At 34.3% G+C, this 144,179-nt stretch overlaps 1 protein-coding gene across 2 annotated transcripts; it reads left to right on the forward strand.

Annotated features, from left to right (window-relative positions):
* The first annotated feature begins 14,945 nt into the window (after positions 1-14,945).
* RSPO3 (R-spondin 3) lies at positions 14,946-116,371 on the forward strand. 2 transcript variants are annotated; one of them, XM_051997704.1, is made up of 6 exons: positions 14,946-15,610; positions 54,879-55,070; positions 58,664-58,810; positions 66,801-66,998; positions 114,180-114,349; positions 116,031-116,371. In XM_051997704.1, exons 1-6 carry the CDS (start codon positions 15,514-15,516, stop codon positions 116,064-116,066), a joined length of 840 nt encoding a protein of 279 aa, XP_051853664.1. In that variant the 5' UTR covers positions 14,946-15,513; the 3' UTR covers positions 116,067-116,371. The 2 variants fall into 2 exon arrangements, with proteins under 2 accessions (XP_051853664.1, XP_051853665.1); XM_051997705.1 differs by lacking the exon at positions 116,031-116,371 and having other exon boundaries at positions 14,951-15,610; positions 114,180-115,545.
* Positions 116,372-144,179: the final 27,808 nt, after the last annotated feature.

Raw genomic sequence — 144,179 nt, forward strand, 5'->3', positions numbered from 1 at the left:
GCATTAAAAATATCAAAAAATCAGTTTCCAGATACCTTTAAGAGAACAAGGTATTGAGTAACCATCAACAATTGTTTCATGAAGAGCAAGTCTTGTGAAACTAATCTAATCCCCTTCTAAGTCAGCAAAGCAGACTGATAAATTAAGAGGAAACAATAGATTTAATCTTTCTTAATTTTGGAAAAGGGTCTCGATTCTGCCAAGCACAATACCCTTCCTAATGAGGTGAATAAATATGGCTAAAATTAGCATTTCACAATCTGAGGGTTACAGAAAGGTAGAGAGGATCACATGGAAAACTCATTGACTCTAAATGCTGCCACATCATTCTTCCTCTCTTGCACCAGAAGAATTGTATTCAGCTTAATGATTCTAGTTTGGCTTTTTCTTTCCCAGAAAGGCTGTGGCTGACCCTACTAGGTTGTCTCTCTAAATTGGCCACTATTCTAACCATCGTGGTATGTGTGGTACCCAAGCTTCACTGTATTAGTACTAGCATAAATGGATACCATAGGCTTCCTCAGCCAAGGTAATGGGGTTGCAATTTGGATCAGAATTTTCTGCATCTATGTACTTCAGGAAGGACATCCTTTCCCCCTCTTATGTTGCTACCATGGGCCTTGTAACCATGTTGTTTCTTTTTTTTTCTCTAAAACTAAATTTTGGGAGATTAAGAACAGCATTTATTCTCTCAGGATTCACCATATTAAAAGGAAAGTTAGATCAACAGTACATATTTCTATAGCACTTTTTAGCTTGTTTACAAAGAAAAACCTTTTTTCAGATACAACTTTGGGAGCCAAGATGGTAGAGTAAGCAGTGAATAACTAATTTTTTTCTATATTCACCTCCAGGCAGCCATAAAATAGTGCCCCAAGACTGAAAACATCAGAACCAGCAATGAAATAGGGTTAAAAAAAATCTTTTAGCCCAGGAAACTTTAAAGATCAGCAGAAGGGGTCCATCACACTTGGGTAAAGGGGTGGGGGAGCAGTCCAGAAAAAGGAGTTTTTCAGAGAATTGGTATCAAATCCCACCTCAGCAAAGCAGCAGAAGATACTAAGCCTTAATGTGTGTGAAGTAGGAAAATCACACATCTTAGCATAGCTAGGGGAGCCCAGGACTCCAGCTTCTAGACAAATGGAGCATCCTCCAGAAACCACAGCTCCAATGCTTATACCATGGGCATAGTTTGAATCTTACTCTAATCAGTATTGGCTCAAAAAAATAATAATATACATAATCAGTTGAATATAGAAAACTATCTTATCCACAGGGAATTAGGAGGAGAGTAGGATGGGTGGAGACTGACAGAAGAGAGGATAGGTCAAAAAAGGTATAGATAGAAGCAAAACACTGGTGAGTATGGAAAGGGTAAAAGGAAAGAGAGGACAAACAAGAGGAAGAATAGGATGGAGGGAAATACACAGATAGTAATCATAGCTGTGAATGTGAATAGGATAGATTCTTCCATAAAATGGAAGCAGATGGAATAATGGATCAAAACTCAGAATACTGTAGTATGCTGTTTATAAAAAACACACTTGAAGCAGAAATACACACAGAGTAAAGGTAAGGAGTTGGAGTAGAACTTATGCTATTCCTTAAATTAAAAAAAAATTAAGGGTAGCAACCCTGATTTCAAAGTAAAAGCAAAAATAAACCTAATTAAAAGAGATAAGGAAGGATGCTACATCTTGTGAAAAGGTACCATAGAAAATGAAGTCATATAAACCTAATTAAAAGAGATAAGGAAGGATGCTACATCTTGTGAAAAGGTACCATAGAAAATGAAGTCATATCAATACTAACCATATATGGACCAAGTAGTATAGATCCAAATTCTTATAGGATGAGTTAAGTGAGTTACAGGAAGAAGTAAATGGCAAAACTATACCAGTAGTATACTTCAGTTTCCTTTCTCAGAATTAGATACATTTAACCACAAAATGAACAAGAAAGAAACTAACGAGGTAACTCAAATATTAGAAAAGTTAGAATGACAGACTTTTGGAGAAAATTGTAAGGGAATCAAAAGAAGTATACATTTTCCTCTGTAGCACAAGGCACCTACACAAAAATAAACCATGAGCATAAATCCCTCAAAACCAAATATAAAAAAGCAGAACTATTAAATGTATTCTTTTCAGATCTTAATGCCATAAAAACTACATTCAACAAAGTCAATAGAAAGATTAAAAATTAATTAAAAACTAAATAACCTTAAGAAAGTGGATAAAAGAATAAATCACAGAAACAGTTAATGATTCCATTAAAGAGAATGATAACAATGAGACCACATACCAAAATTTATAGGATGCAGCCAAAGCAGTACTTAGGGAAAATTTTACTTCTCTAAATTCTTATGTCAACAAAATAAGGGGGAAAATAGAAAAAATGAATGGGCCTGAAACTAAAAAATAACTTGAAAAAGAACAAATTTAAAATCCCCAGTTGAGCATCAAATCACAAATCCTAACAGTCAAAGATGAAATGAAATTAATAAGTCTAATTTTTAAAAAAAATTTTAAAAACTACTGAGGTAATAAATAAATCTAGGAGCTGGTTTTTTGGGGAGAGAGGAACCATAAGAGAGACAAGCTATTGGTTAATTTGATTTAAAAAAAAATAAAGAAGAAAACCAAATACTAATATCAAAAATGAAAAGGGTAAAATCAGCACAAATGAAAAGGAAATTAAAGCTATCATTAGGAAATAGTTTGTCTATTTAAATACCAATAAATCTGACAACCTAAGGAAAATTGATGAACATTTATGAAAATACAAATTACCTAAATGGATAGAGTAGGAGTTAGAAAGCCTAAATAATTCCATCTTAGAAAAGGACATTGAATGTGTCATTAATGAATTTCCTAGAGAAAAATCCCTAGGACCAAATGGGTTCACAAGTGAATTTTATGAAACATTAAAAGAACAATTCATCCCAATACTATATAAACTATTTGGGAAAATAGAAGAAAATATCCTACTAAACTTCGTTTATGACACAAATATGGTGCTGATATTTAATCCAGGAAGATCTGAAACAAAGAAAGAAAATTATAGACCAATTCCCCTAATGAATATTAGTGCAAAAATTTTGAACAAAATACTAGCAGGGTAATTACAGCAATATAATCACAAGGATCATACACTATAATCAGGTGGGATTTAATAGAATCCACCTATCTACCAGAAATGTAGGGTTGGTTGAATATTAGGAAAACTATCAACATAATTGACCTTATCAATAACAAAACTAACAGAAATCTTAGGATTATCCCAATAGATACTGAAAAAGCTTTTGATGGCATCTATTCCTATTAAAAACCTGAGAGAACATAGTAATAAAGGGAACATTCCTTAAAATGACAATCAGTAACTATCTAAAATCATTAGCAAGTATCATCTGTAATGGCAATAAACTAGAAGTCTTCCCCGTAAGATGAGAAGTGAAGCAAGGATGCCCATTATCACCACTGTTATTCAGTGTAGTACTAGAAATGTTATAGCAATAAGAGAAGAAAAGAAATTCAAGGAATGGAATAGGCAATAAGGAAATAAAACTATTCCTTTTTGCAGATGATATGATTATATACTTAGAGAACTCTAGAGCATCAACTTATAAAAATCACTTGAAATAATGAACAACTTTGGCAAACTTGCAGAATATAAGAAAAACCCACATAAAACTATCAGCATTTTTTAAAAACAACTGACCAAGCCCAGCAGCAAGAGATTGAAAGAGTAATTTCATTTAATATAACTGTAAACAATATAAAATATTTGTGAGTCTGTCAAGACAAACTCAGGACCTATATGAACATAATTACAAAACACTTTTTATACAAAATCAATCTAAAAATTTTGAAAAATATCAATTGTTCATGTGTAGATTGAACCATTACAGTAAAAATGATAATTTTGCCTATACTAATTTTTCAGTCCCATCTCAATCAAATTATCAATTTGATAGGGCTAGAAAAAATAATAACAGAATTCATCTGGAAGAACAAAAGGTCAAGAATATCAAGGAGATTAATGAAGAAAAAAAGGAAGGTGTCCTAGCAAAACCAAAATCTCAAACTATATTATAAAGCAATAATTATCAACACTACCTGGATACTGATTAAAAATTAGAGTAATGGACTAAGGGAAAAATTTGGTATCTAAGTCAAAAACCATAGTAACTTAGAATCAAAATGGGTATATTTTTAAAATATAAAGCATAATTAAAATATAAGCAAATTTAAAAAGCAAGGAATAGTTTACCTGTTAGATCTATGGAGAAGGAAAGAATTGACAGCCAAGCAACAGATAAAGAGTATTACAAAAGATATAATAATTTTGATTATATTAAAATAAAAAGCTTTCATACAAACAAATCCAATGAAACCAAGATCATAAGGAAAGCAGAAAGCTAGGGAACCATTTTGCAGCAAATATTCCTAATAAAGATCTCCTTTCTAAAATATATGAAGAATTGGGCAGCTGGATGATGCAGTGGATAGAGCACCAGCTCTGAAATCAGGAGGACCTGAGTTCAAATTTGGTCTCAGACACTTAACACTTCCTAGTTGTGTGACCCTGGGCAAGTCACTTAACCTCCCAATTGCTTCAGCAAATATATAAGTGTGTGTGTGTGTGTGTGTGTGTGTGTGTGTGTGTAGAACTAAGTCAAATTTATAAGAATACAATTCATTCCAACTTATAAATGGTTAGAGGATATGTCCAGATCTTTTTTAGATGAAGAAATCAAAGCTATCTATAAGTAAATGAAGTGGATCTCTAAATCAGTTTTGATTTGCAGAAATGCAAATTAAAACAATTCTGAAATACTACTTCACACCTATTAGACTGACTAATATAATTTTAAAAGGGAGGATTGATAAGTGTTGGAGAAGATTTGAGAAAATTGGGCCACTAAAGCATTGTTTGTGCAGTTGTGAACTGATCCAACCATTCTGGAAAGCAGTTTGGAGCTATGCCCAAAGGGCAACCAAACTGGGCAAGCACTTTGATCCAGCAAAACCACTACTAGGTTTGTTTCCCAAAAAGATCATAAAAAGGGGAAAGTATCTACATGTGCAATAAGGACTATAACAGCTCTTTTCATGATGGCAAAATATTGGAAACTGAGGGAATGTCCATCAGCTGGAGAATGACTGAACAAGCCATGGTATATGAATATAATTCTCATTGCACACTACTATGCAATAAGAAATGATGAACAGGAAGGTTTCAGAAAAACCTAGAAAGACTTGTACAAATTGATGCGAAGTGAAATGGGCAGAATCAGGAAAACAATATACACTGTATAAAGAATATTGTGTGATGATCAGCTATGAAAGACTTGGGGTTTTCTCAGCAACACAGTGATCCAAGACAAGTACAAAGAACTCATAAAGGAAAATGCTATTCATATTGTTAAGAATTGATGAACTATGAATGAGGACTGAAGTAATGTTTTTTTCACTTACTTTATTCTTTCTCATGTTTTTTTTTTTTATCTGTTTCTTCTTTCATAACCATGACTAATAAGGAAATGTTTTATATGATAGCACATATATAAACTACATCATACTGCCTAACATTTTCAGAAAAGGGAGGGGAGAAAGAGAAGGGAAAAAATTAGAACCCACAATCTGGTAAAAAATGAATGCTAAAACTTTTCTTGACATGTAATTGGAGGAAAATAAAATGCTTTTTTTAAAAGAAAAGACCTTTCAGGGGCAGCTAGATGGCGAAGTGGATAGTGTTCCAGTCCTGAAGACCTGAGTTCAAATCCAGCCTTAGACACTTAATACTTCCTAGCTATGTGACCCCGGCAAGTCACTTAACCCCAGTTGCCTCACAAAAGAAAAGAAAAGATCTTTTTTTTCCCAATACAGTGAGGGAGGCACTTCAGATATTATCATTCCCATTTTATAGTTGAGGAAATTGAAATTCTAAGATGAAATGTACACCTAGTATCAGAACCTCAAGTCAAAACCAGGTCTATTCATTCTAAATCCAGTTATCTTTTCTATTATACAACACAAAATTTGCACAACCACAGAGTGTTTAATAATTCATCCTGAAGCATATGAGAAAATTCCTGTCTCCAGGTGCTTTTTCTCTATCAGAAAAACCTTTTATTTCTCTCCTAGATTTTTGCCCATTATCTCTATCAACCTTTAGGTCCCTGGCTGCCTGAAAAGGTCTTTCTCAAAACTATTCCTAAAAGGTTTCTTTAAATTTCAAGCACTTATTTTTAAAGCAATTTACACTCATCTGAGTAAACACCTTTGGATTAAACTCAGAAGAAGTGGATTCTAGTTTAGATTCTAACCTTTGCTATTTGTGATTTTGAAAAAAAAAAAAGGCATTTAAATTCTCTGGGTCCCAGTTTCCTGGGTGAGGATATTCATACTTGTATGATCAACTCACAAACTTTTCTGAGCAATGTTTAGAATGACAAGCACAATATAAATGTGGGTTATTATTTTATTTATGTTATCTCTTAAGATAAATAATACTCCTTCTTTGCTCATTTATTCAGTTTGTGTTCAATCTGTTGAAATTTTGCTCTGCTCATGTGTTCATTCATTCAATAAAAAGCTATTGCATATTTAACAAGGACAAAGCAATGTGCTAGACTATGGGAATAAATATAAAAATGAATAAGAGAGTGTCCATGCCCTTCAAGAGCACAGGAAATGACAAGTACACAAATGTCTATAATATGAAACAGAATGGGGTCTCCCAAATATATTAATAACCAAAATCACTTCACATTTTAAAGGAGAAAGATCACTTTAGATTGACATAATTAAAGAAGAGTGCATAAAGGTTGAATAGAATATTATTGGAAAAAAAGGCATTTCAGGTATAGCAAGGGACTTGAGCAAAGACTCAAATGTAAGGACAGGACAAGTAGTCAGATGATAGTTTAAAAACTTAGAGCGATAGTCAAAAAAAGAACCATGGAAGGAATGAATAGAAATATCTCATGTAGAATTAACTAGAAATCCTATTATGTACAAAGTATTTCAACAATTTTAATATAGTTTGAAATTATTTAAATTTAAAATTCCAAAGACTCTTAGAAAACCCTGCATAGTACTCATCACTGGTCCAACTCTTTCTAGGACTGTATTTGTTATGGTTTCCAGACTCTAGAGACTCATACTACCCCCATTCAAATACTCTACTTCCTTAGCATACTGAACTATTTACTTTCCCCCCAGTTCCTCCCTCAGTACCTCTGAACTCATCCCTTTCTGTCTCAGCAGGTCATCACCATAATTATCCCCATCTCTCTAAACTTCAGTCTCTTCCTATCTACTGGTCCCTCTGCTACCTAAAAACAGACCAGGTATCCCATATCCCAAAAAAATATCCTTACAAACTTTAGGTAACCCTACTACCTTTCCAAATAAATTTTTCATATTTCCCCTTCCAAAGTAAAATACCTAGGATAAACCTTCATTTCCTCTTCTCTCACTTCTCCTCTTGCAATAGGACTTTTTACTTAATTACTCAACTAAAACTGCTATAAATTACCAATGAGAATTCAATTCTCAGCTCTAATGGGGCTTTTTTCAATATTTATCCTTAATCCATTTAAATCATTTGACACTGTTGACTTCTCTCAAGTTTTCATTAAGACTGAACTCTTATGGTCCTCCTTCTACCTGTCTCACCATTCTTCCTCAGTATTCTTAGTTGGATCATCTCTATCATGTGCTCTAACTGGGTGTGTTCAAAAGCTTTGTCCTGGCCCTTTTCTCTCTCTATGTAGCTTCTCTGTATACAATCCTCTTGTTCATACCAACCAACTTCCATGTGCTCAACTCATTTTTTTTTATGCAGAACTTCTCAGTTCAGTGCTTCCTTGTTCTCTCTTTTGAGATCTAGTCCTACATTACTAATTCTCTATTGTATATTTCAAAATGAATGTCCCAGAGTCATCTCAAACTCAACAGGACCAAAAGAAAATTTATTAGTTCCTCCCCCCAAAAAAAAAAACTATCCATCTCCTGATTTTCCCTATTTCATTAAGAACATTGTTCTAATCACTCAGATTTATAGCCTCAGAATCACCCTTCATTCATTCCCATACAATCAGTTGTCAAATCATATTCATCCTACATCCACAACATGAGTCACATTTGTCTCACTTATAAATATGACACCCTAGGTGAAGCATATCAATTTTTTTGGCTCTCATTTCCTCATATACAAAATAAAGATAATGGTACTTGCATTACCTACAAGTTGTTGCAGGAAAAGTGTTTTGTGCACTTTAAAGTGTCAAACCTGAGCAATTAGTTTTATCCTAGGCCAATTCTCTGATTTGACTGAGGTCAGCCTTATTCAATTATCTAAATAGGGATATATAAAAAGTACTGCACACTCCTCTGACCTCTAAATCTCTTTACATTTATGTGAATATGCAAAGTTCAAAAAATTTATTTCATACATAAAACACATAACACACTTCTTTTGGCACCTTTACATTCCTCTCTTATTGTCTAATCAAGTTTTGATGACTTCATTGTAATATGCCATGAAATGTAGGCAGATATGCTATTAATTAGCTTTCTGATACCAAAAATATGTTTATAGAAGCTCATGCTTTTAAGCATCCTTTCCCTCCTCTTCACTGTGCTCAAAGAGGCTATCTACCTTGCATGTCTCCAATCCTAGCTCTGCTCAACAAAAAATATAATGTTGCTTTCCTCCTAAAAAGACCCCAAAATTCCTTTCTCTTGATGGGACTCCCCTTTGTGTGAGACTATATATACCACTATGAAAATAAACATGTTAACTAAAGAGAATGATTTGGGGGTAGTAAATTGGACTTTTCACATTAGTTCATTAGCAAAATTTACTTTCAGATTATCTAGTTAATATCCCTTAAAGTTGAGAGCCAGGTCAAGTGAAAGAACAGAGGACAACCAATACTCCTATGAGGTTGAGAATATGGTGAACAGTCTAGGAAAAGATATCTAGTAGGGTGCTATGACAAGATTCAGATCATAAGATCATGGATTAAAAGTTGAAATAGTCTTTAGAGATCATCTCTAAACTCTTATTTTTATACATAAAGAAATGTCAGAGAAGATAAGGATCTTATCTAAAAATCACAGAATCAGTAAAATTTGAACCCAGGTAACTGGACTCCAAATCCACTACTTTCTTCATAGTATTACAGATTTGATAGGAGGCTGGGTGGGAGAAGTGGATAGAATGGGAAATGGCAGCATAAAAGCTCAAGGAATAAAATGGAGGTAAGATCCAAATACAAATTTCATCTATTCAGCTTTTTCAATTTCATCTATGCCCTTCTTAAACCACTCAACATTTACTTTTCACCACTCTAAATATCTTTGGTTCTAACTTTTCCCTGACACCCATAGAAAGAAGGATAAAACAACAGAGTTTCTACCTAAAAGAAAATTCCCTTCAGTGTTAAAATAGTAAACTAGTTGAATCATTAACCTTCACAAAACCACACAATTATTGCCCATTAATGAAACCTTCATATAGTCAACACTGCATCTCTGAAAAATTGAGAAAGGAGGAGGATTGGGAGGATGGGCATTGTTAACCAACTACACCTTCATTCCTTAAGAACAAGCAGCCATCCGTGACCACTGGTCTCTAAAGGGTCAAGTAAATGAAGATAATAACCGCATCTCCTTACCTCTGCATTAGTGTGTAGAAAGTAAAGAAAGAAATCCCTCTTTCCTATTATGAAGAATAATAGTTTTAAAAAACTATATATTTCTACAGATCATTAAATATTTTCTTTTCTCTTAAAAATGGAGCATATAAATCTAAAACACGCAATGGGGGGACCTACCAGAGGTAAAATTCACTTGTGTTGATAAAGCAATCCTTTGTGTGCATGTGATAAAGTTATCATCATAAGCATTTAGTTGATCAATCTATGGTCATGGGTGGTTTCTGATCTCTTAGGGAATAAAGCTTCTACTAGAATCAGGGGTCCTCAAACTATGGCCCACAGGCCAGATGCGGCAGTTGAGAACGTTTATCCCCTCACCCAGGGCCATAAAGTTTCTTTATTTAAAGGCCCACAAAACAAAGTTTTTGTTTTTACTATAGTCCGGCCCTCCAACAATCTGAGGGACAGTGAACTGACCCCCTATTTAAAAAGTTAGAGGACCCCTGTAAGATGATCCAAAACTGATTCTCATATATGTATATATATATATATATATATATATATATACATATATATATATATATATACATATATATATATATATATATATATATATATATGAGAGGGATCAGATTTGTGATAAATCAGAGGCCAGTAAACTATAGCATGAGAATCAAATATAGCTCACTAGCTGCAATTTGACTATACTGATATAGATTGCTACTAAATAAAGAAATTCCCTCTATCAAGGTAGGTCAGCACCTTCTCTGCTAAGTAGAAGCTTTAAAATTAACTCACACAACTACTGTGTCACAGACAGGACTCTGGAGAAAAGACCAGTGAAGAGAAACTTGGGGTATAGAGACCAATTTTTTGTTGTTCAGTCATTTCCATATTGTTTGACTCCTCTTGACCCTACTTAGGGTCTTCTTGGCAAAGATACTATAGTAGTTTTCTATTTCCTTCTCCAGCTCATTTTACTGAGGAGAAAACTGAGGCATTCAGGGCTAAGTGGCTTGCTCAGAATCATGTAACTAGAAAGTATCTAAAACTGGATTTTAACCCATAGTCTTCCTGACTCTAAGCCCAATACTCAATCCACTATCTCACCCATATGCCCTGCATAGAGAGTAATTAAGGAAATTGTTATGTTAATTTATTTAAGAGATAATGAGAGCCTGAGTGCAGTGATTTCAATGTCACTTTTCAGTAACAAAGTATTGTTGCTCTTTTTTTGAGGGGCATAAACTTCTAGCTGCATCTGTTTCGTGGGACCCCTATACTAGAACTCTATTTTTAGTTGATTCAACCAGATGCCTCTGAATCTACTCACTCTTACTCCTGCAGGCATTAGGAGCAAAAAAAAAATTGAGCTTTTTCAGGCAACGCATGTTAGCTTTGTGGTATAATAACTGATGTCAGCCTGAACCTTGCCAACAATTTCACATCACAACTAGCTACATCCCATTCCAAACTATTGGGCTCAAACTCTTTTGAGAACAAACCCACCCAAACCCTCCCCCACTCCCACATATTTGCAGTATGGATTCAACAATATGACAGTCATTTTCTTTCTTTTCTTTTCTTTTTTTATGTCACTGTTACAAAGGACAAAAATAGCTTGTGACTGCCTGGGATTGAGAAGGGTGGAGAAAGAAGGGAAAAGGAAGGAAAAAGAATGAGATAACAGGCTACATGGATGATGGACCCTACTTTTCTATATATCTACCATCTGCCACTTTTCTCCTAGTGATTTATAACAAAAAAAGAATATAAATTGCATTTTTGAAGACAGGATCTTGCATTAAACACACTTGGACTTGAATTATGGAACTAGTTGCAGCTTCTAATACTTATATAAGTATTGCATTCTACAGAAATAATTCACATTATGCTGCACAATGTTCACCAAGTAATGTTTCCACATCCTGCATAGACAGATGAGGAAGTGTAAGGCTCAGCCAAGGAAATAAACACAGTTAGTAAGTAGTTTGGAACCATTGATCATGAGGGGGAAAAAAACCTATTCTAAAGCACATCATCAAGAAAGAATATACCCACAGTTTTATTTAATACTTTCCTGATGTTTTCTCTAAATAGCATTTATTTTTTAGCCTAGACCTAAAATTCCTTTCCCTAAACTGCTTCAGTAGACACAGTCATTCCCTGCCCTATCCCCATTCACTTTTATTTATTTACTTTGTCATTCTGGCTTATACTGAAACCTATATGTGACTGCACAACAAATATGGAGAAGTAAATGTCTTTGTACTTGTTTTGGATCCCTGAAGTTGTTCACTGAATTGCTTTTTTTATGTCTCTCTAGCAATCTCATCCCATCCGGATCAAGTATCCTGGATTAGAAAGGCTTTCCCTAGAGTTCTTTTCAAAGGGAGCCTCCCACAGTCCTTTAAATCCCTGGAGTTTTATAGTATATATATTCAAGATCAGAGCTCTTAAATAAAAAGAGAAGATTGAGAAAATCAGCCCCAGAAAGGTAGATTTGTTCCTTGATTGGAAAACCCATCTGAAATCATCTGTTGTTTGTTACTATTCCTGTTCCAAAACTCATATACTCATGGCTGTACAAATGGCCAATTTTCAAAGATTTTTTCAGTGATGCTTTGCTATAATTTCTTTGTGGAGAGAAGGAAAAATATTCCCATTGTGAGAAGATAAATTTTGCCAAACAACAAAAATGAGAATTCTTAGCAATCCCTCCCCCCCCAAAAAAAAATCCACATATTGCAACATTTTTGGTAAAAGTTCCTCAAATAGCTAACTAAAAGCAAATATGATGTCTACTTTAGCTGATAAGACTATCCAGGTATATGCAATCATAAGTAATAATCTATTAAGTAAACAACAGAAAACTACTTTTCTCTCATGTTCTATCTTTTGTCAGTTTGACAAGAATTCATATTCTATGTGTGCTCCCTGTTACACCCTAGCCATTTTGGAGTGTCTTCACTTCAGTCTTTGGGGATATTACTAAAACATAGCTAGTCCATTAAATGGACTCCTGAGACTCATGGTAATTTCTAGTACTGCAAAGTTGGAAAATGGAGTGGATGGGGAGGTGTCCTTTCTTCTCTACTTTATCTCTAGCCTTTTTGAAGTAAACCTAATAAAACCTAAGAATAGGAAAGATTATACATAAAGGGAGGAGAGAAGAAGTATGAACCTTACATTGTTTTCCTGGGAAACTCTGGCTCTGGCATTTCTCTTAAACCTAAATAATTTGGACAATCTCCAAAAAGCCTGGTACCATTGAAATCAATTGGAATTTGCTAGAATGGGAAAGAAAAGATCAAACAGATACTTTAATTACAAAGCACAGATAAAATTATATGATTCTGCAAATTATTTTAAAGAGGCTTTAGAGTTCTTGACCTGCACCTCCAGACCTCATCAATTAACATGGAACACTAACAGATCTGTGCTTCTGAGAAAAGATATGGAAAGATCACCCAGGACTAACTACATAAGCACATCTTAGAATATCAGATGTGCAAGTCTTCCATTCCCCTCACCCCAGTCAAGAGTGAGGAAACCTTATTCTCAGTCACTGCGGGACTCCTCAATCCCCTTTCCTTCCCCACCCCCATCTCCTCCCGAAGACTTTCCTGAATGACAGAGGAAAGTATTTGAGGTCTCCACATACTGGGAGCAGCTTTCCAAACTTTCATCCCCACTTCCTCACAGACAAAAATCCATTCCCAAAAATTTTTTCAATAATAATTGAGGATAGGGGAGACAGGCACACAAACCAACTAGCAGACTAGTAGACAGAGAAAAAAGAAAGAATGAAGAGACAAAGAGAAGGCAATAGAAATAGAGACTAAGAAAGGGAAAGGGACAACCACTGAGATTCCGAAGGTGGTACAGGGAATTGCTTGGGGTAGGAGTGAGAGAGTAGGAGAAAGCTGTCAGAATAAAAAAAGGGCTAGATTTGGATGTATTTTTTTGGGGGGGGAGAAATATGTGGCATGATACTGATTCCAAAAAGAATGTCCTAAGGACGACACACACACACGCACATACACACACACACACACACACACACACACACACACACACACACCCTTCGTCCTTTGCTTTCCCCTCCCTTTTCTAATACTTCTCGAAATATCAGACAAATCACTTTGAAGGACCGTCCTTTTTGCAGGCATCTTCAGTGGGAGAGTAAAGGAGAGGAGAATAAACAAGAGAAGAGAAGAAAGGAGAGGAGAAGAGAGGAGAGAAGAAAAAAGGACAGGACAGGAAAGAAGAAGAGAGGAGAAAAGAGACGAGAGCAGAGGGGAGAGGGAAGGAGAGCAGAGGACAGAGAGGAGAAGGGAGGGGAGGTAGAGGAGAGGACAAGATAGGAGAGAAGAGGAAAGCACAGAAGAAGGGAGGGGAGGAAAGGACAGAACAGAAAAAGACGGGGAGAAAGAAAAAGGGAGAAAGAGAGAGAGGGAGAGAGAGAAAGACAAAGAGAAAGAGAGGGGTGGGGGAGAGAGAGAGAGAGAGAGAGAGAGAGAGAAGAGAGAGAGAGAGAGAGAGAGAAGAGAGAGAGAGAGAGAGAGAGAGAGAGAGAGAGAGAGAGCAGGAAGAGAAGGAGACCACAAACAGAAGGAACCCTGGCTTCAGCGTTGACTTCCCGGAGAGAAGTTGTTAAGGGCTGAGCTCCCCCTCACAGCTCAGCCGCTGCCCTGGACTTTAGGCGGGGGCGGAGTGAGATGGGCGTGGGGTTAAGTGTGGAAGGGAGCCCAACTCCAGGCTGATGAGATGAGAGGATGAGATGGGATGCGTTATCTCGCTGTAGAGTAGAAGCCTCAGTCGGTTGCGGCCAGTAACTCAGGCGGTCGTGGTCCCCCAATTGGCCCACCTCTCACCCCACTGGCTGACGCTGCCCTTCAGCTGGGGTGGAACTTTGTTTCGAATTCACTCCCCATGCTCTCCTATGGATTTTGTTATTTAATTTGCAGCGCGCCTCAGTCAATCCAGGGATGCTCCACCGGAGCCCGGAGCCCCAGAGCCCCAAAGGCGCCTCTTCCCTTCCTTCTGCCAAGTAACATCGCCTGTACTTTTCCAGATTCCTCTTTCTCTCTTGAAATTGAAAGTTCTTGAGGTCGCACAGGGTTGTTGCTCCAGCAGTTTCCTTCTCCGCCCCCCTAGCTCCCCCCTCCCCCCTCCACTCCCCCCTCCCCCCTCCACTCCCCCTCCTCTATGGGGTACTCCCGGGAGCCCTGCAGAAGACTGGTGCGGCTCCTGCATGCGAGCAGCAGTAGGAGCTCCAGATTCGCACGCCAAGAGCGCCCTATGGCAACTAGGGCTGTGACCGAGGTGCTGAAGGCAAGCGCTCCCAACAGCAGCAGCAGCAACAGCAGCAGCAGCAGCCACCTCAGCCTTAGCAGCCGAGACTAGAGCCTGAAGTGCCGCCGCAGGCGCCGCAGCCTCCGCCTTGTCCTGCTTCCAGCCCTCAGCCCCCAGCTCTCAGCCTTCGGGATAGCAACCTCTTCGCAACATGCTACCTGCAACTGCCTCAGCGTGGCCGCTAGCCTCTTCTGGACCCCTCTCTCACCTTGATGACAGCTCTTCTCTAAGATCTGCAGGACTTAATTGCTCGGACAATTTGAAAGTGCAATAATTGATTTCTGTCCTTCCCACCCACTTCACTTGATTTTCATCTCCCTTCTCCTCCTCCTCATCGCTACTGTCGGATCTGAGCCGGGAAGTTGCTCAGCTGTTTTAGTTATATACGTTTTTATTTGTATATCCATATTTAATAACCAACAACAAAATCAACAACCAAAAAGACAAGGGGGGAAAGGAAGAGATACCATTACGGGGTTACTATGCACTTGCGACTGATTTCTTGGTTTTTTATCATTTTGAACTTTATGGAATACATCGGCAGCCAAAACGCCTCCAGGGGAAGGCGACAGCGAAGAAGTAAGTGTAGCTTATTGTATTTATGTATTTGTGCTGAGCCTGGCTGTTCACCTGTCGGGCTGCTCTGTACTGTCTCTTTCCATCCCCCTTCCATAACAGCCCCCCGCTCCCACTCACTCCACCCCTACTTGTAGAGGTAACAGCATTTTACTGAGTATATAACTATGACCTGCTTTCCTCCTCCTTTCTTCCCCTTCGAGTCTCTAATCTTCGGTGGGATTCGCTCAAACCTCAAAGATAACGGAGCTGAGGAAGAGACAGGTTCCTACTGTAATCTCCCCCACCCCCATCTTAACATTCACTTCCCCAGCAAGTTTCACCTTTTCATAAAACTAGCCATTCTTTAAAGCTGGGGATCCTACACATTATGCTCTCTCCGTCTTGCAGAGAGGGTCTTTGGCCTTTCTCTGAGAGAATCATTTTTATTGGATCCTTCAACAACAGGCAACTTGGTTCTTCTTGCAGCTCTCCTAGACGGGTGAGTATCTTAGAGCCCCCCGCAATGTGTCTCTTTCTTATACCCCTAATGCCCTTGAACTTCATGTCTTCGTGAGCATTTGCAACTATTGCCGTCTAATGCTGCCATGGAGTGTGCTAGAACACAGCAAGGCCAGGATTAAAAAGCTGTGGGCAATGAAATGCTTTGCCTTCGATTAATCTTCAGAATGGAAGCCCTTCCCGCTGTCCTCCGACTGATAGCTAGGAGTGAGGAAAATCCAGAGGGAAAAGTCATTGAAATTATTGATAACGCAGTTTCCACCAAATCCAAGGGTTCTTCTGGGTGAAAAGGCAGACCTTAAGAATAGGCTTGGGACAATCCAATGGGGTTTGGAGTAAACACATAGGTATCTTTTTATTCAGAAATATTCATTCAAACCATTCTCTTTTATTATCTCTGATCCAGAAGCGAATCAATTCTTAGTTGTCTCCAGCCCAGTCAGGAACAGGACAACCGTCAGATGATTTTTAACCCAGAAGCAATTCCAACACCTTATATCCACCTCTCATTCTGATCCAACTCTTGTTTCTTTAAAGATTCCCTAGGCTGGCCACTTAGTTGGTCAGTCCTGGCCCTGGATTGTTTAAACTCCCATCTCCTCGGAAGCTCGGATACTGAGAGCCTAGCTCACTATGAGCAGGACCATTCCATGAGTCAGTCTGTCCCGAGTCTGAAAGGTGACGCCTTTTCAGAGTCAGAAGGAATATGAGAGTAATCATATCTTCCCTCGATTCCTCCTTGTCCACTCCGCCTTCCAATCAGGTTAATAGCATTTCTGTCAGTGGTCCGTAGTTTCAGACCCTGAGTACTTTTCCCCCTGGACTAGAAGTTGAAAGGAAGAGTGGAGAAAGAAGAGAAAAGAAAGAAATCTACTGTGTTCAACCGTAGTTTAAAGTCACGGGAACTTTTGTTCCAGAACCTAAAAACTAACCTTTCCCCTCAACTTTCCCATGCTTGTTGAATTCATTTTTCCGGAAGGGTAGAGCCAATAAGAAACAGTTACCAACTTCTCCTCCTTCTTCTCATTGCCCCCCCACCTCCACCCCCTTCCTGAGTTCCTATCTCCCTTCAGGAACAGTTCTCCAAGTACTCTTTACTCAGAGAAGCTCTGAGAAGGCTGGGGGATGTCAACGTGGAAGAGAAAATACTGACTTGTTTTTTAGTTAGGATTTGGAAATCGCTTCATGGACCGATGTTTGTCTCTGCACCTTCCCCAGTGCCTAACGGTCCCCCTGAAAGCTCCCTTTGTATCGTTTGCCTCGGGCACACAAAGTTTGATTCACCTCGAAATTGCCTTTTAAGAAACATAGCTCAAAGAACGCCAGAGGCTCGGGCCCTGCCTTCTAGGCTCTCGGCTCACTTAGCAGGGGGCAGGAGGGACTAAGTTAAACATGTCAGGGCATCCGATTTATTATCCTTGGCCACTGAATGGTTTGTATTCTTCATAGCTTCCCACCCACTCCTTTTAACCCCTGGCCCGGCGGCAGACGAATAGGAGAGGCGGCGGCTCAGGGCTCCAGCAGTGCCCTCTCACCGCTGTCAATCACCACCCTCCCTTCCCCCAAAGAAAGCAAGCAAAGTCGAGTTTAGTCTAAGCTTGATAAGGAAAGCAAAGCGGGGACAGGACTACTTGTACTTCCATCAAATACCCACCATCACCCAATTTCCATCCAACACTCATCAACCAAACAATCCACCATCCTCTGAAATTAGGCACAATTTAATTTTGAATAGAAGTCTAGAATCCCAATTAGCATCCTGGACCATTAGCTCCAATCTCGAAAGAGGATTTTTGAAGGGCACCAGGCACGTGGATGTTTCCTAAATCAGTCTCAATCCACTGCCTTAGATATAAAACTAGGGAAGGATTCTGTAGGGACCATACGAACTCCTCAACTGCTTCAGAAACTGAGACTAACGCTCTATCCTTCATGCATTACAAACTACAAAGTAGTTTACCTGTCTAGCATCTTCCCCTTAAGATAGGGTTTAGAGTCTGTTGAGCAGTCCTGAAAAATTAGAGAGATTGAATTTTTGATATGTAACATGGTTTTTAGGAAATGGGGAGTGCGAATGGGGAAGACAGAGGGGAAAACTCAGAAAACTTCCATGCTCTGCTACCTCCCATTCTCTCCCACCTTACTCTGCTTTTGCCGTGACTGCTGGGCTCCAAAACTGTGGAAGGTGCGACCCCTTGTGTTCTCTGCGGAGACAAACAAGATGCTGTATGCAGGTGCAGTACAGAACTCTGGAGGATGAGCAAAGGGTGAGAGAGAGAGAGAAAAAGAAAAAACAAAGAAGAAGAGAAGGAACATTTGGGAAAGAAAAAAATTCAAGGGCCAACTTCTCTATACAAATTTAAATGGCGACATATTAACGACAGAGCAATTATTTGGAAACAAATTGGTGTCTTGTCTTTTCCCTAGTTAGGGTCTTGGAAAAGATTTGCCTATTTTAAACAATGACCCCTAAGGAAGTGGACAAAGACACAGATTGAGCAGACAGCCCTCCTAAAGACAACCAGAGTATACATTCAGGCCTGTTTTCTCCAGCTTAGAGATAAAAAGTTACTCTTTCGATAAGATTGTTAACATTCAGTCTAAGTCACTGTCAGATAAGTAAAGTTGTGAATAGAAAAATGAAGGAGTAAGGATAATTGCTAATTTTATCTAATCTATCTTTTTATCTGTCCTCTAATTGTCTAGTGTTTTTCCAGTTTACACACTTATAAAATGGCTCCTTCTAAATATTAAATATTTTCAAGTTACTTTAATAAGTGTTATCATCAAAAATAGCAAATTTAGTCAATGTGAACTCTGTTGAAAAAGATCTATCATACTCCCCACACTATCCCCAATACAAAACAGTAACCTGATTTCTTCCTTTTAAAATCCTAATATTTTAACAAGATTTAATAAGTTTTGTAAAAGAGCAGTTAGTTATAGGTGAGTAAGTATGTGTCTTTTGCCTTTTATCTGTATGGATTGACACACCAGGAAGAAATGACACCACTTGGATTTAACTAAAAAATTAATAATAAAACATACTGATAAGTCTCAATAAAGCAATAGTTATTGATTTATTAAATGATTGTAGGCATTCATTGCAGAATCCAAAGCCTTGGTTTCCATTGTTAAGCCGCATAAAACAATCCCACCACTTTAACTTGGACAAATCCTTTAGCTTCTCTGTACTTCAATTTTTCTATTTGTACCATATAAACTGCACTTAACTCTGATCCACTCAAAATGTAAGTTGTAAGGATCATTAAGAAAGAAATTTGATGGTCTTGTCTGGAAGGAGAAAGACAAAAATTACAAACTCTTATTTATCCCAAATAGTCAGGGAATAAGATTGTTCTACATTCCTAAATAACCAGTTAAACAGAATAATTGATTCAGTAATTATCAACTTTTAAAGGACTGAATCAAACATTAAAACATTAACATCAAAAAATATTAACACTAAAAAAGTAATGAACATCAGTGGTCTTACCTTCATGATTTAGATAGCATTTTAGGATTTTGCTATGTTTCAATAGCAGTATAGTACCAAAATCTAATTACTTGAGAATCAGTTATCTAGACTCCAGATAAACAGTAATTTCTCAAAGACCATAAAATGCCCAATTATTCTGTATAAACATTAAATAGAACATAATCATTTTAATGTTTCACTTTTGTCCAACACAATTCTTAAAAGGAAAAGTATATTTTAAAAAGAAATTCTGGGCAGAGAACCAATTCAGTTTAAAACTGGAAAATAACTAGCTAAACAATAAATAAGTCTGCACAGATCTATAAGAATTTAACTGTTACTGTTTCTACATATCTAACATATTTCTTAGTGACTGGATTGTTGAAAGGCAATTTGTAACAATCTGTATGAATCATAAATGAACCCACCATACATTTTTGTTCATATTTATTTTATTTTTCTGAAATCAGAGTTTGAATATTATTTGATAACATAATTCTATTACTCACTGTTTCTACTTTCAGTCATTCACTAGGGAGGGAATTGGATTTACGGACAGAGACAAGTGCAAAATGTCCCTGGTAAAGCATATTATGGTATATATAATAACAATTACATAATAATTTTGTAAATCAAGCCCACAAAACCATCTACTCCATGTAGATATAAAAACAATTGACAAAAATTTAAATATTTAAATCATATTTAATCATCATTTTAGTATTAGGATCATTTCTGAGTCATTCCTTTATTCCATCATTTTTACCTCTTGTTTATTGCTTCAATATAAACATCCAATTTAAAATATCAGAAATGGTGATGGTGTTGCCCTTTTGGTCTTAAATTACTGTAAGTAAACCATTGGGGAGTATAGGAAAGAATGTGAAACAGCTTTACAATTAACATTTCAACATTTCTTTTAGAATGAAATATGAACAGTATTTCCATTAGCATGTGGTAAAGCTTTGTTACAACATTCGTCTATCAAAAGTTTTTGCTGTACATAATATTCAACAAATTTGGCCCCTAGAAAACATGGCAAAGAAATTTTACTATATAATAAAGTTTAATTTTAAGATTATTATAGGGAAATTCTAGCTACATTGCTTCCATAAAATGAATTTAATGGGCAGTTGATTGTTTTAGACAATTTAAGCCCAGAGAGAGAGTTCCAGATTGTTTTGACATTCCTAGAATCTAATCTGGGATATTTAGCCAAATACTAAAATCTTACAGAAAAGTAACAGAGTTATTTTTGATCCTATGTAGAGGTGACAGGAGTCTTTGAACGAACAAAAGTCTTTACTATTTCCAAGTTTGTATTTAATTACAGTGTAAAGATAATCTGTCTGTCAAGACCTAACTATTCCAGATATAGTTCATTACTAAGTAGGTTCTTTTCACTTTCACAATTTATTTCCATCCAAATATTGGATGTTAGAAAATAAATTGACTTGTCCCTCCCCCAATCCCACTTCACCATTCATTCTATTTCCCCACCTTCCTTCCCACTTACTTTTCCCTACACACACACACACACACACACACACACACACACACACACACACAGAGAGAGAGAGAGAGAGAGAGAGAGAGAGAGAGAGAGAGAGAGAGAGAAGAGAGAGAAAGAGAGAGACAGACAGAGAGACAGAGAGACAGAGAGACAGAGAGACAGAGAGAGAGAGCACCAAAAAAATCCATCAAATATTCTTTCCCAAATAGTGAATTCTTGAAATACCATCAGGGTGGGTATTGAGTTTCATGAAATGCAAGAGTCAACTTTAGTTACCATTAGGAAAACATCATTCAATTTTGAGAGCATGGTAAGGATCATGCAGGACAGTGTGTTGAAATTACATATTCCACTTGGTTAAGATGGTTTCCTTGATTAACATTGCATTCTACACTGACATTTTTGTTCAATTTTTCTAAAATTTGCCAAGGATTATCTTCTAGGGGAACAATGTAAATTGCATAAAATGCATTGCTTTTGCTAGTTATACAGGAAAAAGAATATGATTTTCTTTCCCAATGGCTAATTTGCAAAATTTCAAATAATTAAATTTTAAAATTTGCCATCAGCTCAGTGATATATGTTTTGAAGTGCCTAATTTTATACTCATGCAAATATACCTTGAGGAAATGGAGAATATACATCTAAAAAGAGAGAAGGTGCTACTTCTTTCCCTAATTAATGTATTCAGCCTATGGGATCTTTCCATTCAGGAATATTTCAGGCATTCTTACTCTCTGACCATCATCCAGTCATAGTGAGAAGAATGGAATGTTCCATTCTGGAACATTGTGGGGGCGTTCAGAATATTTAACCTCTGCTTGCCATTGAGTCCTAGGAAATCCTGTTTTCTGCTTCAAAGATTTCATCTATATGAGACTTTCAAGAAAAATACCTGAATTCTTTTCGCATAAGGAGAGTTTGAATAATTTCAAAAATTCCATTTTTAAAGTATGGTTGCAGGTGCCTCTTATCTGATAAGAGCATTTCTGTCTTATTTGTAATCTTGGCATTGAACCTAGTCACCATCTGCTGTTACTACAAGGAATCCTGCTAAAATTATTCCAGAAAATTTCAATGGTTCTGAACAGCACACATGCCCAATTAAAATAATTCTTTGAAACTCATACATAGATTTAATATGAGAGGCAACCAGCTCTTATAAAATGTTATCTTGTTCATGTGCATTTCCATCCGGTCTGTAAATCAAGCATCTGTCTTTGCTTTACTGTAGACACTTGAACTGTAGAGAAATTAATTTAGGATAAGAAGCTTTGTGTGGTAGAAATAGCTCAGAACTGTGAGTCAAGAGACCAGAGTTGTGGTGTCAGTTCGGCTACTAACTGTAAAAACTTAAGCAAATTGAATTATTCTTTGAGTAAAGTTTACTCATCGATGAAATGAGAAAGTTGGTCTATATTATTTCTATGATTGGCTTAAGATCCAGTAGGATCTATTGAGTCTAATTTCTTAGGAAACCGTAAGCAATAAAAAGGAGAATAAGATGATAAATCCAATTCCTTCTCTAACATACCTAGACTCACTTGACATTTTATTACATATAACTGAAGATCGTGTTCCAACAATTTGTTATTATGAAATGTACATCAGTACAAAGCGCATTCATTATTCACTAGCTAACCTCCATAGTAAGCTAATACAAGTCTAGTTACTAAAGCAGGAACCCAAGCAAGACATAGTAACATTTTGTCTCAACTTCAATCTGGGGTTTAGTTCCATGAAAGCAGAATCAAAAGTGTTCCAAAGCTAGTGAATCAAGTGTTCATTTATTCACTCTCTTGGGAATGGGGTTGAAAAATCCAACATTGATTTGTGGGATAAGGAGTAACACTACCTCCCTCTCCTATACACAAAGAAACAATCAAAAAAAAAAAGTCATTGTGAAGCAAACCTGTCCTGAGGAGAATACTTCCCCAATCCTAAAAGTCCTTTTATACAGTGGTCTAAAAGGTCTCTTGGAAGCAGATGGAGAAAGGGAAAAGATACTTTATTCCTCACTCTCCACCACTACTACCACAGACTGCATTGTAATGGCCTGACCTACCTTTAAAGGATACAAAATAGATTGTCCATTCTCAAATTATCAACCTCACATCTTGCTATTCCACCAAATAGTTTTCCTGAGTTTCCCTTTTAAAATGCAAATATAACTAAGAGGTCAAATCTTAAATCTTAATTAACTGATATATTAATGAGCATTTACTTTGCTATTTTGAAGGATCTCTGATCTCCAGGAAGATCACAACCCCTTTCACTTTTTATTATTATTATTAATTATTATTATTATTATTTACCATGTTTGGTGTTTCTTTTTTTTTTTACACTTTTCTATATGTTATCTATAGGAAGGGTCATCCTATAATAATACCAAGAGTTGCTGTTCCCAGTCTTTGTGACTGAATAAGTGCTTTGGGGACTGTTTCCAGCCTGTTGGTCTTCTCACCTTCCTAGCCCAGCAGGAGGAAGAATAGAACCGCTTCAAATAGAAGAACTTGCCCTCAGTGGTAAGTCTTCTAAATGGCAAGGGAAGTGGAGGTTCTTGAACTTTTCCTCTTAGCAAATGCAATTCCTAAGAAATAAAACTCTACTCAAGAAGCATTAAAATGCCCAGCATAAATCAGAATCCAATGTAGCGACTTTGTTCATTGAATTTTTGTGTCAAACTCTTGAGGAAATAGAATTAGATAATCACCAAATCCTGGAATGTTAAAAATGGGAGAGACTGAAAGTCTAATCCAATGGCCCTGTTTTTAGATGACGAAATCAGAGAAGTTATGCAGTTGTCCAAGGTCACATACTAATTAGTAACAGAAGCAGGAAGTATTAATCTTTCTCCTGTAACCACTGCCCCATGGTGCTAGCCACCAACTGAAGGAAGAAAAGAAGGAAATAGCATTTATTAAGCACCTAATCTAGGCCAGGCATTAAGCTAAGTGCTTTACAAATGACATCTCATATTATCTTCGCAACAACCATGGGAGGTACCTGCTTTTATTGTCCCCATTTTACAATTGAGAAGATAGAAGTAGACAAACATTAAGTAACTTGTTCAATATGAGTCTAGATTTGAACTCAGGTCTTTCTGACTCCAAGCCTGATACTATATCAACTATGGCAGATAGAGATAAAAGACGATAGATAGATAGATAGACAGATGATGGATGGATGATGGATGGATAGATGGATAGATATAGATGTAGATGTAGATATAGATATAGATACAATAATCCCACTGCAATTGTTCTCGGGTCTTATTCTTGTCTCCTAGTGTTTAATATAATTAATTATATCCTAGAATTGCATGATTTGATCAGTTAATTATAATAATCTGTCAATCCAGACATCCCTGAGGTCAATTTTTTACAGAATTTAAGAATAGGAGGAGACTTTAGAGCTCATCTAGTTCACTTTCTTCACATGGCAGATGAAGAAACTGAGGTACAATGTTAAGTTACTTTATCTCACAGAAGTTAGTGGACAGAACTAGATTCTAAGTTTCCAAATTCCTAAACTAATGTTCTTTATGAATGACATGTGGCAGTTGGTTTTAGTCAGAATATCTGAAAGTGTTCCTCAGGCTATTTCTGTCACATATACTCTTTTATAAATCACTTTACCCATAAACCCTCCTCATAAAACCAGATAGTTTGAGAACTGCTCTCCCTGAGTTTAGTATTGGTGAAGTAGGATGTCTCTCACCTCAACCTGCTGCCTCCTCGCTGAGCCAGAGTCAGTCTTCATGATCATCTTTAATAAATAAATGAAAAAAAAAAGAGGAAAGAAGAAAGAAGAAAAACCCAGTTGGATTTCATAAGCTAGATGACACAGTCCTTTATGCCAGACCTGAAGACAGGAAGACTCATCTTCCTAGGTTCAAATCTGGCCTCAGACATTTTCTAGTTGTGTGACCTTGGACAAGTTACTTACCTACATTTCCCTCAATTTCTCCAAATATAAAATAAGCCAGAGAAGGAAATGGCAAGCTGGTAGTCTTACTAAGACACTCACAAATGGAGTCACAAAAATCAGAAAGGACTGAAAAATAACCCAAGAATAACAAAGAACTGTTGAATCATTTTTCACAGGCTTATACAAATGATGATATCTATGGCATATACCATCTATCAAGCCATAACAAAAAAAAAAAAGCTTATTAGTTGAAATTTTATATCACCAGTAATATTAATTCATTTATTAAGAGAGTATCATATACAAAAATCATCGAGTAGCTTGTGGTGGGGCTAATTAGAAAGATGAATTAAAACAGTAAGCTCATATCTTATTTTTTCCTTTATGTCATCTGTTCACTTCAGGAACTCATAATCAAATACTATACAGTATTTACTTTGCACAAGAGATCTAAAAAACAAAATGATAAGGAATAATTTAGCATAAGCTATAGATCCTGATGCATTTTTTTAAATCATTTTACCTGGATATAGGGGAAAATGGCCTTTTCCTACTTTAAAGAGAAACACTGGCTTAGAGGTAGAAAGGAACCTTAGAGATTGTCAAATCCAATTCCCTCATTTTTCAAAAAAGAAAAGAAACCCAGGAAAGGAAGTAATATGCCCAAAGTGATATAAAAGGAATATGGCCATTATTCAAACCCAGATCTTTAGATTCTACATCAAGAGAGTTCTACTTTCAAAGCAGAATTGCAGAAAATCAATCTGTTTTTATAACACCATCACCTCACCTCCTCTTTCTGTGTTTTGTCTAACTACATTTCCCCTTCACTATTACCCATGTCCTACCATTTTACTATGTAAGGAAGCCATATTTCCAAAGCTTGTTTCATTTTTCTTTACCTAACTTCTTCTAAGAGTTTGGTTTGAGTTCAGATTCTCATTATAAAACAAATTTAGAATCACCTTAAAACATCTTATTACAAGTGAATATAAAATAAAGTTATGTAGTAAATTTTCTCTCACACACAGAAATGTCTGCAGAAAACTAGCTGGTAAGCATATTTATAATTATACCCCAATACAAAGCACATTCCTTAAAGTAAATAGTAGCACAGAGCCCCGTTTTATAACCACATGATATAAACCACTACCACACAACATAAAATAACAGAATTTGCAAGTTGCTTTTTTTAGAACATTATTTTCTTAACATATGCTCAATAGATTAGTAAGAAAAAGAACAGCAAGTTTCTCATTATGACTTGTCTTCTCATCCACCTTTATGTATTAGTTGCACAATTACTCAACAGGCCATTACCAGAATAATGATTTCTTTTAAGCTTATAGTTTAAAAATATAATAAAAATGTCCTACATTATTCTTGACTTTTCTAATTCAATCCAATTCAATGACCATTCACAAATTACTTACACTATATATAAACTATTTTGTTAGATATTATCTTTACTCTTTAGGAGTTTATATTCTAAACCAATAATGATTATTCACATAGTAAGTTTATTTCACTAAAGCATAGATAGATGATTGATATGCAGATCAATGATAGGTAGACAGAAAGCCTGGACCTGTAATTTTATTGATATATATGGAATTTTGAGGGAAAGGAAAGATTTTTAATCAATGCAGAGGTTAAGTGACTTGCCTAGGATCACACTATCAGTATGTTTCAGAGAGAGAGATTTGATTCAGATCTTCTTAGCTCTGATACCATCTCTTTATTCACCATGATGTTTTCTGTCTTTTTCTTTCCCTATATATTTGTGTATGTACATATGATTGTGTATATATACATGTATAATATATATACATGTATATATAAATATACGTGCTTAAAGGATGGGCATTATTCTAGTTTTATATATGAGGATAATAAAGCATCAGTGAAATTAAATGACTTGCTCAACATCACATAAATCATTAATGGCAAATCTAGACAAGAAAAAAATTCAGCCATCTCTCTTGGTTCTCAATTTATCCACTTGTAACACAATGTACAATGGCTAGATGGATAAAATAAATATGATAAAATTGATACACTGTGGAGACATTAATAAACTTGAAATTGAAACTTAAGCTTACAGGGAATTCAAAGTACTAAATTTTAGATTCTCATTAATAATATGAATTTGGAACAAAAAAATCCTATTCATTCATTTAAACCAAGAACCCTGAACCTGATCAAATCTAAGTTTCTTGTGGGCAGGAACTATTTGTTTGTTTGGTTGGTTTTTTTTTGGTTTCTAATGAAGCTTTATAATCATACTAACTTCACTTACTCCAAAATGTACCCGAAAAAAGAATATTAGAAACTTAGGAACTGCCATATGGGAAAAAAGCTATTTTAAAAATTAAAAGCAAAATTCTACCAAATAACTTTACCACCACAATAGACTACCAATATTTGGCATCTTTATGCCAAAGATGCATAAAGGCATCTTTATGATGCCTAAAATCTACAACTTAAGCTATATAAAATTGAAGCACTTATGATGTTAACTGTTGCTCATAACTCATTCTTAATGATCACATCAATGTGTGTGTTCATTCCAACAGTGTAGATCAAAATCCATATAAAGGGTGTCTGTATTATTTTAAACTTTAGCATTTTAACAGTTTAAAATGGTACTAAGACTTTTGGGACACCCTATGCATTTTATCACACAGTGTGACTCTTGTCACATTCTCTCACAAATATTCCACAGAGAATCCATCTAGCATCCTAGTTGTCTTCTTTTAGGCCTTCTTGATTTATGTGGGTATGAATATAATGCCTTCTATTACCCCTTGCCCATTGCGACTTTTGCCAGCAAGACAATTGTATAAATACTTATGGGTTCCCAAGAGACTGCAAAAAAAAAAGCTAAGATGTACACAATCTCTGAATAAGGAAGTATATGATAAGTACTTATTATTTAAAATGTATAGGAATTTAGAGAGAAAGAACCATTTTTGTCTAGAGTCATAACAGACTGTAAGAAAAGCATTTCAGGAAGTAGATTTAAAAAAAAATGTTCAGTGTCCACTATGTATATAAGATTTTAGGGATTTATGTTTAGAAGAGCTCTTGGATATCATCTAGTCCAAAGTTCCTCTCAGTTCTTAAATCCTACTATGCTGTCTACATAATACACTTAAAGAGGCATGAAAGCACCACAAATATAGGGCCTATCTTGGAGTCATAAAGATCTGGATGTGAATCTCATTTTAACTTCAGCTGTTTTCACTTTTTTTTCTTCCTCCTTTCCTCCTCAATCAGCAATCCATGCATGTTTTTGTTTGTGCATGTCCACTATGTTAAAAATATAGTACTACATGTTTCTCTTACTGTTTATCACTTTTTTTTTCCTTTCTTCCATCTCTTTTTTTTTTTTAACAGAATCAACAAATTTTAGAATTGTCAGGCTGTCCTGTTGTCCCATTTATACTCTTCTCTTAAAATAGCTATCTTAGTTCTCATTCAACTTTATTTATGGCATTTATGGATAATGAAATTGATTACCTTTCCTTCAGGATTGCAAAGAATTACATCATTTTAAATGATGTTTTAAGATAGCACAAACTCCATTTGCTTCAAGGAATGCTCTAAAAGAGAATATCTTAGTTAGGATTTGGCACATGGGGAGAAAAAAAAAACTGTATTTTTTTGGTTTGTTTGTTTAGTTAAACATCAAAATTCCTCTATATAAATTTACCACCATGGTAGACTATTGATTTTTGTCTTTATCCAAAGAAGTTATCTTTATCTCTTTATGATACCTGACCAAATCAGTACCTTGGGCTATTTCGGACTGAAGCATTGATGATTTTTACTTTCACTTAGAGATTAATGGTTCCATAAAATAGAATCTCTAACTTAAGAGTAACTGTTGTGATTATAATTTTTGACATCATGCAGATTGTTTGAGAATCAAATCACCAGAGGCTGTTGTCGTAAGAGATGTGATATGGATAAACAACAGTTTAAAATATAAAGCTATGATATAAGAGACCATTATGTATCAAAAAAGCATTGCATATCCATATGGTATTTTCTAGAACAAGCATTCAAATTGATAGAGATAGTCTCAGCCATAGAGTCCAATAAGAGGAAAGGAGGGGAGAAAGAGCAAAGTATATATAATAGGGATGATAGCGAATTTAACAGATGTGTGTTTCATTAGGAAAAAATGAGTTGGAGTAGAAGAATAGATAATATGGGATAGAAAATGCTTGAAATTTAATGAAACAAAGGGAGAGTGGGAGGAAAGGGGGCAATTGTGAAAATGAAATATGGACATATTTCAGCAATTACTATAAAGACTATAAACAATATCTATTGTCTGCTAAATCTGTTTATTTAAGGAAAACCAGTGTTTCTCATTTAATCTTATCCAAGAGAATAGTGATATGCTACAGATAGTCTCTTCAAAAAGATGCCAAGACTTCCCAAAGAAAAAGATATTTATTCCATTTTATGTGTTCTGCAATTTCCAGCTTTCTAACCTACAGGAAATGAGGCAAACTAGTAGAAATCATAATGTTAGTTATAAAGTTATTTCAGAGAAAGTTTGCAGATAGGTTGTTTCTCATGGCTTCTTTTTTTCTTCATTCTTTATTTACTCTTCCTTGGATGCTTATCTTCTCGATCCAGTCTTTTATTTTATTTTAGTTAGTCGTTGAATGATTTTCAATGCCTTGTCACCAACAAGGAAAAACTCCCTGTAAAGGTCAAACCTAATGCTCAGCTAGCTGAGAAGGCTCCACTTTAGGATTGGGGGCCCCAGTGAATTACAATAAGACAAAATCCCAGGAGCCCAATTGCCAAAAAGTAATTAGGTTGGGGGAAACCCAGACTCAACTCCTGGGAAGAGAAACTGGTCACAGCAGGCTGAAGCCACTGCCCTGCTGTTGCCAGACTTAACTGTTTCCCCTTCAAGATTGGATAGACTCATCCAAGCTACAGAACACAGGAAGTCCATCAAAAAACAATGGCTTTTCCACCAATTTTTTTCCTCAATGGCTTATTCACACAGGGCATGTAACACATGTATATAGGCCACCAATATATGCTTAGTTCCTTTCATTTCTATCTTGTAAACTACCTTGTCAGAGTCTATTAGTGGAAACACACATATACACATAGAATGCCTATGATGTCATTGTTGCTTTTTCTTTTCCTCTCTTCCTAAACAAATGAAAAGCACTTGAGGAATCCAGAAGAAGTACCAGGGGAGGACATCTAAGCATCCCTAGATGAAACCAATTGTAACTCTCTAACATTTGGGAATAAGAATCTAATTGTACAATAGACTAGTAATTCTCAAAAGACAATCTGAACTAAGAATGCACATCTTTTGTTTTAATCAAAAAATACTGTTCAGAAATACAGAACATCATTAATCTATCAAAATCCAAGTAGTGCCTTTTTGTTAAAAATCAAATGAAATCTTAATCCAAAAAAAGCTGATGAGAAGTGTCCTATGGCTTGCATACTAATTTAAAGCATCAGTATATCAGCTTCTCATATGTTTGTATATACTTTTAAAACTGTTTGCTAGCAGTACAAAGAAGGTTTCTTGGTTTAAACTACTGAAAGCTCACAGTAAATATTCAGAAAAGACTTGGAGTGAACATTCTGAGGTTTTTTGCCTTTAAATGTCAGAGAACTATACCAATTCATCCAAGAGTTTATATCCTGAGTGCTTCCAAGGTGAATTTAGACCATCTTTCTATCCAGGTAAACCCATGTTTAGAACATTGGTTCTGTATAACCATTCAGTGGATAATTTTATATTTTCAAATACACTGCAAGCCAGTCAGATTTCTCATTCTCTGGCTACTCTTTATTGGTTACTAGCAGTCTCCAGATAGCATTTTGACAAACAAGCCCTGCCACAGTACATATACACATTGGATACTTAATAATCCTAATTACCTGCAGTAAAGATGTGGTAGATGGTGCATGACTGGTTCCATTGAATATCATATTTAGTTTTCATCTACTGTGAATTTAATACCTTGGTAATAGCATAATCTTAGGATATTGGGAGGTTTCAGAAACACATAGTAAATTCTATATTAATTTCTCCTATTGTTTTCAGTAGCACATTATTCCTGTCACCATAATAATACAAAAAAGGCAGGTAGCAGGTACCATGTATTTTATTAGAGAGCCAACTTTGTGAGATCCTTCTATGCACAGTTGCCTAGTCACCGATCTAATCAATGCAATGCATATATGTGTCAAGCATTGTGTTAATTGCACAAATTGAAGTAAAAAGAAAGACACATCCCTGTCCTCAATTGGCTTACATTCTAATGCAAGAAGACAACATACAGAATTAAACCTGAAATTTAAATCCTTAATTTCAGATAGCAAAAGAAGATTGCTAATCAGATGAATTGCTAACTATTTCCAGAGCTAGTCACCATCTTCAGCTCCTCACATATACACCCCCATTGACATTCCAATGTTTTATAATAAACCTTTTGCCTCTATAGTTAATGTATTCCTCATGCTGTAAATGGAGACTTTACAATCCCAGAAAGCTTAATATAATGGTTTATGACTTAACTACCTAATTCACATGACTGGAGAAGGCGTACCTTGAGTTCATGGTAAAGAATATTCTGTAATTTTAAATTGTCAATATTTTCCAATGTGACATATTTACTCCCCTCATCCCTTGTCCTATTCAGTACTCTGTTCACCCCACTCCACCCCCAAATCCAAAGGCTACTAATAAGATGAGCTGAACAACCTTCTTTTAGAGACTCCCAAGCAAAAACAAACATGCAGACAGCAGAGTTAATTTATAAAATACTGAAGCATTTATCTTGGCAGCGGCGCCTCAGGAGCTAAGATTTTTGCCTCTCCCTCTCTGGCTCTCACATACTTTTTGGGTTCTCAGAGACTCCCAGAAGGAATAAGTCTTTTCCTTATCCTTACTAGCAAGAAGGCCAGTGACCCAGATCAAGTTCTTAGCTCCTCACACTTTTGGTGCTTGCATTGTGTACCATGTTTTTACAGGGTCTCAGTAATCCAAACAATCCTCATCTCTTTCAAAATCCGAAGCAATGGAGAGTCATTTTTACTAGAGCAATAAAATTAAAGTGGCTCCTCAACTACACTGATAGCTCTAGAGTGCTGAAGTATCTTTTTATGAATGTAAACCCCTCATCTTCAAACCCACAGACTAAAAACACATCTACAAGAATTTCCTTCTCTTCCTTCTTTCATTTATTTCCTTTCCTCCTCCATTCCTCCCATTCCCTTACTTCTTTCTTACTTTGCCCTTCCTTCTCCTTTTTTCTGCATTCTTTTCCTCTTCTTGCACCCCTCCACTTTCTTCTCGCCTCCTTTCCTTCTTCTTCTTCTTTTTCTCTGACCTTCCTCCCTTTTCCTCTCCTGCTCCTTTTCCTCCTCTTCTCCTTCTTTTCTCCACTTCTACTTCTCCTTTTCCCTCTTTCTCCTCTTTTCCCTTTGCTCCTGCTCCTCTCCTTCTCTTCTCCTTTGTCTCTTTTCTCTCTCATCTCTCTTTTTTCCCTCCTTCTTCTCTCCTCACTTTTCCTCTTCTCTTCCTTTCCTTTTCATCCTCTCCCTCTGCTCTTCTTTTCCCTCTCTTCCCTCTCCCTGTCCTTCTCTGTCAGTTCAAGTCAACTCCATTCCTCCTGGGAGGAGGCCAGTGATTTGCAGGATTCATTCTGACAACTGCTCTGATGTAAATATTTAGAAAAATCCTTTCCATTAGAGATTAAACAAAGTGTAAGTAACTGTTCCTAAATGATGGATCTTATTAATGTTTGTACCAGCAGATCCTATGCTATTTGACTCAGAGAATCTTGCCTTGGTACTAGAGGAAAGAATAAGGAGGAACAACATTAAATAGGGCATTCTGGTGCATTGTAGTCAGAACTGCAGAAGGACAACATAAGGACTCACTGTAGACATTGAGATTAGACACCTGAGCTGGATAATGGTGGATAAATGAATTCATTTCCAATGGAAACAGTCAAAGGTTATCATTTGGTTTAGAAAGTATATCATTCCATGATCTCTCTACTCTCATACCAATTTAGAAAATAATTTTCAGACCCTTCTGTATGTTCTCACCAAATGAGTCACAGCTCTAGGGTCATGTAATTAAAAGCATCAATATTATCATTATCTGGAATTCAAATTGATTTTTTAAAAAGGATTAGTGGGCTTAAAAACAACCCAGAAATAGATACAATTCTAGAGAATACAAAAAAGTTTCCTTTACATTCCTAGAAGTGTAAATGCAACCGCAGCCCAAGACCACAGACAAATATCTGATGGAAATCTAGTCACTGCAATTCATGTATAAAATGAGAGATTATGCTCGATGATCCCCAAGGTCCATTACAGCTGTTCAGTTCTGTGAACTTACTAGTATTTGAATTTTGTTTTTAAATGTGTCCTATAAAATAATTGAATTAAACAGTTTTCCCTTCTCCATAGATCTTTGGGCTAAAATTATAAGTTCATAAGGATACAAGGGAGTAGAATAAGAAGTTTTGATCTAGTCTTTCTCTTGAAAACTCACAATCACTCCCTTCATCTGGCTCTGCATTTTTTGCTTTCACAACAGGGATCTCCCAGGATAGAGATCTCTACAATGTTGTTCTATAACAAGCAGTAAATTCTGACAGAAAGAGACTAAAAAGTACTGTTCATAAAAATAGCAGCAGTCATAGTTTAATACTACATAATTTTGACTTCACACAGATTCACTCAGACCTTAAATGACCTCCTTGGGTTGTTATCATTGTTAGTTGTTGTTCCAACAAGGTATCTTATATGTGTGTTTGAGTGTGTGTGTGTGTGTGTATGTGTGTGTGTGTTTGATTTGAGAAGCAGAATCTAAAACTAGATGGGTTTTATAAAGGAAGCAAAAAATAAATTTGAATAATATTAAATTGAATAAAACTATATCTTTCACTTACTTTGAACTAACATACCTTCTTCCTGGAAATTAATAGGCAATGTGGTATAATCAGAAAAAGCTCTGCACTGGAAAGAGAGAATAGGATTGCAAATATTTCTTTCTCTGTCTTACTAGTGGCATTACTTTGTTAATGTAATCTCTATAGTTCTCAGTTGCCTCATCTGTAAAATGGGAATAATACTACTTTATTTGCCTAAATATTGGGGACAAGGCCAAGTGATTTATTAAATTTCTTTCCAGATTTTTGATCTCTATTTGTTTACTTCAGACAGGACCCTCAGCACTAGGGTCTTAAATAATAACATAAAGAATTTTAGAACTGGTATTCAGGTCAAATTTTCATGATTCCCCATAGAGCTCTGTACAAATTCCTTAGACCATTACTCTCTTGAGCAATAAAATCTTGTGGAATATGGAAAAATTTTTAAAAGAAAGTTGGTGGAATCGAACTTGGTCCTAATGGAAAGCACAATGCACTAGAAATCAGAGGATTACACAAAGGTAATTCCAACTGGGCTTCAACATCTCTGTAACTAATTTTTTTTCTATATTAATTTTGTGGGTGAAGTGGGGCTAGTAAAAGCAATGTCAAGCTTGAAAAACTGTTCTGAAGACCCAGGATTTATTTATCATTGTCATTAAATATGTTTTAAGTTCTATGCTAGGTATCCTACATAGTAACAATCTTCAGTAGGTTATACTTAAGGTTTGCTAAAAGAAATGTAGAATTTTTAAAAAATTACTTAAAAATGAAATGTACAAGGGAAAAGTAATCTGAATTAGTCAGGAGGTAAATTAGGGAATATTTGAATTTCAATATATAAAAGCATATATAATTACCTTGAGTTAGGATAATGTTGCCAAGTAGGAATCTATTTAAAAGAATAGCAATATCTAATAATAATAGCTAGTGTTTAATTTACATTTACAAAATTCGCTACAAATATTAACTCATTTGATGCCTCAGAACAAACCTAGGAGGTAGGTGATTATTATAATTACCATTTTACATTCAAGAAAAATGAAGCAGACAGGGGTTATCACTTGCCCCAAATCACACATTTAGCAGGTGAACTGAACTCAGGTCTTCCTAACTATGGGTCCAGAGGTCTATATATTATGCTTTCTAGATGCCTAGAAATTTATTATCATTATTACTAATTAGTATTACTAATGTTAATGATAATAGTTCATATTTTTAGAATTTTTAAATTTGCAAAATAGTTTGCATACATAAATTTCATCTTTACAACAACCTTATGAAATAGGTTCTATTATCTATCACACACACACACACACACACACACACACACCTGACTAATTTTGTACATTTAAAAAATCAAGACTCACAACTTGACTTTTGTGGAAATTTCTGCATAACTTCAGAAATGGTTTCTTAATTGTGGGTGAGGATGAGGGAGAAAAACTAAAATTCAAAAATTTTAGAAACAAATGTAAATTTTTTTATTCTGAATGTAACTGGAGAAAATAGTAAAAAAAAAAAATGTTTAAAGGTAAATTAAAAAAAAATTAGTCTCAGAGAAATTTAGTGGTTTGCACATAATCACACACCCTGTTTTGAATCTAGATCTTTTTGCTTCCCTACTAAGCATCTTTTCCACTAAACCACAACTTCTAAAACTTGTGATTCTGATTATCTTATTTGTACTATGCTCATTTAGGAAACCACTGTTTATTACAACAAAGACAAAATTCAATTTGGACACTGGATATACAGCAAAAACTTTGACTTAAGTGACACAATGGATAGAGTACCTGGCTTGGAGTCAGAAAGATCTCAGTCCAAATCTGGCCTCGGATATTTACTAGCTGTGTGACTCTACGCAAGTCCTTTGACCTCTTTTTGCCTCAGATTTCTCTTATGTAAAATGAAGATCATAACAACACCTACTCTCCAGGATTGTTGTGAGAATCAAATGAGATAATTATAAAGCATTATATCACAGTGCTTATAGAAAATGCTTTATGAGTATTGGTTTTTATTATTATTATAAATTGTGGGGCTTTAACTATGTAACCAAATTTTTAGCAACACATTTTTAAAATAATTAAGAAATTACATTTGGAAGAGAGTTTAAAGCTTTAAATTTATCAATTTACTGATTTTGGGGAGAGAGCTTAAAGTATTATAAATTTATCAATAAAATACAACTCAGATTTCTTTTCACCTTAATCATATGAAGTCTATGTTAATGGGAAAGTTAAAGAATAGGTGACTTCTGAGCCTAAATACACATCTAATTTTCTCCTTGGAAAACTGAAAACCATAAGAGAATGAAGCTGGTTTGTGAGCTTTAGATAACAAAGGAAGCTGGCATTTATTAATTCTCCTGGTATCTTCCTTAAATTTTATGACAAATGAATTGAACTCATCATTGAGCAGAAGGTTTGTGACAATCATATGAAGCAAGTTATATGTACCATCATTGTTAGGTAGAGCTTGTAATAGAGCAATTTTTTAAACCATCTTTAGGCTGCTGATTACAATATTTGCAGAATAATAATGTAGTTTACTAATTAAAATTCATTTTAGAAATTTTAAAAACTATTTTTTTCAAATAGTGAATTATTTGCCATCTCTCCAAAGCATCTCTCAAACCTTGTAACATAACCATCTTGACTAGTCCATGAAAGGCAGTATGGCAGACTGGAAAGAATGCTGGGGGGCAGGGTGGAGAAGAGAAAAAAAATGATATTGAATCCAGTGTCAGAGGACCTGGGAATTTCATTCCTTGTTCTACCACTTACTACTGTGTTCTAGTCACTTTCTTCTCTAGACTTTAGTCTCATCATGTTGAAAATAAAAAAAAGATGTTCCCTAAGTTTTCTCAAATCTAAATCCATGATTTATAAGAAGCCTAATATGACCTGTCCTTGACAAACATGCCAATAAGTCATTTCAAAGTGGGTTTGTCATGCAAGTAACCTAAAAGACAATTAGGGAATTTCTTCAACTACAGTTAATTCTTTTAAGGTATACAATCCCCCTCAAATTCACTACTTGAAAAGTACTTTAGCTTAATCTTTTCCCATAGAAGTAATCTGTGAGGTTATTAACCGTACCCATTTAGTAAGTTCAAAATTATATTCCTACTCTGTGGTGCTTCTATATAGAACAGGGAGTGAATTTATGATTCCATTATGTAGGGACTTTCCAAATGAGACAACTCCTTCTACTAATGACGATAGGCACCTTCTCTAGAACTTAATCTTAGAAAGTTTGCCAGAGTATTGAGAAATTAAGTAACTTGCCTAGTGTCACACACACAGTATTGTAAGAGGTGAGACCTAAATTTAAGTCTTCCTGGTTTGGAAGTGGACTCTTTGTCCTACTATTAGGTACCATGCTGTCTCTCTCTCATTTCTAACTTATAGAGCTATGTTGGTTTCCAGTTATTCAATCATATTGGACTCTATGATTCTGTGGACCACAGTGTGCCAATAATGCCCATGAAGTTTTCTTGGCAATGATACAGTAATGGTTTTCCATTTATTTCTCCAGTAGATTTAGGTAAACAGAAGTTATGTGACTTGCACAGTGTCACAGAGCTGATAAACTGTCTAAAGTCACATTTGAACTCAAATGTTCCTTAATTAAATGGATCAGTGCTCTATCTATTGAGCTTCCCCGTTTAGGACTATGGGAACATACCAAGCATTAAACTACAGCCACAACAACAAAAATTACCTAGATTATAAAAGAAAAATTTTCAGCAGCACTTTGCCACCAAGTGACTCTATAATCTCAATGATTCTACAAGAATGTGGACAAGTGGAATAAAGCAATTAATGGTATGGCCACCAAATTTTTCTATTTTGCTATTTTTTCCAATTTATATTTGAAATTTTTGATATATAAAAGAAATGGGATATTAAATTTGAAATGCTTTTTCTTGATGTGGGCATCTTGGCACAGTGGATAGAAAATGGGGCTTGGACTCAGGAAGATTCATTCTCATGAGTTCAAATATGGCCTCAGACACTTATTAGCTATGTGATCCTAAACGAATTTGCCTGTTTCTGATCCTTTAATGAGCTGGAGAAGGAAACGATAAAGGGCTCTAGTATCTTTATCAAGAAAATCCCAGGTGGAGTCATGAAGAGTCCATTTGAAATGACCCAACAATCTCCTTGACAAAAAAGGAACTATTAGATGTTACTTTTAAAAGGGCAGATGAAATCCAAAAAGAGAAAAGATGATCATCTCATTACTATATTTGAGGGAAGAAAAATATATGGACCAAACCAGAGACTTGTGGGAACAGATAAACTTTCTTTATGGAACCACAGCAGAGTGAGGAAATGCAAAGTAAGGAGCAGCAAATTGAAGTTTTCTTTTCTTTCTTATTGTTTCTACTCCCTAGCAATAATTGCCCTGAATAACAATGAGTATTCTCCACCAATAATGAAGACTAGCTTCCAGCTGAGAATAGAGTATGGAAGTTTTAGTTGAATATAATGGCAGTAAGAAATTGAAAATATGTTCCAGATCTAAGCAATTTGACAACTTTCACTAAAATTCACCAGTGGAGTTGGGTTTGCATATTCCAAGGTAATGATATTGAATCCAGTGTCAGAGGACCTGGGAATTTCATTTCTTGTTCTACCACTTACTACTGTGTTCTAGTCACTTTCTTCTCTAGACTTTAGTCTCATCATGTTGAAAATAAAAAAGATGTCCCCTAAGTATCTCTCACTTAATCGCCTTCTGTAGCATCCCTGAAAGTCTTCAGTGAGGGTTAGGTCCCTACCCAGTGAGACAGCTCATTATATTTTTAGATCCTTCTGACTGTCAAGAAGCTTTTCCTCAGAACAAACAACTCTGCCTGTCTTAGACTTCCAACTATTGTTCCTCATTTTGTTTTCTAAAATTAAACAAAACAAGTCTAATTCCTTCTTTCCTAGACAGTTCTTTAAATCTTAAAGTCTGATAACATGTCTTGCTTCAAATTTTCTCCTCACCAGGCTATATATCTTGAGGTCTTTCACCATTCGGTATAGCCTCTTTTAAATGGTTTAACTCATGACTAGCCTTCATTAAGTGCCTAACATGTGACAAGCATAATGGAATATAAGTCCTAGTGATACAAATATTAAAAAAAGTTCTTACTATCCAAGAAGTTAACATCTACTGGGATGGGAAAGAGAAGCACACACAACATTTGTAGAAATATGTAAATATAAAATATATACAATATAAATACTAAGAAAATAAAGGAGTCAGTAACCACTAGGAAAACCAGACATGGAGGATAATAGCCTATACAATAACAGTGAATGCTTTATCAGTAGGTTAGTAGGCCATAGATAATAAGTTCATGGAATCAAAGAATTTTAGGAATGCAAGAAATATTTTTTTAAAAAATCACATAATTCAGTATTTACATGTCCCTTTATGTTTTCTTAAATGATGTTTTATTTTGACTTTTTTTTAAACTGGGGCATAGATATAAGTGCAATCTGTTTCACTGAAGTTTCTGCTGTCAGATATGACACATTAAAATTTTGTATAACATAAAGATGGATGCTTGTTTATAATGCCATTATGGAAAGTTGTTTTAAGAAAAAATGGTGCGATTGATCGATGAAAAAAAGTCTGTGATATTGGTAGTTTTTGAATCATAAATAACCTTATGAATGCAAAAAACAACAACAACAACAACAACTCTGTGGTGATTTGTAATCATCTCTGCCTTTAAAAGAAACTTTTCTCAGTCATGTGAATGAACATAATTAATCCAGCTATTATATGAGCACTATTAGAATAATGCTCATGCAGAATGCTATTAATACCACCCATCATCAAGAAGGCCAGACTCTCTTTTCAAAATTTAGGTGTACTTTATCCCCCAACCAGGCTATCCTCTTTTCATCTCTCCTTGAGAGAATGACTATTTGAAGAAAGGGAATCTTTGCCAATAATATAGGATATGTAGCATATCTTATATCAATCACTCATCACAAATAGGTTAAAATCATTGCCCCACGACTCCTAGTTTTTTATTTTATTTTTCATTTTATTCATTCATTATTATTCATTATAACATTGTTATAATGTCATAGCAAAAGCAATGAGATGATTAAAAAACTGGCATATCATTAAAAAATTCTTATGAATCTCGATTCTATTGAAAAAAGTTTTTAATTCATTTTGAACAAAATGCTGAAGACACAGGGGAAAAGTTACAACAACATAGAAAAGCATAGTTGCTATTCAGAGCAATAGCACTAAATAAATACATTTAATTTTTAAAATCTCAAGTATCTCATCAAAATACCATAGCATCATAGATTCTTCAATTCAATTCCATTGGTTTTTTTCCAAGTGAGAAATTTGTGTGTGTGTGTGTGTCATGATCATAGTTGAGGGGTATTGCATCTCTCGCATCACTAAAATAAGCTGGAAAAGTATAAAAATCACTGTCTGGGAGACCTAATGAATATCTTATTCCATTCCAAATTTATTTATTTAAGTAAATAAAAGCAACAAATTATCACTGGATCCATCAACTATTTAGATTTAAATATTCAGTAAGATATAAGGAAACCACATACAGCCACATTTTTCCCTTTCTTCTCCCCTTTATGGTCTTGCAAATCCTCGTGTCCTAAGCAGCCTCCTTGTCAAAGTGTCAAATGAAGAACTTTTTAAAGTATTTGCTACCTTTCCTAGCTTAAACAGCCTTAAACTACTGGTAGCAGCTGGAAAGAGGAGAGCAGGATTTCAAAGAGATGATCTTCATTAAACAGAATATATTTTGCACATTTTCTTGTTTTCTTGAAAGAATAGAATCTCAAATGGGTTTGCTCTTTGAAATGTTTGAATATGATAATTAAACAAAGAATACATACATAAAGCATAAGATATTTGGTCTATTCTAAAACTCATACATTTACACTTGGATAAGTGAATGAAGATATCTATACTGTTCTTTTCTCCCTGCAGTCATTGATGTAGAATAAAATGCATGATCTCCACAGGGCATCTAAGTATCAAGAAGCTTATCCCTTATTTGGCTGCTCATTTCTAGGCCTGGTTCTGCCCCATGGCCAGACAAAGCACAGCTCCCCACTCCAGGAATCCAACAAAAGATTAGTAGTCAAATGTTTGTCATATCTGAGATTGTAAGAATACTGTAGCTACTATGATCTGCTGAGTTTGATTTTAGTGGACTACCCATCTAATTGCTGGTTAATGTTAAATCTGTTTGACTGCTGTGGTTTCATTTTAAAGTATTGATAGAATAAAAATATTAGACTCCCTTCAGCAGATTATTATTCAGAAAGAAAAAATGTTCCAAGTTCTCAAAAAATTTTCTCATTTAAAACAACATGTTCTACCACAGAATAATGGTAGACTACCAAACCAGTCATGGAATAAAATACTCCTTACATCTGCCAGACAGTGATTCTTAAATCTTTTTTGGTCTGTTTCAGTGAGGCAAAAGATATAGTCCCCACCCCTGTGATCATGATATACACACAAATCCTTCACCTAAATGAATACAACAAAGCTATTAAAGAGTCTGAGTCTAGGATATTTGAGTAAAATGTCAACTAGGTATGATTTGGTTTTTATTAAAGCATATGTCAATTTTAATAATTGCCAAAATCTAAAGAATAGACATCCTTAAAAGCATTAATACTATAAAGAACTAGCCCACAGACCACCTGGAGAACTGTTACTGACCACTAGTTGCCTGAACATACTTTGAGAACCACAGGACTAGGACAGCATTTAGAAAATTATATCTCTTTATTATGAACTGTATCTTAGAGATTTCAAAGAGTTGATGCAATCTGTTGAACAAGTCTGATAATTGATACAAAATTCTTAAATGAGTTTGGTTATCTAAACTGGGCCAAACTTTCTATGACATTCTTTTCTGTCTACTTGCATAACCCTGGCCAGAGTCAGTTTTGCTTCTGAAATGTAGACCCCTTGTCTAGCGTCTGGACAAATTCAGAACTCACAAAAGCAAAAAAGAGGACCTCTAAACTCCAACATTATTTTGAATATGTGACACATAATCTAAAAGAGACTGAAAAGTAGCTTATACCTTTAATGTCAGATTTGTATTTTAAAGTTTAAAGTTTATATTGAAGCAATGCTAGACATTCTAAAGGAGCTGGAGAAGTATCTTCTAGTTTTAATCCACTATTGTACCATACTAAGTTTTTTAAAAGTTTTAAAAAAACTAAGTTAAAAAAGTTAAAAAAACTAAAGTTAAAAAAAATCACTTTTAAAACAAAGGAGTCTTAAATTACAATAGAACTGGATTATGATAAGATGACCATTATTAAAACCAGTGACATTACTTTATCTCAAACCAAGTAGAGAACAAAATGTAAACTACACATGAACATTTTTGAAGTTTCATTTTGAAGCACTGATGACTACAATTAAATATCACTGTATCATGTATCACTTAGGTATAATTCCCTTATAAAATATTTACAAACTGACATGCAATTGTCACATATATATCTGATTTCAATGAAATATTTATCAAATTTCACATTTTGATTCATTGCTTCTTAGATAATGTAATAACTATTTTCAATTTCATATGTATAGCCTACTCAAAGTATAAAAGATAAGTAAAATGATATGAAACAACTGCAGTGAATAGAGAATTCAGACTGGAATCAGGAATCTGAGTTCAAATCCAACCTCAGGCACTTGCTAGCTGTGTAGCCCTGTGCAAGTTACTCAACTCCAGTATGCCTCAGTGCCCTTATCTGCAAAATGAGTATAATAAGCATGCTTTACCAAACAGGATTGTGAGAATCAACTGAGATACCATTTGTAAACCACCATTTAGCACAATACCTGACACATGGTAAGTGCTTAATAATTGCTCATTCCCTTCTTCTAATTGATATGTAAAAAAGGCACATACAAATAGGAAGAAAATACTGATACAAAAAAGGACAGATCTTGTGAATCTATTACATTGTTTCTACACTCTCTAAGATGTCTTCTGAGAACAGCAACATAGTTAGAAAGACAGGAATGTGGCAGGTATGAAAACTTACAATGGGAACAGGGAAGACTGGGATTCATCTTCAGAGGAGAACAATGAAATTAAAAAAAAAAAAAAAGCTTCTACCTCAAGGAGTAATGTCTAATGTTTTTGTTTTTGTTTTTGTTTTTTTTTACTGTATTCTGTATTCCAAAGAAATAATAAAAGAGGGAACAGAACCCACATGTGCAAAAATGTTTGTAGCAGCCCTTTTTGTAGTGACAAGGAATGGAGTAGTGCCCATCAGTTGTGGAATGGCTGAATAAGTTATGGTATATGGATGTAATATTATTGTTTTATATTGTTTTATAAGGAAAGTAGGCTGATTTCAGAAAAATTCCATTCAGAATTCAAAAAAAAATTTTCCATATTTCCTGGATTTATATGAACTGATGCTGAGTAAAGCACCCAGAGCAGAAACAAGAGAATATTGTATACAGTAACAAGATTATATGATGATCAACTGTGATGGATTTGACTATGTTCAAAAATAAGGTGATTTAAGGCAACTCTAATAGATTTTGGATGGAAAGTGTAAAAAATATCCAGAAAGAGAACAAATGAGACTGAATAAGGATCAAAGTATAGTATTTTCATCCTTTTGTTGTTGTTTGTTTTTCTTTTTCATGTTTTTCTTTTTCATTTTGATCTGATTTTTCTTGAGTATTATGACTCTAATAATAACACTAAACATATGGAAATATATTTAGAATAAATGCACATACTTAACCTTTTTCAGATTTCTTGCTGACTTGGGGGAAGGGGGAAAGGGATAAAAATTTGGAACCTAGGGTTTTGCAAAGGTAAATGTTAAAAACTATCTTTGCATGTAATTTGGAAAAGTAAAATACTATTTTTTTAAAAAGAAAAGAGATCTGGATTCTAATCCTTGCTTAAGGAATAGGTTGATTATATAACTTCTTTATGTCTCTGTGTTTCCTCCATCTATAAAACGAGGATAACATCATGTACTATTATTGCCTACCTTTCAGGGTTGCTGTGAAAATAAAATGAAATACAGTTAAAGAGAAGGGTGCTTTGAAAGGGAAAAAAATATATTCTCCAGATAATAAATCATTACTCACAACCAAGTTATTCCTACTTTATAATATTCTTCTGTATTCTTTAGAACTTTCTTAAGGAAGAAAACAATACCTCTTCCTGACAAGATAAACTTTCCATTTCTTAGAAATCTTTCCACAAGTATTCATCCATTCTCTGTCATATGATCATACATTTGTGTATATGTTACATTGAAATATATCTGAAAAAGATATATGACAACATATTTATCAGTCATACATCTGTTAGTGAAAGGGGACCCATTATCTACCAAGGCAGCTCATTGAACTATTAGATCACTCATAGCAACCTGGATAATAGGTGCTATTATTATTAAAAATATCCATTTTATTCTTATGGAAATTGACATAAACAAAGGTTAATTGACTTGCCCAGTATTGTACATCCTGGGTCTCAATTTGAACTTACATCTTCTCTATGCTAGGCTCAGAAATATATTCACTGCAGAACTCACCATTTTGGTAGCTGGGGAAGGAGGTAGTAGGACAGATAGATGTTGCTGAATAAGTTCTTCAAAAAAAGATCTCAGAATATTAGTGGCTTGCAAGCTCAAGATGAGGCTGCAGTGTGATAATGCACTTGAAAAGCACAATCTTAGTCTGCTTTGAGAAATGTATTGTGTCCATGATCACAGGGAAGTAAAAACCCTGCTGCCTTCTTTTTAAATGACATATGAAGGGTAAGTCTAAGTACCACAATGTAGAAAGAATATGCATAAGTTTAAAAACCTCCAGAGAAGGGTAGCTAGAATGGTGAGGGATTGAAGAGTGTGCCATGGAAGAATCAGTTGAAGGAACTAGACTGGAGCTGAGAAAATTTAGGATGATTCTTTTACCTGAGATCTTGGTTATACAGGCTATCATGTGAAAAAGAGATTAACTCCTTACTGTTTGATCTTACAAGTCAAAAATAGGAGAAATGGATGGAAAGTGAAGAGACAGATTTATGCCCAAGGCAAGGAAATGATTTCTTTCTATTAGAACTGTCCCAAAGTAGAATACACTGTCTTGAGAGGTGATGGGTTGGTCCTCACTGGAGATCTTTAAGAAAAGTTTGGACAATCACTTGGACACATTATAAAGGATTTTCTTCTTCAGGTATGACTAGGACTTGAATGGCTTCTGAGGACTTTTGTAGTAGTTGTTGCTCAGTCATTCAGTCATGTCTGATTCTATGTAATCTCATTGACTTTTCTCCATGAGGCTTTCTTGGAAAAGCTATTGAAGTGGTTTGCCTTTCCTTTACCAGTGTGATCCAATTTTACAGATGAGAAACTAAGATAAATAGGGCTTGAGTGACTTGTTCAGGGTCATACAACTTACATTTGGGACCAGATTTCAACTCAGATCTTCCTGACTCCAAGCCTGGTATTCTATCTATTGTATAAACTACCTGACTTTCTGAGGATACTCATAACTCTCAGAAATTATGATTCTGTAAAGAAATGTATTTTTATGTTAAAGGCACTATACAAATATAAGTAGAATATTAGTGCTGTTATAATGGGAAGACAGAAAGAGAAACCAGATAGAATTATTTTCTCTCATAGAACAACCTCACTAAATTCCTCCTTTGCTTGCCCATTATGCCATGAACCAGGATTAGTGGTTCTTGAAAACTATGCCAGTAGAATGCATGCTATAACAGATCCTATCAAAACATAAAATCTTTGTGTGTAGATTGATAGATGGAATATCTACCATTTCATAACCAGTCTTCCTTAATTTGGTAAGATCCATCACCAAGTAGGTTTATAAAGTGACTAATTATTTAGCTTCAATAGTTCTCAAACAAATCCTACAAAGTTGTACAGTGTTGGCCCTCTTTGTTAGGGGTGGAGTAGGGATGGATATGTTCATGCAGACAAAATCATAGAGCTGGAAAGTATTGAAGAGCCATAGCATTTTAGAGCAAAGGGCCTTCAGAAATCATCTGGGCCAGCTGTTTCCTGTGGTTTCTGATTTTAAAAAATAAAATAAAATAAAGCAGAAAGTCTGGCCTCAAAGAAAAATGTGGGAAATTTAGAATGTCTAGTTGTGTAATATTAAGCCTAATCTAAGTAATCTTTGTACAGCCTGCAAATGAGCAATCTGTAGAATATACAACTATGATCTCTAAGATCATAAAACCAAGTGCAATGTAGAAAAGGACCTAAAAAGGTCATTCAGTCAGTTTCCCTGCTTCTGGGTTGTCCCTACATATAAACAATTCTAGATGAATAAGAATCCCATCATTTTCCAGCAATAATCATTTTTTTAACAACACATTATAATGCCCTATTTAAAAAATCCTACAATACAATTTTTTGAGATTTAGTAAATTACTATTTCCCCATATTATTTCCATTTTTAAAAATTTTTTAAATCATTTCCCCACTAATAGGAACAATCTTAAGAGAAACTAGGCGGGATGATTTATGTGGAACTATATATGAGAGAATATGTGCAAGGACAAAAGGACTAGGACTAAATCTCTGATTTAACTAATGTAAGGAATTTCCTGATAAAAGAAAATCTATCATTATAGGTCATCACCTTCTCTAAAAATTATAGTCCTCAGGGGTAGCTAGTGGTCTAAGATCCTAAGTGACTTGATCAGAGTCTCATAGGCAATATGTGTCCAAGTCAGAACTTGAACCCATATTTTATGGGCTTCTAGACCAGATTTTTATGTATTTTGTGTATTATGCCACTTATCCTCTAGAACTGCCTTTCCTTTTAATTTGAATCAAAATTCTGATTTAGAGAACTTATTGTGAGGGGTAGGATTGCGTTCAAATCCTACGCAATTCATCCTGACTTTTAGATCATGATTTATAATAATAATATGCTTATCTATGTTTATAAATAAAAACATGTTCATGTGAGAGAAATATTGAATAGATCTTTTGTAGAAAACTTGTGGAAGAAGACAGATAAATTATGCAGGATGGGAAATCATAGATTGTTACAGTGTTCACCAGTATAGGAGATACTCATAATACTGAGAATATAAAATTGTTGAAATATACACTTTTGTATATATATATGTGCATATTATTGTTCAGTTATTTCAGTCATATCTAACTGTTTATGACCCCATTTGGGGTTTTCTTGGCAGATATATTGGAATGATTTGCCATTTCCTTCTCCAGCTCATTTTATAGATGATGAAACTGAGACAAGCAGGGATAAGTGACTTGTGCAGGATTGCAAAGCTTAAAAGCATCTAAAGCCAGATTTGAACTCAGGAAGAAGAATCTGCCTGAAATCAGGAACCTACCTACACACCCCTATCTAGATGTACAATGACATGATGAACTCATTCTAGAAAATGGATGTTGGAATCAAGCAGACCTGGTTTCAAGTCTTGCTTCTGCTACATAATGATCCTATATTCCTGGTTAATCCGTTTAACTTTCAGTGACCCAAGATATTCTTTAGGACTTTAAGTTGTAGAACAGATGCTGATATGCACAGGTAGAAGAAGTTTCTTTGCTGTAAATTTTCTACATTGCTGGAATCCAGACAAATATGTAATTTACACATACTTCTGCTTCTATCAGCGGAACATCTTTAGGCAAAATGGAGTTAGAAATTGTATTCTAAGAATTCCAGGTGCTTTTTTAGCAGCCAGAGTTCTGTGATATGAAGAGATTGGATTCTGGCTTAGAATCATATGGAATCAGAAACCTAGATGAGACAGTTGGGTTAAAAAACAAGCTTCACAAGTGCAATATGGGGAAGGCATAAGTTTATAGAAATTTATCTAGAAAGCATCAGGGAGTCTTAACAAACTGCAAAATTAATATGTCAATGGTATGAAATGGTAATCATAAATGCTAGTGATTTTACTAGAAAAGTACTAGAGAGGTGATAGTTTTTCTGTAGGATACTCTGGTCAGGCAGGAATTTTTTTTTATTTCTAGGCATTGCATTTTAGGGAGAACTCTATTAAGCTGAACAGTATCTAGAAAGGGGTCAGCCTAAACCTAGATTTAATGCCACTTAAGGATTGATTAAAGGAACTTTAGTTGATTAAGTTGATTAAATGTGATGTTTAGCCAAAAGAGATTTGAGTGATGACATATATGATTGCTGTATTCAACTATTCCAAGAAATGTCATGAAGGTGAAGGGACAGACTTCTTGACTTCAGAGGATGAACCTAGAAATAACACACAGAAGCTGAAAAGAGGCAAAGCAAATTTTGAATAGGAGGTATCCCAAAGTAGAATAGGCTCCCTTAAGAAGTTGTGGTTCCCCTTTCCAAGGAAAGGAGGTGTCATAAAGTTAAGTCTGGAGAATTGCTTGTCAGGTTTTTTATAGGGGAGTTATTATTCAGTTGTGAGTTGGATTTCATCTGTAGGGTCCCTTCCAAATCTAAGATTCCATTAAATCGTTCACCTCCCTTACTTTGGATAATGAAAATCAGAGAGGATAAACATTTTACCCATCTTACCACAGCTGGGTAGCAACAGAGCTGGAGTCAGAACTCAGGGGCTCTAAGTCCCACTTTAGTTATCTTCCTAATGTACCACCTGCACTTTGTGAGCTTACTTTCTCTGAAGTCTCCAAATTTGTGATCCTGACATGAAAAATAATCCTACTATTTGACAAGCAATATTCACTTCCAATTTTCTTAAATGTCTAAACATCCTATATTCTTAACAATGTTTCCATCCCATCCCATTCCAACTTCCCTAACAATAGAGCATTTACTTTCAATCTCAGTTTCTTCCTCTGTAAAAATGAGAGTAATGGAAAAGGGGAAATAGAATGAGCATTTATATCTACTATATGCAAGGTACTATGCTAAATACTTTATAAATATCATCTTATTTGATCCTCACAATTACTCTGCTAAATTTAATCCCATTTTACAGTTGAAGAAACTGAGATAAATAGCTTAACTGGCTTATCCAGGGTCACAAAGCAGGAAAGCATCTGTCATCATATTTGAGCCTAGGTTTCTCTGAGTACAGGCTCAGTGCTCTGTCTACCATACCACCTAGCTGCTGGCTCTATTATACTACATAATTTCCAAGGTCTTTTCAGTTCTAAAATTCTGTGAATTTATGTACAGCAAAAAGACTTCCTTTCTTCCCCTTTATCCTGCCTGAGGATAAAAATTAAAAAAAAAAAAGATTTCCTCAGTTTATTTACAAAACTTCTTGGAATGAGAATGAGCTGCTTGTGGTTCCTGTGGCTTTTTCAGGGTTTTTTTCTCCAAGCAGAGGATGCTGGTCAACCGAATGACCTCTCTACATCTAAACCATGCTCCCTTGTGATCACACTGCTCAGTCTCATTGCTTCTATTTCTCAGTAAGTCTAGCAGGATTTGTCTCCATGGTAAAAGGCTCCTTAAGTCACCAGAATTATTTGAAAAGACAGTTCTAATAAGAGGAAGTGCTCAGACATGAGTTAACAAATCTGCCATTGAAACCATTGCCAATAACACCAACATAAGATTGTAATGAGGAAAAACCTCTTTATATTAGATGTTCTATTACTATGAAAGATTATAAATTTCTCCACTCCCTTAGCCTCATAGTCAAAATGTTACCTCAACTCTTCTTTGTTTCTCATTCTTCATCTCTAAGCTATTGCCAAGGTCTATAGATTTCACCTTTTTAACATATCTGGAATACGTTGCCTTCCCTTGAATATGCTTTCTTCTTTCCTCTCACACTGTCATCACCCTAGTACAGGTTATTATCACCTCATGCTTGGATTATTGCAGTAATAACCCACTGTTAGTAAATCAGCTTATTTCAAGTATCACCCCACTTTAATTCATTTTCCATTAGGCCACCAAAGTAATTTTCCTAAAGCACAATTGTAACCATGTTTCTCTTCCTCTATCTCTCTCTATGTGCTCTGTCTCTGTCTCTCAGTCTGTCTATCTCTTTATCTCTCTGTCTCTGTCTCTGTCTGTTTCTCATACCCACACCTTCTCATTCCTCATACACACAGCCTGAATAAACCTTGGTAACTCCAGAATCAAATACAAAATGCTCTGTTTGACTTTCAAAGTCCTCCACAACCTAATCTTCTTCTACTTTCCTAGTCTTCCTATTTACTCCCTGTCATGTACTCTTTAATCCAGTGACACTTCCCTTTTGTCTGTTCTAAGAGCAAGATACTCCATCTCTTGGCTCTGGGCATTTTTCTCTGGCTATTTCTTCATTCTTGGAATGCTGTCTGTCTTCAGCTTGACACTCTAAGTTCCCTGGCCTCCTTTAAGTCCCCACTAAAATTCTATCTTTTAGAGGAGATCTTTCCCAATTTCTTTTAATTCTATTGTCTTTTCATTGTTAATTACTTTTTATTCTGTATATAACTTGCTTTGTGTATATTTGTTTACATATTGTCTCCCCATTAGATTGTAAGCTCATTCAAAACAGGAGCTGCCTTTTGCCTCTTTTTATGTCCTAGCACTTAGCACAATGCCTATATATTGATTGATTGATTGACTGATTGAGATAACATTAACCCTTAGAAGCAGCCATGTATAATGTTTAAGTATGGACCCCAGGCCTATGCTCAAAACCTTTCCAGAATGGTAAAACCTTCTGGACTTCTCACTGCACTCATATTAACTTCAACAACAACAATAAAAATCATCATCATAATAATAACTATTGTTTATATAGAATTTACTATATGTCAGACACTACATGAAGTGCTTTATCTCATTTGATCTTCACAATAATTCTGGGGGGTGGATGCTATTATAATTATTATTTACATCCCATTTTGTACCTAAAGAATTTGTTCTTTACAAAGTCACACAACTGCATTTAAATTCAAGTTTTCTTGAGTCCAGGCCCCAAATTCTATTTACTGTGTCACCCAGCCATCTCCAATTCTATAGTGAGTCAGCAGAGTGAGATTTTGGTGGTGATATAATAGAATGGTTTATCTATCATTAATGGAGGCAAATAAATGTAGTGGTGATATTGGTTGGGGTTAGAATCAGAAAGTCCTGAGTTCAAATTCTGCTTCAACAGTTATTAGCTGTGTGATTCTGGGCAAGTCATTTGACCTCTATGTACATCTACAAAGTCACAACTGGTAGAGAGAGTACCCTATAGTAATGGAATCATAAGTCCTGTAGGTATTTATCATTAAATGCATTAATAGATTTAATTAATAAATTAATCTTACTAAGTTTTAATATCCTTGTCTGTGAAAGGGGAAAAAAAGTTTTTTGAACCAAAGAATTTAAGTTCCTTGTACTTCTATCAATCTGCAAGGCTAAAATTATAATAGATTCAAATGAATGAATTAAAAAAATACCACTTACTATGTGTCAGCCATTGTGCTACATATTGGGAATAGAAGTAGTGAGACTATTGCTACCCTCAAGAATTTTATATTCTAACAGGGAAGATATATACAGGGGACTAAAGACCAAAGAAGGCAGTTTTCATCTGGGAAGTCACAAGATTGATGAATTAATGCATAGAATCAATAGCATCCCTGTTTTGGAAAGAATAATGGTATTGATTTGATTATTGTGTTTTAGATCAAGAACTTGGAGAGGGGTGTATATTGATTGTGGCAGAGCAGTAGTGATAGTCAATCACTAGATGAGATATGAAGCATGGTCCAGGGTTGATTACATATATAATAGGCCTGGTAAACAATATAGCTCAGCTCCTGGATAGGAGTTCTACAACTGACTAGATTATACACAAAATCTGTTCTTTACAAAGATGAAGAATTTTTCCTTTGGAATCCCGGACAAGAGTGTGACAAGAATTAGCATTATATTTTAATTGATACAATATTAGGGTAAAGAAGTCACTTAAGATAACAGAAGATAAAAAATGCAGGAAATAATTTTTAAATTCAACCTTCTATTCCCTACCCCCAACCCCCTCACTCAATCCCACACACACCATATACATAAAAATTATAGGACAATGATCAACATCAAGCTAAAAGGTGTAGGAAAATCTGAAAATGTTAAAGATGGCAAATAGACACAACAGTCTAAGTTAATATAACTAAAAGTATACTTGTTTAGGATGACTAACAAGCATCTTTCACCTGGGAACTAATATCAGCCTTTTAGTTTTCTGGATAGTCTGGAATACATTTTACCTTTCTCCTTTGGGGGAACTGACTAAACTGTCTTAGTTGTATAACTTTCACTTGAGGGGATGGGAAGACATGGTATAAAAGGGAAAAGCAATTAAATACATTCATCTATAGGACACAACTCATACAATTCAATACAGATTATTATAAACTTAGGCTCTATATTGGAAAAATAGGAAGATGAATACCTCATTTTATTTTCAACTTCAGGTTGTAATTGGAAGAGATTAAATATGTGGCCTGGCACAATAAAACCTAATTGAAAGGAAATGTGATTCCTTTCAATTAGAACATGTGATCAGAATTTATTGCCTATACTAAACCTAAAATCCTGTGGACTTCATTGGCTAAGCTTAAGAAATTAAAGGCAAATTCTTCAATCAATTTATTAACAAATGTAGTTATTATTTGTCAGACACTGTGATAAGGACAAAGAGAAATAACACAATAGTAAGACAAAAGTAAACCTTTTTATCCTCAAGTAGATAGCATAATATATGGAGGTGAGGGGTGAAGGGATGGGGGAAGAGGACAGTAAACATTTATAAGTATAAAATGGTCACATACAGAGCTGATTTAAGGTGGAGGTGTAAGGAGAATATTAGCAGTTAAAGGGATTAGAAAATCTCTTCTTCTGGCAAAGGGAAGCACTTGAGAAGTCTTGAAAGAAAATAGGAATTCCAGGTGCACCTTTGAGGAAGGAAAGTATTCCAGGAGCCAAGGTCAGACATATATGAGAGATAGGTCATTATGTGTGAGGAACATACAGAGTCAGTATAATTTGATCCTAGAGTGGGATGATTGAGGAGTAGGAATGGGTGTTAAAAAAAAAAAAAAAAAAAAAAAGGAAAGGATAAAAAAGACTGGCAAATCTTTAGATGGAACTAAGTTGTAAAGAGTTCTAAATGCCAAACAGAAATTTATATTTGATTCTAGAGATAACAGGGGCCTACTGGGATTATTGCCCAGAGAAAGAGAAGGGGAGACATGCACTTTAAGAAAACCACTTTGAGTCCATATATATGAAAATGTGTATAATAGCTCTTTGGTGGGGGCAAAGAATAGGAAATTAAAGAGATGCTTGGGAAATTCATATAATTCATGATGAAAAGTATTATCTGTCTCCAGAGAGAACAGATAAACTCAAGCATTTTTTAAAATTCAAGCATTTTTTAAAATTTCCTTAATTTTCTTGCTTTTTTATTTTGCTACATGACTAATATAGAAACCTGTTTTGCATGATTTCACACATATAATTGATATCTTATTGCTTGCCTTCTCAACGGGTTAGAGCTGAGAGAAGGGGAGAGAATTTAGAACTCAGAAAAAATTTATTCATGTTTTAAAAAGTGAATGATAAATTTTAAAAAAAGGAAAGAAAATCACTTTGATAAAGATGTAGAATAGGGGGGTCAAATAAAATAGAAACAGATCACTAAACCATACATAAGGGTCTCACTGGACACATACTGACTTAGAGAACCAAAAATTAATGTTATTTATGTTTTGTTGTATCTTTAGTTTGTTAAATATTTCTCAATTGTATTATAAGCTGATTTCAGCAATAGTCTAGAGTGCTATAGATTGTATAGACTCCCAGGCAGTGTTTAATACCACTGTTAGAAAGAATAGTTTAGAGACTTGAAAAACTAATATATTAGATCAATAAGAAGACCAGGTGAGAGATGATTAGGGTCTGAACTACAGTGGGCTATTAAGTGGAGAGAAGGGGACCTAAGTAAGAAATATTATAGGGATAGAAATGAAAAGTGTATATATAAGTTAATGAGAATGAAGAATTAAGGATCCTACCCATTGATCTTGTGAATCCTGAATGACTGGAATTATGTTAGTGCTAATAATCTGCCACATAAATTATAAACAAAAATAAATGATTAAACACACACACACACACACACACACACACACGACTATGAAAATAGACACAAATAGAAATAATTCACACATTACAATTTTTTTTCAGGATACTAAAACCACTAGGGCAATCTCAAAATTGCCATGCATTCTGTGTAGTTTCCTGCAATTTGACATTGATACAAGATACAGATGAAGATGGGTTTGAAACTGTTTGAAAGCAGTTTTATGCATTAAAAACACAGTCATAAAAATTAACAGATTTGGTAAACACTAAGCACCCACTATGTACAGAACACTATACTAGGTGTCTGGTATACAAAGATAAAAATTAGCCACTCTCCCAAAAAAAGTATACTTTCTGCTAGAGAGGATACAACATGTACACAGAAAAATAAATACAAAACATTGATATAATAGGAACAAGTCTAAGGAATATGCATACATACATATATATTTATGTTTATATGTGTGTGTGCATGTACATACACACATTTACATATATTTGTGTGTGTGTGTGTATGCACACAAAGTAATTATGTATTTTCTGTGGTGGAACAGAACTAGTCACTGGGGTGATAAACAATAGTCTCATGTGGGAGAAGCATTTAAGCCAATCCTTGAAGATGAGAGATTTTAAGAAATGGCAAAGCAAAAAAGCTATACCTTCCTAATTTCAGATCATCTAAAATACAATTTATATACTTACATAATCTCCTAAGGTATTAATTCTCTACCTATCCCTGGCTCAAGGGTTGTTTTTGTTTTTCTAAATCTATTTCCTCAGTGCATCCTAACGTCAGCCAAGGCTGCCAAGGAGGCTGTGCAACATGTTCGGATTACAATGGATGTTTGTCATGTAAGCCCCGGCTATTTTTTGTCCTGGAGAGGAATGGCATGAAGCAAATTGGAGTGTGTCTCTCTTCATGTCCAAGTGGATACTATGGAACACGATCTCCAGATATAAATAAATGTACAAGTAAGTGCCTCCGGTTCATTTCACCTCAGGGACTTTGTCAAATTGGCAGATCCTCTAACACACTTTTGGTATTAGCATGATATAAATAATAGTGTTTCTCTGAGAATTAGACCAAGCTCCATTTGCACGTTCCCTTTAGGCTGGGAATCCAACCCAATTCAATGAGCATTCGTTTATAGGATTTTTTTCGTTGCTTACTTACATAAACATGTCATTTTTAAAAATAATTCATACAATAATAAAGCAAAATTGATCTGAGTCTATGGTTATTTCTCTTTGAATTGAGTCTAAAGTGCCCTGAGCTTTGATTCATCTGTTCTAGTTTTCTTTTACCACTACAATTCACCACATTTTAAAAGAATCACAGAATCATGTTCATTTTCTTGTCTGTTTGTTTTTACTCCAAAAGGGATTTACGATAAAGTAATTGGAAATTTTGTTTCTAGACAACAAAATGTCATTCTGGTCATTCTGTTCTGTTCTTTCTCCTACTAGTCTCAAACCGTAAAGCAGACAGATTTTTCTTTAGAGTAATGATATGTGGACCAACAAGTAAATGATTGACAAGTGTCAAGCTGTTTCTGAATAAATTCCCTACTTATCATCTAAATCAGATTTTTCTTTCTCTTAGAGAACAGAATATGCTTCACTTCTTACTCAACCACATCTATTAACAAAAACTCTAACTCACCAAATTCATTATTGCTATTTACAACAGTAATTGAGAGATACCCATAAAAAGAAAATAAGTTATTTAGATTAATAAAATATAACTAGTTTGAACATAAATGGGAACTATTAGATCCAACTTTTAGCCAATACCAGCCCTGCAATCTTTGTCAACAACAAGAATTCTTTTTACAATCAGAATTTCATCACAATTCTCCATATTTTTATTCCCCATCCCTTAATCTAATCTAGGAATCCATCCACATGAGAGAATATATTTCTAGTCTGATCTTGATCTGCTTGTTGGAAAGATTTTTAGAGTGCCCATTCCTGGGAAATTTTCAAACCAAAAATGCTTCAAAAAAGTATCATCTCTGCATACTAATCATGGAATATTTTGAGGAGATGAGGGATATAGAAGTCTAGATGGGTAAGTTCAATAGTATAAGGAACTTTTAGGTGAGGAAAATCCTTCTGCTAATATAGAATGACTATCAGTGATTCTAAATCTTAGGTGCCTGGAAAACAGAGGTTAAGTGACTTTTCCAGAGTCAGATAATATGTGTCAGAAGAGAGAATTACATCATCTCAATTTCAAATCAATTATTTTCCACTATTCCACATTACTTCTTTTTCATATCTAGAATTATTTTTTTCTTCTAAATGTAAAGTTGTCATCACCTAAAAAACAAAATATATGATGAAATAAACTAAAAAGGTAGGCCATAGACCCCTTGAAATACTGGAGTAACTGGACATAGTTTTCTAACATGAAATATTTTGTTCCCTTTGAAAGCAAAAAAAAAAAAAAAAAAAAGTAAAAGAATGCTAAAATGAATTAACATACCACAAATATGAAATAAATCACATTCCTTTTTTTATTTTCAGCTTAAAAATAGATTTATTTCGTGTTTGGTTTAGTTTAATTCCTACAATGACAAATTGAGATACTTAGGAAGAAAGAGTTTGGAGAGGGGTAATATTTACAAGTTATATTTCAACTCTCTATTTGATGAGTATATGAAATACATAGACAACTCAGCAACTTTTCTTTTTTATTCAACCATAAATTTCCCTGGAAAGGTGCATGCCTAAATTGAGCTTTTTTGAGTTCTAAAGATAAAAATAATAATATGCATGCATTTGTGTCTACTGGCATCTTCACAAAAATGTGGCTGAGTTTTTTGTTAACATAAGCAAATTGAAATAAGCACTGAGATATATGTATATTAAAATGCATTAATTTATAATGTTGAAGAAATGATTTATTATGTACTTGTTCTTATTAAAAATAAAAATGTCAATATATAAATTTTAGCCAAATAAATAGAATTATGGGTTAATAGATTGAAAATATGAAATATTGAGATCCATTATAATACTACTAAAAACAAATTGAAATTCAGAAAGGTGGGATGCTAAAGCAGAAATTTTTTTTTTCTCTCTCTTTTTTTTTCCTTGCTGAGGTAATTGGGGTTAAGTGATTTGCCCAGGGTCACACAGCTAGGAAGAGTTAAGTGTCTGAGACCAAATTTGAACTCAGGTCCTCCTGACTTCAGGGCTAGTGCTCTATCCACTGGATCACCTAGCTGCCTCAGAGCAGAAAATATTGAAACCAGCTGTGTGCCCTTTGGCCTGTCATTTAATTTTTCTAAGACTCAGTTTGCTTGTAAATAAAATATCAATGAGTAGCTAGAGTGGCTTCATAGATAGAGAGCAGCCCAGAAGTCAGTTCCACCTCCTCCTTCTGACACATACAAGCTGGAGTAATATGTGCAATTCATTTGATATGTTTAGTGTTCTAGGCAATTTTCTAAGATTCAGAATTACAAAAGATTGCTGATTTGCATCAATAAGGGTAGTTTCCCCACTCAGAGCCCCCTACAATGATGAAATCATAGACCTAGATCAAAATACACAAGTACCAAAAAAGAATTAAAAAACCATTCCACAACTCATAAAATTTTTGTGTGAATCATGCTGAAAAGAAAACTATTGTTATTGTTTGGTATTTTACACACAGAACTGCTAAAGGGACCTCACTGTGTCATTTTTACATAAGACTTTCTTATGCCATAGACCTCAAGAATACCATCATATCAAGGTTCCCATTTATTCCTTTAAAAATTATTGATAACTTTTATTTTTATATCACCTTCATTTCTGAATATATCCATTCCCCATTCCTTTTCTAGCAATCTCTCTCTTGTAGCAAAGAATGAAAAAAAAAAAAAAAGAAAAGCAGTTCCACAAAACTAACCACCATAGCAATGTAGCCTATCAACACCCAAAAATCTACCACTTTAAGCAAAGAATGGAGGGAGGTGCATTATCTCATCTCTTCTCCATCCCTCATCTGCTTTTACTCAATTCTATGTGTCTTTAGTGTAGCATAGTGTAAAAGTGTGCTGGATTTAAAGACAGAGTCTCTGGGTTTGAGTTCTAGATCCGCTGTTTGCTGGATGTTTGCTTTTAGACAAGTCATTTAAGTCTCTGTTCCTCAGTTTCTCTAATTGTAAAATTAAGAGTTTGTACTAAGTAAGGTCTCTTCCAGCTCTAAACTATGAGCTTCTGTTAAAACATTTTAACCAACTTTTAAAAATATATCACAGGTAGCCATGTCTCCTGATTTCTCTGCCAATTAATCAACTATGTCTAAAAATCTTCTTACCTCCAAAGAAAAAAAAATATATTTAAACAAATCAATAAATTTGAAGTGCTGCTTTAAAGATAGATATACATGAACTGTATGACAAGACTTTTTAATCATATAGAAATCAATCATTAATCCTGGTCAAAATCGTTTATATCTCAAAATCCTTGGTTTACATATAGCTTCAGTTTTTACAAATGCAAATTGGACCTATAATAATCTAGTGAGGATAATAAAAGCTTGATATGTTTTGTTTTCTCTTTTATTTCAGAATGCAAAGCTGACTGTGATACCTGCTTCAACAAAAATTTTTGCACAAAGTGTAAAAATGGATTTTACTTACACCTTGGAAAGTGCCTTGACACCTGCCCTGAAGGGTTGGAAGCCAACAATCACACCATGGAGTGCACCAGTATTGGTGAGGAGAATCTCTGAGCTCATTCTTAGCATTAGTAAGAACCTATTATGCCAAAGGATTTGTCCTCAAGAACAACTTCCAAGTCTTGGTAATAAACAAATAAAGAGCATGGATAGATAGATGGATAGAATCCTTGGTAAAATTCCAATTGTGCTCCTTTCATTCTCTTTAATGAACACAATTTTTTACCCCTATTCCAACCTCAGAGTGTATTTGAACATGAGGTAACATTAAGGGACTCTGTAATATATGAATTAATTTATATGTATTTATCTTCTTGAAAATCATGCTAACATCATGTTACATTCCTTTTTGTAATACTCATTCCTGACATATATTTAACTTGGATTATCCAAGATATCTTTTTTTTCCATTTATACAGTTCAAAAAATTTGACAATCACAACAATAACAAAAAAGTTAGAGCTAATTCCATCACAAGAACAAAATTGTTCTGTGATTCAGCTGTTGGTCACTTCTTGGGGCTGAGATATGGATTCTGTATTGGGCCAAGCAGTGACCAGGACCAATCAAGGAGAATAATCAAGATTATTTAGGGCACATACCTTGGGGAAATCAATCAGAGCCCATGAATCTAGAATTGGCATAGTTCATGATTTTATGATCCTACTCTCAAACTGCTTTGTGTAACCCCCAAGTCACACAGGTTGTTGACTAAAAAAAGGGAGGCTTTGGGTTTTTCTCACTTTGACAGAATAAGACAATTCCACTATCTGATTAATTACAGGCTGAGCTTCTCAGAGGGAAGGTCCTTGAACAAGCTGTTTGTCTAAATAAGGGATTGCTGTCAGGCCTTTTTTTTTCCTCCTTAAACGTATGTGCAGCTACTACTGCCATAAGTTTGGTGAACACTTGGGGAGCAGATGGTGACCCAAATGGGAGAAGGGCATATTAAATCTTAAGATCTCCTGGGCAAAACCTCTAAGAACTTTTGATGCTGAGATGTTATTGACATACGCACATAAGCATCATCCTGATCCAGTCCATGATAGTCTCCAGGACTCTGCACTAGGGTTCCCACATTGCTGATTCACTCTATTTTTAAATGCAAGCGGTAATAGAAATAATGTACCTTTTTTAACTCGTTCAAATTTGTTAAAGAGTTTCCATTTCAAAATATTTGGAATAGGATAAAATAGATGAAATGTTTAAGATAAGTTAATGGTCTGCTGTAAAACAAGAATCTCAAAGTCATCTATGTTTCATTATGGTTAAAAGTAGATTACATCTATTTTTTTTTTCCTCTAGAAAAAAAGAACTAAAAATAGGAGAAAGATACACAGAAAAGTAAATGCTTTTCTTTGTTACTTCTGGAGGCTAATGAACAATTTCCAAAAAGTAGTAAAGATAGCAAAAATTGCCTTTAAATCCTGGAACTTAGTAACTTTTTTCTTTTTTTTTTCTGTACCTGAAAAAGGGAGATCCTTTGGAGAGTTCCTTTGTTGGAGAAGGTCGTCTGTTAGTATTGTTCTTTATTCCTCAAACAATGAACCTTTGTCTTCTTTCTTTAACTTTCTGCTCTAAATATTAAATAACAATAATAAAATATTAAATACTTTCATTCCAAAAGGGACTATTTAATGTTGTTATGTATCTGATACTATCCACTCAAAACCTTTCTTTAGGGAGTAATATAATTCAGATAGATAACTCCAGATAGAAGTGAAACACAATATCCAAATTATTTATTGCTCTAATTCCATACACAATTTTTCTGAATCCTGGGAAAATTCAAACATCTATACTCATTGATATCTTTCTTTGTAAACAACAAAAGGAAGATCTGTGAGAAGCTTTTTAAAAAGTGCCACAGCTGCATCATTTCTCCTGTTCTACTTCTTTCCATCATTTCACTCATCATTACATCTAAACCATTCTCATAAGGCAGCTAGGTGGCACAGTGAATAAAACATCGAATTGTAAAAAACACCTGAATCCAATTCCTGCCTCAGACATTTACTAGTTGTATTTCTATGGGCAAATCATTTAGTAAGCCTCAGTTTTGTCATCTATAAAATGGAGATAATAATTATATGTACCTTATATCAATGCTGTGAGGTTCAGATGAGTGACCTTGGTAGAGGGCTCAATATGATCTGATCAATATGGTGCAGTAGTCACTGAGAAGACCCTAGTGTTTTCTGAGAAAGGGAAAGAAGGGAAAGTATATTCCACTGGGGCTTATACCCTGCTGTTTCAGGGAGGAAGTTAATAATATCCCAATGATTCTAGCACCTTTATTTTCTTTGCCTCTAGAAACTTCCCTGTTGCATAGCACTTTGTAAACTTTAAATCAAGATTTAAGAATCTATTAGCTATTTGCTATTAACTAGCTAGGAATTATATGCAGCTTCCTTTCTATTCCTTCTCTCTCCTTTAGTTTCCACTCTAATAGAGATGGTTAGGTTACCAGTTTCCACTCAATTCATCTTTTTTCCTTTAGCCAGATTTTCCTTCCATTCCTTGCTTCAATAATTGATCCTTTTATTTTAAAACCTAAATCTTGTACTTTATATTTAGCCTAGTTTAATTTTATTGTTTAAATTTATCTCAAAGTATCAATATTTTTTAAAATCTTGATTCCATTATCTAATACATTAACTATCCCTTCCCACTTCATATCATTTGGAAATTCAATAAGTATATTATATATGTCATTTAACCTCTCAGTTTCCTTATCTGTAAAATCATCATCATCATCATCATCATAATATCTATTTCCCATGGTTGCCAAGAGACAAATGAGATAATAAATGTAAGATTTTTCTCAAACTTCAAAGCATTATATAAATATTATTCTAAATTATCATTATTCACTCAAGTTACTGATAAAAAATATTGAACAATATAGGGCCAGATAAAGACCTCTTAATCATATCAATAAAGATTTCCTTTCAAATTGCTATTCATTCATTAAATAATGCTCTTGGAATCTAGTCTCTATCCTGTAGGCTGTAGCTAAGATATCTATGGAATTATCCTGATCTATTAATCTAATAAGCCTATTAAGAGGCTTGAAGTAAGTTTGGAATCATTTATTCTAGTCTTAGTGAGCTCAAGTTGACTCAGTGATCACTATTTTATAAGTTTTCACCAACATTTGTTTAATCATAAATACTAGAGTTTTGCTGACTTGATTTGGAATTTAGTAGTTTTCTAAAATCCATCTTTTTTCTCTTTTTGAAAACTTGAATAATATTTAGTCCTTTTCCTTCTTCTGGCATCCCTCCTATTCTCTGATTTCTCAGAGGTTGCTGACAGTGATTCCAAAATCACTTTTGTGAGTTCTTTCTGTACCCTGGGATTTTATTTGTACAGCTCTGGAAACATGAGCTCATTTTAAAATGGCCATGTGCTCTTACTATCTTCTCTCTTATTTGGGTGTTCAATTCACTCTTGACAATATGAAGATTATTTCCAGCAGAACAAAAGAAACACATTAGAAGCTGAGGAATTCTGTTCTCTTTGTCATCTTCACCAGACAATTGATCTTTCCCATCTTTGTTTGATTCTTCACTCTAAATATTAAATAATACTAACAGCAATGACAAAAACTTTTTCGATATCTTTAGCATATTTCCAAAACTTTAGTTCATTCTAGTCTTTGTCTTTTCCAACATTATTCTAGTGGGTTTGTACTGCTGTTTTATATTCATCCTGGCCTCCTTCAATCTTTTCCACCTGTCCCTCTAAGATGTGGACTTTTAAGATATGTCTTCCTCTGAAACCATAACATTATTTTTAGATAATTTCCCATATTAATAACTAAGAGTTTTCAAGATTATATAGTCATAATTTCATTATTGGAATTTATCATTTCTCTTGAATTGTATTTCTTCTAGCTTTTCTGAATATAGGGTCATAGTTATTTTAAGTTTACTTTTTTATGAGAAATCTATTTTCATGAAATATAGGATATATTCAGATTTTACTCTGTATTTCCTTCTTTCATAGCAACAAAATCTTGGATGATATTTTTTCACACCCTCTGGAAGTTCCCATTTCCCCTACATCGTTAGTTAATTATTATTTCTTGGTCAGAATTAAGTTCATATAATTTGACATAAAATCAGTTTGATTTTACTCCATCTTAAGTCAGGAGTTGATTGTTTATTGGGTTTTGTTGTTGTATTATTAGAAGATGCTGGAGACTGCATTGTTGTAGTTGTTTATTTATTAAAGATTCCATGCATGATGCAGCAAAGGATATGGAATAGAGTATTACAATGGTTGTCAGAAAATCACAGTTCAAAATTCACCTGAGCCTATCATTTAACTTTTCTGAACCTGTTTTGGGAAGAATAGTAGATTATTTGAGATGATGTACAGATTGTTTTGTAAACCTTAGAGTGCTACATAAAAATAAACTATTATTATCATCTTCATCATTATGCTATCTCAACCTGCTATTTCTTTTTAAACTGAGGCAGTTAGGGTTAAGTGACTTGCCCAGGGTCCCACAGATAGGACGTGTTAAATGTCTGAAACCAGATTTGAACTTAGGTCCTCCTGACTTCAGGGCTGGTGCTCTATCCACTGTGCCATCTAGCTGTCCTCATTATGTTATTACAATCCTCTTGTGCTGTTTGATTGAATTCAGATAAAAATGGGGACAAGTTGTTCTTCTGCCATTAGAACAATGACTAGCACGTGGTACATTTCCAATAAATGCTTATTGATGAAATTATTGATTATTTTATATTTAGTGTCTGTAAGCCTCTGCACAGGTGAATAAAATTCATGATTTTTGTATTTATCATCATAATTAGTATCATCAAGCAAGCGATAAATATTTATTTAAAACCAACATGTGCCAAACACCATATGAAATACTGAGGATGCAAAAGAGTCAAAAATAGTTCCTGATCTCCAGAACCATTATAGAGATGGAAAATGTGTCCTTAATTAGAAAGAGAAAATTATATTTTTTTTCCAGTGGATAGCAATCAGTAGAGTTTAGATCTAGAAGTGATCTTGAACTTAATCTTGTCAGCATACCATTTTATGGATGAAGAAACTGAGGCTTATCAAAATGAAGTGACATAATTTGATAAATAAGAGGAGGAAAAATATGAGGAAGAAGTAAAGATTGGAGGTGATTTTAAAATGAGTTGAATGCATCTCTTTAATGATTTTGAGAGATTACATTTACTCCACAATCCACTTTCATTTACTTTCTTAATGCATTTAGATGTCTAAAAAGTAGCTGAAAAAAAGAGCACATGAAAAATGTGCCATGCATTGGATTTAAATTCCTATGAACTTTTAAGAGCCATAGTCATCTTGAGGTATTGTGAGGAATGGTATTCTGCTCAACAGTAAGGATTTATTAAGATAGGAGGCAATGAGAGAGGTTACTGGCAAAGCCTCATGTAGGAGGAATGGTTGATACAGTCAAAAAGAGTTAATATCCTAGGTTGACCCAGGTGTTGTAAGTTAAAAAGTTTTTATGAATAGATATAGAGAAATGTCTTCTTCCAGATGTTCCTCTTCATCTGTAGGACACAAATCTCCTTCGGTAAAAATTGAAATGGGAAATAACTGAGAAGAAACAAATAATCTTTTGCAAAGGGAGGACACAGACTCCAAAGAACCATTAGGAGTTCCTTTTAGAGATGATCCAGATTCATTTCACTGCTTGCTGCTCAAGTGCCCAGGAGGTTCTTGGTGGCTTGCATAGCTGAAGCTGGCCCCAGGAGGAGAAAATCATCCAGGCAAGCATGAATATAACAGAGGCAGTGACAGACAGATAGGAAGGAAAGAAAAAGAGAGGCAGAGAGGAGTCACACTGACTTGGGCTCCCGTTTTACCTCTGTCACACACTAATTGGAAACCCGGGCAAACTATTTAACATCTCCTTGTCTCAGGCAGCTTTTAAAAGCTTTAAGCTTATGAGTAGGTGCTGGCTGACCTGCATAGTAGAAGTTTCATCAGAAAGCTTTCTGTGCCTATGAAATCACAAATCTAGTTAGATAGATAGATGGATGGATGAATGGATAGAGACATACACACATGTATGTGTATTGTATAAATATATATGCATATATGTGCTTTATATATATGCACATATATTCACACAACCACACTGTTGTATGGATATATTTCTACATATTCACGTATATGCGTGTATGTGCATGTATGTATATTTGTGTGTGTATCAATTAAAGGTAGGCTCCGTGCATATGATTAGGTTTGATACCAAATGATGAGACTGAGCACCAAATGATGAGGTGAAGGTTGCAATTCCCAGTTCAAATATGAGCACAGGGTGCAAAGCACATATGAAGAATTCACAATGATGTTCTCTTTATTTATGAGAAGAGATTATGGATAAAATGAAAAAGTAAAATAGACACCAGGAATAGTCGATATGAAACAGTATCAGGAAAGCATTAGAAAGATTATAGTTAACAAGAAAAGGGTTTTAACAATAACAATGGAAAAGATAAATCAGTGGAATTCACAACTAACCAGGAGAAAGAGAATACTCCATGAGGTGTGAGTATGCCTTTAACTAACAAAGCCATAGAGGAGTTTAGTATACTGAAAGAGTTAATTAGCTATAACTAGGAGAAAGACACTATGAAGGAGGGGGAGGAAAAAGAAAAAAAAAAAAAAACACCATCAGACACATGGGAGGGGCTGAGAAATACACCATGAGGCAGAACATCATGGCAGGCTAACCACAAAAGGGATTCAGCAAAGGCAGCATAGGCTTTGGACAGATTTATAGGGGAAATGTAACTCAGGGGTTTGACATCATAACTTGGCTTTCTGATTGGATACAATAAAGTGGAGATTCCCAAGACCTCTAGAAGGGTGGGACTGTAAGGCTGAGCTGATCTCTATCAGCGCCCTGCCCTGCTTGCCTCAGGGAATAATCTTATCAGTACTGTAGGCTTTCTCTGCCAACCCCACTTAGTTGCCCAGGACCTCATCACACATATGTATGCATATGTACATAAATATATATATTCATTTTTCATAGTTTGTTGTTTATTTAATAGAGAATAATATATATGGAATGAAACTACATCTATCTGTGAAGGCAGCCAATACTTTTGCTGCAGCTTATAGTTTTTAATTTACATATAAATATACACATACACACACATACATATATACACATACCTGCACATACAGTCACACTATCTATCTGTGTGTGTGTGTGTGTGTGTGTGTGTGTGTGTGTGTGTGATTCTCTTCTTGCTTTTCTTCCTCCATCCTATATCTACAGTTAACAATATTTTATCCCTTATTCTAGAAGACGACCATGGCATAATACCATGACATACAAGTGAATTGGATTTAAGTGAGAGAGACCTGTGCAAGGTTACCTGCCTCACTTTCCCCTCCAGAGCCAGCTGCATCAAATGGCCAAATATAGATCAGGATGACTAGAAATGTCCCTGAATTCACTGGGAGATCTTGTCCCTTTTAAGCTAAGATCTTCAATGTGTCTCAGTTTGATTGATGCCCCATCCATTCAGTGATTTAGGCTAAGTAGAAATTGAGACAAAAAAAAAATAGCTTCTTTCCCTAAGAAAAAGAAAAACAAAACAAAACAAAACAATCAAACTAGCTAAATAAATAAATCTGGGAGTAGGAGACCTTTAGGGTTCTGGCCAAATCAGAAATGACTGCTATTTGAATTCACTCTGAGTCAATTAGGACTCAAACAATTAGGACAAATGGGGTTTGGGCTGGCAACTATTGTTGGCCAATCAATGGGAGTCAAGGTTTTGGTTACACATGTATATTTGCCATTCTCTTTTGAGTTTTCTTTATCCCTCTGCCCTCCCTTTTATTTTTTTCTCATTTATTCCAAATCATCCCATTCATCTTCAAGCTTGAAGGAATTTCCTTCTCGAAGAACTACTGAGTAAAGACTAAAAACAAGTTTTTCTTTACTTAATAATAATTAAAATGGTGATTAGCCAATTCAAGATGTTTCTGTTGTTTCATTACAGTGCACTGTGAAACTAGCGAGTGGAGTCCATGGAGCCCATGCACAAAAAAAGGAAAAACATGTGGTTTCAAAAGAGGGACCGAAACAAGAGTCAGAGAAATCATACAGCATCCTTCTGCAAAGGGCAACTTGTGTCCACCCATGAGCGAGACAAGAAAGTGTGTGGTGCAGAGAAAGAAATGTCCAAAAGGAGAACGAGGTACAACAATAGAAGTTAAATGTGTTGTTTGTGTTTTCAGCTTTCATGATTTGACAAGTATGCACACTGCCAAAATTATTTCACCTGTCACTTTGACATTAACTCTCTACCAACTTCTACCTACAATATGATAGATAAATATCAAGGCTTGAAAAGGATTATGTCTATGTAGATGGCATTTGTAATAAGAAGGAAAGAGGGAGGTGTGCTAGATAATTACCTTAGAGTTAGGAAAGCCAGGTTCAACCTGGTTATGACACATGTGGTTATGTGGCCCTGAGCAAGTTATTTAATTTCTCACTGACTTGAGCAATTTTCTAAGACTGTAAATTACAGTCTTAGTTACATGTGAGTTTGATAATCTGCATTCTTGCAAAAAAAAAAAAAATTATCACTAAAAGTCCCTAGCTGCAGAGGAAACTAAGTGGCACTAAGAAGTTTCCTCCATTGTAAAATGAGAGTAAAAATAGTACCTGCTCTCCAGGTTTGTTGAGAGGAACAAATGAAATATTTGTAAAGCACTTAGCACAGTGACTAGCACATAGTAGATGCAAAATAAATGTCTGTTTCTTTTCTTCCTTTTCTATACTAATGAGATCACAGATTTGTTCTTCCCAAAAAACTTTACATAGTTACAAAAAAAGCTTCCCTTTAGTATAATTTTTGTATGATGCTGCAATACATAAATTATTCTCAGGATTCAAGAGTAGGAATGTTTTTATATGTAGAACTCACATAAGATAATCATTGATGACATCCCTTTAGAAGAAAAGTTAAAAGTCTGGACCTCTAGCTACTATGGGAAAATATGAATTGCATGCTTGCCAATTGGGTTACATTACAGGAGATTTTTTAAATCTACTTTTAAATTTATTTTAAAATTTATTTTTAAAAATAATTTTATTTCCCCCCTAATTATATGTTAAAACAATAAGCATTTTTTAAGATTTAAGTTCCAAATATTATCCCTTCCTTTCTCCTTTCCTTCCCCCACTGCAAAATGGTTAGCAATCCAATATAGGTTATACATGTGTAATCATGTAAAACAATTCCACATCAGTTATTTTATATTAGAAAATGTAAAGGAGCAGCTAGGTAGAGCAGTGGATAAAGCACCAGTACTGAAGTCAGGAGGACCTGAGTTCAAATCTAGCCTCTCATGCACTTAACACTTCCTAGCTGTGTGATCCTAGGCAATTCACTTAACCCCAACTGCAAAGAAAAAAGAAAAGAAAAAAGAAAACGGACAAAAAAAGAACAAAAGAAAGTGAAAAATAGTATGTTTGAGTCAGTACTCAGAAAATATCAGTTCTTTCTCTGGAAGTGGATAGTATGCTTTTCCTGAGTCCTTTGGAATTGTCTTGGATAATTATATTCTGAGGATAGTTGTTAGACTGCCTTTGTTCACTAGCCACTAGAAAGCCATCTATTCAGTTATGACAATGGTGAACAGACACTAATAACTCTCTTTTGCTTTCCTATGTTGTCTAAAGAGAAATTATATTGCAAATTGGTCAATTAAAAATTATTTACAAAATATAAAATTTTGTGACACTTTTGTAAAGATACTTGGAATGTATTTTTAAAATAGTAACTATATGTAAAAGAAGGATCCTGGCATGGATTGATACCATTTGGGTATAATGAAGAGAAGTCTAATGCTGACAACACTAAATACAGGCTGTAAGGTTGATAGGGGGCACTTGAGTGCAGTCCACAACAACCATCATTCTTCTTCACTTTTAGGCTTCTTTCTTTGCTAAGTTTCTACCAAGTTTATAAGTAGTCTAAGGAGAATATTATTATATTCAATTTTAATCAAAATGCCAAAAACTTCTCTTTAATCATCTCTCCCCTATCTCTTCTCCCTTTCTATTAGCTTTATTTTTCTCAATTTCAAGTCTTAGAGGCTAGAATACATGGCATTTAATAGCATTACCAAATAGCTTTTTTTTGTTTGTTTTAATCAGAACATTCCCTTTCAGGAAAGAGACAAAAACAGAACTGTGGACTAGACTCTGTTCTCACCAACTATTAAAAATGTATGTTCTAGTCAATTGTCTACTCTCATTTGCTTCCTCCCCAGTCTCACTCTGGTCTGGACAAGGACCTCAGTGCTGCACCTCATCTTGCCCCATTTTTCTCTGCAATTAATAAGAGTCAGCATGCATATATCAAGCTCTTTACAGGTTTGTAAAGCTGTGCAAAAGCCTGAGCACAATTACACTTTCTACTTCCCTAAACTTCCTACTGCTTTCCCCCCCAAAATAAAGATCCTCAGACTTTTCTGTATATCTGCAAATCCTCTAGCATATGGTCCTGCGATGGTGTCTCAATAACAATATCTCCAGAAGATAGGATCATATACATATTTGAAATAACCAATTACTTCAGTATTTCAAAAATATGGTGAAAAATAAACAAACTTTAGATTATTTTCATTTACTATTAAGATAATATTAAATGAGTGTGTATCAGAGCTAGAGTCTCATGCCCCACACTACCATAGATGAAACAGATTATTCTACATAATTTAGTGTTAAAGATCTCTGGTTTGGAAGGACTAAAGTTTTCATCTATAATAATATTTTAAAAGCTTTTACCAAAAAAAAAAATTATACATGAAGACTGTGATGCTGTAGTCTTTGATGATTTTCCAGTGAAACTTTAGAAAATTAATTCAAATAACTGTTGCTAATTTATGTATATATATATACATATATATATGTATGTATGTATGTATTTGCCTATCTCTCTAGGCAGTCTGCCAACAAACTTTATTTTGATAAATTCCATAGAACTGTCTATTGATACTATGAATCCTTTAACTGTGAATAGAGGGGAGGTGTTGGATTACTTTGAAAGTAAAAAGGCCTTATGATACAAAATAAGAAGATTCTGTCAGCATTAGAGTTCTTAAAGCTTTCTGTAAGTCATTTTGTAATTAAGTAATTACTCCTGAAGGGTCTTAAAATCAGTAGGTTTTTAAGATATTAGAGATTTGCAAAAATTAAAATAAATAAATAAAGTTGTTTTAAATAAAATTTAGAATTAGGAATGAAAGTTGGCTAATGTGGTAAGCCTTTCTGGCATTTGTTACCATTTAATTAAAAACATCTCTGATTTAAGAAGTAGGATTTGGCAATCAAACATTTCATCACTCCAGTTGCTGGCACTTTCCCATTAATGTTATATTTACTTGTGTTTATTAAAATGACTTACAGGTGTATTTTGTCCATTTTAATCTTTCTATAAATACATTAGGTTAATCAGCATTTGCTATAATTTGATTTTGTGATATAAGGTCAATAAAATATTTCTGAATGGACAAATAAAATCAATTGCTATTTATATCTTTTCCTTCGGTTAAGAATATTGGTCCACAAAATACATCTTGCTAGCATTTAGTTGACTTAAGTATTAATGTTAAAAATTTATACTCTTAAAATTAGCAATTCATGAAATAAACAATGCCAGAAAATGGTAGCTCATTTTTGTGATATGAAATTAGATACTGGTTACTAGAGATAGATTAATAATTTCTTTTCACTCACTTCTGCTCTCTCTTTTCTTCCCTCTCCCTAACACTTTCCCCTGGTTCTTAAATAGAACATTTGGAATTTTTAAACTAAAGACACAAGTGTGAAGCTAAAAATCTGATGATAAGATTTGATGTGAGGTTCTCATTATCCTATTACAACAGACAATTCAGCAACCAGGATATGTGGTGATTTTTTTTCCAGACAAAATCCTTTATTTCAACCCTGTACTTCATTCACTGTAGTATGCTTTCTTTTCTGTATCTTAACTTCCCCACCTATCCACTACTTTTCCTTGAATCAAAGACAGAAGGATACTTCAGAGGACATCCAAATTCTCCTTTCTTCTCCTCTATCCTCTATTTTTCTTTCTAATACATTCCAGAGTTTAACAATAAATCTAAAATTCTCTTAACAACTTATCAAGTATTTTGGGATTGTTTATTTTATTTTGGCAAGGCAATGGGGGTTAAGTGACTTGCCCAGGGACACACAGCTAAAATGTCAAGTATCTAAGACCACATTTAAACTGAGGTCCTGATTCCCTGGAATCAGGGAACTGATGTTAGAACTGGTATTCTAAACATTGTGCCATCTAGATGCCCCTCAAGTATCATTTTTTAATCTTATTTTTTAGGTTATTTATGTACTTTTATTTTTTACATATTTCCATATCAGTCATGTTGAGAGAGAAAAATTAGAACAAAAGGGAAAAATCACAAAAAAAAAAACAGAAAAAAAAGATGAAAATAGTATGATTTGATCCACATTCAGTCTCTATACTTCTCTGTCCATATGTGGATGGCATTTTCCATCTAAAGTTTATTGGAATTGCCTTGGATCACTGAATTGCTGAGAAGATCTACATCTATCATAGTTAATCATCATATAATCTTGCTGTTGCTGTGTACAATGTTTTGGTTCTGGTCATTTCATTCAACATCAGTTCACATAGGCTTTTCTGAACAATATTATTCCATTATCAACTATCACTTTTAAATTTACTATACATACCAGAAAAGCCAATATATCTTGGAGGTCCCACAACAACATGAATCAGAGTATATTGTTAACTTTTACACAAAATAAATCAGTGTGAGCTTTGATTTTTTTTAATGAAAAAATAATAAAGAAAAAGAAAAAATTTAATGAAAAATGAAAATTAAAAAATGAAAGACAGTTACTGTCATCAACTAACTTGTGATCTCAGAAAGAAGAGACATTGTATACTACATGAAACTCTCTAAGGCTAAAATTGCAAAATAGTTGCTAATCTGCATAAGCAGAAGGAATTTCCATACTGAGAGTTCCTTATGCCAATTAAACCTGTCCCAAGCCAAAAAACAAATATCAACTGCAAGAAAAAGAATGATATCACATGGAATAGATGTGTTTGTATCTGCCATCAGAGCCTCTCTTTATATGTTTGAAGGAGACTCCTTAGGATCCATGAAATTCTAAAATTTCAGGAAACAATAGGGCCATCTCCCTAGCTGATGAAAAAGGTGAAATGAAACAGAATTTCAATGTACATCACTTAATCAGACATAAAAGATTATGTATTGATACACAAAAAGGTAGACAATTTACACTGGAAAACATATAGGTCATGGACATGACACTACCAGCTATGTTCTTATTACTAATCACCCTGTGTCAAAAAAAAATAATAAAACCCAAAAAGTACCCTCAAAATAAATGTAAGGGATGTAATAAAGAAAAAAAGTAATGCATTAGAGATGAACCATATTTTTCAAACATGATGTAGTTGCCTTCTATTTGGAAAGTACTTTGGAAAAGTAAATTGTAAAATTTCAGTATATCTATATTGTAATCCTGTCAAGAATATTTCTATCAAAAGATTCTCAGTGAAACAAATATAACAGTTTAGTCTTCAAGCTAAATCTGATTTGCTATCTGACACTTGATGTACTTCCTATTTATTCATCAACCATTTGGAATTATTGCTCTTAGTCTGATATGAAACTTAGTCATATCAAAACTTGCTTTTTCCCCTTGGTTCCTATCTTTAATAAAAAAAATGTTTCATTATATTATTTCTCAGCTGTTTGCAGCTGTTTCCATCCAGAGCCTATCCCTATTGAATAATACTTTTGTAATGTCTAAAATGAACTTTGGGAAAGTACCATATAATCTGAGGAATTGTAAAGGCTAAAATCCAAACACCAAATTGAAATAACAGTAATGAGGGACAATGAATTCTACATCATCATCAATTCATTTTCATAATGCACCAACTAAGCAGCTGGCATTTTCTAGGCTTTGTTTCCCTTTCTTTCTTCCTTTTTTTTTCTTTCTATTTTAATAATTAAGTATTACTTTTTCATGAAGGGTGGAAGTACAGAAGCTAATCATGAGCCCAGATCCATTCTGATTGTCCTATTACTATGGAGCTTTGATGTGTTCCATTTCAAATATGATCTAGTTCATCCCTCTTTAGATTACCTGGTGATCTACATTCCAAGAGATTAACTATATTATTACTAAAAGTCACTACAGCTTGGAATCACAAAATCAAGAGAATCATCAGCCTTGAATTCCAAGTAGATGGGATTCCAAGTATGAACCACCATGCTGGTCCATGTTTCTAGGTTTTATGGAGGTTAAGGTTACAAAATTCAGAAATATGATCCAATCTATAAGGAACTAAAATTAAGAAAGTATAAAATGGGGGAATAGACTGATATAGAACCAGATCAGAAAAAAAAAAAAAGGAAACAAACAGAGAGGCAAACAAACAGCTATATATTACATGAGAAAAGAAGCATAATAGATGTACATATTCACATTTCTTTTAAGTACAGAATGATATGATGAATGAGATAAATTTTGAACTAATTTCTAATGACAGAATGCTAGAGATTTGTGAGTCTGAGGGAAGTAGCTATTATTACATAAAGGTCAAGAAAGGATCTTAGAATAGTCCATGTGTATATAGTGCTTTTTCGTTCACAAGATGCCTTCCAATTAACAAAGTGCTTTTCCTACATCCAAACTATGAAGTAGGTGGGACAGGTATTAGTGTTCACTTTTTAAAGAAAAACAGAGGCTCAAAGAGACTCAAATCAATTGTCCCATATCCAGTGAGCAACAAGCAGGACTCAAAGCAAAGTCTCCTAGTTCCCAATCCTACTTATTTCCTCAGTACACCATATTGCCCCTCAGAAACTTGATTCTGACTTGTCAGCTGTCAAAGGCAGGGTTCAGACCAGGAACTTTTACCAGAATGCTCTTCCGACTGAATATTGTCAAAGAAAAGGATCAAATCCTAGAAGAATAGGGATTGCTATTTTGTATTCATTTGAGGTGTGAGTATAGACCAAAAAGAAGGACAGGAAAATAATTTTCTTTCTCCTGAGACAGAATGGAAAAGTAGAGAAGAAACATTTGAAATTATAAAACAATTTAAATATTAAAATTACCAGTTTACAAATGTGGAAACCAATAGAGAAAATACAACTCCTTTATTTTTTGAGTACTGTAAGGAATTTGTTTTTAATTGATAAAAAATGTTTAACAAATAATGTCATAAATTATAAGAGAGGTCACTAATTTCTAATTTCCAAAATAATTTTTTTCATAATCAATCATTTGGAATCTGTTTCCTAACAATAGTAATTATAGAATTCAACATAAAGAGACTCCATTTTTAGACATCAGACCAGCAGAATTTGAATGTAATATAGGTCAACATCTCCCCACAAACAACTACATAGAGTAAAACCCCATTCAGCTTTATGTACAGCCCAAATTACATAGGTTACTACATGAACTATACATTAGCCTTCTATTCCAAAATCAGAATCACAAGAAGGCAAAGTATGACAAAATATGGAATGAGAACAAGAGTGAGACTAGGAAATGTGTTCCACAGCAGTGATTTCCATCTTCCAACATCCCCATTTTCACATCTAAAGCTATCCTATATATCCAGTGACTATTTAGACCCAAGGCAATTTTAATGGGCTATTGCTCAAAGCCAAAGTATAGTCCTTATGTAATTTACGCTAGGACAGTCTTGGGTGAAAAGAAATGTGCAGAAGTAAAGCAAAAGTGACTCTACTTTGTATATCTAAATAATCTGAGGATGAACACAAAAATTGCACTTGTACTTTTTTTGTTTAATCATTTTTCAGTGTTGTCTCCCTTTGTGACCCCATTTGGATTTTCTTAGCAAAGATATTTCCTTCTCCAGCTCGTTTGACATATGAGGGAGGCTTAAACAGAATTAAGTGACTTATCCAGAGTGATAAAATTAATATGTATCTGAGGCCAATATTGAATTTTAAAGGATGAATCCCTCTGAAAGATGAGATGAGTGATGGCTCCAGAGTCTATCTATTTGAAGCACATAGCTGCTTTATTGTAGCATATAAGTTCCTTATTTCAGAATATTTAATTTCGTTGTGCCACATAGAAATAATTAGTCAGAGAGCTTAAAAAAGAACTGAAAAAATATTGTTACTCTCAAAAATAAAAGTTATATTTACTTTTGTTAAATTAAATATTTCATTTTTAAAAATATTTTCCTATGATGCAAGACCTAGGATTTTCATTGACTTCCATTATTCAGTTTAATTTCCTATGAGTAATCTTTTCATATACTTTGTTGTTATGATTGTATATACTGTTTTTTCTTTATTTTGATTATCAGTTTGCATCCATTCCCATTTCTGTCTCCATTTCTCTAAATTCTTCATATGTATTTCTTACTGAAAAATAATTCAATTCAATTCAAATGAAAATTCAATTCATAGATCCTAATTGTTTTTAAGCCTTTAAAGTTTATTGATATGCATGCAATAGTATCTCAGACACATTTTTTTAAATTAAAGCTATTTCTACAATTTTTCTTATTTATTTTTTATTTTTAAAAATCTAATGTGATTTTTCAAACAAGATTTTAGGAAGTGCAGGAATCTGTAAGTAATCAAGAAAAGAATAAAAATCAAAAATCCACCTAAAATTCCAGAGAGGGTTTTTTTTTTTTTTTTTTGGCAATATCACCTTGTAGTCACACACATATACATACTATAGGATCACAGAAATGTATAGGGCCTGAAGAAGTCACTTATCCTGTTCTCCTGGAGGAACTCAGATTATCTCTAATAATCTTCCTTTCATAAATCCATTAGGGAAAGTAACATTTTGTTCATATTTAATGATCTTCACTATCAATAAGATATTTGTTATTGATAATGTAAATACTTTTTATAAAAAAAGACCCATTTCATTTTCTTCTGTAGAAGAAACTACATGGCAGTGGTGACTAAATATTCCTAATTTGCTACATTCCTGGTGACTTATTTGTCTTTTCAGCTCCAAGATAAAAAGCTCTAGTAACCTAGACCATTTGTCAAAGATCTGATAATTCTATATTTTTCTAATTACTATTGCTTTTTGATTTTAATAGTTTTCGTTTCTAATAGTTTACAGAGCAAATCAACACATTCTTGGATCAGTACCATTTGTCAAAGATCTGATAATTCTATATTTTTCTAATTACTATTGCTTTTTGATTTTAATAGTTTTCATTTCTAATAGTTTACAGAGCAAATCAACACATTCTTGGATCAGTACCTGATCAATACTTACAAAAAATTTACCATGTAGTTTCTTTTTAAATTATCCTCTTTTCCTTCTTTTCTTTTTTTTTATGGTCTATATCTACTCCTTTCTTACTCCCACCAATCCCCAATTAAAAAAAAAAAGAAAACCCTTGTAACAAATATTATATAATGAAGTAAAACAATTGCCACATTAACCATGTACCACACAGTTTCTATAGCATTTTTTCATGTCTGGTAGCAAAGAATGATTAAGTGCTCACTGAATGAAATTAACAACATGATATTTTCTTTTTTGTTGAGGCAATTGAGGTTAGGGTTAGGAAGTGTTAAGTATCTGAGACTAGATTTGAACTCAGGCCCTCCTGATTTCAGGGCTGATGCTCTATTCACTGCACCACCTAGATGCCCTGCATGATATTTTTTAAATATAACAATCAGAAACCATCCAGCTGTAGTATTGCCTCAGTAAAGAAAGATGTTAAACAGATAACTTCTGAAAAATACTTTTTTTTCTTGTGATACTACAACATAAGAAACATTTCTCACCAACATACACCTTTTCTTTCATAATCATGAATTTCTCATCTTGTACTTGTGTTGACTATTCTCCTCCCTCCCTTCCCCATCCCTTTCCTCCCCTGCTCAGATTCTTGCCCCTACTTGATACCATGTTGTTTCTTTCTAGTCACTTGTCCAACAACTAGTCAGTCATTCTGAAGTCTAATCTTGACATCTTCAAGCTTAATGAAGGTATTTTCTAATATAATAATGAAAAAAATGAATAGCATTAACATTAGAACAGCCCTCCTATTTAAAAAAAACACTTATTTTCCATAAAATTAATTTTGAATCATGAATTAATCTTTGCAACAATCTCATTTAAGATTCTATTTTTAATTGCTATTGATTCTGAATGCACAAGTAATTATCTTGTGGTGTCAAATAATTATCATTCCAGTGGATATTAGAAGTAGAGAATTTGGAATTGGGAGTGATCTTAGAGATCAATAAATTACACCCATCTCATTTTGCAGAGGACTAAAAAAAAAAGAAAGGTTGGCAATATTTTGTGATATGTAATAATAGAAACAGTACTTTAGAGTTGTAAAGGACCTTAGAAATCATTTACTCCAAAGACCTCATTTTGTAGATGAATAATTAATGTTGAGAGACTGTTCAAGGTTAGACAGGTAGTCACTAGCAAATCCCAGATTCAATGATGGCTGATCCTAATGTTCTTTCTGCTAGACCATTTTTGCCCATATCAGTAAGAGTAGCAGCTCTCTTGATGTATCTTTAGAAAATGTCAATAGGAGCTTTAAAAACAAATAAACAAACATTGCCTGTTAAGGACTAAAGTTGCAAGATTGTAAAGAAAAGACCTTGAAGAACATGGAGTTGGCCCTTTCATTAAGGCTTACAACTCTGGAAATTGCTTAGGTATCATTATAAACTTCTCAGGAATCACTATGATGAAAGTAAAATCATTTCCAATTTCCCATATTATACTCGGGGATCACTTTGGTGAGGGTTTTGAAATGGCTGTCCCAGCAAAGTTCCATACAAGGTGTTTCCTCCTCAGGGAGTTTGTTGTGATCCCTTCATTGTATCAGTAGGTATGCTATGGAACCTATCAGGCAACTGTCAATATAATACTCTGATATCCATATTATCTGAAATACCCTTCCAGCCCTATAATCAAAGTGATAAACAATAATATGATTTTTGAAAGTAAGTCAAGTTGTGCATATCATGGCAAAAGTGGGTGAACCAATTAATGTTCACCAACAATCAGCTAATTAGGTGATTGCCTATGTTAAAGTTTCTGTTTTCATCTTTATGGTTTATTCATTTAGCTGAAAGCTTCTATCTTCATTAGGACCTGTAAGCACATAACAATGATATTTGTTTTAGCTGAGAGTATTGTAAATTATAATTGTCATTCTGAAGGTAAATTGATGTTTTGGCTTTGGCCACCATTTTAACATTGGTGTGTTTGAGAAATGGCTGAAAGGGGCTAAATTTATAGCTATGGACTATGAAACAGTTATAAGCTAATTAGCATAGTCAAGGATTGATCCACAACTTTGAAGAATGGGAAAGAAGCACGAGATGCAGATAATTATCTCTGTTGGAGATCTTTTTCTTTTTAATTGTCACGGTTCAAGAAATCTTTCTGAATTTTTTTTGAGGAGAGAGATAGATAACATTTATGTTTATACTATTCAGATTGCCCTTTTGCAATAATATATAATTGATAGATAATTCATCTACTTAGCATGAAAACAGAGTAATGAAGGGGTCATGACTCTTATTGTCATGTCAGAGTATTTCTCTTATACTTTACAGATTCCAAAGTCTTTGGGATAGAATTCAAAGATTAGGTTATAGAATTATTTTTCTCTAACCACTCACTTATCAACTTATTGAAGGACCATATTTCTAAGAGTAATAACCAGTTTTTCCTAGATTTCCCAATATGTACAATCTAGGTAATTAAAATAATAATCATAGCTTACATTTATAGTTACAGTATATAAAGCATTTTCTTCACAATAATCTTAAGAAACTGATACCTAAGTACTTTCCCCACATAGTTAATAAGTAACTGGATTCAGATTTGAAATTATATATCTTGATTTCACAATTAATTTCTATTAAATGAATAATTTCTTTGCAACATCATTAAGAACAGAGAAATTTTCTGAATAAATTTTTAAGTATCAAAGAGGTAATTTAAAACTTTCACTCAATAACTATGGATTTTTCTCTCTAATAGTTAAAGCTTCTGGGTTCTGCTCAAACATATGCATCATACATAATAGAATTTCTATTACAAGTGCCTTAAGCTTAAATGGCTCTCATACCTGTACCTGAAAGAATAGAATTCAATTATTTTTTTCAAAGCCCCTTAATCCATTTTATTCTCTAGTATTTACTTATTTTACCATAAATTCCCATTTTTTTCCATTTAAAAATTTTCACTTTATTTTAATTCTATTTTCTTAAAACTTTTCCCTGCAAATTCTCCTCTTCAGAAATGCCTTTCCTTCACCTTGCCAATTCTTTAATCTAATTACAATATGCATATGCATCAAAACCATAATTAAAAAGAAGCAATTGAGATTTTGCCTAAAGGGATCAAAATTTAGAGAAGTACTGGCAGCACTTTGAATCCTTGAAATTTATAGAAACAAATGAGTTTCATAGAGAATTAACAAGAATAACCTGTTAAAAATAAGAAGCTATAAGATGTTCACCACCCAGTTAAGCTCCTTTTCAGTCTGATCTCCATCCTATTCCCCTAACCCAGCAGCAAAACTTGCATAACAACAGCTCTCTGGTATCCTCCATTCCCCATTCCAAATTAATTAAAAATTTGCCTTATGCATGAAACTTTCTAGTTATGGCTCTATTATGTATTTAGGATGCACTCAAGTACATTCACCTATATAGGCTTATGTGAATACACACACAGATACACACAGAGACACATACAGATATGTAACCTCTAATTTTATGAAATTCTGCTAATTTAATCTCTCATCAATCTTGGATGAAAAAGAATAAGCTGACAGCCATCAAAAAAAGGATAAAATTATTTTAACCATATTGGATTATTTTTATATATTCTCCACATCATTTAGCCAGGACGCACATCTTTGGCACAATACATAGGGTATTTTTCATTTCAATAAACCTTTTTTCACAGTTTTTGAATTCTAGTAAAAATGTCTTCATTCACTAGAATATGACTGATGGATAAAATGGTTTCTAAAACAATAGAGAATCCTTTACTCTCTCTAATCCTCAAAGGTATGGTGATGAGAGGAACTATAAACCAGACTGATTGATACATGTACAAGTCAAGACATGCCCATTCTGGGTTCAATAGCAGCTGTGTGAGTGTGTTCCCTCTGAAAAACACCACTGTGGTTAATGACCTCTTACTTGATTACCCACCAGACCACTGAGATTTCAAATTTAACTCAAAGCTAATTACTGCTTCCTCATGTTTACATTTTACATACGCTGTTGGGTCATAACTTCAGCTTCTGAAAGCCTGGGCTCTGTAATTGAGGAATCTGTCTTGTGAAGGGTTGTTCTGTTTATTTGTTGTTCTTTTCTTTCAAAAGAGCCTGCAAGCCCTATCTCTCAAAAAATTGGATCTGATTGGATGAAAAACTCCTGAACAGACTGGATAATTACCGTTTTATCCATCACAACATAGTGCAGTGACATGAATGCTTCCTCTGGAGTCAGATGACCTAACTTTGAATCCTGACTCTATTATTTATTATCTGTGTGACCCCAGGCAGATTATTTAATTCTTTGAGCCTCTGTTTCCTTATCTGTCAAACAAGTTGTTAGACTAGACAATATGATCTTTTTCCAAGTAAAATAATCCTTAGCTTTAGTTTTCTCAATATTACATTGCTTTATCAGTTGGCCCACTTACTTTTTACTTTTGATGGATATTTCATACAAATAAGCCAAATTACTATGACAAATAAATTATCCTTATAAGGAGAAGGAAGGAGAGGAAAGGAGAGGAGAGGAGAGGAAGAAATTGGAATGGCAGGGTTATAAAGAACTTCAATTGCCAGAGGACCTTAAATTTGATCCTGGAGGTAATAGGAAGTCAATGGAGACAAGTGGGAATAAACTCAAGATGAGGAAATCAATTAAAAGGTTATTACAATAGTACAAGAAAAAGGCAATGAAGGACTGAACTTCAACTGTTATTATATAAATGAATCAGACAAATGCAGCATATTTTGAAGGGAAATGAAAATGAGTACTAACTTGGGAGAATATGACTCAGAACTTATTTTTCTATTTTTATCCTATGGTGTCACCTGGGATAATGTGTACCCATTCTGTCATTCAAAGAATCGATCTAATGACTAACTGTTCACCCTAATTCCCGCTGCTGTTTTAAAAACAAATGGTTTTCATAAGTTTCTATCATATTCAAATGTAGTAAATACATATGCTTAGTAGTAACTGTCTAAACTCTTAGAATCAGTCTATAAAACCAATGACTTCAGGCTGGAAATGCCTCCATAATTTTTCTCAGGGATATATTTTAATGTGAATCTTATTTTTTCTAGAAAAGCAAAAAAAACCCTTTTTTCAGGTAAAAAGCAAATAAATTGAACACTTCATCCTACTACTGTAAGATAAGGGTGTCAACTTCATAAAACTATTTGAGGTAATACATTTCCAAGCTTGGGATTTCCAACTCTGCTCACAAGGCTTCTATGCTATTCTAAGTGTTAAACAATAAGTAAATATGCCAGATGAGGAGCAAAAGTTCTACCCCAGGAGGTTTACAAGCTCAAGGCATGCTGTAAGTGGGTAGAGTTCCAAGAGAGAACACAGTGTACATGTGCAAGCAAAGAAATGCAGAATGATTTTTAGTCTGTGTAGTGGGAACGCACGAATATATGGTACAAATCACATGCTGATCTCAGATGCTGCAGACATCTGCTAAAGGCACACTAGATTGAGGTTAGGGTACAGTACAAAATTTCACTAGGAATTTCTTAGCTTTTGGGGGGGCAAGGATGGAAGAAAAGGGGTCTATTCATATAGTTTAATCTTAACATGGCATCTCCCATCCCACGTGGGTATATGGTATTCCTAAAAATACAGTGTCAAAAAGAAAGGTAGCCAAGATAAAAATGTTTTCCTCTCTGCCTATTAGATTTAACCTTGTAGCAATTCTGAGACTGAAATCTTAGAGATGAGCCCAAACCTTATAGGGCGTGTGTTGTGTTACCTTGCTCTTGGGAAAAGTCTAAAAAATTAGATTGGTTTTTAAATCCTTCTTGGACATGCAATTGAGTTTACAAAAGAAACTTAATGGCAAGTTAGTCAGAAACACATGGACATGTTTTCCTTAAATTACACACAGATTTTCAGAATTAAGGATGTTGCAAAAACCTTCTAGGAGCCTGTAAAACCCTCCAAAGCACTGAAAAAATAATTAGAGATTTGCACATTCAGAGATGTCCTAATGGAAACATAGTACAAATTTGTGGTTGCCATTTTTGCTTTGCCTTTGTGCTTGTTTTAACAAATGTAATACTTATGGCAGTTTTGGTGTAATAGGGCAATCCCTCCATTCAGAGGCCCAGTAGAGATGGAGAGAACCCTGGAAGAATAAGGCTATCAAGAAGTAATGGTTAGAGCCAAATTTACTACAGAGCTGCTACTGCCCTGGACCCACATTTCATTTCACTGTCCTGTAGGAGGATAACAGCTGTAATTTTTCAGATTGCCATAGTACCACCATAGTTTTGATAACTTAATGTCCTCATTCAACACCACTCCATTCCATCCTCTATTAATTTAAAGTCAATGTCTGCTACTCAATAATGAAATGTGGCCAGTATGAAGTCAGAGAATTAGAAATATGAAACTACTACATTTTTTGGAATGTTTTTAGACAGTTTATACTTGTTCTCAATCCCATGTTGGATTTTTTTAAAGCATTTGATTGAATTTTATTTGACTAATTTTGAGAGATATATGGTACAAGTAGCCTATAGATTTATGAAGGATTTCTTTCTCCTCCTCCTCCTCCCTCCTCCTCCTCTTTCTCCTCTCCTCCTCCTCCTCCTCCTTTTCCTTTTCCTCTTCTTCTTCTCTTCTTCTTCTTCTTCCTCCATCTTCTTTTTCTTCTTTTCCTCCTCTTCCTCCTCCTTCTCCTCCTTCTATTTCTACTTCTTCTTCTTTCTTCTTCTCAGGTACTTTATTTTTAATTCACAGAGTTGACACAGACTCATAGACCAGTCATAAAGGCCATGTCATACATTTCCTGGACTTCAGACAGAACCATATTTAAACTATAATAATCATCCATCCTAGCTTTAAAATCCATCAAGGAAATCATTCCAGTATCTTTTGCAATAACTTATTCCAATATTTCTTTGCCTCCACAGTAAAAGGAAATATTTTTTTCTCAAACTCACCACTTAATCACTATACATTTATTAAAAACCTACAATGTATATATCACTATCCCCAGAACCATAAATAAAGACTAAAAGAAAGCAAAGAATTCTGATCTCAAGAAGCCTGTATTCTATTGGGGATGATAGTATGTATATATACATACATGTACAGATACACATAGGTACTGCTCTGGAGGAGAAAGTGAGGCAGGTGACCTAGAACAGCCTTCCCTCACTTAAATCCAGTTCACTTGCATGCCATGCAATATCTCCCTGATACCATGGTTCTCTTCAAGAACAAAGGACAAACAACATACATACATACATAAAATAAATGCAATATTATTTAATAAGTCTTTTGAAAGCATATGATTTTCTACCATCTTTTTAATCCTAATCTCAACACATGAATTTTTCTTTTCCTAATATCAGTACCTTACTTAACTTATTCATGTATTTAAGCAAAATTTCTCCCTTTAATTATAATTCCATCTTCAGCAAAAGCTCATTTCATTTTTATTTGGTTCACAAGAAAGATAATGTTGACATTGATGATAGTAGTTTGAAGCTTTCAGGATTCATTCTTTTATTTCTTTGGGGATTGTTGAAGTATAGCAAAAACTCATTCATTAAAAATTAATTGAGGAAAATCTAAAAAATAGTGAACAACTTGAAATATTGTTTAAGGAAATGGGATCTTAGTACAAATTTACGTACAAATAGTGACTTAAACTAAATGATTAACTTGTTACAAAATAGCTTTTGTGAAGTGGCTTTAATAAATGAATAAATCTAACAAAAAATTAAGTAAACTGATCCTGATAAGTTTCTTAATTACTGTTCATTCTCTTGTATAGGTTAAACAAGTCCCTTATTTATCATTTCTGCTATTAATTTTCTTAACAAATCCTTTTCCTGCAGATAGTACAAAATTCACATTCAGCCCAGTCCTACATGAATTATCACAAATTCCAATATCATGAAGTCATTATTCCGGAGTTTTACCATGTCAAACTTCTGCCTTCCTGGACTTTTCACAAAAGTGATTGTAGATTTATTCAGTAATACCTAAAGTGATATAAGGTTGAACAAACTTTACTCCATTCAAGGTGATTCTTCTGGCCACCACCACCACTGATTCATAACCAACAATCTTATTTCCAAACCAAAAAAAGACTTTACAGACACCAGGTGTTTTTTGTTTTTTTTTTCTTGTTGTTGTTGATGGATTTTTGTTTAGTTTTTGTTTGTTTCTTATCTTATCTTTCTTTCTTTGGTTCCTTTGTTCTTCTAAGATTGTTATGACAAAGTCTCTACCCAGGCTAGAGACAGGGCCAAACTTTTTCTCAATACAGGCACTCATACCTTATAACCAGAAAAGCAGGTAAGAATGGAAGGCCTGCTTCCAAGAGTTGAAGCTCTCTCTGGTTTTTATAGAAAGGTGTAGGTGGAAATTCATTTCAATTCAACTCAATTGAACAAAATTTATTAATAATCTACATTATTAATATTATAACACATTGGAGGATTATATAAATTCTTGGGGGAGAAAGATTCACCACAGGATAGTATTGTTTGATTTCCTTAGTTCTTTTCCCTTACTGTGGCTTCATCGGACATAATATTCTTAAGTCTGAATACAGTATAAATCTTTGGGAAAATGATGTTTGGTTGTTGTTGTTCATTCTCAGAGAGGACCATGGCTTACTAAAGAAGAAAGCTGCCCTCAGATGAAATCCTTTAAACTTCACATTTAGGGAGAAAAACCCTAACCCATTAATATCAATATGATTCCTATTTATTGTAAATCTAGGATATTTCTAATAAGTACATACATACACAATACACTTGCCAAACTTTATAGACCTCACCTATGTCAAATGCCTAATTGTCTGATATTTTTTCCTATTAGTAAACACTATCATTAACCAGAATTTTTTGGCTCAAAGACAAGAGTATTTATCATTTACATCATCTTCATCATCATTAAAAGCATTTACTAAATAGACACCTGCACACAATGTTAAGTAGATATTGTATAATGCAAATTAAATCAATCCAGACCTTAACAATTGCAAAGGTAATATCTAGAATGATTTTAACAGCTATGGAACTATGGCAAAAAATAGGTTTGTGACCCTTACACCACTGTAATTTTGTCTTTAGCATTTCATATTTAATTACAGTATGTTACTCATTGATATAATAAATATAGATTTATGAGCTGCTTTAATGTTCCTAAAACAAATGAAAACCACCCAAGAGGAAATTCACCAAACCTGAGCTTCTCCAGATTGTGTTGGCTGAAATTAAGTAGAATATCATTCATCTCCAAAGGTCATGCAATTAATCCCTGAGTGGGAGGCAGAGCAGTGACTAAGCAGAAAAGGAAATGGGAGTGCATGCCTGACAAAAGTAGTTGGCACTGAAATTGGGGGACACGTGCTTTTCTTTCCTGTGAATAGTCTTTAAATGCCCACTCCCTTACCCCTATTCATTCTGGACTAGGATTCCACTTATTTGGCTTAACTGGTTTTCAGGGATCTATTAATATAGCCAGACAGATTTAGAAGAGAGAATTTCCAAAGAACAAGATGTGTTCTCAGGCCTTACTGGGATAAGAGTGGAGGGAGGCACTTAGAACCATAGACCATTAGAGCAAGAAGGGACCTTTAGACATTATATAGTTCAAACCCAGTGTTTTACAGATGAGATAACTCAGGCCCAGAGAGGTAACAGGATTAGCCCAAAGTTACTCAATGAATTAACAGTGGTGTTGGAACTAGAATACAACTCCTTTTTCTCCATATCCAGTGGTCTTTCCGTTATTCGAGACATTTACAATGGGGGCAGCTGGATGGAGTGTTAGATAAAGCACCAGCCCTGGAATCAAGAGGACCTGAGTACAAATCTGGCCTCAAACACTTAATACTTAACACTTACTAACTGGGTCATCCCTGACTGGTCACTTAACCCAGTTGCCTATCAAAAAAAAAATTTTTTTTAAAGACATTTACAATGTTAGAGAACTTGCAGTATTAAAGAATTCAAGATATACATTAAAGAAGAAATATCATGTTCTAGATTTTTCTGTTATATTTGACTCATTATTTAAATTAGTTTCTTCGATTCAGGGAGGAAGGATGGAATTAAAACTATCTTCATTTTTCCCAAGTGGCATCATAGGTAAGAAATTGCTTTTTTATAAGATCTTGTTTATTACTAAGGATCCTCAACAACAATAAATTTTAGCTTATTTACATACTAAATTATCCTCTACCATGAGTTTCATAGCCTGAAATTTTTATAAGAAATTCCTGAGAATTTAACTTTTTTCGTAGGTAATAACATTTAGCAAATATTTATTAAATTCCTACTATGTACAAAGCACTAATCAAAGATCTGGGGAAATTATGAAGTTAAAAAAGATATGATCCTTGTTTTCATGTAGTTTGCAACCTAGTGAGAGAAAAAGAAATTGACATTTATAATATACAATCTTACTTTAAAACTTGTTGGAATCCTTACAAACTGCTAACTAATTAGAGTTGATCTAATCTTACAAGAAGATGTTTTGGGCAGAACCTGAAACAAGGTACTAAGTAGAACTAATTAGTACAGTGCTTGTGTTTACACCTTTACTCATTGGAGTTCACAAGTATGCCAGCTTCACAAAGTAAACTTTGTTGTAACATTTGAACATCAAAATGGAAAGAAAAAAAGATCAAGGAAGACTTCAAGGTTTTCTGCAGAAGATAATATTTAGGATTTTTGATCTGGAAGGCTTTTGAGAGCAATCAATTCAATGTCATCAGATGAGAAAACTGAGGCTCAGATAGTAAACAATTGGCCAAGGATCACTGAGAATCAAATCCTGATGTTGTCATTCCAAAGTTAGTTCTCTTTTCATTGCATAATTGACTAGATAGAGTTGAACTTTAAAGAATGAGTAAGAATTCAAAAGGCAAAGAAAGCAAGAAAGGTTATTTCATGCACAGGGAATAGTGAGCAAAATTATAGATATCTTTGGTACATTTTGAGGAATAAATTAGAGATTAGATTGACTGGAACATTGAGTATATGGATAGGTTTAATATGAAAAGATTAGAAAGGTATTTACTTGTCGGTTTGTGAAAAGACCTTAAATGTCAAGCAAAAAGACTTAGAAGTCTTCTTGAGACACAATAGAGACCCAGTGACATGTTGAAATCTAAACAGAAGGATGATTATTTTAGTATCTGTATGAATGAAAAACTGGAAGGAAAAGCAAAGAAATATATCAGAAAGTTATTATGGGGGCAGCTAGGTGGTACAATGGATAGAGCACCAGCCCTGAAGTCAGGAGGATCTGAGTTCAAATCTGATCTCTCTCTTTTTTTTAACTTTTTATTGACAGAACCCATGTCAGGGTAATTTTTTACATCATTATCCCTTGCATTCACTTCTGTTCCGATTTTTCCCCTCCCTCCCTCCATCCCCTCCCCCAGATGGCAAGCAGTCCTTTACATGTTGAATACGTTACACTATATCCTAGATACAATATATGTGTGCAGAACCGAACAGTTTTCTTGTTGCACAGGGAGAATTGAATTCAGAAGGTATAAATAACCCGGGAAGAAAAACAAAAATGCAAGCAGTTTATATTCATTTCCCAGTGTTCTTTCTTTGGGTGTAGCTGCTTCTGTCCATCCTTGATCAGTTGAAACTGAATTAACTCTCTTTATCGAAGAGATCCACTTCCATCAGAATACATCCTCAGACAGTATTGTTGTTGAGGTATATAATAATCTCCTAGTTCTGCTCATTTCACTTAGCATCAGTTCATGTAAGTCTTCCAGTCCTCTCTGTATTCATCCTGCTGGTCATTCCTTATAGTACAATAATATTCCATAACATTCATATACCACAATTTACCCAGCCATTCTCCAATTGATGGGCATCCATTCATTTTCCAGTTTCTAGCCACTACAAACAGGGCTGCTACAAATATTTTGGCACATACAGGTCCCTTTCCCTTCTTTAGTATCTCTTTGGGGTATAAGCCCAGTAGAAACACTGCTGGATCACAGATCTGATTTCAAACACTTCCTAGCTGTGTGACCTTGGGCAAGTCACTTAATCCTAATTGCCTCAGGAAATAAAAAAGCTATTGTAATAGTCAGTGGGTAGTGCTAATGAAGGCATGTCCTAACAAGTTAGGAAAGGGAATTAAAGAGAGAAATAGTCTTTGGAAGCCTGAGAAATATAGAACATATATAATTCTTATGCAATAAAAGAAAACCGAATGTAGAGTCAAAGGATCTGACTTTGAATCTTTGATTTGCAACTTGATTTAATAATTATGTTACTTTGATCAAATCATTTCATCTCATCTGTAAATGAAAAGATGGAACTAAATGGTTTTAAAGGTCCTTTGTGCAACCCAAATCCTATGACTTTTTGAATTTGACCTGCTCTAGAGATAACAAGTAGTTTCCTAGTCACAGAGGGTTGGTTGTTTTGATATTCAAATCCCATACTCAAGTTGGATCCATTTTTCATATAATATTCAAGAAAGTTACCCAAAAAAAACTAATTTGTTAAATTCTCAAGAAGAAAAAAAAATTAAGCCAACAAAGCTAAAATTTATTTAAACACCATGAACAAATAATATATGTCATTTTAAATTATCAAATTCCAATTAATATATAGAGATCTAAAATTGCCCAGTAACTCCCGTGAACAGCCATATTCAATTAATAGAGATAGTTCTGGGTGTTGTTTTATTTATATCTGATTAATCGATAGCATTATTCTTAATCTATAGTGATTTATGTTTACCCCAGTTTACATAAACATAGGTTGGCATCTTTGGGCACATAAATGCACATAATTTATCCTCTGGGACAGCAGGGGGCAGTGATGCATCAATATATCTACAAAATATAGTTTTTCTCAGTGTCCTTCAGGTATTTGGTACCAGTAATAAATACTGTTTCAAGAACTAAATTCTATTAGGTCTGATAATAAGAGCAGATAACAAATGGATAAAGGTGATCATAAAAAACACAGCTGTAGAATTGTTAGAGAAAAACGTTAAAGGTAGAAGAGAAAAAAAGTGTTCAAGAAGGAATTAAAAGTGGAAATATAATAAGGAAAATAAAAGAGATAGATACCCTCTGTTTGTCTTTTGTTATAACAGAAATAGAATAAAACTAAGGAAAAACAGAGATTATGGGGCTAAAAAGAAATACAACCCTTAAGAAAAGTATGGCATGCTTTCCTAAAAAGTCTCTGTAATCCCTGACAAAAAAGGGGGGATCATAGAAGAGAATCAAATATTAAGTGCTAAAATCAGCACCACCATCCCAAATAGAATAATGGCATAACTTTGAAAACATAAATGATTGATTTCATTGTGTATGAAACTCAGTCCAAGTTTGACATGATGTTCAAATGAAAATGTCATCATGAGGGGCAGCTAGATAGTACAATGGATAGAGAAAACATCCCTGAAGTCAGGAGGACCTGAGTTCAAATCCGACTTCAAACACTACCTCAACAATGATACTGTTTGAGGATGTATTCTGATAGAAGTGGATCTTTTCGATAAAGAGAGCTAATTCAGTTTCAATTGATCAAGGATGGACAGAAGCAGCTACACCCAAAGAAAGAACACTGGAAAATGAATATAAACTGCTTGCATTTTTGTTTTTCTTCCCGGGTTATCTATACCTTCTGAATTCAATTCTCCCTGTGCAACAAGAAAACTGTTCAGTTCTGCACACATATATTGTATCTAGGATATACTATAACCTGTTCAACATGTAAAGGACTGCTTGCCATCTGGGGGAGGGAGTGGGGGGAGGGAGGGGAAAAATCAGAACAGAAGTGAATGCAAGGGATAATGTTGTAAAAAATTACCCTGGCATGGGTTCTGTCAATAAAAAGTTATTAAAAAAAAAAAACAAAACACTCCCTAGCTGTGTGACCCTGGGCAAGTCACTTAAATCCAATTGTCACAGGAAAAAAAAAAAAAGGCATTATGAGAACTTAGCTTATATTCTGGGAGATGCTTTATCCCTTGTACTCAGCTCCAAATATTAAGTGATTAGCCAATTATATCACAGTGATATGCATCAGAAATTTTGAGATCTAAACCAACAATGGAATCTGTATTTTATTTGAAGAAGAAGAAAAGTTAATATAGGCTGGGAAACAATGGAGTCTCGAGAATAAACATGCCAGAATCTCAGCTACTAGAATCACAGTGGAAAGTATCTTTTGGCGACTTGCATTTGAACCATTATTCTTATACAGCATAAGAAATAAGGGTCAACATCCCAAGATAAACATTGTGGCACATTACAGTTAGATTTTTAACCACCTTTCAGGAAGTGATTGAAACCATTATGAGTCTTCAAGAAAATAAGTCTTCATTGCAAAAATGTGTAAGTGGAACCTTGAATAGGCTACAAGAATATCATTCTTCCTAAATTTTTAAAGAGAAGAACATAGAAGAACACATTAAATTAATAGCTGATTTTAGATATATGGCATATATATGGCTATTTTAGATATATAAGCTATTATATAGCTATAATGGCTATATAAAGTTCATTTATCAAGAGAGATTTTGCAAAGCAGAACTGTCCATCTGGCCATTTGTAGGGGCCAGAAAACTCCCTAAATGCAGCAAGAACTTGATTAAAATGTCATTGGTAAATGTTTATCAAAATAAATAAAACAGAGCTGATATCAATTTATGGTTTTCTAAATCAATATGCTATCATATGGATCACTTTCTATTTTTGACACCAGTTTTTATCTGATAGATATCTATAGACATATAGATATATATAATTAACTATTTCAAGATGTCTGCTCTATTCTCTAAATGTTATGCTAGAAACTTTTGTGACAGTGACTGAAAAGGTAACATCTGTGTTTTTTCATATATAACTTTTCTTGATTATTTCTAGAAAGGCAGACTAAACATACAATTCTGACATAATACAGCATCACGTTTTCATTTCTGGTGAACTCAGAAGCATGAACTAAGTGAATAAATTCTCTGAAAAGGGCAAAACTCTTTGACCTCAAGAAAGACTATAGTGAGGAATAGAATGACAATGGCTAAGCATGTAAGGAAAAAAATGCTTATATGAATTTTTGCATTTCTACAATGATATCCTGCCTTGGATATAAAGAGGATCATTTTTTCTACCACTACAAAGGCATAATTCCATTTTAAAAAATCTTCATGTTTTCACATTCTTCTATTTGTCTTAAAGCTGGTAATGCTGATGATATATTCCAGATGTATTTCTGCTTAATAAGAATTCCAATTCACAAACTGGCACTGATAATGTACACCCTCCCTCAATCTGCTTCACATATGCAGAAAAGTAGCAAGAAAACCTAGACACCTTTTCAATATTATGTTTCTCAAATCAGCTGACAAAAAAAAATACCTAAATTAGGTAGATCCTTAATAGGTAAAACCTATTTCCTAGTTGTATTGATAAGGAATGTATGATCATTCATTTAAAATATAGTTCTGAATTTCTGGAAATTGACTATAAACAATTCATTATTCATAAATCTGGATTATCAAAAGAGTTGACTTTTCCATCTTTGCTACAGGATGTTCCCAAAGAAGGGGTTCAAGCACTGAGGTTTCTAATGGGGTAAAGGGGTGGATGAGTTCAATGCTATAAATGACTCAGATTATATTGGAGCATTAGGATAGAAATCTTTAAGACTGTTTTTGGCATATGTTTATGAACTGAATTATGAGAGCATTAAAAAGTCAGAACCATTCCAGAAAATGGGTCATGCTTCTTGGAAATTAGTTGGCTCCTCAAAATTTACATAAGAATCTATTAATGGATTGTAGGTGACTCAAAGTTTAACCAACAATGAGCATCACTTGGCACTTTTGAGTTTTAGTAGTTGACCTCCCCTTGCAATTTTAACTTCTTCTATGAAGTATCACTAATAAATTCTGTCTGGCCAGCACTGTTTGATTCCTCTCTTCTTGTTTTCTCCCCCATTCCTGTTTTTCCCTGATACAATCAAGAAAGTTCATTTGTCTTAAAAGTACAATAGAGGAAAACAAAGACTAAATTCATCATCCTACCTTTTAGACACATTAATCACAGAATAAAGTAAATGCTATAAATATGAAACCAAATGCAATAGCAACATGGATAAATCTCATCTACTCACTGCTCAGCAGCTGTGATGATATCATAGCCCAGTACCTCATATGGAATGATTTTATTTATTGAATCATATCACCAACAGAAACAAAAATTTTCTTTTTTAACAACAGTGAAAAGATACTTTGAAAGTGAAATAACAGTGACTAAGGGAAATCAAACTAAAGAAAATATAAGCTACTGATGAATTGTGTGCTTTAATGAGTTAATAAAATTGTCCTGAAAATATATAAATAGCGCAAAGTTATAATAGTGTTTGGCTCCCTTGAAATATATATATATATATATATATATATAGCAATTTGTAAATTTAAAATGTTTTCATTTACAATATTAAATCCAAATAATTCTATGTGGTAAGAAGAAAAGTGTTATTATTTTTTTTCCTTTTCACAGATGAGAAAAATGAGATTCAGAAAGTTTCTGACTAAATAAAATAGTCTTCTGAACTGGAACTCAAATTTCCAGACTTTCATTCAATCAATCAACAAAGATATTTTAAGCACCTACAATGTATCAGATATTGTGCTGGTGACAATAAAGACATAAATGAGCCAGCTCTTACCCTCGAAGAACTCACATTCTTTCAGGAGATTTTGTGCATATATTCATAAATTATACATAAGATAAAGTACTTTCAGGAGCACTAGCAATTGGTGGAAATCAAGAAAGACTTCAAATAGGAGATGGCTTTTAAAATATATATATATATATAATTCATTTACATGACAAAGAATAATTTTTATAAGAGGCTGAAACAATATTCCTAAAGCTGAGATCTGACCATGTAAATACTCAAGAACATTTAATGATTCACTATTTCTTTTCATATAAAATTACAAACTATTATGTTTTGTATTTAAGGTCAATCTAACTTTAGACTATTTTTCCTGAAAATTCACTTTAATCCCTTTATGAACTCTGTTTGTAGTCAAAGTGTAAACCTAATGGTGTGGATTAAGTCATTTCAATCATGTCTGACTCTTCATGACTCTATCTGGCGTTTTCTTGACAACGATATTAAAGGAGTTTTTCATTTCCTTCTCCAGTTCATTGCACAAAATAAAAACTGAGGCAAGCAGCATTGTGACTTGCCTTGAGTCACATAGCTGGTAAGTTTCTGAGGCCAGATTTGAATTCAGGAAAATGAATCTTCCTGACTCCAAGTCCAGTGTTCTATCCACTGACCAACAAGTACTATAGCAAGAAGCTTTTGAGCTGAATTTTGACGGAAATTTGGACTTTGGAGAGAGTGCATCACTGGTTCAAGTTATTCCACTATTCGTTCTATACAATGAATCGAAAGATCAATAGCTTCAAATGTTGGTGGGATTGATTACTCCTTCATACCATTTGTCATAAAAGTGTATGGAAATACCTGACCTTCACTTAGCCTTCTGTAACAACGTACCTTGTTTAGTATCAAAATGTTTGACAAGATAATTTCTAACCCAAATGACAGTACCCAAAAACAGATTAGAGCTACTCAGCTTATAATAATCAAAAAGGGTCACAAAAAAGAGTACAAAAGTCAGAAAAGAGAAGAATCTATGAAACTAGTTTTCTTAAAAATCTTTTCTCTGCCTTCAATTGCTTTTGATTTCTTTCTCATTCCTTATAACTCCAAATTCCACTTCTCTAAAAATCCTCACAAAAGCATTTTATTAAATGAAAAAGGCAAGGGCCAGATATGCTGTCTATTCCATATAGACCATATCTGTAAAAACAGAATTTCCCAGTTTTTCAAACTTTTTTAGAGAGGAAGGGAAAAGAAGATCTGAAGTTGGAGCACCTCAGTGATTTCATTCAAGTAGAGATATTCCAGTGTGGAGACTCCTGCTCACTGAAATTTAGAATCTAATTGCTATTCTGCAATTTAGAATCTAAGTGCATTACCAAGAAATATTGAAAGGGTAAATGACTTTCTCAGGGTCACACAGATACTAATGACTGCCAAAAACAAAACTTGAACATAGTGCTTTCTGACTTCAAGACAAGTCTTCTACTCAGTACACCAAGATTCGTCTCTCCCAATCTATTTTTGCTTCTTATGTTATTTAACCCATTAAAGCTTGTTTTCTCTAAGATCATTCCAAATATCTTTCCTGTTCCTGGCATAATTTTTGATACTTAAAGACATCAATTAAATGACCAATGTTTATTTGTTTTCCTAGTGATTGAGTAAAGCCCATCATTTCCATTTTTATTTCTCTCTCTTCCATGAATCTTGTTTGCTTGTCTCCACTAGAATATTAAACATGCCCTCTTCTACTATCCATGGCCCTTTAAAAAGGGGTTGCATAATGTATCTTTTGGGGTACTTTGTCTCTTTTCCTAGTCTACTGAAAGCAAAATTCAGTTCCTTTTACCCAAAGCAACAGTCAATCCACTTTCTATGTACGGATGGGGCCACTTTAGGAAAGAGTGGAAATTTAATTTTTTAAAAATGCCAGGGCAGGTAGATGATGCAGTGCAAAGAGCACCAACTCTGAAGTCAGGAGGACCTGAGTTCAAATTTTACCTCAGACACTTAACACTTCGTAGCTGTGTGACCCTGGCAAGTCACTTAATCCCAATTGCCTCACCAAAAAAAAAAATGCCCTTTGTGGAGGCCAGTGCAGCTGAAAGCTGCCATCTTCAAAAGATATAATAGAGCCATGGTATTCCAAAGGAACAACAATGTTTTAAACATCTATTGTGTAAAGTGATACAGGATAGGTAGTAAAACAAATTTTAGGGAATAAAAGCTCACTGGCATTTCTTTCAAAAAAGATGCTCCATTGGTGTTAGAACTGCCTTAGGGGATGAGAGAGGAACTTCTCAATACATTCTTCTCCCTAACTCTACACACAGACTTTCTTTGATAGAGTCACAATACATTCTTCTCCCTAACTCTACACACAGACTTTCTTTGATAGAGTCACAATTTCAGTGGTATGGATACTCACTTTTTCACAGACACAGATCTCATCAATCACCCTCGTTTCCTATTGCACTTTTAGGTTTACAAAGCACTTTCATCACAATAGTTCAACAATGGGTAATGAAGTTCTAATATCCCCATTTTAGAGATGAGAAAATAAACACAGAGAAGGGAGATTATTTATACAGAGCAATACAGCTAGAAGTATCAGAGCCAGAACTTAAATTCAAATTTTCTGATGCCAGTACTTTGCATCTGCCTTTACTTCAATGACTTTATGCCTTCTCATACTGGATGATTCTTATTCATATTTACCCTATAAATGATAATAATGTTATTACTGTTATTGCTCAGACATTTTAGTCATTTCCAACTCATTGTGAATACAGAGGTTTTCTTGGCAGGATACTGGAGGGGTTTGCTAAATAGCAAAATCCTTCTCTAATTCATTTTACAAATGAGGAAACTGAGTCTAAAATGGTTGTGACTTAGGATCACACAGCTAATAAGTGTCCATATTTGAACTCAGGAAAATGAGTCTTTATGACTCCAGGCCCAGCACTCTGTCTACTGCATCACCTAGCTATCCCAAATAGTTGGCTTTTATATGGGAACTTAAATATTTCAAAATGCTTTGTATAATCTTAAAACCAATGTGTTTAAAGCTTTCCTTTTACTTGTTCCCCCAATTCCCATCTGCTATCTAGCTACTCTTCCCTTTCTTCACCCCTCCCTTCATTCACACCATTTCAAGACTCTCTCTATTGTCTCTCATTATTACTGTATGAACCAATTCCCTTTCTGATCATGCCTAGCTTTTATACTGCTTCTCATGTACAAATCACTATTGATCATTTTAAAGTCCTAAACTGATAATTTTCCATATCTTGGAGGTAAGCCTTTGATTCTCACAGGATATGAAAGTGGATCAGAATTGCGAGTATAGAGTACATATAGAAGGGCTTATGTTTCAGCCTGTCCTTCAAAGACTAACAGAGCTAAGAATGTAAAAAGGTTCATCACCAGAAAGTTGGCCAGTTGGTGATAGAATTTCTTAGGTTATTGATCACAAAAACCCACGAAATAGACAGAAATACAAAATGGCCTTCAGTATCCTATTGGCTCTTTTTCCTTTCACAGTAACCAGGTTGGAATGGTGGAAAAGAGAAAAGGGGATACTATTAGAAAATCTGTGGATAAGAATTTATTGTTACTTGAATTATTCAATCTTTGTCCAATTACTAATGAGTTGAAACACTCAGGGAAGAATCCATATATATGCAGCAACATGAAACACTTTACTCCAAAAAATGCCATAAGAAAGTTTTTTTTTTTTTAATTTAAATTAAAGTGCATTACTTTAAATGTGCATTCTGGTTACCCAGAACCTAAATCTCAAAAGCATCATTAGAGTCTCTAGTTAGTTAGTATTGCCCTAGATTCTAAACTTCCCAAAGAGGTATTCATTTGGTCCATACCCTCATAAATTTCTCTATTTAGTATAAACTGAATCTTTCAGACATCCTTCCAATCAACAATTTTCCCTCCGCAAACTCTCCAACTTCTGCTTCAAGTCAAGCCAAATCGTGATCTAATTTGACATCATGAGTGAAATCAGTTTCCCACAATATTTATTTAACCCCACCTTCCAATCAATGCCTGGAATTCTATTACTGTTCATTATTTTAGCAATAGCATGAATGAATTTCAGTTTTGAGTTCAAGTTTTCAAAGGACAACATTGAACATTGATGGAAGGATGGATGAGGATGGAGGTAGTGATATCAAATGGAGGTGGGAAGTTCCTAGAAATGGAATTGGGAAGAAGATAAAACTGTATCTACTCAGTTATGCCTGAGACCAGCTTTGACTCTAGATAGACAGGCAGCTTTCTGTCTGCTTGACTACTCTTCATTTGAAGAACAACAGAAAGGACAATGTTGGCTGGGACCTATTTTGGCAGGAAGCTGTAGGCAGGACTTAAATGCTCTTCTATATTATTCAAAACTGAATGAGAATGAAGGATCTATTTCTGAACTGATATTTTAAAATCAAGCAGAAGAGTTTTTCCATCTGTAGAAGGGGACAATGCTATAAATAACCACATGTATATATATTTATATGTGCATACATATGTCCACACACATTTGTTGCACATGTCTCACCATCCCTTACCCCTTCACCGCCCCAAACCACCAATCCCTATATATACAAACACATATGGTGAAAGGAAAAGCCTAGTAAAATCATGCTGATCTGGTACACTCATGAGGAAAAGTGTTTTGGATCCATGTACAATCTGAATCAAATTATAATGAAGTAGATGTCCCATTTTACTCTGCCCTGATTCAAACTACACCTGGAGTATTCTGCTCAGTTTTGGGCTACATGGTTTAAGAAAATCATTGATAAGATGGAGGGCTTCTACAAGAGAGTGACAAGAATGATGAAGGGTCCTGAGATCTTATTTTTTGAGAATCAATTAAAGGAAATGGAAATATTTAGGAAGGAGAAAATAGGCCTAAGAGAATAGACATAGCTATATTCAAGCATGCTCTCATTTGTAAAGGTAATTACACTTGTGGTTGATTCCCCCAAACCCCACACTACACAAGGTCCTTCATGAGGAAGAATAGGTACTAGAGAAAGAAGTAAGAAATAGAACCAGGACCAATATTAGGACATTACAGAGGCAAATCTTGACTTGAATTTTTAAAATATTCCCTAATAATTAAAACCATTTACAAGAAAAATTTGTTGCCCTGGAAAGTAATGAGGTCCCTTCACTCTAAGTCTTCAATCAAAGACTGGATCTATGGAAGAGATCATTTGCCAGAGACATTGTCAAGGCAACAGTTGTTGGGGTATGGATTGGACAAATAGTTCTGAAGCTAGTGTGAAATTCTTTGAACAGAACTAACTGATGACAAAGCGTTAACTAGTAAATGTTGGGCTAAGATTGTGTAAATGAAAAAGAAAGACCCAGATATAAATGAACAATAACTACTTGAATAGGAAGAACTGAAGGAGGTGATCCACCTTATGGATCTCATGGGTCTCTTCCAGCTACATTATTTTGATTCTATGAGATGCTGTGCTGAATTCCTTTAAAAAACCATATTATCTTCAGTAGATTAAACATGACCCACCTGCAGGCTTATGCATAGTCACCTCATAAATTCTTTCTTCAGTAGCTTTCTGATAAATTCTAAATTAATGAGGATTTATGGCTTACTATGTTTAGGTTTTCAAAGGACTTATTTTTTTAATCTAATCAATGATACAATGGAACTTGGAGTAAGGCCCAGCCAAGAGAAAGCAATTTAAGAGATTCCCACAAAAGCAAAGTGAAAACATGCTCTGGAACAGTTCCTAGAGGTACAATAAAAAAAGCAGCTTTATTTAGGCAGAAAACATAACCTATAACTAAAAATAAATGTCAGGAAATGTCTTTAAGAAGCACCATTCAGAATATTTTACTCAAATAGCAAAGTGATGCAATGGCATGAGTGTTAGACCCTGAATCAGAGGAAAAGGGTTCAAATCCAGATATTCTCACTCACTTTTTCTATAACCTTTCGCAAATCAAATCTGAGCCCCAATTTCCCCCTAAGTAAAATAAGGGAATTCAATTAGAACATGTCTAAGAATCCTTCTGGCTCAAAAAACTGGATTCCTATGCATATATAGTATAACACTCTGAATTTGAGATTTAGTGATTCTTCTTTCCTCCCCTCTCATGATATAATTTAGTATTAAATTTAATTCTTTTGTATAGAACAGATACTGACTTCAAAGAAAAGAAATAGTGAGCTGTGGAGAAATGAGAAAAGAAAGCCAAGTTGACAATGATGCATCTTTAAAAAGGCAAAAGAGTGTAGAAAAGTATCAGCATTGCTTCCAGAAGCAATCACTTGTAAATGTAGCAATAAAGACTTTTAGAGGAGTTAGTACATTCAGGGAACAGTAATGCAAAGGAAGGGAGGAATAGCAGCATTCCCTTTTCCAGAGTCCTAAGAAACTAGGACTTGTAGTATAGAGAGATATATCAATTTGGCAACCAAGATTTTTAAATGCCCCCAATATTATCTTTCTTTGGCCTTTTTTAAAGCTCAATTTAGCCAGCTGGAATGAATTTTCAAGTAGCATCCTGTTCAACCTTTCGAAATGAAGGATTTCCCTTTTAATTGGAAGGCCCCATTTCATCAAAGATGAAAACAATGTTTGGGGATTGGAGACTTTCTGCAGAGCAGACATTTGAGGGATGTTGAGCATAAACAAACAGGCGCCAGATAATGTATTTCAGCCATGAGAGACTGGAAGCATGCATACCTATGGAAAAGGAAGAATGGCAAAGCTACCTCCAGGTCCATCAGGATGAATGCTTTCTAATGGAAATTGTCAGGTGTGATATTGCTAGATTCTCTTTCTTTGGCAGGAGTAATGTGTAAGGAAAAACAAACCAAGAAAGATTAGGTTTAGAATCAATGAGCAATAGCATTTAAAATTTTGAGTTATAAAAAAGGTTGCATAAACTTTGAAATCTTTTTTTGGAATCTTTTATATTTTGGGAAACATATGTTAATATACCCCTCATTCTTGATAACAGGGGAAGGTAAATGAATGGAAAGCATTCTTAGAATCACGGAGTCATAGATTTAGGGTTCATAAGAGTCCTCAAATCTGATCCATTCTCATTTTTACAGATGAGGAAACTGACACCTACTAAGGTTAATTGATTTGCTCAAAGTAAAAAAGGGAGTGAATGGCAAAGCCATTATTCAAATTCATTTTCCTCCAACTCCAAATCTAGCATTATTTCCTTTGTATCAACATGTTTCCCACTAGTACTGTCACTTTTCAGAAGGAACACCATAATTAGTGGTGACAAAGTTAAATAAACTTGAAAGGAAATTATAAGAGAGGCAAAATGTGTGGCACAAAAATAAGTTTACATGTAAAACTAACAAAAAGTATAATTCATATTTTTCAATTACGGTCAACTAATTGTCAGTTCAATATGTTTGCATCATGCTGTGATATAATTTTTATAATTACATTAGCATGATATGAATACATTAGCATGATTATATTTATAATATAGTAAATTTATAGTAAGTTCATATTTATATTACCTTTCCTCACAGTTCAAGGTAGACAGTATCTATTTTCACTCCCATTTTATAGATTAAGGGACTGAAAGTCAGATAAAAGTGATTTGCTCACATTCAAATGAGAAAGGAAAAGAAGGGAATCAGGATTTATTAAGAAATTACAATGTGCCAGGCATTGTACTAAGCATTTTGCATATATTATCTGAGTCAATATTCACAATAATCTTTTGAGGTTGGTGCCACTAAGATCCCCATTTTACAATTAAGGAAAGTAAAGTTGACAGAAATTAAATGATTTTGCCAGTGTCACATATTTATTAATTGTCTAAGACAAGATTTGAACATGGGTCTTCCTGATTGCAAACCTACTGTATTATCTATATATAATCACTCCAAAACCAGCAAATTTTCCAGCATTCTGCCCATCCTTTTGTGATAACAGGAGTTAAGAAAAATGGTATTCAACTTTTGGACATTTAAATAGCTGTGCTAGTTTTTTTTTTTTTTTTAAGAAGTATAAGATAAACATTTGATATAAAAATTCTGGAGACTCAACCTAATCTCTCTCATTAGAAAAAAAAATGTTTATTACTAATGGTAGCTTCAAGGCTAGTGACTGGGTATCTTTTTTTTTTTAAATAATTTTTTATTGACAGAACCCATGCCAGGGTAATTTTTTACAACATTATCCCTTGCATTCACTTCTGTTCTGATTTTTCCCCTCCCTCCCTCCACCCCCTCCCCCAGATGGCAAGCAGTCCTATACATGTTAAATATGAGTGACTGGGTATCTTAAGAGAAAATTTCACTTAATTAATTATGCCAATATTAACATTTTGAGGAGATATTCATTCTACTGAGAATCTTACATGTTATTTCAAAGCTAGGTCTCTGTATTATGTACTTAGAACTATCTTTGCTTCTTATTTGTATATTTTAAATGTTTAGGTCCATTATTTTGAAAATGTATGCAGATAATCCTCACAATTTGGTTTTGGACCTCGAAAATTATAAACAGATAGATAGGTAAGTAGAAAGAAAGAGGAGAGAGAAAGAGAGAGAGAGAAGGTGATAGAGAGATGAAATAGTAGATAGTAGGCAGATGGATCAAGCACTTAATAAAAACTATATATATGTATGTATGTATTTAATATATATACATATATATACACATATCAATGTACAAACATATATATGTATGTATGTATGTATATATATTGAAAGGGCATACTCATATGGATTGGGGTCAAAGAGCAGTATAATATATTTACCTGTGTATATTTTATATTTATCCAATAAAATGTGATGTCCCTGAGGGCAGAAACTATTTCCTTTTTGTCTTTGAATCCCTAACTTTTACTCTTTGGTGCCTTGCATAGAGTAGGATTTAAGATAATTTGTTCAATTGGATTTCAGTCATAACACCTGAGCCTCACTCTTGAACTTGACCATAAAAAGAGAAAACAGACGCAGACAAAGATTAGAAGAAAACCATAACTTTGTATCACAGCTAGGAGAGGGGTTACACACAGACTCAGATTAGGCTCCCTGGAGAAGGAGACTCTACATCTGGATTCTCAAGCAGCTGCATTTCTCAGCTCCAGTTCTTTTTTCTCTGTATGAGTACGCTCTCTCTTTTAAAGAACAAGTCCAAAGATGTGGCTCAAGTGTATAATTAGTCATTAATCAATCAATCATTCTGGAATATGATATGAATGGAAATGATTACACCTTGCATAAGAAGATATCTTCAGTGGCAGAACAAACTCAGGACAATGTCTAGGCACACAGCCCAGATAATCAAAAAAGAGGGGGAAAAAACATTCTAGTTCTAAATGAATAAGCATATTGTAGGGTAAAGAAAGCTGCATCTGGACTGAAAAGAGCTGGTTTCAAATTTTGATTCCGCTACTTATACCCCTGTAACCTTGGCAAAGCAGACATAAGATCAGACGTTTAGAGCTGGAAATTCATCTAGTCCAACTCCTTTATTTTATAGAAAGGCAAGTGGAGTTAATGTTTCTCCCAAGGTCTCACAAATCATAAGAAGTAGAGATTCAAAACTAGATCCCTTGACTTAGAATTCAGCACTTTCTACTATACCATACTGAAGACCTCTCTGGAGATCAATTTTATCATCTACAGAATAAAATGGCAGACTTTGATAATTACAAAAGACTTTGCTTCCAAAGAAGTAATATTGAAGGATTATAAAATTAAATACTAAGCAATAAATACATCCAACGTATGCTAACATTGCACAGTAATCTATAAAAGTGGGGCATCTAGCTAGATGGCATAGTGGATAAAGTGCTGGACCTGAACTCAGGAAGATTCATCTCCCTGAGTTCAAATCCAGCCTCAAATATTTAATAGCCATGTGACTCTGGGTAAGTTACTTACTCATGTTTGCCTTAGTTTCTCATCTGTAAAGTGAACTAGGAAATGAAATTGCAAACCGCTCCAGAATATTTGCCAAGATAACTCCAAATAGGATCCCAAAGAAACAGACATAACTGAATGGATTGTACAAATCTATAAAGTATTGGATACCCTCCCAGTCCAAGAAGGATAGATTCTACAGATTCACTGGAATAGGAAAAAAGTGTTTATTGTATATTTTCCCAAATTCGAAAAGTTTTCTCTTAACTGTCCCTTTCCTCTTTCAAACATCACTTTTTCAAGACAATTTTGTTTACAGGAGAAAGCAAGCTTCCATTAGATGGCAAAATGTTCTTAATATTTGTTGATACTCTTTTTAAGAATAATATAGCTGGTGAAGCATGGAGATTCAAAGTTAGAGGGATCTTAGAGATCATTCTAATCCAAACCTTTAATTTTTATAAAAGAAACTTAGAAACCCAGAACATTCACTCAAATTCACAACAATCAGATGCAAAAGTAGAACTCCACAGAAAATCTTGTCTCTAAAACTATCCTCTTCTCCCATCACATCACTATACCATATAGTTGCCTAGAGTGACACAGATTTCTATGATTTAATCTTAATCCAGAGGTCCAAAACACTTAATCCCACTTTGTCTCCAATTATTCCCTGATGCAAAGCTTCATCACAATGAGGCTAGTTTCCTTACTGTGCCTTCACATCCAAATCTATCTGGGTTTTTGCTTATGGGAAGCTGTCCAATATTCTTTTGGTTATTTCAAATCCTCCATTTCCTTCCAGACTCTGTTTCAGTTTGATTTTCTCCATGAAGTCTTATATGACTACTATCACCACAAATGACTATACATTTCTCTGAATTCTTCCAGAATTAATAATGTGTACCAAAGGTGTCAAATTCATCTATCATTTGCCATTCCCAAGTGCAGTCTAAAACAGATTAAAATGTAATTGGGAAAAATTTTGACAAAATAAATAAACTACAACACAAATAGTGTTAATTTGTAGTATTTTAAGTCATTATATAAAAGCTGGAATCAATTTCTATTTAAGTTTGACACCATTGTTCTCTACTATACAATTTAATCCTGAAATTCCTTGCTTCATTTACTTTCCCCTTACTAGATTATCATTTCTCAAGGACAGACACACACACACACACACACACACACACACACACACACACACACAATGCTTAACACAATTCAAAATTTGTTCGTTTCCCTGAAAAGCACGTTTCTGCTTTTACATCTTAAATTTACACTCATGGAGCTAAAATCAGAGAATACTTGTCTTTAAAATTTCCATGAGGATCATGCAAAACATACCATTTTTGAGTCCAACCTTTTATCAACATGATGGAGACTCTTGTGCTGACATGCTAAATTGATCTCTTTGTTTCAGGTTTATAGTTATCTTTTCTCATAGTGGAGAAGAAAAACTGAACTTGTGACTCCTTGAGTCCACAGAACTGTTAGTGAGGAGCTTCTTCTTATGAAGATGATCACTTTCTCTGCAATTAATAATTAGGGAGTTCTCTGGGCCACAGAGAATTTAAATGACTTGTCTAGGGCCAAACAACCAGTTTATATGAGAAGTGTCAATTAAACATTCCTAAAGAAACTAGCTCTCTAAGCCAGATTGCCCCCACCACTATCTTCTTTGTCTCAATCTCTCTTTGTGTATATCTCTCTGTATTTCTGTCTCTGTCTCGTTCCCTGTCTCTCTCTCTCTCTCTCTCTCTCTCTCTCTCTCTCTCTCTCTCTCTCTCTCTCTCTCTTTCTTTCTTTCTCTCTCTCTCTCTCTCTCTCTCTCTCTCTCTCTCTCTCTCTCTCTGTATGTGTGTGTGTGTGTGTGATTGGAGACCAATTATTTGTTTTTTAACAGAACTTATAATCTATGAATGAAATTACTTTTCTATGTATAAGTAGAACTGCCTCTAAGACTAAATAATTAATAGGCATGAAAATGTAAGCTCCATATTGTCAGAGATTGTTTTATTTCCCCCCTTGAATCACTAGGGCTTTGCACACAGTAGTAGTGATTCTTGGCATCTCCTATACTGAGTTGAAGAATAGCCTACCCCATTTGAAACAATCATTCCAATTCATTGTGTTGACACTTTAGATGTGGGGAGTTTTAGATAAAATAGTTAGGGAAGCAAATATTGGCCTTGCTTTCTCTTAAATTCAATTCAAACAAGGTTTGTTAAATACCTACCATGTGCCAGACATTACACTAGCCATTGAGGAAATGAACACCAAAAAAGGGAAAGTTACTGCATTTAAGAGATTAAATACTACTTTGAGATAGCAACATATAGTATAAATAAATGCAAACTATAAACAAAATAATGGGAGAGAGGGAGAATTCTAATGTCTGAGGGGATTCATTAAAAAAAATCTTATAAGAGGTTAATACTAGCTGAAAATTGAAGAGAATTATTAAGATTTAAAGAATCAAATGTGTAGAAGAGAAGCATTCCAGCTACGGGGAAACTTTATGAAAGACAACTTTATGAAGACAAGAAATGACCTGGGATGGGGTGGGGGTGGGGGGAAGAGGAAAGCAAAGTATTTAGTGGGCCATTTTGACATAGTCTCTAAAAGGCAATCATGTAAATCAACCCTGAAATATAGTTTGGAACCAGATTGTAAAGGATTTTATATGCAGAATTTTATTTTATTCTAAAGACAATTGAAATCAATTTGATTAGGTGCATATGTCAAATCTTTCAGGAAGTCCTCCCTCATCCTCATCCTTTCAGTCTATATCTTGCATATAGACTAGAATGCATATTAATGAATTATGTACTTCTATGATAGATTTATGTGTTTGGGTTTTTTGTCATAAACTTTTAAATTAAGTATTCGATCTCCTTAGTAGACTATAAGCTCCAAGAGAACAGGGTCATGTCTAAGCTATACTTTATAGTTCTCCTAGTGCTTTATGTGGTGCTATACACCCAGTAGGCCCTTATTATTAAAGCTTTGTTGAATTGAATTCCACAACATAATAATATATCTAAGAAGAGAATTTGGCATTGTTAATGCTCAGCTGTGTGATCAGACTACTAGGTCAAGCTGCCCTATGTTTTTTTAGTCCACAGCCTTTAAATATGTATCTGCACAATAGATCATAACCACCAAAGAGACACAACCACACTTATAACCCTTGGTTATAAATTTTCTCCACAAGGGCCTTACTGAAAGGAAGAAGAAAAAATAAAGAGAATCAGAGATAGAAGGAAAAAAGGAAGGAAAGAAGAAAGGAAGAAAGGAAGGAAGGAAGGAAGGAAGGAAGGAAGGAAGGAAGGAAGGAAGGAAGGAAGGAAGGAAGGAAGGAAGGAAAGAAGGAAGGAAGGAAGGAAGAAAGGAAGGTAGGAAGGAAGAAGGAAGGAAGGAAGGAAGGAAGGTAGGAAGGAAGGAAGGAAGGAAGGAAGGAAGGAAGGAAGGAAGGAAGGAAGGAGGGAGGGAAGGAAGGAGAGAAGAAGGGAGAGAGGGAAGGAAGGAAGGAAGGAAGAAAGAAGGAAGGAAAGAAGGAAGGAAGGAAAGAAGAGAGGACGGAAAGGAGGAAGGGAGGAAGGAAGGAAGGGAGGGAGGGAAGAAAAGATGGAGGAAGGGAAGGAGAGAGGGATGGAGAAAAGAAGGAAGGGAGGAAGGGAGGGAGGGAAGGATGAGGGGAAAGGAGAAAAAGAGAGAGAGTGAAGGAGGGAGGAAGGGAGGAAATTTTCTTACACATACACACCAACTCATAGCTACAACAGTAAGTAAAAGATAAGCGGGTCCAAAATTATAACATAAGGCCTTATGCTAAACTTTCGTCCTACTCTTTCTGTGCTGTATGGGCATTTCAGGAAGGGACCATAGGCCTGAGATATGATGTTACTGGTACCATGAAGAAAGAAGATTTAGCAGCACATTTTGGCTTTTTAACGAAGCCAGCTTTAATTGGTTTGACTCACAGATTTGATACTGTTTACTCACTGGGATTTCTGGCATGTGGAATATATTTTGATTTGGGGGAATTCTTTTTTTTTTTTTTTTTTTTTTTTGGAGCAAAATAGATGTTTCCCAATTTACTTCAGAATGGCTAAAGCTCCAAGGCTCCCCCTAGTGGTAACCAGCAAAATTTTGGTCAGAAAAGCCCTAGCTATATATAACAGTTTCAACACAAACATTTCTAAACATATAGGGAAAAAAATAATTTATATTTGTAATTCTAAATCATTCTCGATAAATGAACTAGATGACTTTAGAAAGAGCACAGCTCCGTTTTTTTCCACAATAATAAACTATTTCCTAACTCAGCTGGACTGGGATTCAGATCTAAATGAAAAGTTTACATTAAATTTACAAAATTTATGATTAAACACCAGGAAACTAACCAAGTGCCATTTTTTTCTCTGTTGGTTCTTTTCCCTCATTTGATTTTTTTGTACCATATATGGACCTCAGAATAGTGGAGCAGGGGGAGGGAGGAAATACATTTTGTAGATTGAGCTTCTCATTATGCTTTATTTCATCCTTTCATGGAAAACATTTTATCTATTATATGCAAGAAACCATTTCAGGGGCTGGGAGAGACAATAAAATTTAGCTAAGAACAGGTTTTTGATATATTGAGTTTAATATCTAGTAGGAGGATAAGGCAGAAACACAAATAATTCTAATCAGAACATCACATATTGTCAGCCATTTCAAAAGGTACTAAGCCATTACTTAGTTCCCATACCAAATATTCAAAATTCTCATAGCTTTTAAAGTAACATGTCAAAAGTTAAGTTCCAATGCTGCTAAACCAGCAAATGTGCTTTGCTTTTTTTTTTTTTTTTGTAAAGAATGTCTGTTTTCATAATGTTAAAATTATTGGGATTAATTATAAAATTCTGTGACATTAAATAATGTTTCTATATAATCATTCCTATTATGAAGATATAGTGTGGGGTGTGTATGGGTGTTTGTGTAGTTAGAAGATAAGACCACATTCTGAAAGATTTCATTCATTTACAAGTATTTTTTTTTTTTTTTTTTTTCCCCCTGCTGGTTTAGAACTCCAGTCTAAGCCAGTAAAATAAAAACTGTTTTGGATTTTTTGAACGTTGTATCTCTAAGGCCTCACACAAGATCTATCAAATGGTAAAAGCATAATAAATAATTTTAGAATCTAAAATCTAAGATAATGGAAAAAGATTTGCCCCCCCCCCCCCCAGTATTATTTTTTAAAAACTAAGATTGAAAAAGAAATCCCTTTCACTGACCACATGATCAGATCTTATCTCAGTGCTAAGGGGAGTTCCCTTTTTATGGGATTTTTGCTCAAACTCCACCCTATTGCTGGAAAACCAAAGCAAAGATGAACTTCATCTCAATTGCCAGAGGACCCCACACCCCTAGCTCTGGCACAACAGCAGCAACAGCAGCAGCAGCAGCAACAACAACAACAACAACTAATAGTTATTGGAATAACACATGTTAACAAATAATGCTTTAACAAAGAGTGCCTGGTTTACAAAATCATAAAAATGTTTAGAAATATCCCTGTTGACCACATCAGTGAAATATTACCACATCAATAAATAGTAGATTACTCCTCTTTTAATGTATATCAGTCTTATATGGACTAAATTAACCAAGTATATGTGAAGTTTAATATACTATATCTATATTCTTAGGCCCTTTTATTTGATTTTCCCATCTTCAATGTGACTATCAATGCAAAAGGTCATTCAGTATTTCCCACAACTAACACAAGGGCCATTGGAAAAAAAAAAAAAAAGTCCAATTTCTATATTGTGCAATAGCAGTCTGCTGAATAGTAACTCTATTCAATGAGCTAGTTTCCTGTTACTTTAATTCAGCTCTCTCCCCACCATCACCTCCCAGACTAAATAGTTATTCCTTGGATAATAGACCAATAATACTGAATTTCAGGCAACTTCCAAAAATGTATCTGCCTGTCTTAAAGAATAACCATATCAGTTTGCTAATAAACAGAAATATATTACATGTCGAATATATTGCCATAAGTGGCTAAAAAATATATAAATCAATCTCTGAGCAAAGAAGGAAAAAAAGTATATTTCTAATGTGTCCAAGACATGACGGTTGGGCTCACAGCTGTAAGATGTTGGACTATCATCAAGAGAACAATGTCAAACACTAAACTTCTGGATGATTTCCATCAAAATAACATTTCGTTTGAGGTCAATAGTTTTTACAGAACTTTGGAATAAGATTTTCACTGACATTTTTCTTTCTTTAGAGTTGAACTTGAGCACCTCTAAAAAGTTCCTCAAAATGAAAATGTAGGGGAGTTAGCTTTTCCAGCCCTCTGAACACAGATTACATGATAAGCACTGTTATCTCTGGATTAGACTACAATTGGGTAGAAGTTTGTAGGATCTAAGTAACACTAGAGTTCTAGTATTGTTCATTTTGCCACATCTGGTTCCCAAGTTCAATTCAACTGAATAAATATTTATTCAATATTTATTATGTCAGGCCCTTAACTAGAAGCTAGTGATACAAAAAGAGAAACAATACACTTGTTGCCCTCAAGGAGTTTATATTCTATTATTAATATTTTTAAAATCCTTCTAAATATGAAGTCCTCATAAAATTTAGAGCTGGAAAGAAATTAATTGGTTAACAAGTTCAATCTCTTTATTTTATAGAGGATGGCCAGAAAAGTTGTATAGCTTGTTCAGGATCACATAAGCAACAAGTTATATAATTAGAATTTAAACCTAATTCTTTTCACTCCAAATTCATTTTTCTTTCCACTGTATTTGAAGCACTAAAACATAGTATTTATGCAAAAAAAAAGTACTTAGTATTTTTAATCACTCACACTGATTATGTTTTTAGAAAAATTCTACATTTACATAATCTATTCATATTAACTGAATTTAATCCAGAGGGTTTCTCAAGAATCTTTCTGTCACTCATGTCTCCTAGAAATATCAGAGTTTAGATAATGTCTAAGTTTTTACAAAACCTAGACAAAAAAAAAAAAAGGAAGAAAAATGCCCTCAGATACCATGTAAGCACTCATGTTAACAAAATTACAAATATGATAAGTTATAATATTAAACTTGGCATTTTTGTAGCACTTCAAGATTTGCAAAGCACTTTAGGCACTTATTTTAAAAGAAAGCCTTTGTTTCACCCAAGAGAAAATTCAAAGGACTAATTCTTGTACTTAGATACAATCAAGCCAACTTCTCTCCCCACTCCAGTAATCTTCAGCTTTCCCCAGAGACATATATAGTCTTCTGGATATATAGTGCTACCTCAGATAGGTCATTCTGCAAGGAGAAAGAACTCCATGTTATTAAAGAATTGGACCTATCCTCTGAACAGGCTCAGCTCATATGACTCACATAAATGCTCTCAACAATTTGAATATGCCTTATAATATGCAGGTCACTATATATCCACACCTGTCTATCTTTTATGACTTCCTGTCCAACTAAAGACCTTTCTTAATTTCTCCAGATATAATGAAGGTACAAGGAGAACTTGGGCTAGCTACCTGTCCTCTCTCATTCTTAACATATGATTGGCTCATCTTCTTTTCTATCACACATTTCTGTGATGGTGTAATTAATTCCTATTTTTCTTTCAAGGTTTTCCATTGGTTATATGTTGCGACCTGTTTTCACTCATGTACATCTCTATTGCCTTCTGTATGATATTCACTTCCAATTCTTCAGAAAATATGCTCTTCCCACATGACAGTCATATATAACAATTATTCACAAAAGCAATTGTCAGCCTATTTTTATGCCTCCTCATCCTTATATTTTCTGTCCAATGATTCTGACTTCTGTAGCTCCCTACTGTTGTTTTCCCAATGCTGATAGTTTTCATTACTATAGCCCCGATATGACTTATCATAATGAGTTTTATGAATCAGTATCAAAACAAAGGCCACATCAAACATTTTCCTGTATTTAAGGACTTGACTCCTCATAAAAGAGATACTTCCTGGGGCATCTTTAATTGTTATAGGACAGCCTATTGGGAAACAACAATGGACAATATACTGTTTCCTAATCATTGTTCACCTAAAATACTTTTACATTATTTTACATTATTTGACTCAATATTCTTTGTACCTTTAAAAAGAATGAGTTAATATTCAATGTACCAAAAGTTCTAATCCAGTAAGACAGTGAAACCAGTGTGACTTGGTTTTCCTTATGACCAAAGCCTATGAAGGAAAGACATTGCCCTTGAGGAAACTGCATTCTCTTTTTTTCTTTTCAATTTTATAGTACTTTATTTTTCCAATTACATGTAAAGATAGTTTTCAAAATTCATTTTTGTAAAATTTTGAGTTCCAATTTTTCCCTCTCTTTCTTACCTTCCTCCACCTCAACAGAGCAAGTAATCTGATGTAGGTTATACATGTACAATCAAAAATAATTTTTAATATATTTGCATATTAACCATATTGGGAAAGAAAAATCATTGGAAAAAAATTGGAAAGGAAAAAAAGTGAAAAGAGTGCTTTGATCCATATTTAGTGTCCATAGGTCTCTCTTTGAATGTGAATTGGATTTTCCATCCCAAATCTATTGGAATTGTCTTGGATTGCTGTATGGCTGAGAAGATCTAAGTTTATCATAATAGATCATCACACAATTTTGTTGTTACTGTACATATTGTTCTCCCGGTTCAGCTCACTTCACTCAGCATCAGTTCATTTAAGTCTTTCCAGGATTTTCTGAAATCAACCTGCTCTTCATCATTCTTACTACTTTGCTAAAGCCTAAAACTCATTTATAAATATGACACCTTGTTGGAATAAGTTTTAATAAAGAAAAGAAAATGCTTCTGAAATGGAGTATATTTCTGAAAACACTATGGTAAAATGAGTCATCATCATTATGAATCATGGAATGAGAGAAGTCTGGTTTAAAGTTGTGTCAACGTAGAAAATGGCATGTATCAGATGGCAGCATATACAATATTAACATTTTTAATCCAGACTTATCAACTAACTCAGAATTCATAGAGACAGGACAATTTAACATTTTCCATCATGAACAAATATTTCATATTAAATCAGAAAGCTCTCATAAGCTCTATCATTGGTACCTTTTTATTTTGATGTTTTCAAAAATATCTACATAACAATTCAAGTAAGTGAGGAAAATCTGTTGTATTGAGTATCCCATAACTTACAGAAATATTTGGTGATGCTTTAAAATCATAAGAAATAATTAAATAGAACCCATTAGACATGTTTTGGGCCAGCCTAACTTTTGTTAGTCTATGGGACTAGGATTCAAGTTAAGAGTTTATAACAAAATGAGACATTCTTAGACTAGATAATATTTGATAACAGGAAGTTAACAAAAAGATAGAAAAATATTCATCTAAGATACAGTGTTGATTTAAGTGGGCACAGCTCTCTTATTTCCATACTTGCTTGCCTTACTGATGCCTGAAAACTCAAGTGCTAGAAACTATATGAAGGATTTGAGTCTTAGTCCTATGGACTAATGAAACATAGAGGATGGTTTCATAAAGATTTAGGGAAAATTACCCTATCTTTTTTGGATTAATGCTCTATTACTACCCTACTGCTCTATCCTATATGAATTAATGAAGTACAGATGACAGTTTTCTTAAGATTTAGGGGAAAACTATTCTAGCTTATATGGCAAGGATCTTAGTAGATGTTTTGCATTTGCTTTCTGTATATAAAAGCATATCCTTTTTTTGTCTTTGTAATGATGTAATGGCAATGATAACTCTTAATTACATAGCACTGTTAGGTTTAAAAAAACACCTTCACAACTTTATGAAGTTACTATTGTCTCTATTTTATAAATGAGAGCAGAAAGATTAAGTGACTGCCTAAAGTCATACAGCTAATTAGTCATAATCAAAACTGGAACTTTGGTCCTTTTAACATAATTCAGGACATCATACTGCATAAAATTTAAAAACCTGGGCATAGAAATCAAGGCACTTAATACTGTTGGCTGTCTTTATATGAATACGTGTTGTTCCTTCTGCCCAACTAAATTATAAGTTCTTTTAAGGCAAGGACCATATCATATGCCTCTTTATTTTCCTCTACTCAGAACACCTTATTCCTTAGTGCTATCTATATAGTATGCACTCAATTAAGGTTTGTTGATTGATAACAAAAAGGCAAGAATTAAGGTTTGTTGATTGATAACAGAAAGACAAGTCTTATTAAATAAATTCTTGACTGTTATTACAGGAGAATAATTAAGGACTATTGAAAATACCATAAATGGAGAAATGTTAACTCCAGTGAAAATGATACATTAAGTAGTATCAACCTTAAGTGTTTAGACTATATAATAAAAGATATGTATTTATACCTACATTCACCAACATTTCTACTTTCAATATTTGTCATATGGATGAATCCTTATCTAGAACCATGTTACATATATATGTTATGAATAAGTTGGAAAATATGATATCCAAATAGTATTACAGATATATTTTAAGCAATAAAACAATAATTTTCATTCAGAATTGGAAAACAAATTGCCATATTGCTCTTGCCATATTTGGCAAGAAGTGTTTTTTAAAAAGAACAATTATGTTAAAATATATAGACACACTTTAAACAAGTCTTATTTTATCTGATTTATAAGATCAGGAGAAATAATCAAATATTCATTGCCAGCATAATTTCTACTTTCTAGAATCCTTGTCTTCTTTCATTTTAACTTCACTTCCTACTTTCTGCAAAAGACCTATCTCAGGCCCCCTCAATGCTAATGTTTTTTCTCTGAGATTATTTCCAATTTACCCTGTTATTAAGGGAAAGCAGTTAACATGAGTGGGCCTTTTTATGCCCGCTAAGAGAACAGGAGACCCCAACAATCTACCAAATACAACTACAAGAAAGCAGAATCAGAGGAGACACAAAGGCTAATCAGTCCTAAGAACAGTTTGGTTTAATTTTTTTTTTCAATTCTTAGGGAAAACTAAAGTAATTCAAGGGGGAAGAGGTGGTTTCAGGAAGAACTCTGGTAGATATTGATCCTTGATCCTTTCCCATGTATACAAGTAGAGAGTGGGGGGGGGGGGAATGTAGCGATATAGGAGGTATATATACATAGAAGTTTATATGTTATCTTTGAGGGCAAAGAATGTTCTTGCCTTCAAATTTTCAAAAGCTTAGCATAGTATCAGGTAGGTATATAACAAATGCTCAATGAATGCTTCTTAACTTGTCAAAAAAATTCTTTTTTGCTAAAATAATAAATATCTTACAATTAAGCAACAATTTAGATTGAAGATTCACTACACAAAACCTTCTGAGAGATATTTTACTAAGTTTTGGAAAGCTATGCCTAAATGAACATTAAGCAAATCTGAATATATATGTGGGTTTTCTTCCCCCACGACTTTTTTAAAATTGACCTGTATGCCTTTTGTTTCAGGAAAGAAAGGAAGAGAGAGAAAAAGAAAAAAACTAAGTAAAGAAGAAAGTAAGGAAACAAAACCTGAGAACAAAGGCCAGGAGCCTACTACAGAATCCCGGGATCAACGGGAAAATAAAGACAAACAGCAGCAGAAGAAACGAAAAATCCAAGATAAACAACAGAAATCGGTATTAGTCAGCACTGTACACTAAAAGGTCTCATGTGATTGTTTTAGACTTATGATGCTGCTATCTCCACCAGATTCCCAGGACAGGTGCTCTAGCCATTAGAACCACAAGTGGAATATGCTACCAGTTACTGTTCCATCTAAACAACATTCCAGATAGTTCCTATACTCTCCATACAAACATAGTTAATAACCAAGACATTTGTGAGCCATGAGTACAAAGACGTCTAAAGAAGGGATACTTTCAAGGGGTTATCTTATATGCTTCTGTGCTTTTGTAAAAAGACACCTAAGAATTTTTGTACATAATTATTAATAGGATATAACATTATAATGATGGCATCTGGAAAAGTAACATTTTTTTCTTTGTAAAATAATTTTCAGGCTATTGTTTTAAGTAAGAAGCAAAAGAGATGTCTACTAAGTCAAAGACATGGTATCCCTTCAAAAAAAATAATAATAATGGTGTATCACCAAAAAAAGAAAAAAGGAGGGGGAGATGGAGAAGGGGAAGGGAAAAGAAAAAAAAAAAAAAAACTATGAAAGAACAGTAGAAATCCAGGGTTCAAGAGTTCTGTGTTGATGTCTTGAATAGATTACCAAGAGTGCTCAGAATTAGGCCCTAACATTTTCTGTTCATTGGTTTATCAGAACTGAACTGTTTTAAAATTGGTTCCCTTGTACTTGTCCTGTACTCCTACCTGCAAGAAACCCTAGAATGGATAGTAACGGTTATGTGAAAATGGGGAGAGAAAAAAATATGGAAGAAACTGCTGGGATGGAGAGTATTTTTGTGCTTCACAAAACTGTGAAGGACCAGTGGTTCTGCTCCAGTGGAGCAGCACTCTAATCTCTAAGGAAATATGACGGGTTTCTCCTTCATCAATGCTCCTGCCTGGGTTGTCCCCGGAGTCATATAAACTGCGAAATGTATCTACACAACAAATCTTACTTACAACAAACAAATCCATACTTGTAGGAAAAAAACTGAATTAATAAAGAACAGAAAATAGAGTACAGAAAATGTAACACATTTTTGCAGTTGTGTCTTTTTTCCCTCTCACACTGGGAAAAAAAATGCTTCCTTATCTGCTTTTTGATCCATGAGGACTCCAAGGGATATTACTTCTTTAACAAGGTATATTTAGTGGGGAAAAAAAGCCACCATAATAAATATATTTGTTGATAGTTTGTAAAGTTCTGCTTATTTTTTCATTTTATTTTAAAATGTGATAGTGATAATTGATTTAATTAGTAGAAAATGTTTTTCTTTCATTCATGAATCCTTTCTAAATTAACTAATCAATTTCCTCTCTAATTCAGAATGCATTACTGCCTCCTTTTCTTCTTTTTTAAAATCTATTTTTATTTAAAGATCTAAAGCTTATATATATATATATATATATATATATATATTATATATATATATATATATATATATAGTGGGTTAAAAAGTATTTACTGAGTTTTTTTTTCTAATTTCATTTCATTAATTCAAGTTATACCAGCACAGATATAATCCTAATTACTAAGTTACTATAAATAATGACTATTAAACCCACTATATATTTCCTCTTCTTTCTTAGACAGCTTAGAACTACTTCATAATTTAGATCTTTCCTCATATGCCATCTCTTTCTGTTACTTCATCATTTGGCCTTTTCTTCTCCATATTTTCTCAGTCTATGGATCTCTTTGGGGGATTGACGTCACCATAACTGAAGGAATCAACCAGTCTTATACAGAGGAGACAGCCAGCTCCAGGATGGAACATCTCTGAATATGGAGCACAGAATTACATTGATCCATGTTGACCTTCCTGTTGTAGTAGATGAGATAAAATACCTGATCCATCACTCTTCTTAGCCCTGTCAAGATTGCTGCTCTCTGAAGATTTAAAATAAATTTGTCTTGTGGCTATCTATCCCTAGGCACTTCTCTACCATCTGCACTGTCTAAACATTATTGTTTCATATACATACAAACACATACACATGTACACACTCATGTGTATGTATATATACAAAGCATGCATAATAGATTTGTGATATAATGTGTGTATATATATACACACATGTGTATATAGGCATATTGTATATACATTATGCACATACAAGTTTAATTATACATATGTTTATATAAATGTGTTTATTTTATATACATATGTTTATATAAATATACATGTAAATATATATGCATATATTGCATTGTGTATATGCATGTGTGTATTTACACATGTGTATATATATATATGTATTTTCCCCAGCCCAGGTAAAAAATGTTTAAATGCTTTATTTGTTTCTTATTTTACTATTTTCATTCATTGTCTTACAGGTGTCACTATTATAATATATGATGAATTTATAATATCACCTGTTTTATCTCCAAAGAAAATTTCTATGCTATGATTATGGGAGAACAGAAAATCATCCTACACAATTATATGTAGAGGGACTATGGCTCTACTTTAGCTCACTCTCAAATGACACCCTCTCCTAGATACTCACTTTAGTATCATTTATCAAGTTATTGTTACTCCTTCCTTTATTTCCCCCGATTTGTTTAGACATTCAATAAGCCTGCATTGCATATCTGCTGATTTTCTAGGACTATTCAAGTACACTATAGTACTGATGAAGGATTATGAAGAAAAGACTATGTGTGTTTTTTTCACATTCTCTAATTTATGGTGTAGTGCCTTATGCATAGAATAAATGCTTGTTGGATTAAACTGGGTTGATGAAATAAAGCTGAACACAATTGTGACAAATGTTTATACTTTCTCTCCCAAATATTAAGCTTGACTCAGTATTTATTCTTTATATCTTTCAAGACGAGGATGAATTATATAGTCACATTTTAGTTTTTTAATTGAGATTTCTTCAGAACCCATCAATCAACAAACATTTATTAAGTGCACCTTCACAAGGCATAAAAGATATAAGTTAAAAGAATTCCTGACTTCAAGATGTTTATATTCGAAGGTAGTTCAATAATATTACTCTCAGTAAAGTTGAAGAAAGAAAAACCTAAAAGTATTTTGTATATATTAAGTAAAATAAGGATTGTCAAGTAAGGCTGATTTTGTGAACACAGCATCCTTTTCTTCCTCCTCTTCCTTTCTTTTTCTATTCTCTCTCTATAAAATACACATATTCATGGTTGAAGACTGCAAATCAATTAATTTTAATCAATAACTAGCTATAAATCATAGATAAATGTATTTCAATTTATTGGTCATTACTACTACGCCTTTAAACTATGTTCCTGACCTTGATTTTTCCTGTTTGGACCAGATGTTAATAAAGGTCATATGCTGCTCTCCATACCCATTCTTTCTGCCAGTTGTCGTTATGGTCCATAGTCTACATTGGTCTTCTGCTCAGCTCCTAAAATCAAGTGATTGGCTAATGTCTTCCTACTATGGAAGCAGGGAGAATAATTGTTGAGTTTATTCTCTTAACTTACCATTTTAACCTGTTCCTGCTTTATGACTTAAAAAATCATAAGGTTGGCAATTCTTTTTTTCACTGAATAATATTTCATTTTTTCCAATTACATGTAAAATTAATTTTCAACATTCATTTTCATAATTTTTGAACTATGATTTTTTTCTCTTTTCATCCCTTCCCTCCCCTCACTCCAAAACAGCTAACAATCTGATGTAGGTTTTACATGTGCAATCATTTCAAGCATATTTCCATATTAGTCACGTTTTGAAAGAAAAATCAGAACAAAAGGGGAAAAAGTGAGAAAGAAAAAAAGTGAAAATAGTGTGCTTCAATCTGCATTCAGTCTTCATATTTCTTTCTCCAGATGTGGATGGCATTTTCTATTCAAAGTCTATTGAAATTGTCTAGGATCACTGCATTGCTCACAAGAGCTAAGTCTATCATAGTCAATCATCACATAATCTTGTTGTTACTGTCAGTGTTCTTCTGGTTCTGCTCACTTCCCTCAGCATCAGTTCATATAAGGGTTTCTAGGTTTTTCTTTTATTTTTTTTTAAAGAATGGTAGTATTCCATTACATTCATATACTATACCTTATTCAGTCATTCCCCAATTGTTGGACACCCTTCGATTTCCAGTTCCCTGCCACCACAAAAAGAGCTGCTATAAGCATTTTTATTCATGTGGGTCCCTTTCCCTTTTTAATGATTTCTCTGGAATACAGACCCAGTAGAGACACTGCTGGATCAAAGAATAAACATTGTTAGATAGCTCTTTGGGCATAGTTCCAACTTATTCCTCAGAATGATTGAACAGTTCACAACTCCATCAACAAAGCATCGATGTCCCAGTATTCCCACATTCCCTCCAATATTTATCATTATTTTTTTTAGTCATTTTAACGATGTGAGGTGGTACCCCAGAATTGTTTTAATTTGTATTTCTATTCTATTTTAATTTGCATCACTATTTGCAATAGTGATTTAGAACATTTTTTTCATATTGATGGGGATATGAAATTGTGTTCCCTTTAATCTGTAAAATTAATTACTCTGAAGTAGTATCCTCTTTTGATCTGCAAAAGAAGAGAGACTGGGGTGTCCCAGACTCCAGAGAGTCAATGAGAGAGAGTATATCCTCCTGGCTGGACTTTTATAAGGCAAATCACCCCATTGATCTTTTGGGGATGCAGGCCCTTTTCAGGAAATTCCAAATCCCAAAAGCCTTCAAAGTGATTTCCATTCAGTTGGAGATCTAGGCCTGGGGACTTTGGGTTTCTTTTCAACCTGAAACTCGAGCCTCAAGATTTCCTTTTAAAGGGCAATTTTAAACTCACTTCTTTGCAGAATGTCCAAAGTAGTATGCTTTGCCTCTTTGGCATAGTTGCCAGGACTCTTGCCTGCTGAGAAGACATTCTCTTCTCAGCAAAAACCTTTCATTATTTTTCTGCCCCTAAGGAAATTGGTCTCCTAGTAAAGATGACCTCTGCAGTGCCAATAAAACTTCCTTTTGACATTAATATTTCAGGTTCGTGAATTCTTTCACAAAGGACCTGCGCCAACCAAAAGGGGATTCCTATAACTCTCTGCCACTAGAACCCCATCATTATGATAATAGAGAGCTTTACTTTCTTCACCTGAAAATTGTCTGTTCATTATCCTTTGACCATTTATCAATTGGGGGAATGATTTGTGTTCTTATAAATTTGACTTAGTTCTCTATATATTTTCAAAATGAGGCCTTTATCAGAAACACTAGCTATAAAAATTGTCTCGCCAAAACTGGCAATTCTTCAAAAGATTTCAGACTTTAGAGTTGGAAAAGATTACCCCATTGCTCTAAGGGATGAAGCAGCCTACCCAAATTCAAAAAGTTAGTGGAGCAGAGCTTGAATTCAAACCCAAGGGTTATCTGACTCCAAAACCATGACTCTTTCCTAGCTACCACAGCAACCTCCATTCTCCTTCAAGTACTTTCTTCACAAAAAGACCCCATGGCTTTCAGTTTGACTATTCCTTGAAGCTAGATTGATGTTATTTAAATAACAGCTGTTGTTCTTTCTTGGGAATTCTTAGCACATCAAAAGGGTGTTTAGAAACACAATTAGCATTGGGAACAAAATGGTAAATAAAAATATCATTTATTTCTTTGCTAGACTCAACAAACACCATTGTTTGTTGACATTCGTTTTCAGTAAAATAAACAATTAGTTTGAGAATTAAAATGTTCACACATGCAGACTTTATTCATTTGTTATTCTCAATTGTGGACTTAAGTTCTAGCATATAGTATATGTAATTCTTAGTTAAAGCAAAACTGACTAGGATCAGCTAACCCGGAAACTGTTGATTTCTGAACAATGGCTGGACAAGAACCAAGAATCATAGCCAATGTTAAAGAAGACTGATCTCCACAAGATTGTAATTCTAACTTTATCATGTAGGCAAACAGCTACACAAAAGAAGCAGCTTTAAAGCAATGATTGATTCCATAAATCATTGACAACAATAAATCATTGTTATATGTGAAACATGATATGATCCCGTATATGTGATTATTCATAAGGATACATATCTGTGACAGATTCACTGAAAGCAATTTAAGAATAATCCTTCAGTGAATTCATATTTACACACAATAGATATCCATTGAATGCTTGTTGATTCATTGACTCAGGAAATAAATAAAAATTCTCACTCATAATCAATGCATTGCCATTTTATTGTATGCCAAGTTTTTCTATTCCTTGTTACAGTGATTAATAATATCTCCAGAGCCAGTAAGATCACCACTACCCTAGATATATACTCTTTGAGCCAGTCAGCCATAATGCATAGTTATAGTGGTAATTACAACTGATGTCCAATTCTAAGTAAGGTTCTTATTCTTGATCTGCCGTAGACCCCAATATGCCTATCTTCCACCTTCTGTTCCCCATCTTCCAAGAAATAGTGTCGTCATGACTGAAAAAAAGAAGGTAAGGAGAGGAGGAACTAAAACAAACTTTTTTTATTTTGCAAATAAAAGGGAAGCAATAGCAAATGTGGCTGAGGCTACCATCTTCATCACCACGTAATCCTCTCATACTAATCCCGGCAGAGCATCAGTTTCTATTGCTACCAAAAGACAAAAGACTGCAAGGAAACAGGTGGCTGATGGAATAATTAAGGTGCTGGACTTGGAGTCAAGAAGATATAAACCCAAATCCCATCTCAGACATTTATGAGCATGGGACACTGGGTGAGCCTCATATCTTCTTTCACCTGCAAGATAGAAATAATAATATTAATAAACATCTAACTAAAGTTCTGAATAAATTTTAGCTATTATTATTATTATTATTAAAAGATTATGGGACTATCTGAGGAATATGTCAAGTCCTTCCAGAAACACATCTCCTAGGATGACATTCACATATGTCCATTTAACATCTAATAACAGCACAAAATTAAATCTTTGGATTTCAATTGACCTAAAATTCATCTTTGATACTTTCTCATTAACGTGAAGTGACCTATAGTGCAAGCAACAAATCCAAACCCTCCTCATCCTTCTTAATTCTTGTCTATGCACTTTCATAAATTGTCCATAAAAAGTCTTCCCAATGTTTGAGGGACCTTTCTCTAGATCCTTTATCAGTAGATAGCCAGGAAGCACACAATTCAACAATATAAAACCTTCCTTTCAGCCCACACACATGACTCCTTGTGATCACAACCACATTTTGTCAGATACTATATGTTTTGGATATACTTACAAAGAGATTTACAGATAGGTACTGGATCTCTGATTTCATTTGGATAAAGAACTTCCATTTGGGGAAATTCCTTCTCAATGCAGGTCAGCACCTACTTTGCAACCTATAGTCTTAGACTTGTCTTGTGCACTAAATAATTAAAAGATTTGGTCAACCTCATACAATATGTCATAGATGGGACTTGAACCTGTGTCTTCCTAACCCTGAACCTAAATATCTATCAACTAGGTTCTACTACTTCTCATACAAATATACATGCAAAAGTGAATAGTCCAAGCATGTAGAAAAAAAATTATATTCATTTTATCTTAATATAACATTAAATTCTACTTGCATATATTTGCCTAGATTAAAACTTTTAGAGTTGAAAAGAACATTGGTAATCAATTAGTCTAACTCTCTCAATTTACAAATGTTGAAGCTGAAGCTTAGCAAGGATAAGTAACATCTTATCTGTCATCTTATCTAACATCTACCTGTTATGGGCCAGAACTCTGAACTTGAAACAAGGATTCTTACAAGGTGCTAACTCAGACAGTGGTTATCTAGTTTAGCATAGTGATTAATAGTCTCTAAATTCAGTATGAGTGATTTAATCTTACAACAAACAATGGTTTCCTAGTATATAATGATTGGTTTATACTCAGTGTAGAGCATATAAACTAGGAGCCTCAGCTAGATTCATTCAGAGAGAGCTAGATAAGAGAGAGAGCTAAAGAAGACAAGCAGACTGGAGGCTGAAGCACAAGGCTGGGAACTCAGAGACAGATTCATTCACTTCATCTCACACTGCCTTGGTGGCAGGCTCTCCGCATTTTCTCCACTGAAACCAGGATTCTGGAAGGCCTCTAAGAAAACTGGAGCTAAGGATTCCAGGTCCAATATTCTTTAAAGATTTTGATCCATCAAAACCTAGCTAATCTGAATCAGCAATTAACTGAAAACTTTTTATGGATTGATTTAAGCTTTTTTTTCTTTATTTTAACATTTTTTTTTCTTTATTCAGATCAGCTACTCCAAATTTCAGAAACACTGAATCAAAATTCCTGATTTTACAAGCAAACTTGAAAGGGGAAAACATATATTTGAAAACATTTTGAAACCTGTAAGATGCTATGCAAATAATTGGATTGGAATCATTCACAAAAGCAGCAACTGATTCAGAGCAGCTGCACTTGGGTACAAGTAAGACAAAACATGAATTCAGGACCTCTTCCACAAAAACAGCAAGAGGAAATAAGGAATCATCCTTTAATGCTCAGATTTCTTTCTTTCTTGTGTTCCCAATGCATACTCTTTGTCAATTGATGTATGAAATTTTTTATCAGAATGAAATAATGAACATATCCATAATACAAAAGCAGCAAAGAGGCAGAAGGAAACCATTCAAAGTTCAGATATCTGAAAAATACCACACATAGAACCCTGACGATCATAGTATCCTCCATGAAAAGTTGAAAAGTACCTTACTGAACATCTTGTCCAATTCCTTCACTTCAAAGAAGGAAAGGGAGTGGGGTGGGAGGATTCAAAGTAATGCTATTCAGAGAGTTTATGATTTTGATGAGGTGCAAATGATGAGGTTAGTGGTAGTTGTGATGAGGTGCGAGAATTGGGATGGGAAATCCCTTCTGATCAGAGGTACAGGTCTTATACGAAAGAATTCACAAACCCAAAATCTGTGTGGCAAAAGGGATTTCTTGGCACTAGAAGAGAATATTCTCGCCAGTGGACAAAAGTCCTGGGAGGACAGCTTGCTAAGAAGGTAGCTTCCTTGGCAAGTATAATCCTGTTTAGGACTTGTGCAAAGATTCGGGGTTCAGAGTTGTTTTTTATTAGCCATCTGAGGCTCTGGCTTCAATTCAAAATTGAATGAGATTCCCTCAATTCTTGACAATGCCCTGGGCCTAATTAATTGAAAAAACAGATTACTTATCTTGGGAGTTTGAGCTACTGGGAGTGGTTGTAGACTAATCTTCAACTCAATAGAGGGTGTGCTCATATCCCTGGCCAACTGAATGAGACCATCCAACTGGGCTCCTTGAGGGTGGACCTCTTTCAAAGAAGAATTTGGACAGTTTCAGGGTTCACCCCCCTCATTTCCCCTCAAAAATCAAAAGGGACACAATTTGCATCAATTTGACCAAAGTAGTGAGAAAGAAAGGATTTCCTCTGATTCCAAATCACTTGATTGTACCATGCATCTCACATAGGTTTCTTTGTACTCTTTGTTGAAATCAATCAACAAAGATTTTATAAGTGTCTATTAGGTGTATTATGCTAGGCACTCACTATACAAAAACAAAAATAAAGTTCTCCCTGTCTTCCAAGAAAATTGCATTCCTTAACAAGGAAACACAATGTGTATAGCAAAGTGTAATTCATATTAAAAACAAAGCTTTTTAAAATTTATTTTTAAACTAGCTGAATAATCATTCCTCCCCTTCTCATCCTTCACTTCCCAATAAAACTTGGAATCTTCTGTGATTGACCATGAAAATCAATTAATTTTTCATTAGATACCAAGTCTTCATTACCTCTCATTCATTCTCTTGGGTCTGAGAGAAGGTGGCTCTTTTTAGAGACTGACAGGAAAACATCATCTCTGTTTCTTCTCCACTGGAATGCCCTAATTCCATCCTCTTTCAAGGTGATTTGATTCTGGAATTAATTGCTATTATACAGAATGGCAGTTAATTATATAGACAAGGAAGCCAAATTTCAATATTACATTAATAATTTGGATAAAATTATTTGTAATTTTCAGTTATCTTCACTTCATTTCAAGACATAGTTTCTTCAGCTTGATCTTTGTTTTTCTACCTATTTAGTTAATGTTTCCTCTCTTAAGGTATCATAAGATCATGCATTTAAAGTTAAAAGGAATATTAGAAATCATCTACTTCAACCCATCATTTTGGGGGAGAGCAGAGCGGTAAACCAACTTTCCTATCACCACACAAGTAATCAATAACAGAAAAAAGAGTTGATCCCATTATTGATGCCAAAACAATCATTATTTTACTATGTACTACCTATTATTCTTATGAGATTTCAGAAATACTATATAAAACAGAAATTCCATGGATAGATTTCATGGGATCCATGAATTTGGGTGGATAAAAATATTACATCTTTCATTTCACTAACTTCTAATTGAAAAAAAAAAAATTCCTTCAATTATAGTTTAATTATCTCAAGAAGGGATCCATAGACTTTGCTAAGCTGCCAAAAAGGATCCATAACACAGACAAATGTTAAGAATCCCTAATATTAAGAAAGGAGAAACAATCTGTGTGCAATGGTAACATGAATTCGCATGCAAAATGTTAGTTTTGCTATAGGAACAATAGGATTGCCGAACTGTTTTAATATGTTTATTAGCTATCTAATATCCCTAAACTCCCTATGTATCTCTGGGAAAGAGTGAAAAGAGGGATTTCTATTTAGAAAAGACCTGAGATTGAATTGTCATATGCTTTAGACCATAAGAATATGAGGGTTAGCATAAAAATTTAACAGATACTGGCAACCTTTAGGTATCTTATCCTGGGCTTTTTCTTGCAGATAGAAATATTGTCCTTATTGGAGGCCTAGGAAAATAAATCTTCCCCCAACAAGAAACAGAAAGTAGTTATAGTAAGAGCCTACACTGATAAAGCCTTGTAAAGCTTAAAAGGTATTTTGGCTCAACATGATTTTGTGCTAAATAGAAAGAATATTAATTTATTCTTATTCCAAAAATTAGGAATTGGAGATTTCTAGAAACGATGTAGTTTATCTATGTCAAACAGTTCATTGTCAGAGGTAGGATTTGCACTCATCTCCTTTGTCCGGTGTTCTTTTCACTGGACTAAGCTTACAAAGTAGAGTCAAACAATAACCTTGAAAAAGAATTGTTCCACCAAAAAGAAGCTTCAAACAGGGAAGTCACTCATGGGTAGTCATTTTCTTCTGCTTATTGAAAGTTCCAAGGTAGCTAGGTGGGCAGCGGATAGAGCACCAGCCCTGAAGTCAGGAGGACCTGAGTTCAAAACTGACTTCAGACACTTAACACTTCCTAGCTGTGTGACTCTGAGCAAGTCACTTAACCCCAATTGCCTTAGCAAAAAAAGAAAAAAAAAGTTCCAAGATTTTCTAAGATATTTATCAAAGATCCTTGATATTATCTATGTGGATTATTCAACTAGCAATACAGATGCAAAACTTTCAACCCATGTTCTTCATAAGTTATTTTGAAAAATAACAATGGCAACAAAAATCAACTGGAAACTAATCTAATGGTAGCCTCCCTGAATTTAACTCAGTGGTTATTCAAATGATAGCTAGAGAATCTATCCTGAAACTATAATTAAACCACTTTCAACTTAATAAGTCCTGCCAAGAATTGTGTTCCATTACCAGACCTTTTGAGAATGCAAGGTTCTCTCACCACCATGATGAAGGATCAAGAGTAGTAGAAATTCATCTTACAATTCCAAAAAGCTTTTGGTGGTTGGATATAGACTATCCATAATATTTGTACAGGAGAACAATTAATGGTTGGAAAGGGAAAAGAGTTGGGGAGAGGGAATAAGAGAGGGCAGACTTCCAAAAGAAATGAGAAAATCACAATTGGACAAAGGCATATATACTTTAGGAAGTTTGTTCCCTTCCTATTTGGAAGAGACGTGACTTTGTCTTAATTATTTTTCAAGCAGTAGTTTAACTTTTTAAAAAATCTAAAAAATCTAAACATCAATTATCTAGAATCTAAGGGATTTTCCTTAGGAGTTATTTGGATATCAGCCCCTTTTTTGGAGCCTTTAATCTTAGCAAATTTGAATTCTCCCTCTTTTTCCCACAGTAAAAAGTGATTATGACTCATTTTTCAGAAAATGCCAAATGCTACAGGAAAGTGGATTTCTGTCTCATCCAAACCACCAGTGAAAGTAATTTATGATTCCAGAAAGATGTAGACAAGCAAAGCTTAAGTAGGAAAATGATTCAGTTTTATGCAAATAAAAGTTTCTGGTATTTCTGACCTCCATTCTAGTCTTACTTGGTAAAGCAAAGGTTTAGGATAAGAGGGCAGAAAAGAATGTATTCTGTGTAAAGGACTGCTTGCCATCTGGGGGAAGGGGTGGAGGGATGGAGGGGAAAAATCGGAACAGAAGTGAATGCAAGGGATAATGCTGTAAAAAATTACCCTGGCATGCGTTCTATCAATAAAAAGTTATTTAAAAAAAAAAAGAATGTATTCTGGCAAAACAGTCAATTTTATTTAATTAACACAAAATGCTTAAAGAATAATCTGTTATAGAATATATGAAAGAACAGATTTTAATTTGTACATGCAAATAATCTAAAATAATCCAAAAATTGCATTACCTTTAAATAATAATAGAATAGAATGAAATAATAATCAGAAATGATGCCTTCATCAGGGAAAAGTTTCTGATGAGAGTTCGCCACGCTAAAGAAATCTATTGATTTCACTGATGAAACAAAAAATATATGTTGAATAATTCATGGTAATCGATGTTTTAAAATAAGCTTTTATATATTTTATATTCCATAGATATCTCAGGTGATAAAATAGCTAGTCATATTCAATGGTTCATTGAATCTGGAAAACAAGGATAATTCTGCCTCTCAAACTAAAGTCCTGTGTGTTTTCCATTATAGCATACTGCCTCCTTCTATTAAAAGACTAACAATTACTGAGATGATAGCACCTCTAATTAAACATTTCCTGTTAATTCTTGTTGGGACATAGAGACCTATTTCAGAAGCAAGTGGCAAGGTAACTTCATCTTCAATATTCACAAAAACCAGCAGAGGGCAGCCAGAACCATGATGTGTAAGGTTAGCTGGCGAAATCATGCAATTTGCAAAGGGGAGTAGGAGATTTACAGGAGAGTCAAATGTATTGCTGTATATTGATACTGGGTAACCTACGTGCAGAGGGAACAAGGGGTACGAATGCAACAGTAACCTAAGTGAGACAAACAAACAAAAAAAAAAATGTGGAACCAAAAGGAAAGTGAAAAGAATTTTACTTTAGTCAAATTAGGTCCCTGCCAATTAGTTAGCTGATAGAACAGAAGTCTTTCACCCTTTTATTGCAGATTCATTGTGCTTTTTCTGTGGTTTCTAGAGATCCTTTCCATTTTTGTGATTCTGCCTGCAATCTTTCTCATCCTTAAACCCAGTAGCATTCTGCAATCTTAATTGGACCACAGACATTCATTGCCAATGAAACACACAAAAACAGAAGCAGAATATACTTACAAACTATACCTATTTCTAAATTAATATTTAATGTGAATCAGTAGTATTAGAAAGTTATAAGGTAGAATGAAATATCTTGCTTCAATTATAATACATAAACATAAATCAATCTATGTCTAGCTCAAAATACAGCTCTCCATATATAATTTATTTGAGGAAAGGGTTATAATTGTCCAAACCTGTGTTTTAATCTACTTAGGGATTTCTCTCTTTGGGAGCTCCCTCCTAATGATACAGATTTACAACTTCTCTGTGACACTCAATCTTAGCAAAGTGATTAGACCATTAAAGGTTTAAATGGTTTTCCATTGGTAGTATGTGTCAGAGTTGCTATTTGAACTTAGTTTTTTTTTTTTTTTTAACTCAAAGAAGTCTAGCACTCTGGCCCCCATGACATGCAATTTCTTATAGATATAATTATAATAATAAGCCTCTTCTGAAAGCTTCTGACAGCTCTCTAAATGAGCAATCCTATATTATTTCTGTACAAGGCAAAAGAAAAACCCTCATTCCCTGCCCACCATTCTCATCAGTTCCAATAAAGTATACTATTACATATGAACCATAAACAAATATATGACCTGCCATATTTGCCCTACAAGATAATATAATATTTTGTCCACAGAGCTCATACTTACTTAGCACTTTATGGTTCATAAGACACTTTTCTCACAACATGTCTGTAGATTTAGGGAGCATAAATATCATTTTGCCCATTTTAAAAAAGAAGAAAGAAAGGAAATAAGCATTTTAAGGGCCCGCTATGTGCCAGGCTCTATGATAAGTAATTTACAAATATTTTCTCATTTAATCCCCACAAAATATTATTATTATACGTCATATCTCCATTTTATAGTTGGGAAAATTGTGGCAGACAGGTTAAATGACTTGCCCAGAATCCAAGGATGGAACTGAGCTGAAGCTGAATTCAGATGAGGCAGAATTTAAATTCAGGTAATCCTCACTCCAAATCCAGCACTTTATTCACTTCAAGATGCAAGACGAAAGAATCTAAATGCTTATAGAAACCTTGTCAAAAGATGTCAGAGCTGGTATTGAAACGTAAGTCTTCTGATTCTATATTGAGCATTTTATACCAGATTGTTTCTGGCTTGTTTAATTCAGAGGACACTAAATATGAAAAGTACTGAGCAAGAAAAGAACTATGTTTTTTATCTTAAAGAAAAATTTCAATATGAGAAAATTTCTAAGGGAAAGAGAAGCCATCTACCTAAGACAGAAATCATGACTTGGAATGTTAGCATTTAATACAGTAAGTAAAAGAAAGGTAAATAAGAAAGAAAGGAGGCAGGAAGAAAGGAAGAAAGGAAAGGAGAAAAGATGGAGTGAAAGAAGGGAAAAGGGAAGAAAGGGGAAAAGAACGAAGAAGGGAGGAAAGAAAATAAATGGAAATATTTCTATATCCATGAAATGGGATACCTAAAGAATTGATAGTTGAGATAAAAGTCTAATTATGACAGTCAGATCTTCTGAAAGTGAGCAAGTTTATTTCATATCACCCTTCACCAAATGTATGATTGATAAACCTTTGCCACATCAATGACTATATATTAAGAAAATTCTCAAAAAAATCCACTTTGCCCAAATTTAAGGTAATTAATACAAATAAACAAACAAATCCTTTTGCATTCTTAGTGCTCGTGGATATAGAACTGGAAGGGACCTTAGAAATCATCTAGTCCAAGCCCCTTATTTTACAAGTCAGACCACTAAGATCTAAAGTTTAACTTGTCTAAAGTCACACAGGCAGTCCAAGACAGAACTGGATTGGGGATTCAAACTCACATTCTCAAGCTCCAAATCTAGTGCTCTTTCTACTGTACATGGTGCCTCTTCTGAACCTAGATATTCACTGAATGTAAATATACAAAGATAGAAGATCATAATCAAGAATAAAATATTTTCAGCATCTAATGTAAAGTTGTAATAAGGAAATCCAAAAAGCGCTCACATTCAATTTATTATAAAAGAGTAATACCTTTACTGATTTTTCCCCCACAGAGTATGAAAAGATTAGTATTGTTTTTGTTTCAAGATAGAATTCAATACTCAAACCTCCCCAAAAATGAAAGTTTATTTAATCATGTAAAATTTGACCTTAAAAATGGTACTCTTAAAAGACAGGCCTGAATCTTTTTAATTGTTCCCCATTGAATATATGGGGCAGCTAGCTGATATAGTGGATAGAGTGCCAAACTTGGAGTCAGGAAGATCTGAGTTCAAATCCAGAGTCATACACTTGCTATGTAACCCTGGATAAGTCACTTAACTATGTTTGCCTCAGTTTTCTCATCTGTAAAATTAGCTGGAGAAAGAAATGGTAAACCATTCCAATGTCTAGTATCTTTGCAAAGAAAACCCCAAATTGGGTCATGAAAAGGAGTAGATACTACTAAAAAAAAAAAAAACAAATTTAATACATCAATGAAAATTTCTGGATACAGCATCAGAAGATCTGATTCAAATCCTAACTGTTTCAAAAATTAGCTGATTTTGAGCCATTCCTTCATCTCTCTAGTCCTCAGTTTCTACCATCTACAAAATGGGGAATGGATGGGGTGGACCAGATAATTTCCAAGTTTCTTCTACTTTTAAATCTATGATCCATGAATGTATTTTAGCAAGAGCTCTACTTAAACATTCAGGTATCTTGAAAATCATTGCTGCACAGTTGAAAGAATGTCCTTGTCCATTCCAAACCACAACATTCCTTAGCACCTACACATCTTGGTCACTGTCTCCCTTTTCCGGGCTGCTTCTTTGTAATACCCTTGACCTACTGGCTCTCTCCCACACACAAGAGTTCTAATGCTGCACTTTTGTCTCATCTGGCAGCCCTTTCCCTAGCCTATCCTAGATCCAATTAGAGCAAGTCTAGTTAACCAACTCAATCAAGTTACCCCATAGTCTAGGTGACATGAGAGAGGCCTCCAGCCATTCCAGCTCCTCTTATGACCAGGGCCAGATTTGTAAGTTAATGCGCCAAAACCCAATAACTCCATCATTCCTTCTTTCATTTCCTGTATGAGGATAATGGCACTCTTTTTTTTTTTTTCCCTAAAGTAAACTATGCTAAACCTTATGGGACAAAAAACAAAGCCCCCATAAGGAAAGGAAATGAAAGCAATAATGGAGAACACACTAGAGGAAGAAGCCTCACCCACTCATTTCTAATGGTATGTAACTTTGCCCACACCCAAAGCAAATTGTATTCACTTCAAGGAGCTGTCTCTCTATAAATAAATAGACCAATACGTCTTTAGGACGTAAATGGCTTGGTCTGTCATAATAAGCATTGCAAAATAAATACTAAATAACATCTGGAGACAAAGCTTTTGGAAGGGGGTGGAGTGAAAGCAAATACTAGCTTTTCTTAGAAACTGTAATGAAGTTTGAATAACTTTTTTTTTAATTTGAGAAATGCATCTCATAATTAACCAGGCATAGACTAGAGAATAACTGACTTTCCTTTGCATAAGAAAAGCAAAGCCAAATACTTTCTGTCTATGATAGTCACTTGATAATTTCTTTTCACAGATTCAGGTAATTTCCTTACACAATTTCTTATCTTTATTTCTCTATTGCTTGAAAAATAATAATAATGTAGAGCATAAAACATGCAAAATAGAGCCTAAGAAGTAATTCCTTTCTTTTTATAAATGAGAATAATAAGGACTGGAGAGGGAGCGACATGGGTACTTAAAAAGCAAAATGAGAATTTAACCCACTCTGACTCCAAATCCAGTACTTACTGGCTTATGCTGCTATGAAAGTACTTTATTAATTATTTAAGAAGCCAGTATAATCAAATAAAAGGAAAAGTCATGGTCAACTATAATCTCTCAAATAAAGGAATTGCTTGCCATTTCCTTATCCATTTTGTAGATGAGGAAACTGAGGCAAACAGGGTTGCATAGGTAGTGAATGTCTAAGGCCAGATTGGGAACTCATGAAAATAAGTTTTTCTCAGGCTCAAAGCTCTATCCACTGAACCACCTGACTGCCCCTTCATTGTAATAGTAATGACAAGCAAAGATCCCCTGTAGCCTGAAAAATTAAATTATTCAACTGATATGTACTGAGGAAATACAACCACTTCCACTGTAAGTAATTCTACTATTGAAATGATACTTCACCTCATGACACAGACAGGAGGAACAAAAGGTAATATCACATGAGCTTTCTAGATTTTTATGACATTTGAAGTCATCGCCATCATTTGCTACTTATTGAATGAGGTCTCATGGGTTGTATGGAATCCATAAGGAACAAAATATCAACTGTACTCCTTTGAATCTGTGATCCCATTGATGTATGGACCTTGTTCAGGTCGTGACTTTCCTGGGCTTCATTTCTTCATCTGTAAAACGAGAGGGTTGGACTAGATGGTCTCTGAGGTCCCTTATAGCTTTAGAACTATGAATCTAAAAGTCTGTTTCATCAACTGTTACAAAGGAAAGAGAGGAAGAAGGTCAAAGTTTCATTCAGAATAACATTTATAATAAAAACTAGAAGTATTACTCTCAGCCTTGGGTTAAACCTTTCCTCTATTTCAAAGAACACTCAGTATTTCCACATTATAATTTTCAAAACTTTGTAGCATTTTCTTTTCAGGACATGAACTTAGCTAGAGCTGTTCATCTTGTTCCTATCCTCCCATACACTTGGGAGTCCAACCACTATGCTGAGTATTTCCTTGCTCACTTTTGGCATTTCAAGGACACCAGTGGAACACAAAGTTGTCTATTAGTTTATGCCCAGCTCTTGACATAAAATCAACCCCAATTGTTTCTGTAATTATATATTTCTTTATAAACCCTAGGATTTCCTGTGGCAAATAAAAGAATTGGCTGAGTTGGTTTTGTTGTGTATCCAAAGATCACAAGAAAATGTCATTTCTTTGTACATTTGGTCATTTACTGCATTGGGCAGTAAACAAAAACAAGTGAAATTTAACTTTAGCATAAATACTGTTTTAGGTATGAGTCGTGTATGCTTTCCTTTTCTACTTTGATACCTTCTTTAAGAAAATGAACTTAAGTGAATGTTAACAACATATTTTTAAGAAAAAAAGAATGGAAAGGAATGTCACAAAAAAGTATGCAAGGATTTCATATATGGAAGAAAGTGGAATTGTTTTCAAATAGTCAGTCAGTCCTCATTCTTCAGTGCCAGCATGCTAGGGATATCTATGCATATTAGGTTTATTTGTTTGTTTTAGGCAAAAGCTAGTTTCCTTATGTCTTTCTCTTGTGCACTACCTCCACAGAATTCTAACAGTGACATTTTAAGGACCTAGGATCCAGAGTTGTTGCCATAAAATTCCATATACTGTGTTCTTGATTTTCAAGTCATCTGATACTTCTTAGATTCTTTCCTCACTTTGTTTGCCTGATAATTTGTTTTTAATACCAAATGCTTTTCATTTCCTCCTATTTTAAACTTTGTTTTAATATTTCTTTCTTAGATTCTTTCCTCACTTTGTTTGCCTGATAATTTTTTTTTGCTGAGACAATTGGGGTTAAGTAACTTATTCAAGGTTACACAGCTAGGAAGTGTTAAGTATCTGAGGTCAGATTTGAGCTTAAATCCTCCATAACTTCATGGCTGGTGCTCTATCCACTGCACCAATTAGCTGCCTGTACCTTTTCCTTAAATTCTTCCAGGTACCACTTCTTGTGACTACATCATTCTTTTCTCTGCCATTCTCCTTGGACTTGTTGAATAGTTGTTCTACTGGTTTAGGCTTATTTCTTGGGCTTCTTTCAGTTGATTGTATTTCTTTGTTGTGTTCAGCATCTTCTCTTTATCTCCAGGATCATACTATTGTGCTTGGTTCAAACTCTGCTCCCTCTCATTGACATGTGTTGATAAATTTTTAACAGCCATCTCTCTGGTGTGGGAACATGATGATGGGGGAGTCAAATCCAGGAAATGTATCTATTGGGAAATGATGCAATACTTACTTTCTACATGAGCTTTGAGAAGTGATTTCATTTCTTCTGGTCTATTCATGGTTTCCTGGTCTATTAGTCCAGATGGCCTCTAAGGTGCCTTCTGATTCTAAGCCTATAATATTTTGATCCTATATTTTACATACAAATATAAAAATATACAAAATGATTTTTCAAAAAGGGGGTAATGACTTGACTTTTATTTCTTCTGTAAGGGCCCAAGTTATAATACCATCTTGTCATCTTCTTTTCAAAATCCAGAATTAGAGAAGGAAATACTGTATAAGTAAGAGTGTATTTTCTTAGAGGAAGAGAAAAGGAAGAATCAATTTCTAATCTTATCTGATAGTTACCCTTCTTTCATATGCAGAAAACTGAAATGAATTACTAATTTTAGAAGTATGAATAAACTATTCTATGGTTACGAAGCCAACAAGCATCTATAAGCATTTATATGTCAGTTACTATATTAAATTATGGGAATAAAAAAAGTGCAAAAACAGTTTCTATATCCAATAAGTCTATAATCTAATGTGGGGAAACAATATACAAACAATCATATGCAAATAAAATATATACAGAAGAAATTGAATATAATCTTGGGGTGGGGAACTTTGAATAACAAACAGAATAATTTGTATTTGATCGGGAGTCATGGGGCAGAGTAATCAGTTCTTTGCTTTAGGAAAATCACTTTAGGAAATGATTGAGGTAGGAGATGGTCTTATTTTCCTATCTGAATGTATAGAACATTTTGACAAAATTCCAATTGGAAATCACCCAGATCTCTGTTGGATTTAAATGGGGAAAAGATAGCATTATTACCAAAAAAAAACCTATTTGAGAAAATATATGCAAGTTGGCATTCCTAACAATAATCTTTATACTTTGTTTAAAATAAAGTAAATGGTGCAGGTAGGTGGCACGGTAGATAGAGGACCAGCCCTGGAATCAGCTCAAAATAAAACCTCAGATATTTGACGCTTACAAGCTGTGTGACCCTAGGCAAATCATTTCACCCCATTTACTTCACTAGAATAAATAAATAAAGTAAGGAGCATTACCATTTATCTAAAAATATTTACACACTTTACATACACATTTATTTTATAGTCAACAGATCTTGCTCAGAGAAACATCTAAATCAATAATCTTGCATTAATTATTAATGGAGTGCTCAATGCTTGCCATTTCTTCTTCCTCAACAAACATTTAAGATATTTAGTCTCATCAAATAAGAAAAAAAAAAGTGTACTAAATGCCCTTTCCATAATGTATGGTGTTTGGCAAAGAAAAAACTGTGAGACATTAAGTCTCATCTCTACAGTCTATCATTAATGAGCAATAGATTTATGGTTGAACAAATATATGGCCTAAAGAACATCAGCAAATATGTGAATTAATTTTCCCTGAAAGAAAAAGCCAATTCTCTTTTCAAAATAGCAGACATTTAATTATACTATAATCAAAACATATATGTGTGTGTGAGTGTGTGTTTATGAATATGTTCTGTAATCAACATTACATCATCAAAAATTATAAAGGTAGGAGACAAAGGAAGTCAAAGTTCTCATTCAAAATAATAATTCCAATAAAATTGATTGCATCTTTAGAGGCCTTAACTTAAACATTTCCTATTTCAGGAAAACAAGTAATTTTTATATTGCAGTTTTCAAAACTTAGGAGCATTTTTGTTGTTGCGTAAGAACAAAATCAAGGCCACTTCTATTAGGTAAAAATGCCTGCTCCATGATAAAGTAACACTAAGAATGTCTATGTTATATGGTCCCTGTCTCTTTCTAGATGGGCCACAGCTTAATTGATTATGCAGTGATCTTGATGAAACTTTTGCTAGGAGCTTTGGTAGTTTCCAGTTTGCTCAGAACCACTCTAAGGATATCTGATAAATAAAAACTCCAAACATTTTAATGAATTGTCTTCTTAGAATACCTATTATCTAAAATTTGTTCATTCAGAAAAACGTGCTCATTTTTCCATTGTTTGTCTAAAGAACTAGACCATTAGTATCTCCAGATGAATTTTTAACTAATTATCTAGTTATCATTGATAGTCTCTTGAAATCCTGCCAACTATGTGGTAAGCATTGTGCTAAAGAATGAAGATAGAACAAAAAAGAGGCAAAAGAGAGTCCCTGCTCTCAAAGAACTCCCAATCTAGTGAGGGGAGACAACAAACATATACAAAAAAGACATAGATATAGATGGATAGATAAATAGATATACACACGCAAATATATGTGTGTGTATACATAAATGTGTGTATATAAATGTCTATATATGTATTGTGTATACAGATAGAAAAGAAATAAGAGAGGAACATTTTTAGAAATAAAAGGGATTGGGAAAGCTTTTCCATAGAAGATGAGATTAAGGAAGTAGGCATAAATGGGGAGGGAGCACTTTCTATACATGAGAGATAAGCCAGAGAAAACTCCCAAATGTGAGAAATAAAATATCTTGTTATTGAAATAACCAAGAAATGAATGATACTTGATTAAAGAGTCTGTGGTGGGGAGTAAAGTGAAGGAAGACTGGTATGAGTACAAGAGGATCGATTATGATGGACTTTGAATGACAGAGTATTTTGTATTTGATATAATAGGGAACCCCTGGAGTGTATTTGGGGAATATAGGGCAGGGTAATCAGTTCTTTGCTTTAAGAAAATCATTTTAGGAGATGATTGGAGGATAAATTAGAGAGGTGAAGCAAGAAGACAGATCAATAGGCTATTACAGTAGACTAAAGTGAGATGATGAGGACCTGGATCAAAATAGTAATAGTCTCAGAGGAAAGAAGAGAGGGGGCTATTTGAAGACTTTGTAATCATTAAATTTATAAGACTTGGCAACAGATTATATATGAAAATAAGAGGTAATGAATAGTAAAAGCTAATGTTTAGGTTGTGAACCTAAGAAACTGGGTGGATGGTGTTGCCCACTATAGGAATCTATCAATTGTTATTCAATTTCTAAAACAGAAACCAAAAAAAAAAAATATATATATATAAGCTGAGATGCAATACTACATATAATATAGCTTTCTGCACTATAAAGACTAAAATAAGCCAATGACCTATCTTAACTATTCCACTTTGCTTCCTCCTCTCACCAGGTGTCCTGAAATAAATAAATAAAAATGCATTTTTTCCAACTTTCTAAATCATAAAAACATTTGGTTCTAGAAGAACAGTTAAGTATTAGAGTATAAATTATTATTAATTACATCCATCGTACATCCCTCAGGAGGAAAAACCAATTTTCTTTCATCATCCCAAAACTACTGATGTTAATCATAGGTTGGATAAAGTCATAATATTTATCTTGTGAATCACCATTTGTCAAAGAAAATTAATACAATGAGCCCTAAGAAAAAGTAATTTCCAGAACCTACTAACTAATAAACGACTTGAAACACAAGCAAAGTTCTGGATGGATTCTTTTAGAGATTTTTGCAGGCATTTTGGAGGAAAATAATAGATTCTAGAAGCAAACATTGGTTCAATAGAATAAATCTGCATTTAATTCAGTGCCTGGCACAGAGTAGGCACTGATAAATGCTTGTTGACTGAAAGAAATCAAGCCAAAATAATTTTATTTCCTTTCTTGACCATTTTTAGAATGATAAATGATAGATAGAATGATAAATCAGTAGAATGATTCCTGATTTCCACAAAGCATTTAACAAAATAATTCACAATATCTTTGTATATAAGAAAGAGAAATGTGGGCTATGTTAGTATAGTTAAATAGATTTTAGCTGACTGGACAACTGCACTCAAAGTATTTACTAATAAGTAGATCTCAATCAGGAGAGAGTTGCCTATTGTCAGATCTCTCTCAAGTAACAGGCAATACTTTTGGTATCCTCTAGATTTTGTACTCTAACACAGAGAATCAAAGCAGGACTTCAAACCTGAGAGATACACATCCAAGTCAGGATAGAATAAGATGGTGGGCATCTAACATCATCAGATTCATCTCTAACATTTTTGACAAAATTTGGTGGTGTTTCTGCCTCTTCCCTAAACACACATAAAGAACCAGATTCCTAAGACAAAGGCCTGTTCCCCAATATAGAGATGCCTAAAAAGAATACACACACACACACACACACACACACACACACACACACATACATACGTGCACATGTTAGATAGGGTTGGTCAAATGACAAAGAATATGTGTCCTTAACAAAACTTGGCCTTAACAAGAATTTATTCACAACAAATGCATTCAGAAATATGTCACATTGCTCAAGACACTTAACCTTTGTCTGCCTTAGTTTCTTCTTTTGTTAAAAAAAAAAATGAGGGCTATTGTGTGGCTAAAATAAGTTAATTTATTGTAAAACACTTTGCAAGTCTAAAGTTTATTATAATACCAAGTACTATTATCATTCTTAAAAAGCATCTAGCAAATCTGATATGCTACAAAATAATTGTTGAAGAACTTTTCAGTAGTTTTTATAGCTATGACAACTTACATAAAGGATGGGGCAGTGTCTCAGATATTTAACTACAGATTGTGAAGGTAGCAACTCATATCCCTGTGAAAAGATTAATGTGAATTCAGGACTGGACAGCACCCATTGGCTCAGCATGAAAAACAATGAAAGTTAATTGCTACTCAAATTTATAAGAAATCAAGCCATTCTCCAATTGATAAATGGTCAAAGAACATGAACAGACAATTTTCAGATGAAGAAATTAAAACTATTTCTAGTCATATGAAAAGGTGTTCCAAATGATTAGTGATCAGAGAAATGCAAATTAAGACAACTCTAAGATAACACTATACACCTGTCAGATTGGCTAAGATGACAGGAAAAGATAATGATGAATGTTGGAAGAGATGTGGGGAAACTGGGACACTGATGCATTGTGGGTGGAGTTGGGAGTGGATCCAACCATTCTGGAGAGCAAAGTGGAACTATGCTCAAAAAGTTATCAAACTGTGCATACCCTTTGATCCAGCAGTGTCTCTACTGGGCTTATACCCCAAAGAGATACTAAAGAAGGGAAAGGGACCTGTATGTGCCAAAATGTTTATGGCAGCCCTTTTTGTAGTGGCCAGAAACTAGAAATTAAATGGATGCCCATCAATTGGAGAATGGCTAGGTAAATTGTGACATATGCATGTTATGGGATATTATTGTTCTGTAAGAAATGACCAGCAGAATGATTTCAGGGAGGCTTGGAGAGACTTACATGAATTGATGCTAAGTGAAATAAGCAGAACCAGGAGATAATTATACATGGCAACAACAAGATTATATGATGATCAAGATGATTCAAATCCATTTCAGTTGTTCAGTAAAGAAGAGAATCAACTACATCCAGAGAGAGAATTATGGGAAATGATAGACCACAACATAGCATTCCCCCTCTTTCTGTTGTTTGCTTGCATTTTTGTTTTCCTTCTCAGGTTTTTTTTTCCCTTTCTTTCTAGATTTGATTTTTCTTGTGCAGCAAGATAACTGTATAAATATGTATACATATATTGGATTTAACATATTTAACATGTATTGGACTACCTGCATCTAGGGGAAGGGGTGGGGGGAAGGAGGGGAAAAGTTGGAACAGAAAGTTTTGCAAGGGTCAATGTTGAAAAATTACCCATGTTTTGTAAATAAAAAGCTACAATAAAAAAGAAAAGAAGAAAGGAAAGAAAGGAAGGAAGGAAAGAAAGAAAGAAGGCTAATAAAGCTAATTGCTATAAGCTAGAGTCAACTGGGAACTAGACAGGACTAGGATACTAGGTTCTTTAAAGATTAATAAAATATACCTACAGTAGTAGCTTCCCATTAGTCCTAAATTTACTCTTGAACAGAGGCTCTCAGACCTGTTTGCCTGCCCTAGACTCAGAACTTTTACTTTGTTTCCATGCTTCCACTTACCTTTTCTTTTCATAAAATCATATAGTAATTATAAGTACTTTTAAATGATTAAAAATACAATTAAAATAATTCACATCCATGTGGCACTTGAAGTTTTTCAAAGTATTTTTCATGTAACTTTATAAGATTAATAATGCAAGTATTGTTAACCTGACTTTACAAATAAGAAAATGAAAGCTCATATAGAGAGGTCAAATTAATTATCCATTGTCACAAAGCTAATAACTATGAAAGAGAATTAAAATCTGGGTCTTTTAAGTTCAAGTCTGATACTATATCCACTATACCACACTGCTTTTCTATACTGGTCAAAACCATTGATTTTCTAATAACTTCTGCCTATTTCTTAACTTCAGTAATCGACTTCAATTTTAACTTCAACCAAAAACTGACAATATATCATTTTCATTTAATCTCTAAAGAGGCTCTGTACTCTCCCTGCTGAAACCTATGCATTTCTGACCCCTTTGCACACAGCTCCTGTTAGTTAACCTTATAAATTATCTCTCTTCTTTAGGTGGCAATAGATTAGAACAGCCTCAAAGTATGAAGGGCCAATAGCTTCCCTTGGTATATTTCATGTTGATAATGCTCTGCCTAAGTAAAGTGAAAATCTATAGGAGCAAATAAGCCTATTATCAGGAAAGTCTCATTTTATACAGCAGGGACACCTTAGTGCTCAAAAGAACCAATTCCTCCAGTTCCTAGCACAGATGTCTATTCATTGGCATTTACATTGGCAGAGACAACCAAAAAAAAAGTGAAAACTCTTTCTATCTTTTCTGTTCATTTTGGGGATAGCATGTATAGAACCTGATATGAATCATTAATCCATGTATTTTTCTATTGATTAGATGCAAAGTTTTTTATCAAGCTCGCTGCTAAATAGGATACCACCTTAAATTTTGAAGAGAATACTCTTCTGTTGTACTAATTCATTATGGTTTCTAGGAAAAACCCAGAGGGTATTAAGACTCTTAACAAAAGACCACTATCTGACAACTTTTCTTTCAGTTTCCAACCCCTTTGGCATACCAATTTATCCATAGCCCTATGATGAGAAAGGCAAATAAAGGAAAACCTTTATCAGTAGTATTGTCAAAACAGGTGCTATACAACTAGTAACCTGACCAAAAGCTAATGGCCTTCACAATATGGTTTCAAAGCAGTTTCATTACATGTGAGCCCCACTGAAGGCATCTATATTTGATACCTACTTGCTATGTAATCACTCAACCCACTAATAGACATCTATAGCACTGTTCAAAGTCCTATGAACACCTTCCCTAGCAGATTAAGATCATCAAAAACTTGATTGACTTGACACTATGCATACAAAACAGGATTCTATTTGACTATGACCATGTCCATAGACTAGTTTTAAAATCACTATCCTCATTAAGCATGTGCCCCCCATTTTCAAATACCTTGATGCTCAATAGTATGTCATTGTAGAATAAAAAAAAAGCATCCACAGCCATGTTTGGGGTCAGCTTCTTTAAGCTAAAAACACATCCAATTACATCCTTGTAACAGTTTCTGCAAGAAATTTACTTTTTACTAAAGAATATTTTGCAAAATGGGAGAGCAAGTATCCAACCGTTGTCTGAACCACAGTGATATTTCTTAAAAAGAAATCAAATACCTTATAAACAAAGCTGATTAAAAACTGGCATGCATGTAGAGTTCTAAAAAAATAAATTTTATATAAAAGCAATAGTCTTTACTTCTCTTCAGATTTTAATTTCAAATAATTTATAGCATGATAGAATTGTTTTTTAGAGGATAAACACTTTCCCAGAAACTGATATTCTAGGAATCATCTGCTAGTCTTCTATAGGAATTTCTATGCCAAAAAAAAAAAAAATTGCTCACACTCAATCACAATCAGGTATAGTCATTCTTCTTTGGAAGAAAAAGAGAATTTAATGTCTTATATCCCCAGCCATTCTCCAGGGGGAAGACTTGGAGATTTGGGTGATTATCAGAAGGAAAGCCTTGTGACAATTGTGAATATATATTTTAAAAAATGATCTCATATTAAATGAGGGTCTTTAAAAAAGAAGAAAAGCAGAGAACAAGAGAAGCAGAAAAGGAGAGAAAGTATAAACTTTTACTAGAGGTCCTGGAACTTCAAAATATTTAGGGAAGATCCAATATCTATAATGTTCAGGCTAGCTTTCTGGAGTATCTCAGGACCAACCTTGATCTTAGTGCAGGAGGCAGGAGAGTCACCAGGAGGAGGTCAAAAATGGAATGTCTGTTTTCCAGTCCTTTTCAGTCCTTAAATACTCTATTACAATGACATCATTACAGCATACTGTGTATGTGTGATCTAGAGAACCATTCCATTACGATATTAAGTACTAAATATATACATGAACTAGAAAACCATCATCTCATCAATTCCACTGAGTTAACACTCAGTATCCTTGCTTTAAGTAAAATTCTGCCCTCTACAAATATCCCCAAATGTTTCTTGAATTTGAGTGCCTTCACCTCCAAAACTCCTAAGATGGGGTGAGAAAATTTTCCCTTTGACTAAGCTAAGATTTTATCTTGCTTCTGAGTCTCACCACTTAAATGTGTCATGACCTAAACAAATCTCTATAGATTCTTCCAATATGTGTTTTACAGATTGTTTCGGTAAACATTTCTGCTCAATAATCATGATTGACTTTTATGCAATAAGTATTTAATAGGAAGCAAGCTAATTGCTTGCTTCATAAATTAATCTATTACCTTATAGATATATAAATGTAGAACAGGACTACTATCCAGCCAGAGTAATCAGAGAAAAGGGCTTTTATCCTGCCTAAAAATCATGGCCCTACATTCCAAGTATTTGACATATAATAGATAAATATAATTCCCAATTCTCCTTTTAAATATCAGAGAATCAAGAGTCATTGCTCAGTAACAGCTGTCTTACTGATTTTCACAAACATAGAAATCCTATCTTGCTGGGGCTATGGTGTTAGGTAGGGCCTGATCACATTTATCTAAGTAAATTTCTGTAACACAGGCCATCCTAGGTCTCTGTGTCCCAGTTTAACTTGACACAATAAAACATTATTAAGTAACTATGATGTATGTTCTTATGGGGGATACAAAGAGAAAAATAAAGTAGTCTCTTCCCTCAAACAGAAAATTCTTTTAAGGGTTTGGGGATGGGATCAATGTTTAGTAGTCTTGAGAAGCAAGGAGCTTCCACACTAGAAATCTAGATGTAGAAATGTCAATATCACAAGAATGAATGAAAAAATTAATAAATGATCAAAGGATATGAACAGACAATTTTCAAATGAAGAAATTAACACCATTTCTAATCTTATGAAAAAATGCTCTAAATCACTATTGATTAGTGAAATGCAAATTAAGACAACTCTGAGATACCGCTACACACTTCTCAGATTGGCTAAGATGACAGGAAAAGAGAAAAATAAATGTTGAAGGGGATATGAGAAAACTGAGACACTAAAGCATTGTTGATGGAGTTGTGAACTGATCCAACCATTCTGAAGGGCAACTTGGAACTATGCCCAAAAGGCTATCAAATTGTGCATACCCTTTGATCCAGCAATATCTCTATTAGGTCTGTTTCCCAAAGAAATCATAAAAAAGGAAAAAAGATCCGTATGTGAAAAAATATTTGTACCAGCCCTTTTTGTAGTGGCAAGGAACTGGAACCAGTGAATGGCCATCAGCTGGAGAATGACTGAATAAGTTATGCTATATGAATGTTATGAAATATTATCGTTCTATAAGAAATGATCAACAGAGGATGATTTCAGAAATGCTTGGAGAGACTTACATGAACTGATTCTAAATGAAATGAGTAGAACCAAGGTAACATTGTATACAGCAACAGCAAGATTATGTGATGATCAACTGTGATGGACTTGGCTCTTTCTACATTTCAGGCCAATTCCAATAGACTTGTGATAGAGCCATTACATCCAGAAAAAGACTGTGGGGACTGAAGGTGGACCACAACATAATATTTTCATCTTTTTGTTGTTGTTTGCATGTTTTTTCTCCTTTTTTTTTTTTGATCTGGTATTTCTCGGGAAGCCTGATAAATGTGGAAATATGTATAGAAAAAATATACATGTTTAACATATGTTAGATTATTTGCTATCTGGGGAAGGAGTGGAAGAAAGGGAAGGAAAAAAATTGCAACAGAAGGTTTTGCAAGGGTGAATGTTGAAAACTATCTTTACATGTATTTTGAAAATAAAAAGAACAACTGGAAAAACTTTAACAGCTTTCTTGCCCTTTGCTATAGTTGGCACAGTAGATAGCATCCTGGGCCTAGCATCAAGAAGACTCATCTTCTGCAGTTAATAGCTGTATGACCCTGCATACTTAACCCTATTTGTCTCACTTTCCTTAACTGTAACATGAGCTGAAGAAGGAAATGGCAAGCCACTCCAACTTTACCAAGAAAACCCCCAA

Source organism: Antechinus flavipes, chromosome 4, assembly GCF_016432865.1.
Source record: "Antechinus flavipes isolate AdamAnt ecotype Samford, QLD, Australia chromosome 4, AdamAnt_v2, whole genome shotgun sequence".
Taxonomy (NCBI): Eukaryota; Metazoa; Chordata; class Mammalia; order Dasyuromorphia; family Dasyuridae; genus Antechinus; species Antechinus flavipes.

Bases quoted from the DNA above. Each gene is read 5' to 3' on its own strand.
- RSPO3 (XM_051997704.1), top strand. From the start codon at position 15,514: ATGCACTTGCGACTGATTTCTTGGTTTTTTATCATTTTGAACTTTATG. The intron at 55,071-58,663 runs GTAAGTGCCTCC...CTTTTATTTCAG, and splicing joins AGATATAAATAAATGTACAA to AATGCAAAGCTGACTGTGAT. The intron at 58,811-66,800 runs GTGAGGAGAATC...GTTTCATTACAG, and splicing joins CATGGAGTGCACCAGTATTG to TGCACTGTGAAACTAGCGAG.